The 122,649-nt window shown below is 47.6% G+C and overlaps 3 protein-coding genes across 3 annotated transcripts; 2 read left to right on the forward strand and 1 right to left on the reverse strand.

The window, feature by feature from the left end:
* Window positions 1-9,005: 9,005 nt before the first annotated feature.
* KCNK15 (potassium two pore domain channel subfamily K member 15) lies at window positions 9,006-13,594 on the forward strand (the record flags this gene model as incomplete). Its single annotated transcript, XM_084217702.1, has 2 exons — window positions 9,006-9,297; window positions 12,681-13,594. Exons 1-2 carry the CDS (start codon window positions 9,015-9,017, stop codon window positions 13,592-13,594), a joined length of 1,197 nt encoding a protein of 398 aa, XP_084073828.1. The 5' UTR covers window positions 9,006-9,014.
* Window positions 13,595-24,377: 10,783 nt separating this feature from the next.
* On the reverse strand, window positions 24,378-72,781 carry RIMS4 (regulating synaptic membrane exocytosis 4; the record flags this gene model as incomplete). Its single annotated transcript, XM_084218060.1, has 6 exons — window positions 24,378-24,596; window positions 26,488-26,627; window positions 26,879-26,980; window positions 27,613-27,725; window positions 41,523-41,664; window positions 72,685-72,781. 6 exons carry the CDS (start codon window positions 72,779-72,781, stop codon window positions 24,378-24,380), a joined length of 813 nt encoding a protein of 270 aa, XP_084074186.1.
* A 36,392-nt stretch (window positions 72,782-109,173) lies between these two features.
* Window positions 109,174-121,508, forward strand: YWHAB (tyrosine 3-monooxygenase/tryptophan 5-monooxygenase activation protein beta). The gene is made up of 6 exons (XM_084217692.1): window positions 109,174-109,270; window positions 116,686-116,986; window positions 117,997-118,120; window positions 119,070-119,233; window positions 120,601-120,696; window positions 121,158-121,508. Exons 2-6 carry the CDS (start codon window positions 116,693-116,695, stop codon window positions 121,212-121,214), a joined length of 735 nt encoding a protein of 244 aa, XP_084073818.1. The 5' UTR covers window positions 109,174-109,270; window positions 116,686-116,692; the 3' UTR covers window positions 121,215-121,508.
* Window positions 121,509-122,649: the final 1,141 nt, after the last annotated feature.

Genomic DNA, 122,649 nt, shown 5'->3' on the forward strand with positions numbered 1-122,649 from the left:
GCTGCCACAGGATTTGGCTCCCCATTGCTCCAGGCACTGGTGGAGGCTGCAGTGTGCACACAAAAAGGGATGAGTCACTCAGGTCACTAATGAAAGGTCACAGCATCCTCAGGTTCCGTGAGAGCCATTTATTTCTTCAGCAAAACCATTTCATTGCTAAAGTACCTTTGGCTGCAGTGACAACAGACCTGACAGGTTATCTTATTTACCAAGGGTATCGATCAGACTGGGAAGGAATAGTAGATGCAATTATCCAGGTGAGCTGGGGAAAATGGTAAATATACCTGCCACTGGGGTGCTGTTGGTGAATATTTTAATAAAAGAGAAAAAGCTGAGTCTTTGTCTATACCACACGGAGCGCTTTGGCATACGAGGGACCAACAGCTTGTGCAGAAGAGAGCAAATCACAGAAATACAACAACACTTAGCGTGCCTGTGTGAAGCCATCAGTCCAGTGGCACTCCTGCGGTGCCTGCAGTTATAAATAGGTGATGCCGTGCTGCGCGGACCCGGGCAGCGGGAGGGCGAGGAGCGCACGGCAGCTCCGGCCGCGGCGCCGCTCCCAGCCCCGCACGCATTTGTATGTGCGCTACACAGCGACTGCGGCTGCACCCTGCGGGCACCGATTGTCCTGGAGGACTCGCCCAGCCCGGGTTTAAAAGAGTTGTGGCATTTTTTACGCCGTTCCTTTAAATATCCCCCCCGCAGCAAGAGCTCCTTGCCCCGGATCGCTGCTCGAGGCAGGCGCCAGCACAGGAGCGGGGCAGTGAGAAAGCCCCAGGAGATGCTCGGTGCACCACGACCCGTGCTGCCTCCTCAGCATCCTGGGAGGAAGCTATCATTTGAATTTTGCCCAACACCTCCGTTCTGTCATGAACAGGAGACACTCAGATCCGATCTGGCTCCCTGAAGAGCCCTTCGTGCCAACGCACTGCCCAGCCAGCGTGAAATTCTTCTGCTTGTTTGGGCTTATGGGCAAAAAGTTTACCCTAAGGAGCATCAGAGAGCTCCCAGGCTTTCCAACGGCACCACAGCTCCTCCTTGGAGAGGCTGCTTCCGTGCTGTGTTCAGGACATCCAAGGTCAGGAGACAGATTAACTCTGTCCTGGCTGCCTTTGCTCACATGTGGAGGTGCAGAGGTGCACCTCTGTGCTCAGCAGAGGTGGTAAGGGCCACCCACCACAGCTCCCAGTCTGCTCCTACCAGCACAGCCCACCCTGCAGAACCCCTGTGTGTCCAGTCCAGGCAGTGGGGAGACAGTCCCATGGCAATGGGGAGCTGCTGGCACAGAGGAGAGCTCAGGGGCAGTTCACTGATGGGGGTGCCAAGAGCCAGGAATTCTCACTGAGTGAAGTGTTACTTGGTTTGGAGGCACAAACTCCCCTTTGAAAGCATGTAGTGCTGGTCACACAGGGCCATGCTGAGAGCCCAGAGGAGATGGGGATGCAGTTCCTTTGGGATGCAGCTCATCCATGAGCCTGGGGTTATCCAAGACCCTAGCAGGTCTGCACTACCCATCAGGAGATGCTGCAGCTTCCTCCAGGCTGTTGGTGGAAAGAAACTTGCTGCGTGCAAAGCTGAAACAACAGATGCATTCCTGTAGCCACTATCCCACTGCACTGAGCTGGAATGTGGGAAAAGCCCTGGCAGGGTGCCCCAGGGCAGACACCAGCAGCACAAGGGCCACAGCGAGGCAAAGGGGCTGCACAAGCTGAAACTTTATTTTCCTTTGCAGTGGGGCATGTAGAAGCAGAGGGTGGCTCATGGACACAGCAGCAGACTCGGCTGGGAGTACAGGACACATCCTCCCCAAAGGCTGAGCACAGGGATGAGTGCTGGACTTGCAGCCACTCCTGCCAATGCCAGCCTGGGGGAGGTTCTCGCTGCCTCCAGAAAGGGGGCTGTTCCCACGTGGTTCTCAAGCCAGAAACCCCCAAATGGCCTTGCCCTGAGCCTGTGGGGAGATGTCCCAGGGATACCCAGAGCATCACCTCCTGTCACTGCTCAGCACCTCAGCTCCTGCCTCAAGAGACGCTCACACAAAGGACCTAAAAGTCAGTTAAATGTTTCAGATCACAGAGAAGCTTCTGGTTTATTTCTCCATTTATCTCAGGTGGTTTGCCTGCCTCCAAAAAAAGTCTATTGTTAATTTAATTCCCTCTAACAGATTCATGGCAGATCTGGTGTCTCAGTGCCTGGAACAGCAGTGATTCCTGTGCCACCGTTTGCTGTGTCCCAGGGACAACACACAGCCCCTGAGCATGGCTGGAAAGAAAGGGCCAGGGCTGGAGCAGGGGACAAGCAGCTGGGCCAAGCAAACACAGGGATATTTTTGCATTTGCAATGCAGAGAGGATCTGTCTTATCTCCCCAATTAGTCCTTCCAGAGAAAAGCCTGGAGAGAAACAGCTGGAAACTCTTTGTATATAAACAAGACTTATTAAAATCTGCAGTTTTAAGGTGGAGAAAGAAAACAAGTCCCTAAAACGGTGCTTACACTGCAAGAGAAAACAGATATTTCATTTTGTTCTGCTCATTCCCCACTGGGAACCTGCTGTGCTCTCAGGCATGGGCAGCAGGAACACTTTCACAGGGCATTTACAGCTCCCTTGGCTGGGAAATCGCTTGTGGCCCCAAACCCAGAGCTGTTCTGGCCAGTGGAGTGTGGGACCAGCCATGGAGCATCGCTAGCAGGGAAAGAAAAATGAAGCTGGGAGGAATCAAACCCTGCATTGAAAGAAGCCGGTGCCTGGCTGGAAAGCTCAATCAACCTCTCAGCACCGGTTCTACAGAAAAAAACAAGAAAGGACATCTTGAGTTTTACTAATAAATGCACTTTTCTCCAGTTGAAGTCGTGGGGCAGATTTGTTTTCTAGCAGGTTATTTTTAGCATCGAAAGGAGCCATTTGCTGTAAACTGTCTGCCCGGGAAGCGGAGCTCCGGGGGCCGCAGCCGGGACTGCGGCAGCGCCCCGGCCCCGCACGGCCCCGCACGGCCCGGAGCGGGGCTCAGCTCCCCCGCGGGACCCACCCACCTCCGACCCTGCCTGGGGCACAGCCGGGCAGGCACAGGCGCTGCCTCCTGCCCCGCCAGCCCCGGTGGGGAAGGGCGGTGCCGTAGGGTGGGGAGGACCCGCTGAGCACACCCGGTTTGCGGGCAGACACCCCTGAGCACACCCAGCGTGCGGGCAGACACCCCACAGCATACCGAGCATGTGGGCAGACACCCCTGCACTCACCGCACCCAGCGTGCGGGCAGACACCCCTGAGCTGAGCGCACCCAGCGTGCGGACAGACAGACACCCCTGAGCTGAGCGCACCCAGCGTGCGGACAGACAGACACCCCTGAGCTGAGCGCACCCAGCGTGTGGACAGACAGACACCGCTGAGCTGAGCGCACCCAGCGTGCGGACAGACAGACACCCCTGCACTCACCGCACCCAGCATGCGGGCAGACACCCCTGAGCTGAGCACACCCAGCATGCGGACAGACAGACACCCCTGAGCTGAGCACACCCAGCATGCGGACAGACCCCACTGCACTGAGGGCGCCCAGCGCTCCCCGCATGGCACCCAGCATGGCAGAGCCCATCCCTCTCCCTGGGGCGTCCCACAGGATCCCTGAAGCTGTCCAGGACCTTTCCCATCCCTGCGGAGCCGTGCTGCCGTGCCTCCTAGGACAGGGGCAAAGCTGTCACCGGGAACCCTCCAGAAGAGCCTCACATATTTGTAATTCCTTCCCAGAGCCTTTGTTCCCCAGCCCTGACCCTGCTGGCGGTGCCACGGGCTGTGCTTGCGGGGCAGTCATTTATAGCACCGCGATGCTGCCCCGTGCTGGGAGCAGAGGCACGGCCGGCTCGGCCCTGCTCTCCCCGGGCCGTGCTCCTGTGATGAGGCTGTGCTGGTGGCCACGGCAGCTCAGTTCCCGACTCACCTCGCCCAGGAGCAGGAGCCTTGTCCAGACACACTCCCAAAGCCTCTCTCCTTCATCCCAGGGATCCAGGGTCTCCTGGCAGTGGCTGTTCCACTCTGGCACCGGCGGCAGCACCACAGAGCCTCCCAGCCCCAAACCCCAATCCCAACTGGCAGACAGCTTTGATTTAACAGGCTCTCAGCAAATATTTCTACAGATTTTTAAATGGAGGCATTATGATTTTGTCTTATTATTTTATAATTAAAGCCAAGATCCTCAAACAAAATAAATGAACCGAACTAAAGCATCCAAGATCAAGAACTTGCTAAAGCAGAGCAGCACCTTTCCCATTTGGTTGTGGTCCAGGTGCTTTATGGCAGGTACTTTGTGCCTGGCTGATGTTCAACTGACAGCTTTCCAAGCATATAAAAACCTTATTAGGCTGAAAATAGAGTTTGTGACCATAAACTCTCAAGAATACTGTCAGCATTTCCAGCCCAGGTCTGCTTTGTGTACAACCACTGGCAGATCAGGCTGCTGGGGGGAGCGGGGTGGGAGGATGGGGCTGTGTGTCCCCTCACAGACCCCATTTTGGGTAGGAAAGGTGGTGGTTGGGAAAGGCTTCCCAATGAGTTCTGGGCTATTAGGAGGTGGCATGATGAGCTTTATCATGGCTGGGACTGGGTAAGGCGGAACTGTGTCCAGTGCTCTGGGGCTGGGAACCTGGAAGTCACATCCATGGGAGAGCACATGGAGGCAATCTGGCAATCTGCATTTACAACCAGTTTATATCCAATGCTCCATTAGTTCTCTTGCTGAGCTTCCACATCACAATGCAGAGCAAAGTGCCTGCGGCCATCCAAGCTACAAAGAGCCCAGGAAGGAGGCGGCAGGAATTCTCAGAGCCCAGGGAAAGCTGTGAGGTTCCTGAGCCTGCAGTAACTCTGAGCATGGCCAAAGGACAGCTCTGAGGCAGCCCCAGCACGCAGGAGGATGTTTTACAGGATGATTTGTGGAGTCATGGGACAGAAGCAAACACTACATCCAGCCTGGATCCAGTCAGGGTGCTGTGTCTGCAGAGGAGGGCATTGCCATGGCCCTGCCTGCAGAGAGGAGGGATCTCTCCCTGTGCCCAGCTCATGGGGATGCCTGGCTGGGAGCAGCCCAGCTGAGCCTGGAGTCTGCTGTGGCTTAAGGACATCACCTGGGCAGCTGCAGCTGGTTGTTATTCATACTGTGATACCTAATACTTTCTGGAAATTAACTAATCCATTGCTTTAGAAATCCCCTGTGGCTTTGCCAGGCTATCTATAATCTAAGTATTTATGGCATTAAAGCTAGAATAGCTGGTGCTTGTACTAAAGCAAACAAAAACATCAATTTGGTGTTTAAAAATAACCAAAAGAAGCAGAGTACATCAGGATGCTCCCCAAGCCCTCAGAGAGGTGGAGCACCTTGCAGCTGAGACCAGGGAAGGGGCTGACACCTGGTGGGGTTGGGGATTGACTCAAGCAGACCCACACAACTGGTCCCTGTTTAGTGCTTTTCATCTGAGACTGCTAAGCAGCTTTGCTTATTTCAATCCATTAGAACTAGAAAAGCTTTTTAATAAACTCCCTGCCAGCCTGGAATTAGTAGACGTGGGCCAATTAGACACATTAATTAGGCACTGGTTTAAACACAGATGAGGTTTGACTTTGTTTACCAGCCTCAGAGGAAGCAGCTTCTCAAAGTTCACCTCCAAAGGATTGGGAAAAAGGCACGTTCACTGCCAGTCACAAGCACCTCCCCACACAAACACAGCACTTGGGCTTAGGCTTTATTTTCAGAGCTCCTGCTTTTCCTTTGCCTCCCCATGCAATAAAAATGAGACATTTAATCTCATAATGCAACTTCTCACTGAAAATCAATGATAAAGTACATTATCTTGCCTGCCCTGAACCCACGGCTCCAGCTTGACCTTCCTCAAGCAGAGTGAAGTCCAGGGAAGCACAAAGGTTGAGCTCATGGATTCCCAGCAGGAAAGTGTGAAACTTTCCTGTACCTCAGGAGAACAGGACAGGATGGCCCTCCACAACAGCCATCTGACACAGTTTGGTGTCACACATCCCTGTGATCGCTGCAGGCAGGAAAAAGCAGTTTGTGAGCAGTGAGAGGCAGAGCAGGCTGAATCCAGCCTGAATTTTGAAGCCTCCACTCCCACTCCAAGCACAGTCCTGGCTTGTTACTGGGGGGTTCTCATTAGGAGATGGATCCTGCTGCCCTTTTTCCTGCTGAGCAGCATTTATTCTACTGGGGCCTCTGATGTAAGAGGTCAAAGCAAGCCCCAAAAGGAGAAATCAGTGACGTCCCAATCTCTGTAACTCCCAGGGCAGCAGGGAAAGGCCATCCTGAGGGGACACCCGTGTCCCAAGACACTGCAAGGTAAAGATTTCTTTTGGGGCCAGGAGAGTACCTTGAAGGGCAGCCCACCACGAGCCACAAAGAGGACAGGGCTAGCAGAAGGAAGCACTGAGAGCTGCTCATACTGTGGCAGCAGAGATGCTCCTCCTGTCCCCAGTGTCCCCAGCCCACAGAGGGGGAAATGCCACCCACAGACCCCTCTCTGTGTAGGCAGCACCTTGGGAAAGGCATGCTGTACCACCTCTGCCAGAGCACTGCTGGCTCTCATCACAAACACAGGTCTGGAAACAAACTGTAGGGTTTAGTTAATAATCAGCTGAGATTGATGCTGCTCCCTTGTGCCTATTGTCAGTCACCCAGTGGAGAGCATCTCCCAGGGGTTTCCATGCTGCAGCCTACAATGGCCCAACATCTGCACAGAGCAGCTGCCTTTCAATAACAGGCTACAGCATCAAATACCATCCAGGGACCCCAGAATTGGATCTGCAAGGCACTGGAGGCCCCAGAACCCCTCCTAAAAGATGTGTGACAGGCACCTAGAGGTGCAATCATCATAAGATCTCCTTCCTCTGTAATGGAAGCAATAGAAGCTCAGTTAGCAGCTCTGGCTCCTGCCTCCAAGGTGGGAAGTCATTGCTGACCAGTGGAAAAAATTACCAGCACCAGGTGAAGCGCATCTTCATGAGCAGGAGGCCCCCACACGTGTCTGGGGCTGGAGGTTTGACAGCATCCCAGGCCCTGTTAGCAGGGCTGAGAACACAAAGCAGACACATTCCTCCAGCAGAGGCTCTGCCCCATGATTTAGGAGGCTGCAAGCCCTGAGATGTCAAGCAGCACTCCGACAGCTTTGCTGCTCCTGATGGATGCTGGAGTTTATTTTTTCTCCAATAACAACTTTCACTAATGGTGCTGGCACGGAGGCTCAGCAAGGAGGAGGGAAGTGGCAAGTGGCCAGGGTGAAAAAGAGTTCACAATTACAGTAGGAAAGGCCACTGTGTCCCTTTGCTGGCCATGGGAATGCTGAGGACAGGGATGGAAGGGGCTCTAGGAGAGCACTGAGTCACCCCCTCCTTCAGGAGAGCACCCACTGCACCCAGAGCATTTTCAGCAGACACCCAGACATCTGCTTGTCTTATTTTTAAACTCCTCAAGTGACAGGGTGCCATCATCTCCCCCAGCAGTCTGTTCCAGTGATACACTGTCTTCATGGTTAAAAAGTTTTTCGTATGTCCAGTTCAAACCTTCATTGCTGCAACTAAATCCCAAAGCATCTTCTCCTCTCCAGAGAGAGAAGAAAGATGGATGAAGAGGGATGTAAGCCTTGTCGATTTTTTCACTTGTGTGTTTTATTCCCAGCCAAAAGAAGAAGAGTTTATTTTCCTGAAAGAGATACTATCGCCTGCAACACACAACTCAGAAGTATCTTTCTATTTTTAAAAGTGAAGTATAGGAGTTACATAAAAGCTATGGTAACTAGGAATGAGAAACAGGGTCTTCAATTTGTGGGCTCTGCCTCCTACCACAGCGAATTTCCCTGCTCCTTGGGGCTGACCTGGGCTGTCCACAGCACATCAATGCAGAGAGGCTGAGCTCACTGCCCCCCACAGCAGCACTGGGTGGACAGACCCCACATCCCCTGTGCCTGCAGCCTCCCACCAATGTGCCAAAGAAAGCAGCAGAAACATTGAATCTGGTTTTCTTCCTTTCTGCCCTCTTAAAACAGCACTGGACATAGCAGGCCAGACTCTGCTCTGGTAACCACTTGGGTAAAAGGATGACACAGATAAAGCAGACAGATAACATAGACAAATAACACAGATAACACAAATAGATAACACAGCTAACACAGATGGACAACACAGATAACATAGATAACACAGCACAGATTGATAACACAGATAGATAACACAGATAACACAGCTAACACAGTTAACATAGATAACACAGCACAGATAACACAGATAACACAGATAAGAGAACAGATTGAAAACACAGATAGGTAACACAGATAACATAGATAACAGTTAACACAGATAGATAACACAGATAGATTGCACAGGTAACACAAATGGATTGCACAGGTAACACCTCAGTGTTCCTCCGTGCCATGGGTGTGAAGTGGCACAGAGCTGGGCAGAGCAGCAGGAGCCAGGGCTGCCTGTGCAGGGATGATAGCACAGGGATGACACCACAGGGTGCTTCAGGACAGCCACACAGCCCCAAAGGCGCTTGCTTTTGGGAGGGCAGGCCAAGAGGGCTTAGGCACAAGAAACTCCTCCAGCCTGGGATAATCCAGGGGCAGCTTCGGGGAACGGGGATGTTACTGCTGTCACTGAACCACGGCCTCTCTAGGGCTCACCTGCAGCCGTGCTCTGCCCGGGGCTGCCAGGCTGCGAGGGCTCGGGGCGCACCGGAGCCAGCCTAGGTGTGCGTAGCCCGCCGGAGCCGGTGCCGGGGCAGGCGGAGGCGGTGCCGGGGCAGGCAGGAGGCGCTGCGCGGTGCCCGGGCTCGGTGCGCGGTGCGCGGTGCGGGCTGAGCCGTGCGCGGTGCGGGCTGAGCCGTGCGCGGTGCGCGGTGCGCGGTGCGCGGGCGCTGCGCGGGGGGCGGTGCGCGGTCGCGGGGGTGCGCGGGAGGCGGGCGGGGGGCGGCGGCGGCGGGGCCATGCGGAGCCCGGGCTGAGCACGGCGGCCGCCCCTCGCCATGAAGCGGCAGAACCTGCGCACGGCCGCGCTCATCCTCTGCATCTTCTCCTACCTGCTGGTGGGCGCCGCGGTCTTCGATGCGCTGGAGTCGGAGGCGGAGAGCGGCCGCAAGCGGCTGCTGGAGCAGAAGCGCGGGGAGCTGCGGAGGAAGTACCGCTTCTCCGCCGACGATTACCGGGAGCTGGAGCGGCTGGTGCTGCAGGCCGAGCCGCACCGCGCCGGTCGCCAGTGGAAGTTCGCCGGCTCCTTCTACTTCGCCATCACGGTCATCACCACCATCGGTGAGTGCGGGCAGCCCGGCCGGCGCGCCCGGCATCCCTCCCTCCCTCCCTCCCTCCCTCCCTCCCTCCCTCCCTCCCTCCGTCGCTGAACCTCTGCACTCCGTGTCCCTCCATCCAACCTCCCTGCACCGCGCGTCCCTCCATCGCTGCCTTCCGTGTCCCTCCATCCCCACGCCCCTGCATCCCATGTCCCTCCATGTCCCTGCACCCCGTCCTTCTCCAGCCCCACACCTCCAGCACCCCCGGGAGCTCCAGGGCAGGCTGGGGGTGCCCGCAGGGCAGAGGCAAGTGTCACCCTCGCAAGGCTGGGACATCTCTTCGGGCCATCCCTGAGCTGACCCTGTGGGACCCCAGTGCCCAGTGGTGGGCGAGGTGACCCACGGGCAGGCTGGGGCCGCCCTGTGCTGGGGGTGCTGCTGTGGCTGGGGCCACAAGACACGACATTGTCCCAGGGAGGCAGCGGCTTGGCTTGGGGAGCTCCTGCGGGAACCTTTGGAGCAGGAGCTGCCAAAGTTGGTGTGGGAGGGCAGAGGTAGAGGCCGTGTCTGTCCCCTGTGCTGGCTCTAGCCAGTGAGCTGGGTGAAGAACTGGGCAGGAATTGTTGTCTTCTTTGCTGGCTCAAAATTCTGGATGCTTGGCTGTGTGAGACCTGCTTCACGGAGCCAAGAGCCATGAGCCACTGCCCCCTGCTCTGCCTGCACAGAAACCTGCAGAGACATGGGTGTCAGCTTGGAGGGGAGTGATTGAATCACATTAAACTCCTCTGTAGACCCACTTATCTATACTAGACCCCAGTGCTTTGGTTTGTCCGCTTCAATTTTGTAAGAGAATGAAACTAAATTGAATGAGGGTTGCCTTAATTTAGGTGAGATTAGCCACATGGGAGTTGAGCATTGTTTAATGAATCCACTTTGATTAATTAATGCACCCGGGGGGGGGGTAGACAGGGATCTTGTGCTTGTGCTGGGTTTTCAGCAGATGTGTTTTGGAGGCAGGAATCCTGAGGCCAAATCCAGCCCTGGCACGGCCAGCAGCCACCTCCTGCTCTTCAGGACAGGATTTCAGCCTTCCCAAAGGGCTTGGGATGGTTGAAATACCTCTGGTAGCTGGAAGCATCATCCCTCAGGACAAGGGTTGGTGGGATCAGCTGCACTGTGTTACCAGAGGACAAGAGGTGGAAGAGGGACAGGTTCCTTGCAGGCCTTGCCTGGGGTCTCCCTGTGCTCCCATGGGACGCTGTATGGGGTTTGTGCAGCTGGGAACACACATGGGCAGCAAACCATGGTGGGCTCAGGGCATGGTTCAGGTCAGACCCCAGCAGGAGGGAAAGATGAACAGCTTCAGCAAAATCCCCATCATCACCTGACAGGTTATAGCTTCATTTACATGATTTTCCTGTTGGCTGTTGCAAACAATGGCTGTGCTTATCACACACCCCCTGTGATAAATAATTTCAGCTCAGGTGCCATATTTCTCAAACACTGACATGTTAGATCTCTTTATATTAGGCTGTGCTCCAAATCTCAGTTTTAATGTTGTTGTAGCTGTGTTTACTCTTTCTAATTCCCTTTGTCATTTCAAAACCATCAGTCAAACACTCCTTCAACAGTCTCTCAGGGTATAACAATTGTTTTTCCACTTACTGCTCTTGTGGATCATTATCTTTACATCCCAATTGCTGTCATTGTATTATCTTGTAGCCTGGGACCTGGTGATTGCACTCAGTTATTAAGCTTGGATCTGACTGGGAGGTTTTGCCACTGCAGTCTCCTGTCTGCTCTCTATTTCATGAAATGTGGCATGCAGGCATTAAATTCATCATTTCTTGTTGTGTGAATTTGTGAACAGAGAAGCAATTAAAAGCTGGTCCCTTGCTTCCTGCTGGCAGTTCTGAGCACAGCATGGTGAAGGATAGTGCTGTCCTCAGCCCTGTCCCATGCAGGAGTTTCCTGGAGCAGGAGGTGTGCTCAGGAGCCCAGGATAACATGATTATCCTCCTCTGGTCCTTCCATCAGTGGGTGCAGCACCTTCCCCAAGAATCCTGGAAATCCACAGGCAGCAAGGACTGAGGTGAAGCCAAGCTACCCCTTAAAACAAGAGTGTGGGGTAACAAGAGGGTATTTTCCCCCTTGTTCTCCATGCAAAAGTCATGCAAATTCCTGCAGAAAGTGAAAATACAAACAGCTGTTTGTGGAAGGCCTGGCAGCAGCACAGGAAGGAGCTGGCACTGTTCTGCAGGCACTTTCAGAAGGGAAGTTTCAGGCCCCGGTAGTTTCCTGTAGAAACAACTCAAAAGAAAGGCTCAGATGCCTTTGGATGCCTTTGGATGCCGTTACTCCCCACGCCACGTGACTCCCTTGCACTGATTTTGTTACTCATCCTCTGAGGTCAGGGGCCACCAATTTCTGCTCAGCTGCTGTAATTGAGGTGGGCACGGAATCGCTGGAGCCCGGAAGATTGCAGTGAATACCTCACTGTGCCTCACAGTGTAATTGTGTGTGTCCTTGAGTCACAGCTCTGAAACTTGGGCCAAGGTGGAGAAATTAAATCTCAGAAGGCGTTCAAGGAGAACCTTGTTGTCCTGGAGCTCCTTGTCCCCAGGAAAAGGGCTGACAGGGCTGTGGTGGCATAAATACTCCGTACCCTGCATCTAAACCAGCACAGCCCCTCCTCCCCAACAGGCTGGTGGTGCTTTAGGTCTGAGTCTTGGTGACACTGGAGTAAATCTGGAGTGGGTCTGCAGAAGTCCCTCCAGACTTAGCTGCTCCTGTGGGGACTGTCCCTATAGCACAGGGTTACAGGCTCTGGCTCCTGTCCAACAGGCCACACGGCAAGTGCTCATGGAGATGAGACTGAAATGTGCCTGTGACACTGGACAGCTTGGGAGGAGGAGCAGGTGACAGGGGAGGTGGCAATGCCCCTGCAAGGGCAGTTGTGGATGGTCCTGGCTGGGTGTGCTCCTCCCCACAGGGTGATCTGGTGCTGTTGGTCTCAGCATCTTGTAGAGCCTCTGTTCCCCCTCATGGGGTTCAGGTTACCCTGCACACCTGGCACAGCATTCTGGCCTCTGAATTATTCCTGAGCTGCAGGAGGCTTGCAGAGCCCAGTCCAGCTCTAGGCCTCCTCTTGGCCTCTGTGACACTGGGGGCTATCAGGAGGTCACCTTCTCTCTTTAGAGGTCGAATGAGGTTCTGCCTACAGGAATGTGCCATCATCCCAAAGGATGGGCATCCCACAGCCCCATTAGCATTGCCTACAGATCTGTTATTGAGTTCCATTCTTCCCCCCATTTTTCTACTGCTCCTTTTGGTCACAGGGCAGCCTTGCTGGAAACCGAAGGGAGGGCCTGGTGCCACCTTTCCTCTTCCCTCTGTCCTTCACAGGTTATGGGCACGCTGCTCCTGGCACAGACGCTGGCAAAGTCTTCTGCATGTTCTATGCCATCCTGGGCATCCCCCTGACGCTGGTCATGTTCCAGAGCCTGGGGGAGCGCATGAACACTGTCGTGAGGCTACTGCTCAAGAAGATCAAGAAGTGTTTGGGCATGAGGACAACCCATGTCTCCATGGAGAACATGGTCCTGGTGGGCTTTCTGTCCTGCATGGGCACCCTGTGCATCGGCGCCGCAGCCTTCTCTTATTTCGAGGGCTGGACTTTCTTCCATGCCTACTACTACTGCTTCATAACCTTGACCACTATTGGCTTCGGAGACTTTGTGGCTCTTCAGAAGAACGAGGCTTTGCAGAAGAAGCCCCCGTACGTGGCTTTCAGCTTCATGTACATCCTGGTGGGCCTGACCGTCATCGGCGCCTTCCTCAACCTGGTGGTGCTGCGGTTCCTGACCATGAACTCGGAGGACGAGCGGCGCGACGCCGAAGAGCGAGCCTCGCTGAGGAGAGCCCACAACAACATCCACCTCAAGCCCAAAGAGGACAGCCGCAGCAGCAATGCCATTTTTCTCCCTGCGGAGGACAGGACGAGCCAGATGAACCTGATCCCGCTGGCGCAGGAGGACGCCGAGAGGCAGCGGCGCCAGTCGGCCGTGTCGGCGGCCGAGGTGCCGTCCTTCTGCACGTGCCTGTGCTACAGACCCCAGGTGTGCGGCAGCCCGGCGCCCTCCCACCCCGAGACCCTGAGCTGCCACACCAACCCTGTGTATTACAACTCCATCTCCTACAAAATCGACGAGGTGTCCCTGAGCACGCGGGGTCAGACCGGCTCTTCCCCGGGCAGCACTTTGTCCTCCAGCAGCCCCCGCTGCCGGCAGCACCCCCGGCTGCGGAGGAGATCCATCTAGGGGCGCGCGCCCGGCCGCGCTCGGCGCTCGAGTCTTACTATGGTGATAAATTAAGAACAGAGACGTCAGGTTCTTCTTACTCATTTCTTCTGTTCCTCTCCCTCCCCCCCCCAGCAGGAGCCTCTAAAGCCTGTTGGGAAATAATGATTCCTTTTTTGCAGGCACTGAATGACATTGTTCGTTTTTCTTTGCTTTTTCTTCCCAAGTAGGTTCAAACATTTGGGACTGGCAAGAGCCCCCTGCTCCCACCCCGATGCTGTAAGCTGTAGGTTTGCTCTCCCACCTCCCTGCTCCCCAAAGGCTGCATTGCTGCCCTCCCACCCTGCTGAGCCTCGGCTGTGGCTGCTGCCAGCACATGACTCTTGCTCCATGGGCTGGGTTGCATTTGCTGAGTGAGCAAAAGTGTAGGTGAGCAAGCCTTGCAAGGCTGGGGACTACCAAGTTGTCCCCTGGCACCAGGTGCAGGTAAGTCAGTGCCACACAGTAGGTTTGCAGCTGGTGGGTGGGCAGGGAGAGGTGGGCAGGACAGAATGGGCTGTAATTGTGATGCTCAGCACGTGGGGACAGCTTCATGGAGAAACTTCATCTCCTGTGAGCAGCCCTCTGGGTCTGAGCTCAGGTTTGTGGCTGGCTCAGTGCTTTTGGAAGCTGGAGGCACATGCACTCACCCACTTTCCCACCAGCACACCTTGCCTCTTCTACCTCCCCACCATGGGTAGGTCCCCCTGGCTGAAATGGCTGGAGGGACACTGTGCCCCATTCCTAGGGGAAGCTGAACTCCTCCAGTCCAGTCCAGCCCAGCTCCAGCTCTCCTCTGTGCTGAACCCAGACTGTACTAAGGGCAGCCCCAGGGAGAGCCTCCTGGACTACAGTCACCTGCACTGCAGGCTTGGTCCTAAGCAGATTTTTTTTTTCTTAGCTAAAATCACCCCTTCCTTCCCCACCTTTCCTCCCCTGGCAGCCCAGCAGCTGTGCTGGCTCCTCGCCTCCTCCCAGTCCCTGTGAGCCCAGGGGCTTGTGCTTGTTGCTGCTGGGGTTATCTGATGTGGGGGTGGTCCCATCTCCACGTTCATCCCCCTGTGGGATGTGGTACCTGCACAGCCACACCTGGGCAGCGCTTTCCACCTGGTGACCCCAACGTGGCCTTTGTCCATCCTGTCTCATCTGCATGAAAGCAGGGCTCTGACAGTGGTAGGAGCTCTATTGATTTTCTTTTTTCTCCAATAATGGAAATTTTAACTCTCAGTTCTATTTAAAATGCCCTCTGAGGGGGTTTTTGTGGAGAAATAGCCCCTTTTCCTGGTGGGGACGGCATGCAAAGTTGCCAGCATTGCCAAGGTCTCAGGGCAGGCTTTGCTCTCTCCTCCTTTTGTTCTGGGTGGAAGCTTAATAAAAGGTGAATCCATCGGGTGGTAGTTGATTATTTGTCACAAGGATGAGCAAAGGGATGTGTCCAAGCCCCAGGCTGGCTCCTTGCGGGCACTCAGGCAGAGAAGAGGATGCAGGTGCTGCTGGGCTGCCACCAGGGGCTGGTTTGGGACACCTTCACCGGGTGCTCCCAGGCCCTTTGGGGTGGGTGACATTCCAGGGGCTGTGAGGTCCAGCAGCTGCCTCATTTGCTGCAGTGAGCCCAGACCTGCCCCAGCTGGGTGAGCCTTGGTTTAAAGGGAGAGGGGGAGGGAGGGGGGAACAAAGCAAGCTGTGAGTGTGGAAAACAGGCTTAAAAATGAGGCTTTCATTGGCTTCTCATCTCCTCAGCGTGTCAATTCATGCTGATCCCACCAGCTCAGCCCTTTTGTTGCCATGTCCCATCTCCCCCACCCTCCCCAGGGATTTCAGCCCAAGGTTTGGCTGTTGCTGTGCTGCCCTTTGCCATCAGAGCTGAGCAGATGGAAATCTCTCCCTCTTTCCACGTTGAGCCTTGGACATCCTCCCAGTGGCCAAGATGGAGCTGCACCTCTCACCCTCATCCACCATTGTGGAAAGAAGCAGGTCCTTGATTCCTGCTCAAGTCACCTGCGTGGTATTGCCCAGGTGAGATCCACCGCTGGTGGAGCTGGAAGCAGGAGAAAACCTGAACCCAGAGGCTGAGCCAGCCTTACACTCTCCCTCTGGATTCAGCAGGGCACTGCCCAAGCTCAGTGGCTCCGTGGTTGTGTCACAGAGCCCACGATGCAGCCTTGCAGAGGCACAGCCCAGCACAGGCAGCAGGGCTGGCAGTGTGACTCCACACCCTGGAGGGCAGTGCTGCTGGTGAGGTGACAGTAGCTGCCTGTAGCTGCTGCTTCCATGTGGCCTGAGCTTCCAGGCAGCACTGCTTGGCTGCTCAGTGACAGCCTGAGCCCCATCCTGCTCGGGAAGCTGGTGGTGGTCTGAGGGTGGGAGATGTTGGGCTGCCCCCTGACACCCTAGAGAAACCCTCCTCCTCCTTCTCCCTCTTCCATCGCTGCTCCCCCAGGGGCTGTAGCTGGGGCAGGTGGGAAGCTGCCTCTTGGTCTCACCCTGGTGACCTGCAGAGGGATTTGGAGGCATGACAAACAGCTTCTAAGAAATCCTTAGTGAAACTATGACTTTGAGATCCCTCATTCCCATGGGAAAAGGACTTGCAGCAGCTGCCCAGAGAATGGTGCCTACTCTCAGCACCACCACCTCCTCCCACAGCCCCCTCCAGCAGGATCCCCCAGACATTTCCCACCCAAGGGCTCACAGCTCCAGGTCATCCAGGCAGCAGCTGCACACCCAGTAACATCTGAGGGTCTCCTTCCCTGGGGGTCCCCAGGCTCCCCTGCACCCACACTGGATGTTGCCAACAGCCTGGGCTAGGGGTGTTTTTTTTCTCCCAGTAGAGTCTTCACCTCCAGGGTTTCAAAATCACCCTTGAATGGCCAGGGCTGACCACGAAGGGTCTTGGAAAGAAAACAGCAGGAGCTTTAGACTGGGGTGGTGAGCAGAGCACGTGAGAGCAAGCTTAGCTCTGTGCCTGGAGATGTCCACAGCCAAATTACAACCAGAAGTGGCTCAGGGAAATGCAGGTTTGAAGCTGGGGCTGATTGAGGGAGCTGGAGTGACGGCCCTTCCATGGAGCACTGGGACACACCAGGCTGAACTGCTCATTCCCTACAGGCACAAGGAGAAGGAAGGGTCCAGCTGAAATCCTAGGCTGAAGATAATGGTAGAGACAAGAGAGAGAGCAGACACACCACAAAAAACCTCCAACACACCATAGGAAAAAAAAAGGTTTTATTATCACCATTATCAACGTTTTCATTAGCTTAACACTGAATTGTAAATCACTTATTCATTACATATTGTCTGAATAAAACCTACAGACAGGAAAAAAGTATAGCAGAATCCTCTCCTGACTACAGACGAGTGGCCGTGTCGCAGCGGCGCTGCCGGGACCGTGTCCCACCTTCCACCCAAGGCAGCCCAGGCACCTCCAAGCCACCTGGGCAAGCAGGCTGCCAGCTCCATTGCCTGTGTTCCCTCTGGCTCCACAGAGATCACACCTCACCAAATGGTGTTAAAAACCTCCAGAAAGTTTCGGAGAGGCCAAAAAGAGCAGATCTCAGCTGCCCCCACTCCTAGGGAAAAACAAGAGGAGTGTTGCAGCGCGCCTGCGAAGTTATTGGGTTTTGTGGAGCAATTAATGAAGTAAAAAGGTTTAACCTGTGAAAGCAGATTTCCCTGCAGTGGCCAGGCCCTGGCAGTGGGGAAGGGTGGCAGAATGGAGTGGGGGCAGGGATGGGCTGGGGGATGGCTGGCTCCATCCCCGAGCAGAGGCCAGCTCTGCCGCACCGCCCGGGGCTCCGGCGGGCAGCGGGGGATGGATGCAGCAGGGCAGAGATGTGTGGGCAGCTCAGTCCCCTCGGGCTGGAATAAGGCCTCGTATCCAGAGGGAAGTGGGGACCCACGGAGGGTGCAGAGGGTGCTGGGGAAAGCAAAAGGAAGGGGGAGGAGAGCTCACTGGGAGCTCCCCTTCTTTCAGCCCAGAGGCAGCTCCCTGTGTTCTCCTGGCTGGCAGTGACAGCACATCCCGCCTGCCTGGGCTGCCCAGCCCCTGCAGAGGATCCCTGGCTCCTTCCAAGGATGGGAAAGGAAGCAGTTTGAACACGGAACTGCTACAAAACGTTGGCAGGACACGGGCATCCCTGGTGGGTGGCAGGCCATGGCAGTGCTGCGTGAGGGGGTCTCAGGGGAGGCATTGCATCCCCAGGATGCCCTTTCACCGTGCAGGGAGCAGCTTGCAGGGAGCAGGAGGAAGACGATCCCAGTGTGGTGAGGCATGGGGAGCATACCTTAAGATTCACCCTCCAAACCTCATTTTCCCTGGCTCCAAAGCTAAAACCAGCTCCAGGTCAAGAAGACGGAGTCACCAAAGAAGAGACCAGTGTGCAGCACTGGGTCAGAAGCAACAGCCCCAAAGAAAAAAACTGCTGAAGGATTTGAAGCTCCAGGCTGGCATTTAGTGGGACCTGGAGGACCCATGGGCAGATATCCTAACACTTGATGCCCAAGCAACTACAAAAACCAGCTCCTGCAAAGCTTGTGGGATGGCTTCAGCAAGGTGTGCCTCAATCATTCTCTTGGTTGGTTCTGCTCCCACCATGGCTCAGCGAGTGGAGCTCACAGCTGCCTGGGATCAGTGTGTGCCCACATGGCCTCTCTGCCAGACACAGCCCTTCCCTGCCCCTCCACAGGGGGCTCAGCCCACCTAACATGCCCAGAGTAAATGCCAAGGCTGCCCATGGACCTGGCCAAGCTGGACTGCTTTGGTGCCATTTTAGCCACGGAAAAGTCACAAAGGGAAAGTCCTTGGGTCACCACCTCCGTTTGCTGGTGCTCTGGAAAGGGCTGGTGCAAGGTCCTTCTGTTTCAGCCACTAAAGTGCAAAGAACCAAATGCTACAAAGAAACTCTCCCCGGCTCCTCTCCTCCACCAGGATAAAAGCAGCTACCACGGGGAAGGGAGGGCAGAGGGTGCCTATAGTGTGGGAAGAGCTGGAGGCTCCCCGGGGGTGAGTGTGATGCTGCTGTTGTGGGTGAGCAGCTGGGGATGGATCTGAGGCTGCCTGGTGACTGGGATGTGGCCACTGAGCAGAGGAGTCTGGCAGTGAGAGCTGAACATTCTGAGAACACCTAATCCCTTGCTAACTCCCTGTGGAATCACCATGTACACAGACACACACCTTGGCAGGTGTGCACTGGGGTAAACACAAAAAGCCTCTCACTGATCATTCTCTTTTCATTGATCATCCTCTTTTCACTGATCATCCTCTTTTCTAAACGCTTGGCTCAAATCTGGCAGCTGCAATTTCATTTTAGATGCTCCCTTCAGGTCACAATAAGCCCTGGACTCCTCTACTGATGGCACTTTGCATTCACACATCTCTCTCTCTCTCTTCAAAGCATTTAATAAAAAACAGGAATTCTTCCAGCATTCCTTGGGGATCCCAGCACCACTGGGACCTGCTGCCAGCACAGCCAGCAGCCTGGCAACCTTGAGAACAACATGGACGCTTGTCCTGTGGGAAATGCTGGGAGGAATCCACAGGCAATGGACTGGGATGCTGTTTTGAAGCTCTCTTATTCTATCACTGCATCAATGATGGAGCTGACTTAAAATCCAGTATCCTGATCCTGCCACTTTGGAAAAATCAGAGAGCCCAGCACTAGCAAATTTCTGAAGCAAGGCACAGAACAGCCTGTGCCTGTTTTACACCTTGGTCCCCCGTGATCCCCTGCAAAGGTGCAACCTCTCTGCCTTGGGTGGAATTTTCTAACAAAATGGACAAATACCACCTATGAAATGGACAAAATAACCCACACAGCCTTTAAAGAAGAGCAGCCCAATCTGCTGCTCTGAAAAAAACCCCTCCCTTTAGCCTGCCCCAGGTATCTTGAGGAAAATAGGCAGCTGTCAGGCAGAACTCAAGTGGCCCCAGAGTGCAAAGGCTTTTTTGCTTTATCCGGGCTACAATGGCAGTGGGAACCATTCTCGTCAAGTTACAAATACTAGATAGCCTAAGAAAAACAGGAGATTGAAACAGTCATGAAGTTTATACTGAAACTATTTTTTTACCTCTGTACTATGAAGTCACCTACAGCTGTTTCTTTCTTCACCTAAGAGAGATCTCATGTCGATGGGCACAGACACTCACAGAGAAGTCTATAGAATGAATATATCTCACAAGGCAACAGCCCAGTCTTTGTTTTTTAAAATCAAAGTTAATATGGACCTTTTTCAAAAGTGATGTTGTTCAGATTGAAGACAATTATAAACTGTATCAACAATATGTACTACAGCCTGCAAGTCACAATCTGTGCACACCCAATGGAATATATTATTGCTTGGTAGCCTATTAGACTTTGTTTATAAAAAGATTTTTATACAGAGTACAGGATTATGACAAAACTAGCTAAGTAGTTCTAATCTTGAAAATACAACATCTATTCTTTCAACAAAGTAGCTGAGAGTTAATGAACAATAACAAATATTTACTAATAATTTTATGGCCGCTTTGAACAGAATTTCTTATAGGACTCTTTTCTGGTGTTTATTTACATATGCCTCTTTTCTTTTGGAAAAAAGTTGATAAAATATAACAAGGAACATAGAAATCAAAAGAATGAGTAAACTTCATACCAAGAACATCAAACATTTTTGAAAACACTAAATTATGTTACCTGTTAAAAAACATACATATCATTTTGTCTTTAAAGAAAAATATTTTTCCTGTTTTAAAATATTACCAACAGCATGTAATAAACTAACTTAAAATGAGTTTCATAAAAAAGTTGTCTTGCTGTCTAAACATTACTAAACATGCTTAGGTTGAGATTCTGTTGACTGCCTCAACATCTTAAAAACAGCTCCTTTACAGGAACTTGTGATATTCATACTCCAGAAGACCTGCAAATTTAGAACAGTACAATGATAAAGGATCTGGTAGCTAGGAACAATAAATATATATTTTCACTCAAAGCAAATAATTCTGCAATGTCCTTTGAAACAATCCATGGCCAAGAAACGCTGGCCCTTACCCTGCCCACAGTGCCTGCAGTGCAAAGGGATGCTCCAGCAGCTCCAGCTGCAGGATGAGGACCCATGGATTGAATTGCAGAGTGAGGATCTTGGCCATCCCAGCTGTGTTGGGGCAAAGGGAAAGAAACACCAGGAGACTGGGAAAATACCACTTTTTTTTTTTTCCTGAACAAACCAGGACCATGGTCATGGCTGCTTTTTGCCCAGAGCACAAAGAGGACAAAGCCACATGCAAGGCTGCTCTCCCTGTGTGCAGGAGATTCCCACTGGGGAGAGATCATTCTGCTCTCAGTATCAAGATTTCTTGCTTTCCATAATGCAGGTAACACTTAGGGATTGGCTCTCCATGTGGTTTTTTGGCCAGCAATGCTCCCATTACCTTTACAATGTTGCAGTTCATGCACAAGGAACAGAGAATCACCCCTGAGCTGGGCAGGTATTTATCTCTCCTCAGTCTCATCACTCATGATCATTCACCAACCAAAAATACTGTGACACCTTTTTGTTCTTTCATTTAAGTCTCCTGCTCTTCCTCTCTCCCTCCCTGACTGCAACCAACAGCAAGACTCAGGCACAGGAAAAGACTCAGCCAGGAATTGCAAAGGGGACAAAAGTTCAGTTTTCAGCTGCTCATCACTATGACAAAATGCTGCTTTATACATGACCACAGTGGTAATCCCAACCCTCACATCACATCACCTTAGACAGAAACTGGCCAGCCAAATTTTTTTGGGGAGAAGTGTGTTAGGCTTTATAAAAATAGGCCATTCCAAGGCTGAGACTTGTCTTGGAGGCTACACTGGGAGTCTTAAATTGATGGGCAACTAGCAGAGTTCTTTTCTGACTACAATACCCCATGGCAGTGCAGGAATCATGCCTGTGAGTGAAGCAAGAATTCAAACTGCAGGGTACCATGCAACTCCCCCAGCCTCACTCTGTGTCCCGTGGGCACTTGCAGAAGGGCTCCTGCGAGCCTGCCTTGTGAAGGAAGCACTTGCCAGTCCATGTGACTGTGCTGTGCTTGGCAGCCAGGGATTGCAGGGTTCACTTACTGGGGAGAAACAGGACTTGGAGTGAGCGAAACAAAGGCGAGAAGCACTGGACCACAATCAACCACGTAAAAAATGCAGAAGAAAATCGCACGGAGCAGACTGTGAAACTGCCACCAAATTACAGAATTGGAGATGTTAACAAAAATAACACAACTAGAACCATAACTCCGTTATTTCACCCTGACAGCGACCCTTCAGCATGATTAAAACCAGACGGAAGATAGTCCTCGGTGTTAAGGAGTCCTGTGGTAACTAAATTGATCATCACTGAGCCTGCAGAGCTTTCAGAGGGGCAGGAAACAGAGACAAGTTGCATCTGCCAGGCACACAGGAACTGAGCTTTTCGACAGACAGTCGTTAAACAAAGTTTTCTGGGGAAATATTTTTGGCATATATAGTCTCCTACTCCCCATTAAAAACTGCAAAAATGCTGCATTCCTCTTACTGGGCACAGGAAACTCAGGATTAACTTAGCTCTTACTGGTAGATAATGTCCAAACTAAGTACCAATACAAAGCTTTTGGCATAACTTAAGACAGAAGCCCTGTTGCCAGGTCCGGCGTGTACCTGGAGCTCCCCACAGTCCTTTAAAAGTCATAGTTATTAAAAGATCCAGTGCTACAAACCACTAAATCTACCTAACCTATTCTAGTTCATACACATATTGTACAATATTGCCTAGTACTCACTACATACCAAGAGGAAAAGATGCTGACTTGAATTACAGTAAATGTGCTTCTTTTTTAAAAATAAAAAAAAAAGAGAGAGCGCCACAACATAGTTTGACCAGCATGCAACAAACTTTCTTCAGCTAATATATAGAAATTTTCTAATACATTAGAAAAAATAATTAGTGAGAGGCCAGAGACATATTTGATCAAGGAAATTAAGAGATTTATCTGAAATGCTGAGGCTTTTGCCACTGAAGACTCAAAAAATTAGTCATTCTATGTCCCTTGTCCTCCTTCCCTCTCCTTTATATTATATAATTTTTTACAGATTATTGTAAGGCCTATATAATTTTTGCATCTATCCTGTAATTTATCTCAAAATAACTTAAAATGCCATAGACAAGCTAGGACCAAAAGCAACTGCTTTTACCATCCACTCAACACTCATGCTTTTACTCTAAAAAAGCTGAGGTCCACATGCAGAAATAAATGCTCAGTATTTCTCTATGACAGGCCAAGAATCTGCTCATTCCTACATGGGACATGGGACCTTCACTTTTAAACCACAAAGTAAAACATCTCTAAAAGTTTATTCTGGGACAGCAGTCATCAAATCCTCATTTAGGAACTTAGACAAAACCTTGCCAAAACAGAGCTATCAACAGAAAATCTTTGGAGATTCTCTGTGATTCTGGATAATTTAATTGTCTGAAGGATCCAGAGCACTTCCTCCAGCACATGGCTCTGCTGGCAGCAGCTGCCACAGCTCAGCAAATGTGCTTTACTCATTTAATGAACAGAACACACGTGCTGTGACCGCTGTGCCATCACATTCCTCACTCACCACCTCTCTGTATTTGGGGATCACATCTCCTCTTGCAGGACACTTGACAATGCCTGTGTAGTACCAAGACTGCCTAAAGCTCCCCCCTCTCCACAAGGAAGGTTATGGGCTCTCCAGCACCTTCTTCTCAGATGGCAAACTGAGATTTCTTTCTTCTGCACCCCCAGAACCCCCCATTTCCTCTCCCATGGCAGAATAAAACAATCCTGTTTCAGGTCTGGGAAGGAAGGGCAGCATCTCCAGCAGATATGTACCAGTACCAAGGAGATGAAGGAAAAAAGCAGGAGATAGAAGACTGCATGACTGAAGGACGCACAGCAACTAGTAAGGGAGCCAGCAAACTGCAGAATGTCTTATCTGACAATACAAAACACCTCAAGCTGCAAGTGTGATGTTCAGCTCCCACTTCTAGTGTTTTGGGGTTTTTTTCTGAGCAAAATTGTGGTTAATTAGCCTGCTAAACTCGAACTCTGTTTAAACTGTCTGCTCTAAGTAGGTGCTACTTGTTCTCCCACCAAGTATGCTTCATCAGCAGCGTTAGACACGTAATGCAGTAAAGACACTTGCTGGTAATTTGGCACAGTTTGAAAACACAGCAGCGACAGTGTTACAGCTAACATGACTCAGTGACAGGGAACTGATTCTAAAGAAAGAGTTGCAGGGTTTTTTTCTTCTTCTTCCTCTCAGAAAGAAAGACATTATAAAAAGACCTAACGCTTCCTCTTAAACTTTCCGTTCCTGCTCTTTTTAGGCCAGATGATGACCTCTAAATTGTTCAGGTACTTTCTTGTGAAAGAATTCATATTAGACATTTCTAACACGCACAGCTAAGAGAAATCAATTCCTTACTCCCCCCAAATTCTTTCGAATGCTGCAACTTTCCAGGGTTAATATTGATCTGAAACAAGGGTCCAAGAATGACAGCGAGAGAAGTGAAACAAGAGGTGTATGTCTAATTTGACAACTAGGACTCATGCCCCATGGCACCTCCTCCTCAGATGGAGAGGGCACAGTGCCCTCCCCCTCGTCTTCTGTCTAAGGTCACTGGGTTATCCTCCTCTTCCAGCTCCACAAGAACTGATTGAACATGCATTGCGCTTGAGGTCAGAGTTCCAGCAAACAAAACCTTGACAGCATGTTTAAAAAACAAAAGCAGTTCCCTTCCTTACTCACTAAGACCTGTCACAGCAGGGTCCCACTGTGCTCTCCAGGGAAAGCTGGGAGGACTGGCGCAGGAGCGGGCCTGTGGTGGGATCAACCATCGAGGAAGTTGGGAAGAGCTTGTACCAGCCGATTGCTAAAGTTGACAAATCCAGTTCTTCCAGGAGAACCCTGGCCACTCCCATGAAGTGCTTGCGCTCCATGCGTCCATAGTTTCCCCAGACTATCACCTTAGGGAGAGAAGGGGGAGCACAGTTAATCCTCCAACTTTCACACTTCCTTGGGAAGCACAAGTCTGACCAATCCTTCTACTCAACCAACTTTCTGGAGCTTTGCTACAGCCTGAGAAGATCAGAAATATTTACTCTGCCAACAGGCAATTTGAAGCTCTGCTTGATGATATTACTTTTTTCTTTTAAGCATCTTTACAAATTCTAATGTTATCAGATTTTTTTTCCCCCATGGAACAGAGGTGAATGTGCATGTGGACAAGACACCATTCTGCTGGGCAGGGGCAGCATCTCCACCAAGTATCCTCAGGGCTGCAGTCCAACACCGGCAGGTAAAATCTGGTCCTGGCATATAACAGGCCTTGGACACCAAAAGGTGGCCTGGGGGGGAAGGGCAGGAGCAGCTCCTGATATGGAAAAATAAACCAACAAAAAAAAGTGGGGAACAACTTGGGCCAAAAGCCAAGAGTTTGAGGAGAAGAGCATGTTTTAACTTCTGCACACAGAGCTCATGCCACAGGGCAGATGGAGATGAGGCATGGCCACTCACCTGGAGGAAGGGCAGGAGCCAGGGCCAGGACACGGGGGGCACACGTGAGTGACATGCAGGGCAAGCAGCACAGACGGCCGAGAACGGCTCACAGACACAGAGGAAGGGCAATGGAAGAGCTGGCAGAGGAGCAGGGAAAGCTGAGTCACACTTACAACACGATGGAGACCAGTGGTGGAAGAACAAATGCAGTGAGGGTCATGGGCTTAGGCATGCTGGAGGTCTGCACGTGGCCAGGTGGCCCTGAGTGGCTCAGGACAAAGGTGACGACTGACAGCAGAGTGAGTCCGTGCTCTGAAGAGGAGAGGATGAGTAGGATGGGTTATGATGACCATTAGTGACATCTGGCTAATCCTGACAGCTTCTTTCCCATGGCTCCTAACAGCCACAACACTACAGTTTTCTGTAAAGTGAGGTAGGAGAGACAATGAATGTCAATCAAAAAGCAAAAGTTCCCACTCTAGGCCAGCAGGAGATGGAGCAAGCCACAGTACAAAGTGGGATCGGTGACACATCCATTAGCAAAAAAGCCAAGCTCCTCAATTTATTCTTGGAATAAGTGCCTTTCCTGGCAGCAAGGCAGCAGGTAAGGAAACCCATGCAAGGCAAGAGCAGACCAAGCCAGGTCCCACTCCATTTCAGTCATACATGTGCAGTTTTGTTGCATCAGGGGAAAATGCTTCTAATCAAGGTAAATGAGGTAGAAGTCACTGAAGAAAAGGGTCCTGCAGGTTAACTGGCAATTTAGACACCAGTGGAGGTAAAGAATAGAAACTCATGGATTAATTACATTAATATTACAAATCGATTTTAGCCAGGCTTTATTGGATGGAAATTATTTTTATATGATTTAACAATGCAAATCACTCTTTGCTCTGGAAACATAGGTACAGAGTTGAAAATATGAGTATGGCAGAAAACACATGGCAGCAACAGAAAAGAAGTAGAAAAAGTAGGATATGTAATTGGGTGATGGCAAAGCAGAGTGCCCTGAATGTGTACAAACATGGAAGGCAACCCATGCTGCAAGATCATTTTAGCACCTATAAGTACCACCCATCTCCTAAGTGGGTGGGAAAAAAAGAATTTAAAAAAATTAAAAATCAATCATTTTCTGGTAGGTACTCATGGTACCTGGCAAGGTGTCAAATAACCATCAGCTTGAGTATGAAGAAAGAGGGATTCCTTTCCCTTTGTTAAGTTCATATTGAGCGCACTTGGTTCGATGCAAACATTGGCTTTTCCTCATCTATGTTAATTAATCAGCATGACAGGACTCAGTATCTTCCATGAGAGGTGGAAGAGAGACAGAGGGGCAGACCTGAGCCTTGCTCACCTTACCTGTAATACTTTGCCCTGGGGACTCTCAGCAAACAGCAACACCTGATTGTACAAAGGGTCCAGTGACTTGCGAGCCACTTTTGTCTTCTTTTTCGCAATGCACACGCCATTCTCTAGCAGGTAAGCTTTGATGTAAGCAGCTGGAACAAAGAACATGGTCAAAGATGAAGGAAACCTTCATGCTCACTTTAGAAAAGACGGTGTGCCATGTCTCAGGTGTTCCTAAAGAAGGCAGTTACACAAGGGAAAAGATTTGCCCAAGCAGCCTTGTTTTCAGTACCTCGCACAGGCTGCTTAGTCCTGCCAAGCAAAAGTTCAAATTTTCCCTGTTCACAAGCATTGTGGGAGGCTGGGGCTCAGGGAAGTGCTTTAGGAGATCAAAGCATCCTACCTGGCAGTGTTTTGGAGCCGGGTTTTGGTGTCAGTCCTCGAGCCTGAATGATATCCACTTCAAGCTGCCCATTTCGCTCTTGCAAGCCAATTTCCACGTCCCCTAAACCAAAATGTCAAAATACATAGAAGGCTTTCAAAATAATACATCATTGGGTTACAAAAATCTTTAAAAAACAATCTTCCTGTCCCTCCTGCACAAGCTGTAACAAACCGTATGTGCCTGATTTCCTCCTGTATTACCCTGGAGCAGCTCCACAGTGATTCCAGGCCACATGTTCAAAAGCAAACTTGACTGGGAGCCCTCTAAAATGGCTTTGGTGGCTCAGTCTCCTACTCTTTGTGGCAGCAAGCTTCTCCTATCTCCGAAATGGAAGAACCCAGGAGTGCAGGCTGCTTTGGAAAATGCAATTATGGTGGACGAAATTCTTACAGAGCCTGATGGGTCTTAGAGAAAGAAAAACCCCACAAGATGCATTTTCAAGGTTTTAGCTGCATTTTACTTAGTCTGTGCCTTTCAGAGCTGAGGGAGAAAAGCATAAAGCTGCTGCTCTGCTCCTAATGCCACATTTGCTGCAGTCAGCAAAACCTTTCAGCCAAGCTCACTCGATTTAAGAGAGAAATGGAGCAGGACAGTGTTAGATCAGCAGATGGTGGACACATTATTAGGTGGCTTGTAGGAGCTGTCTGTTCAAGACTCAGTTAAAGCCACCCCAACTCCTTTGTGCTCCTTACCCATCGAGGTGGTGGCCAAGGTCTGACGGCCAACAAACTGTGCAGGGCCCATGCTCCCCAGGAAGTCACTAAACTGCCCAGCAGATGCCAGATGGACTCCACTGAAATTCAAGCTGCAAAAGAAAATTATTTTGGCAAGTGGTTAATCTGCATTTTAAAGCAACTCGGTAACTAAAGAACCAGATTTATCTTCGAAATGAATGACGTCTATGGAGCCTTTTTTTGAGCAAAACTCGATGGTTTCTACATAGTTTAGTTAGATGTAATGCATTTAAAATCTCTTTCCTCATGCAAAAAAACCCAACAATGGCTGCAGTCACCAGCTGGTCAATATTTGTTTAGCTATAACTAATTGTCTCTAAGGAAAATCTCTGCTATCTCAGGCTCATATGTGGCTGTCACCTCCTCAGGTAACAGATTCCTAAAACAGACTAGAGGATGACTCTTGGTAGCCATCCCTTCCCAATCCTCATTTCTGCAGAGGAAATAATCATCTAGAGCAGTAGTTAAAAGTGAGATGAGCAGGGCAAGCATCAATCCCCTTGGGACTCAATTCCCTAGCCATTTATCACACACACAGAGCAATACATCTCGTTTTTGATTAGAAGGTCCACTTTCCTCCTCCTCAACACCAGAAGCATCCACCCTGTCCACACTCCATGGTTTTCACATCTGCTTCCACAACTGTAGCCACAAAGAGGATCTGAATATGGGGGGCAAGCTCATAGGACAACATCCTCAAACACCAGCAGCGTCTCTGCCACAGTCACCACTGCAAAACAAAAGCTGTTGGGAGGACAGAGCCTCCCAATCTCATCACCAGGCACTGAGGCTGGCCCATGGCAAGCTACAGGTGCTGGTCACTGCACTGGGACACGTGTGTAGCAACACAAAAGTCAAACTCTGTGGTGCACTGATACAAATGAAGATTTACCCAGTAGTACCCTGATTTACACAGCTGCTTTGGAGGTTGTAGAAGAACTTGCTGCAAATGGTAAGGAGGAGGCTTGAGGCCAGCACTTGACACCTACATTTGTCCCACAGGCATCTGCCAAGCCATGACACAGCTGCTGACACACGTCAGGAGCTCCGTGCCGGGATACCCACGCTGCCGTGCCGGGCGCCGCTCTCTGCCTGCTGCGTGCCAAAGCCAGGCACAATTACAAACCTCCTCCACCTCTCCACACTTCCTTGAAAGGGGGCAATTACCCAGGGAGCGATGCAGCCCCTGTTCCCCAAGTCCCTTTCTCACAAAGGATGCTGTGAGGAGGATGAACGGTGGGTACCAGTGACGGCAGAGAGGAGCCCTGCCTGCGGGGTGGGCTGGGGACCGCAGGCTCTCACACGGCTGAGTCAGCCACAAAGCCTTGGTGATGCCCCCCTGCCAGCCAGTTACATTTAAAAGACATTAAAAGGAAAAGGAATTCTTTTCCAACCCCATTCAACCAGCAGTGTGTTAATTTCGGGTTGGGATTTCAGCTCTCATTAGCTATTTGCAGACCTGCTCTCAGCCCCAGGGGAATGTTTATTTATTCTGACAGGGAAGGAGGATGCCAGCACACACACCTCAGCAGCTCACCACTCGTGGGGACTGAAGAGGGCATGTCACTAGCATGGGTTCATGGGGTGGCTTAGCTCCCTGTGACAGGGGCACTGCATTAAATGGCCCAACTTTTCCACAGAATACTGCACCTCCCCTCTACACTGACCTGGCTCTTTGAGAAATCTGGTTATTGCTGCTGGGCAGGGAGAGCTGCTGAGCCATCAGCATGGAAAAACCTGCCCTTGAGCTCTTTATGAATGTCACCTTTGTGCAAAGGGATGAGGAAGTCTCAGAGTCTTGGGTGACAGGCTTGGGAGGGGCTCTGCTTGGGTGTATTTTCCTCAGTTCAGTGTTTTTTTCACTCTGCATTCACTGTTTGCACCAACACTCCAGGTGATATTTTGAGATACAACAGAAACGTCATTTATTTGGCATTTGCAGAAAAGACTTAACATGTTTCTCAGTTTCCTGTGCCACCAACTCCTTAGCAGCACAAGGTGCATCCCCAATGTCCAGGGCCACACTCTGCTCCCTTTGGGCACACAATTCCTGCCCCACCACCCACCCTGGCATCTGTCAGCCCCACCGTGGCAGCCATCCCTGGGACCAGGGCAGATTTGTGGCCTGGCTCCCCAGGATAAACTGTGCACACACTGAGAGAGAGAGAGAGAGAGAGAGAGAGAGAGAGAGAGAGAGAGAGAGCCCCAGGGCTGGAAAATCTGCAGGGACATGGGATGGGGGAAGCAGAGGAAGAGAGAGCCCAGAGCCAGACAGGCTTTATCAGGCTCATGATTTGCCCATACAAGGAGGGAAGAAGTGAGTCCTGGTGCACATGAGGACCAGCAAGACTCCGTGACCCTGCTGGCTCAGGCATTTTGGGCTGCACACAGAGAGTCAAAAAAGGATGAAAACTGGTGCCTGGAGAACTCAAAATAGTGCAGGAAAAAGGAGATCTGACAGACAAAGACGTAAGATTCAGCAGGAGATGAATGCACCATCAGCCAGAAGGTAAATGTTTTCTTTATTCTCTTCAACTCCTGGAAGACAAATGGGCCAAACTCGGGTCTCACTCCTGCCCTGGGGAGTGTGTGACCTGAACCAGCATGTAAATAACAATCTGGCAAGGCAATTCATAGCTGTTCAGGGAAATGTTCACTGCTGTGCTCAGAACAGATGCTTAGGCTAATTAGCAAGATGCTGAGGACCAGGACAGAGGAGGGGAAGCCCAGGACTGAGTGAAGCTGAGGGCTATAAGAGTTCACAGCACACCCAGAACCAGGTCTTGGAGCAATGCCTCTCTAGGGGCAAGTCCTGCCATGTTACTGCAGAGGACAAACAAAGGGGGGAGAAGACCAACCACAGAAACCCCAGAGGACAGCAAAGAGAGAAACCCCTCTGGCCCCCGAATACCCAAAACAATTCAATAAACCTCATTTCCTCACCTGCCAGGGAGAGAATCACATCAAAGGCTGATGCCAAGTACTCCTCTGCACTACACCTGTGTGGAGAGAAGGCACCTGTGCTCTCACACCAGCCCACCCCTCCTCTGCTCTAGCAGGAGCTGTCCCTGCCCATGGCAGTGGGGCTGGAACCAGATGATATATTTAAAGTCCCTTCCAAGCTGCTGTGTGATGCTATCTATGATTTCTGCTAGCAAAGGCTCTGCCCAGCAGCTGGGGCAGCTCAGGAGGAAGCAAAGGCACCTGCTAACAGAGCAGCTGATGCTGCAGCCTGCATCGATGATATAGAGGAAAAAAGCAGGAGAGTAGGAAGGACAGTGTTAAAAAGCACAAGAACAAGGACTGCTGGGGTAAAGATGAGCCAAGGGCAACTGGAAGTGCTTACAGCAAAGCAAAGGCTGCTGTTACCCTCCATAAATTCAGAAGTCAGAGAGCTCTGGATGACCTTGAAATGATGAATGCTCTGCAGTGCAAACTACAGTGAGAGGGCAGGACACTGCTGCAGGGACACCCAGGCTGGGCCACCAGCACAGAGCCTTGCAAGGAGGGCAGTGGAGCTGCTGCTTGAATGGAGCTGCTGATCCCAAGGGGAATGGCAAGGCTCACTTAAAAACACAGGCCAAGGTCAAGACTCCATCAGTCTGGATAACAGCCCTAGTTAATGGGTTTACTAGCACTATAAGAAACTCAGGATTAAATTAGACAGTTAATGTTCCCCACTCTTGTTATACTTGACTGGGAAGGGAAGACATAGGAATTACTTCTATAATAGATTATGCCATTAGCTGGTAGAACTGGCTGCTATGTTGCACAGAGGCTGACCTTTTGCAGTCCTGCTTTATTAGACACTAGAAGCAGCAGCTCTAAATCTTGGCTTTGACCAATTCCTGGACATATATTTGGGTATTGCCAATAACCCTGGAATGGAAACAATTTCTGCCTGGAAAAATCATAAGCTATCTCCAAGAAAGCTACTGCTGCTTCTCCCTTGAGGGGAGAGAGAAGGGGAAAATAAAACAGCAGAAATTTAGTATGAATGTGGATTAAAACCAGCAGGAACCATTTAGCAGAATAGACTAAATTTCAGATGCTCAAATTCAGCTTGATGAGCTGTCTGTCAAATGCTCAGAGAGAAGCTGGGATGGGGAGGTGAGGGGGAAATGTAGGGTGAGATTGTTGGGACAGGCTCTCCCCATTCCATCACTTGTTTTTCCTGCAGTTAAAGCAGGGAGGAAAAGAGCTCCAGGGAGCACTGTGACTTCTTTTAACTCTTTAAATGCAGCCCTGATGCTCCCAAGAGCTCTTCCCTGCCACTCTGGAACATGCTGCAGGCTCAGCAGACTTTTCCTGCCTGCCCTTTGCATATACCAAGCTGTTCTGACCCATCCTTGATGCAGCAGCCAGCTCTCCAGCTGAATCACCACACACTGGATGTGCTGGAGACAGGCTCCTGAAGGGATCTGCCGCAGGTGACAGCGGTGTCTCCACCTTGGGTGACAGCCAGCAAATGTTTCACACACACTGAAACAATCCTGGAAAGCCCTTCCCCTCCCATTGCCCAGCACGTCTGTCCCTTAAGGGGAACAATCACTACAACCTGGTTATCACCCATACGTCTTTTTTTTATTGTATCTAAAGAGAAATGCTAAAAATAGCCAGAGGAATAAAGAGGGAGAGCTTTGCAGCTGACTTGCAAATAGCAGCTGCCAGAGGCAGCAGGGCCCTGTGACAGGACCATCTCACGCAGCAAAGAGCTGCACACAGAGAAGATTAACAGGTGACACTTGTCAGCCTTTTGTCTAAAGGGCACAAATCCTCCACTGAGCAAGGGCAGCGCAGCCTTTGAACAGCAAAGCGAAATTAATTATCTCTTCTCTGGCCCTTTGCTTTCACTAATCATGATTTACAGGCTCTGCTTTGCCACAGCCAAATGGGGATGATTTTAACAGAGTTAAAGATTATGGGTTTGCTGTGGAATTGGTCCTAAGTCGAATGCAATGCTGTTGTTGGCCAGAAGGCAGAGGGAGAGCACAGGGAGGTCAGTGATGCCTCCAGTGTGTCAAGGACAAATGAAGGACATTGTGCTGGAGGATGCTCAGAGCACGATCTTTAGCTGTAGGCAAGGAGGCAGAGCTGGGACAGCAGAAAGGTGACACTGGATACCATGGATCCTGGGATCTCCGAGCCCACCAACACAGCAGAAACCGGCACGAAGGTTAACCCTGGCTGCACAGGCACCAGCTCCCAGCAAGGCTCAGCACAGGCTGCAAACACCATTTCAGCATCAAATAACCACTGCTGTGCCCGAACTGTCCCCAGCACACGAGAGAGCAGGCATGGCAGCGGGGACACACCTAGTGACAGCGGGGACACATCCAGGGACACCAGGGAGCCGGGACAGCGGGGACACACCTAGCGACAGCGGGAGCCGGGACAGCGGGGACACACCTAGCGACAGCGGGGACACGCCTAGCGACAGCGGGGACATGCCTAGAGACAGCGGGGACACACCTAGCGACAGCGGGGACACGCCTAGCGACAGCGGGGACACGCCTAGCGACAGCGGGAGCTGGGACAGCGGGGACACACCTAGCGACTGCAGGGACACACCTAGAGACAGCGGGGACACGCCTAGAGACAGCGGGGACACGCCTAGAGACAGTGGGGACACGCCTAGCGACAGCAGGGACACACCTAGAGACAGCGGGGACACACCTAGAGACAGCGGGGACACACCTAGGGACAGCGGGGACACACCTAGCGACAGCGGGGACACACCTAGCGACAGCGGGGACACACCTAGCGACAGCGGGAGCAGGGGACAGCGGGGACACACCCAGGGATACCAGGGAGCCGGGGACAGCGAGGACACACCTAGCGATAGCAGGGAGCCGGGGACAGCGGGGACACACCTAGAGACAGCGGGGACACACCTAGCGATAGCAGGGAGCTGGGGACAGCGGGGACACACCTAGCGACAGCAGGGACACACCTAGCGACAGCGGGAGCCGGGACAGCCGCCAGAGGGAGACACGAGCCCGCGCAGCGCCGCAGCTCCCGCAGTCCCGCGGTGCCCGAGCAGGGCAGGTACCGAGCACCAGCCCGGCTTTATGGCACACATGACCGAGCCCACAAACCCTTTCTTGTCTTTTTGGGACACGTTTGTATGCAGAATAAGACTGGTTGTATATACAGACAGGGGAAAAGAAGCTGGATAGCAGCACTGTGGAAAGGGACCTGGTCCATGGCAAGTTGAATATGATCAGTGGTGCCCTGGCAGCCAGGAGGGCCAACCCTGTCCTGGGCATCAGACACAGCATTGCCAGCAAGGGAGGGGATTGTCCTGCCCTGCTCTGCACTGCTGCAGCCTCACCTCAAGTCCTGGGGGCAGTTTTGGCACAGCAATATAAAAAAGACATTGAACAATTAGAGAACATTCAAAAGATGCCACGAGGATGGTGATGGGACTGGAGGGGAAACCTTATGGGAAACACTGGAGGTAGCATGGTTTGTTCATTCTGGAGGAGACTGAGGGGAGATTTCATTGTGGTCTTCAACATCCTCATGAGAGGAAGCAGAGGGGTAGGTATTGATCTCTTCCCTCTGATGACCAGTGACAGATCCTGAGGAAATGGTACAGAGCTGAGCCAGGGGAGGTTTAGGCTGGATATTAGAAAAAGGTTTTCACCCAGAGGGTGGTCGGGCTCTGGAACAGCTCCCCAGGGCAGTGGTCACAGCTCTGAGTTCTAGAAGCGTTTGGACACCGCTCTCAGGGACAGGGTGGGATTCCTGGGGTCTCCTGTGCAGGAGTTGGACTTGAGGATTCTCACAGGTCCCTTCCAACTCAGCATATTCTACAATCTATGGATTGTAGAATATGCTGTGTGCTCAAACTGGGGCTGAAACTGCCCAGACCTTCTTCTTTTAAACACAGCATTCCTAATCCTGATTATTTACGAAATCTGTGCAGCCTCTGAAGACTGTTCTTGTGCTGCATGCTGTAGGTCAGGGTGTATGAAATCTGTCCTCTGTAGAGTAATTTAAGAGTGGCTTAAAGGCTCCTTGCCAGCTGCTTGCCTCTCTGCTCTTTCAGGGTAGCAGCATTTGCTGACCTACTCCTTGCAAAGACCCGTGTCCTTCCCCTCTGTGGGCAAATCATGCAGTCGCTCCCTTCATGGCACAGCATGCTCCTTATAGATGACTGGATGGAGAACCAGCTTTTCAGTTTGCTTCTACTGATCAGGATTTGAGTGCCTAGATGGACAACGCTGATTTCAATGCAAAATGCTATGAAGAAAACGCAGAGCAGCTGCACTGATCCCTCTCACACAGCGTATGTGGCTCTGCTCAGTCCCTTCCCCACTCCCTCCTGCTGGTGGCTACAGATTAGCATGCAGAGTGTGCAGAGGCAGACACATTTAGGGAAAATGTATCATTAATTTCTCTTCCTGTCCGTGCAGAGTTTGTCCGACCTCTTTCCTAAATCTATTTTTAAATTGCTCCTGGGATTCTGTATGCCAGGTTTCCCATTATGCTGCTGAGAGCGTTTGCAGAATCAGCTTGTCAAAATCTTGCAATACTCACGGGAAATATGGTCAGAATGCATCTCCACAGGTCAGCCAGTCACACCCAGACTAGAGCAGCCTTATTTACACCGTCTAGGACAGCTGCTTTTCTAACTTGTTCTTAAATCCTTCCCAGAGTTTATTCCGGTGCATTAATTTACTTTTTCCTTCCAAATATGCTTCCAGTTTTTCCTGTTTACACATCAGTCCTGAACGTCCTTTGTGAATTATCAGTTTGAAAAACAGACCACATATTCCTTTCTTTTCCTCTTGATATCATACTTTTTTATAAGTCTTACAAGACTTTCAGACTAGTCTTGATTGTACTAACGTTTAATAGCCACACACTTGCTGCTGTGCCTGTGCAGAAGAAATACAGAGTGAGGCATTCATCTCCCTTCACAGGCTGGGTGTAACACCCTTTTGTCCAGGAGCTCTCTCAGGAGAAGAGAATTTTGTGTTGTCCCCCTTGGACCAAATCCCCATTCCTGTCTCTCTGTTTCACAAGTTGCACACCTTGACTCCCATGGGACTCCACGGCTGTGGGCTCAGCAAGGTGGTGAGGCCAGACAGCTTCAACACAGCCACCCCCTGGCACACCCAGACAACAGCTATTTCTAGAAGATAACATTTTGTCTTGTTCTTTTCATGGATTCATTTACACTATCCACACAAACACCTCTTTGCCATCATCTCAAGTCTCCAGAGGTGATACATTCTTAAAGAGCTGCTCCACTGTGTCTGGTATGTGCATGGGATGTGTCTGCGCCCAGGGTTCAGAAATTATTGTTCTGTTCTTGTAAATAAAAAAAGCCTCCTTTTTTTATCCTCTCATTGCACAAACTTGCATTTAATAAGCAAATTGCCTAAACACAGCCATGCATCTCAGTGGTTTGATTTGCACAGCTGAACTAACAGATACACCACACATCTACATCTAACACGGAGCTAAACTCTCCAGCTCTATCTTTAAAAAACAGGGACAGCAACAGATGCCTTCAGCCAGAAGAAATGGGGAGAGGGAAGTCTCCTCTGAGACTGATAACATATTTGACAGTTATTTTATTTGAGCATTAAAAAAAACCCATCAGAACTCCAATTTCAAGGAGCAGTAATGTTCTGTGTAACAATCACACTCATCCATATTGCATGTTAACGTCTTTTAAATCGCATCTCCCAGGCAGGAGCCAAGCAGAATCTATCAGCTAAGGAGGAAGGCAGAACTTGCCAATGTCCATTACTCCATCTTTCAAATATTTATGGTGTGCAGGAGCAATATGTATCCAGCTACACTGTCCAGGGACTGGGCACAGAGCCCCTTCACCTGCCAAAGTCGATGTGAACTCTGCAGGAGTCCTCACTTTGGCTGGGAAGATTTTCCATGAGAATCCATCCCTGCAGGACCCAAACTCACCCTAACCCCACCAACTGCACACCTCTCCTGTGCCAGGCAAGATCTCCAACTCTGCCTCTCAACAAGCTCTGTTTCTCTCTGGGCCACTCCAGTTTCTGTAGCATTTTTAGCACTGTGACGTGCTGTCTTCTGTGCTGTAACACATTGTACTCCGCTCGCGTATCCCGCTCCTTCTGCTCTTGCTGTATGAATTCTGCCACTGAAACAGTGCTATAAAAACTAGGCAGTGAATTCTGTACAAAGACCTCCCCCACTCCCTTCCCCACCTTGCCAGGCTAGCTCCATTTTTAGCAATCACTAGTCATCTCAGATGCACTGAATAAAAGATAGCTACCTGTCTTCAGTGAGCAATTCTGTCTGCTCCCAAGAGGTTGCTGAAGGTGGGATTCACTGTATTTCCTGCTGTAACTACAGCTCTCAAGGTCACATCCTTTCCAAGCTGTGCTGGTCAAGCTTTCCCTGCACAAAAGGATGTGCTGCTGCTGAACGGGCTAAGGGATTTCTTGATATATTACAGAAATAATCTTCATGCCTTTCCTGGTTTCCATCTCAAAAGACACAGATTTCTTACAGCCTGAATTGATATTAACATGTTTCATTACATTTTTTGAAAGGACTCGGATAAAAAGAGACCTGAAGATAATCTGTTATAAAATAGAAGTCTCCTGGCTTTGGAAATCAAACAAGAAACATTCAGGGAATAGCTGCAATGTGAATCTCCTGCATGGGGCATTCAGGAATCAGGTCTTTTGGTCATTCTTGACTGTTGATGGATAATTTCTGGTAAAGGGAAGTGAATTTTCATGTGGTCACAACCCAGGCCAGTGTTTTCTCCTGCTTCCTGTTAATTATTATTCCACAGTGAAGCAGAGAAGGGCAGGCAGCTCCCCCAGCCTAAGCCCCAGTGCTGGCTCACACCCACCCAGGGGGAGAGCTGGTACCAGGGACAGAAGGAAGCCAAGAGGTGTGAGATGCCCGTGCTGGTGGCACTTGTGCCAGGCTGTGTCCTGCTCCTGCCCAGGGCACAACAGGGCAGAGCTCACTGCCCTCACCAAGGAGAAGAGAGGTGAGATGGCAAACAACAAGATGCTTCCTCACTGGACCTGCACACTCATCTCAGACAATAGGAGAACAATCCTCCAAGTCTTTGTTAGTCACCACCTGCTGTGCTTTTCTAAGGTAAAAATCACCTGATCTCTCCAGAACTTAATCATCTCAGCAGTAGCCAGCAAGAACAAAAACCCTATGAGTACCACTCACTAGGCACTATGGCAGCTAGCAGGCTTTTGTTCCAGGTCCATTTTTATCTTTCTGCTCCATTTTCAGGAAGAAAAGTGTTTGGCAGGAGCAAGTTACATGCAAGTCCAGAATCTACTGCTTTTTGAGTGCTGTACATGGTCTCGTGCAGCTGCAGCAAAACCCAGCCAAAACAAGATGTAGATGGTGCAAGAGCCAGGATGGAGCTGAGATTCTGCTGAATCTCACAGGGCTGTTTGTGAGTTATTCCTATATTGGGAATTGTATCCTTGCAGCAATCCTGGTGTCCTGAGACTACCCCACAGGCACTTACTACAGTGGGCAGCTGTTTTCTCAAGCGAATCTTTAAGAATAGACATAGAAGAAAATATTCACTGCTGTAGGATTTGTAACCAGTGCTAAGATTGTTCCGGATGAATTATGAATGGAAACATCTGTGTATGTGAAAGCACAACCAACCTGGCTGCAGCAGATCTGCTCTCCAATGACAGGGGAAGAACAGACAACAAGGTTAGGGAGCACATCATTTCCATAGCCTGTTTGAGGGCAGACTGTGGCCATAAAGATCCCCCCCAAAAAGGGAGCAAAAAGGTGGCAGTGCTGCTTGAGACCTACAGAGATGAAAAAGAGCAAGACCCTGAGGTGAAAGATCACTCCAAAATAGCTAGGTAAGTCCTAGAAAGTGTAAGAAAAACACAGTCTAAGAGCCAGTCTGTTGTGAAGAACAACTCAGCAGACAGAGCGAGGGCTTGACAGATGGTGTCCCATGTCCCCCCTGCAGCACACAACCCAGCCTGGCTCCAGCACCTGGATTCATGAGGCATGGTGCCCACATGGGGTGGTGAGAGCATGAGGGAATGAAACCTGGGCATGGGAATGTCTGAAAACAGCTTTGTTCATGGTAAATATCTACTTCTCCTTCTGCAAAGTCTCACATTGAGTTTTATTTTATTAATTTCCTATACTAGTGCACAACCACTGTGCAATAGAAAATCTGGATAAGAAGGTTGGAGGACTTCTTGTCTGGCAAAAATTTACATGAAGCAGCGTGTTGACAATGTCAGCTACTCCTGGCATGGTGTTTGAGCTTTAATTCCAGGAGATGCACCACTGAGCCTAGGCAGCCTCCAGTGTACTTCATCTTCAGGTAAAGGGAGTATTCAAAAGAAGACCTAGCATACCTCAGAGGTATACCCCAACATATTAAGCCTCTCCATGAAAAAAAATCTGGATTTTATGCACTCTGGTGTTCGCATGAAAGCAGCATTGCTCAAACCCATGCCCTTCAGAACAGTCTTTAGCTGTGATACCTTGCACTAGCACATGGCAGCTGCCACCAGCTCCCTGCAACAAACATGAAAAAGCAGTCAGTGAGCAACACTTCCTAAAAAGCAGTTTGTATGGCTGAGGGCTGGTATTTAGGCCTGCTGCAGCAAAGTTTCACCAAATCTTTGATCACTTCAGCGCTCCACCTTTGGAAGTTGTCCTCTTAAACTGATAAGGATTATAAGAACACATGGAAGTTGAGAGGTTGTGAATCCATCTTTTTCCCGGTGTGGACACACCAAAGGGATGCATGGAAAGAACTAGAACAGCATTGCCTTGCTGAAAACCAGGGGTTTGACAGTCACTGCTGAAAACTCTCTGACCTGGGAGAATCTATCTGCATCAGTCACAAATCCAGCTTTTATTAGAAAGAAAATCAACTTTCCGCAGCTAACAGAGACATAGGAATCTTCATTCTGCCTCCCTGGGAAGACAGCTACAGCAAACGAGAGAGGTCAAGAGAAATCTGATTTAGGAGAACACATTTCTGTTCCTCAAAGCTATTCCCCAAACAATTCCATTCTTTGCTGCAGGAAAAGAAAGCAGAGAAACTCCCCTCCCATCATGTTTCAAGAGAATTGAGCCCTCTTAGCTCTTTGTACTCTCAGCCCTGTTTGCTTATCACTTGTGGCTCAGACAGATAGCTGCAATTCCCACCGGGTTCCCAGAAGAGATTAATTATCCCACCCAGGAACAAAGCATCCAGGAACCACTTAATCACACTTTTCAGAGAAGAGAAGAAACCACCCCATCCCTGGCCGAGGCACTGGCAAGGATGACCTGGCAGCGTTCAAGGCTGGAATACCAACCCCAGGCTTGTTCTAATAAAGACAATTGCATTGCAAGACAGGCTTTTCCTTTTTCTGTCCAGCTGGTAGCTACATGTCACTTGCCTTCAGGGTGAGACAGCACTTGTAGGAGTGCAGTATTTTGTTGGCAGAAATACTCCCCTCTCCACGAAAGCCCAACAAAGCAGCTGATGGAAGCAGTGAGAGGACACAGACCATTCAGGGAACTACACCCCTTCCCAGGAAGATAAGCTATGTAAATATAAAAAAGAAAGAATTTTGCCCTGCATGAAAGCAGATTCTTACTCCTCATTGCCCAGGGAATGAACTTAATCACTAATCCTCTGCATCTAGTAGCGGAGGCAGAGCTCCAAGCCACAGGACTGTGCTGGTGTAGCAGGAAAATTTCCCTGGAGACAGCAGCTCACAGAAGAGATAAGGTACATCACAGCTTTGGAGTGACAAGATTGCTATCGCAGTCTGTGCCTCATTACTATTTTGAACCTTCAGCACAGATCTATGATGCCTTTCCAGGATTAGCCTACTTCTAAAGCTAAAGAAAGTCTCTCTTAATTTACAGCCTGTTACTTATTTAACACCAGAATCACATTAATTGAGAGTGCATTTGGACTATCTCAGCATTTTAGCTGTACAGTGTACTTGGAATACCACACAGAACTCGAGAGAGCATACAGAGTGATGCCAAGTGTAGTCCTTGGCTTGAACAGGACACCTTTTAGGTATAGAAACACTTTGGCCACACACCTAGAAAGCACAAAATCGGATGGTATGTACTGCCTTCTTCTTTAAACACTGTGGGTTTTTTGCTTCCAAAGATTCCCATCAACAGTCATCTTAGTAAAATAATTAAATTTCCATATATGGCTTCAAGTAATGGAAATACAAAAACCAGAATTGGAGACAAGTCACGTCCCAAAGTTCTGGCCTAAATATCCCCTGCTTTGCACTCTGGTATAAAGTCTAAATGCAAGCGTGCTGTAACTTCTCTTGGAGTCAAATATCTTTTCTGAAACACATTTTTTAGGACACTGTAACTCAGATGAAACAAAGTTTTTTACCAAAGTACACACAGGCTCCAAAATATACCTTTTGATACCAGAATTTTGCTATGTTATCATGTATTTTATTACTTTCACCCTTTTCAGCACCTTGAGACTTCCTTCTGCCCAAAACCAAAGGGCTATTTTGAAACAGGGGAAGTGGACAACTATTGTGCAACATTAAAAACTACTGGCTTATAATTTATGAGCAGTAATGAGCCTCTGCTATTGACCCTGAATTACTCATCCAAAGGCAAAGTGGTTAAAAGTAATGGGTATCTGCTTCAGCTCAGAGTAATGAGGACACTAAAAAAAGTATATAAACAGTCAAGTATGTGCCAGCTATGCAGAGCGATCTGCTCTAATTGCATGGGCAGTACACCTGCAGCACAGGCAAGTCAGAAAAACACATCATCCATCATGCTGGAGGAAAATTAATGGGTTCAGGGACAGTGCATCCCACGAGTGATTACCCAGCTCCCTTCTGATGACTTACTTTCCCTCTGATCCGTAGCTGTTCATGCTGTCCTCGATGGACTCGTGGCTGGCTTGGCGGACGGTCCTGCTGGGCATTTCCACAGCCAGCCCCGTCTCTGTGCTCCTCTGGATGGCTCCCTTCAGCCTCCGACCATCACCATCTAGAGCACAAGGGGACAAAAGGCAGTCAGCCTCTATTCCCAGGCCTTCTGCACTGACAGAGCCAACGAGAAGCAGAGGAGGTCTTTTGGAAGACCAGCCTGGCATCTGTCACATAACATTTCCCTTACCCAGCCCTGCTTCATCAGCAGCTCCTGAGTCACCTCTGGAACACACTCACTGCTGCACCATGCCAGGCCCAGCAGATACTCAGAGCATGCACACCCTCCCTACCTGCTCCAACCATTTGTACCAATTAATTATCCACTGAGCAGGCAGCCACACCAGCTGGCTGCACCCAGAGCTACCCAGTCAGGGAACACAGCAGCAGCAACCACGGGCACAGCTGATCCCTCCAAGCCTTTCCCAAACCCCGTGTTGCTGCCTCAGGTGGTGTGGAACAGCACAAAGAGTGGCAGGTCCTGGTGGGCACTGAGTGAGCAGAGGGGAGGAAAAGGCCAGGCAGCAGCAGAGGTGTTGTCAAAGCAGGAGCCCTCCCAGACCTGACACAGGGGAATAGTTGGGAACAGCCAAAATGTTCCCTGGTGGCACCAGAAAGGCACCAGCAGTGGAAAACCCTGGAGAGGACTATTCCCCTTGACAGACGCCCTCAGCCACAGCATAGAGGGAATTAAGTAGGTTCTGGTTCCTCCTGGGTGCAGTCTTCAGAGGCTCAGCCCTCTGAAATTAACAGCTGCTATTTTCATCCTCCATCTCAAGCAGTCTGTTTCTCAGAACAAACCATGTTATGCAATGAATATGTAATGAATACCATTACTATTAATTGCTGTAGCTGGTGTTAGGAAGCTCCAGATTTCATCCCACATAGAGCACTCATCCTGAAACACATCTGCTACAAGTTTTCCGAACAAAGCAAAATTATCTAAATCCTCTAAAGATGCTCAGTCATTACCCTGGATTCAGGCAACAAACCTCTGACCCACAGTGCCCTCAGAAACCTTCCAACTTTTTTGAGTACCACCTCCAGAGGAGAAATGACCCAGCTATTGAGTCTGGAAACCTCAGGATTGCCAAATATTAAAGAAAGCAAATCTTTCAAAGAATCACAGGATGGGTAAGGTTGGAAGGGACCACAGTGGGTCATCTGATGCATCCTCCCTGCTGGAACAGGGTCAGAGCACACTGAGTGACACACAGGAGTGTGTCAAGACAGTTTTTGAACATCTCCAGCAAGGGAGACTCCACAACTTTCTGGGCAACCTGTTCCAGTGCACCCACACAGTGAAGTTCTTCCTCATATTCAGGTGGAACTTCTGGTGAATCACTTTCTGAACTACTTTGGAAATATGAGGGTATCTGTAACAACCTGCCTAAAATACACTGTTATTTGTAGCAGGCTGCTTGACCTAAAATACTTTTCTTTAGATCTTGGTGGGAAGAGGGACTTTGGGAAAAAAAAATCCGTAAGATATCAGAAATGCTTCCTATCTCACTTCTCCAATTATATCTACATGGAAATGCAAAGACAAAAATTCTCCTATCAATACAGCTGTAAAGTACCTTTTCCTCTACTATCATGAGGTTTCCAACTGGGTAAATGTGCTGGCCCCAGGGCTCTGTACCAGCTGCTGTCCCCACATATGGTACAGCCCGTGTACACATGTCCCTGTGAGCTAAGGGGATCGAATTTGCACATTCTGGGTTAACATTAACTACAGTTTGTACTGTTTGTGTGCCTGGAGCAATGCATGAAGCACATTGTATAAATCAGGAAGTCACACAAATGTAAAACATATTTCTCATGTGCTTTCAAAACCCAAACCTTCAGGCAAGAATATCAATATGGGCATCAACAAAAGCGAAGCTTTGTGAAATGGCCATGCTTATTCTCCCAACCAGAGCAGAGCAGCTCCCTGTGATGCACCCTCCTCAGCCTTGTGCAGCTCACTGGAGCCTCTGACTGGGTTTGTAGGTTCCTCTGAGGGCACATCCCACAGCCATGTGGGCAGGCTTGATGGTCCATTTCATCTGTCTCACATCCACCTCCACAAACAATCTCTGAGTCACCCACATGCACCAGTGCCCCTCTGTCCTCCACGTGTGCACTCAGAGCCCTCATCCTCCTGCCCTTTGAGGTTACTCCTCACAAGAGCTCTGCTGGCAGCCAGAGTCAAAGCATCAAATGACATAAATCTAGGAAACAAATTAAAAATGCCCCATTGCCCAGCCATGCAACACCTGCTTAAAAAAAAAAAATCTCTTCTTTCCCCAATCTAATGAGATGTGCCTGGAGACCCTCAAAATTAAAAGACTATTCATCCACAGCTGGAAACAAATGAGAGGCTTGGGACAGAGCAAGGGTTTGGAGCAAAACAAGGTGGTTACTCTATTCCATCAACTATCTCCTGATTGAAAGCCAAGGAAATAAAGCAGAAGGGCCCAAAGGCAAGGAAAGGCAGCACTGTGGGAGCACCAGGGCACTGTACCAGAGATTGAGCTGGCACGGGGCAAGTTCAGCTGTAGAGTACCACATGCACAGCTTTCCACTGCTGGCTGGGTCCTTTTCTAGTAGTCCTGATTGCTTTTGCAGATTAAAAAAAAAAAAAAAAGGAAAAAATTACAAAGGAAAAAAAAGGAAAGGAAAAAAATGGCAAAAGTATAATTGAGAATCTCTGTAAAACAAGACAATGGGAATAAAGGACAAAATCCTTTGTTCCTCCCTCTTCTTCCAGACAGAGATGCACAGCAACTCCTGCATCTTAAAAATGATCTCTCATTATTCTGGAGAAAAGTTGGAGAAACCTTTCTCCCCATACAGTCTCTTTTTGCTGAAATTTTCCTTTGAACAGAAGGGGAATAATTTGTTTTGTCAAAAAGGCAAGATCCCAAACCACAGCAGCCAGAGGCATGACTGAAACAGGGTAAGAGATCACCACATGCACCAGAGATGCCATCAGAAAGGAGGTACAGGTTCCTAAACCATCCATCCCCATCAGCTGGGAGAGGAGGACACATCAGGGATAGCACACCTGGAAAGGAAATAAACATGGATGACACTGCACTTCTCATCTGTGAGCCAAAAATATTTCACGAGCAACAGTCACCTACCATCAACCTCCTCTGGCCAGTGTGGAGCATGGCATAGGGGCTGTGCCTCCCCCCCTTCCTGAAACCTTTGTGCTTTGACACTTTTGCCAATCAGAAGGTAAATGATATGCATCTCTGTGGGTGTTGCCTGGCAAAATCATTTGTCTTCATTTGTCAGTGGTATCTGAAACAAGTAAGAGTTGTATCGACATTTTCTGCAGCGTCACCAGATTTATTCCCTGCACCTCTTCCAATTAAGCAGCAAACAACAGAGGTTAAGCAGTCAGTCAAGCCTGCAGTGCAACACCTCACTAAGAGAGGATTTTAGTTTGGGATGACCTTGAGAAGAAGAAATTTTTTGGTCAAATATCCAGGATGAAGACACACAGCACCTCGCTGACGCCAACAGCCAGAAGGGCCCGGGAGTCACTCTGCCAAGCTCTTGAGTGCTGACAGGTGCTTTGATTTTGCTCTGCTCAGCCAAACAATTTATGTTTGGCTAAAGAATATCTTCTAAAGCACTATCCACTCTGGGTGTGAAGAATATCAAGAGATGAAGAATCTGCCATTTGCCTGCAGTTTATTTTACTACCTGACATTTAGAGATGTGGCCTAAGTTTGCCTGGTTTCAGCTTTCACACATCAGGTTTTTTTAGTGCCCTTCTCCACCCCAAGCGCTGCTTTGTGTTCTCACTATACAGACTTTTCTGCAGTGCAGATGAGTTATCTCTCAATCTTATTTTGACAAGTTAAACAGACTGAGAACTCTATGTCTCTCATGCTCAGGCATTTTTTTTCTCCTGGCCTTGAATCTTTCTAACAACCTCCCCAGATTTTAAACTCCCTTTTGAGAACAGAACTGAAGTTTCCATTTTAATGCAGAAATGCATACAGAGGTAAAAATCAGCTTGTACTCTCATCTTCACTCTTCTGCTGGCATCTCCCAAGACCACAGTAAGCTCCTGGTCACATCACACCTCACCTGGAGGCTGTGCAGTCCCTTGCCTGTCCTGCTGGCACAACCTTGCAGAACATTATAATAAAAAATATGTAACAAAACAAATTTTATTTGAAGAGAAAGCAAGAAAAACTCCAGACAGCTTTATAGAGCTCTCTGACATGCAATACTATTTACTCTCTTTCTAATGTCCACATCGCCTGTGAATTAAGTGAGGTTTAAACTCATGCTTGCTCCAAATCAAATGGAAACACTGAGTATCACCAGGCCTTCAAGAGAGCCCTCCTGCCTTGGAGGCTTTTCCTTGACAACTGCTTTTTTGATATGTGAAGCAAGGTTTTAATCCATTTATCATGATCACATTCTTAGGGCCATGTTGTTCTAGGACAAAACCCTAACATACTTACCACACTTACCCAGTATCTGTGTCTTCTAAAACTTGGTGAAAAAAAAAAAAATTCTCACAAGACCCATTTCCCCTACATTCCTCTTGATTGATATTAATTATATTCCATCATTTCATTCATTATTAATTAGATCAGAGTGAGGTCAGACCAGCCAACCAGAAGCTCCTTCCAGGCAGCCCAGTAACAAATGAAGAGGAGCAAGGTGACCGTGCAGGTGCCCTGTGCAGAGCAGAGCACCTTCTGGAGAGCTCCCTTAACTAAACTTTCAGCTGTCAACTGAGAAGCAGCTCTCCTCAAGGATGGTGCCACTCCTGAGGAAGAGCTGCCATCAAGAACTGGATTTGTCTGAAATTACGGGGTGGAAAAAATAAGAGCGGTGCTGCTCCCTTCTCTCCCGCAAGGAAAGAGTAACCACTCCTCATGTCCTCTTCTACATCACTCCCACACACAACTCTCTGAAACTCTTCCTCTCTGCTGCTGACAGGGCTCTCCATGCCCAGAGGCCAGCAAGTCTTGAAAAATCTACGTGAGTCCTGCAATAACTCATCACAAGGTCGTGATTATATAATTATTACTCCTACACAGAATTACTCTACGATAGATGTTTATTGACGGCACTGAAGTGTCTCTCGCTGTTATCCCTACACGGTCTGATCTCTTGTCACTTCCTTTTTCCTCCACCCAGGTACTTGTTACAATCTTTCTGTTTTCCACTTTGTTTTCAATTTTCTCCTCCATTGCGGCTTGCTACCATCACAAAAAGAACCCAGCATGATGCATGTGCTACAGACCCTCCTGTACTTTAGAATTAATTGGTATTGATTTAGCCCTGAGATTAGGCATTGACTGACTTTCAACTCAATCAGCCTGGCTCCTAAATTACCCAACCACTTCCAAGCACAGAGCACAGTGGCACCCAAAGCACACGGAGACACAGCACCAACACAGGCCACCCAAGACACCAAGAAGCTGTTATCCTTCCCCAAATTTCAGCTTGAGGCGCCAGGGGAAAATCAGGAAGGGAAATCACCTGGATGCTTATTTCATTTGTTCCTATTGCAAAGCTCCGGAAAATATAACATTCTGTATTTTCCAACAAAGTCAGTCCAAGCTTGAATGAAGAGACTGCATCCCCACTGCTTTTCTTACCCAAGTGCAGCAGTATGGAACAATTCCCATCCAAACATGCTGCAGGGCATCAGCCTGGGCAGACTCTGCTCCCTGGATTTACACCTGGGTTCCTCAGCACATGAACCGCCCGCTCTGCTCCAAAATACAAACCTGAGCTTATGAAGCATGAAGAACTGACAGCTCCAGCAAGGGACCACAGAAAAACCCATCTGGCAGAGTCAAGGAAGCCTTCAGAGCGTGCTGTAGATCAGGCAGAAAGCAGAGCCAGGACAGGACCCGGCTGCCTGCAGAGGAGATTTGCCCGGAGCTATCTCCTTTCAGTTCATGCTGAATCTGCCTGCTCTACCCTTGGCTCAAACACAGGCTCACCAGCCCTTTCATTTTATGCAGTCACTAACTTCACTCTTTGGTTTTGACCCCAGGAGTTTTTTCCTAGCTTTCTTCCCCATGAAGACCTGCCCCTGAGAAAAGATGATGCAGTTTGGGGCTGAAAATGAAGGGAAAACATCAAGCACCCATCGGGATAATATCTATCACCTGCTGAGGTGAGGGAGGTCCCCAAGTCCAAGAACTGGTCTTCGGGATGGCTGTGGGCAAAATGCAGCAGTGGGAGTCTCAGCTCAGCTCCCCATCAGACTGCTAAAGCACTGACCATGTCACCTCCTACCTATTTTCAGCTACTCTGAGAAAAGAGTCAGCACATGAACTTCTCCACTTGAAACTTTGTCACCGCACTGTTGCTCCTGAAGGGTTTAAAAAAAAAAAGATTCCTCTGTTTAGTCAGACGCTGACTCCCGGTGACACGTACTAAGACTTGTGTGCCATGAATCAGTTCTGAGATGAATAAAAATTCCATTGTTCAGCTTCAGAGGAGAAGAAGAGAAGCCTTCCCACTGCCTTGCATGAATGCCCAACACCTGTGACAGCCTGGCACACACTGAGCTGCTGGCTGCCAGGGTGGGCAGCACAGGACCCTCCACAGGGCTGCCTCTGCTCAGAGCAAGCCCTGATGCTCTCCTAAGGGGCTGCTTCTGCTGAGGGAAAAAAAAAAATATATAAATACTGGATTGTCACTTCAGAATGCAGTTTAACGAGATGAACTCAATCTCATCATGCCTGGCAAGCCCTGACATCCTGCCAAGCATTCCCTACATCAACATCCTAATGGAGTGTGAATTATGAGCACCTAAAGAGAGGCAGTTTGTACTGTGCTCCAGAACATGCCAGGCTATCATCACAGCCTGAGTAATCCACCAGAATGACAGAAAATGGCTGGGGATAAGCAGGGGCACTAATCAGGCTGTATGCTTCGTTCCCCTTGTCCTAGTTTCAGATACCGACAAAATCACACCCTTTCTTTCCAAATTAAGCACAGAATCTTTATGGGATAGAAAAAAAACCCCAGCATGTTAATTCTAATCTGTGGAGGTTAGGTACATTCACAGGGTTAGGAAAGTCCAATCAACTCTTCTTGTGAGAGCCAGAAAAATAGCAAAATTAGCAACTATTTGCATTGCTGTTACAGCTACTGACTCCAGCTGAATGCAGAGCAGGGCCAGGACACCCTGCCTGCATGGGAAACCTCTGGAGATGCCAGTGAGACACCTCCAAATTCCCAGTGCAGCACAGTTCCAATAGATCCCACTGCTCCTGATCCACAAGGGTATTTCAGCACAGAAAAGCTTTCTCTCATCCCAGAGCTCAGACTGGCCTGTCCTCACCCACACCAACGGGCAGAGCTGCTGCCCCCACCCAGCTGTGGGGGTGTCAAACCAACTCCCCCTGAACTCAGAGGTTTCTGCTCTTCCCCTCACCATTAAAAGATGACCAAAAATCATTCACAAAGGTGTTCCACACAGCACTGGAAGGCTTGCTTTGCTGACACCCAGTGTAAAATATGATCCAAGACCATAATCACCATTAGAAGACAACCGAAAATCATTCACATTTCAAGACCAGCCCCTGAGTCTGCCTTGCCTAGTTCTCCCTCAACCCAGCCCAAACCCCAACTCCTCAGACACTTAAAGCAGCATTTTTTTCCTCCATGCTGGTCTGACCTGCAGTTTAGTTCAAATCCAACTGTGCCTGTAGTTAAGCAAGTCTCCACCCCAGTAGATGTTATCATCTCTTGTAGCTTGTCTGGGGCATGGGTAGAGTATCAATTTTTCCTGCTTTCTTCAAAAGTTCCATTTTCTTATTCTAAACATATTTTTTCTCCTCCTTTTGAGGTTAAAACCGAATAGTTCCCATGATGCTATTTTTAATTGTGACCTTTTTGATAATTCATCTATATAAAAAATTTAACGGCCAAAATTTTCACTTAAAAGTATCTAAAGAAAAAGTTCTGCAACAAACACGAAGCCAGGAAAATCCTTTGGAGATTTTTTCCTTCCCTGTCAAAAGAGAGAAAGCCAACAGCCAAAAAGGTAAACACATATGTTCCACTGTCAATGACTTTCAAATGGAGTCTCTGACTACCATAAAAATTGTTTTGCTTTTCACTACAAAAAAGTTGCAGTACCATACCACTAACAGAAATGTTTGGTTCTTTCAGAGTATTTAATGGGAACCACTTTGCAGCAAGACCCAGCTCTTCAGAATTCTTTCCATGTCTCTATTTTGTTTGCAGCAGCAGGATCCAAATAGCTTTATCTGATGGATGCTTTTGCATTTTTATTTTTGTAAGAAAATGGAACACACTGCCCCCTTCTCTTCCCCCAATCTGCCAGGCTTTGCAGTAGAGTCTGATTAAATGAGACGTCCATAGCCACCCAGAAAATGCACTGCTCCAATATTTCTGCAGCAATGAAACCTGAGCATTGCCCTGTCTGTAGCCCAGGTCTCCAGGGAAAGACAAGCACAGAACTGCTGATGCTGCACCAGTTGTCTGGGACAGACATCCCACAACCCAGGCCCTTCTTCATCTGCTGCTTTTGTGCCTGGGCAAGGGGTGATGGCTTCAAAATGTAATCTTGCTATGATACTCAGAGTCCAATAAATCACAGATACACACACACAACACTCTCTCACTGCATGGCAGTTGGGGGATTCAATCTTTCCACTTCTTTCATTTTGGGTTTTAAGCCTCACCAAGAGTTAAACTCCCCTCTGACATCAGCCCATGTGGCAACCCCAGTGGGTCTGCAGTACCAAGTCAAGGAAAATTCAGCTGATGGGCTCAGAGAACATGTACATTTGGCACAGGCAATTAATTTAAGTGATTTATTTAAACTGCTACACTGTAATATTTACTCCCTAGAAAGCTGAGGGAAGTGTCACACATACAAACATCAACCAGCGGTGCTCTCCATGTTCTCAGTTCCAAACTCTTGGAACTTTGCCAGCTATCAAGATGTGGGTATCAGGAAAACATCAAAGGAGAAAGATGAGTGGCTGGTTAGTGTGCCAGTACCATCCCAGGGCTTTCTTCTTGTTAATTCACAAGGAGAATTAGAGGTTGAGCCAATTTATGTCCCTGTGGCTGGAAGTCCTCCAGCTAAGTTGTGAAGGCCAGGTGAGGTTCTCTACTTAATTACAAGAGAGTTGAACCAGAGCACCCTGATGTCCTAATTCTGCCATCCATCTCAAACTATTAATAACTGAGGATGTTGCTTAAGTCCAGGTACTGAAATATGAATGAGCCTGAACTGCAGAAAACCTCTTGATTTAGAAAAAGATCACAAAAATGAGGTGAATTCACAAAAATAAAGCTACTAGAAAGAGCCATTGTAGAGAAAGATGGCATGAGATGAAAGAGCTGCCCTGCCTACACTTCACTGAGCCAAGAAATTTTGCTTGAGGCTGCTGTGCCCTTCCCAGGACCTGCCTGCTCACCAACTGCCCCTCCTGGCAGAGCCCAGCATCTACCTCTTCACTTTTGGGGAGGAAGTAGGGGCAAAGTAACTTCAGCAGCCTGTTTGCCAGCTGTGCTTTCCTGCTGCAGAAGAGGACTCAGGCCATGAGCCTCCTGAAACCACCAAAACCTCCCAGAGGTGCTGACACACCTTTCTGTCCCACTGGATGCTCAGCTCCAGCAGACTGCTTCCATCCACAAGGTGAATTTTGAGCTGAGATTAGGTACCAGGCCTTTTCTCCCAGGGGCACTAGCTCATGTCTCTCTCTCTCTCTACCCAGAGCCATCTTTACCAGCATTTTTAGAGTCTGCACATCTTGGACATCTCCCCCAAATTTAGCTGAAACTAGAAAGTGTCTGCTACGCAGTAATGATGGGAAGAAAGTCAAGACAGCAGCTTAAGCATTGAAGAAATACTTACCTCCCTCAAAATCACAGCTACTACACAGCAGGTAAAGTTTAGTTTTGACAGACAAAACTCAGAGGAAGCAGTTGACAAGACCATATTTATTAATGAGATTTCTTCCCTTTTCTTCTGTCCTACTGATGCTCTTTCAGGAGCGAGCAGCTTTGTCAAGACCACGTGTGTGTGAGCACAGAGAGCAGCAGTCTTGGCACAATGCATGAGTCATGCAACCTTTTGTTCACTCGTTATAAATACAATTAAAAACACAGCCCCATTTCCTTAACAGGCACAAAGCCACACAGAACCCTGGAGTCATTCATAAACTAGAATCCTCATGCAGAATTGCCTTTAGAACAACATTTGATTTGTGTTTAGCTTGGGTAATAATTACTTCATCATATTTTCCCCTTAAGGAAATGAATGCTCAAATTCACAAGAAGTGAAGCTTTAATTATATACACTGCTTAATAACTTGTGTCCATTTGGAAGCAATTATTTGATCCACTATGGAAGCAGAGAGGGGGGAGCCAATGGTCTGGCTTCCAGAGAAGTTAAACAATTTCAGGCATTGAGTTCCTAACTCAATGTTACAACTACTTGTGTCAGGCTTCACCAAAGGTGTTTTCATGGAATACCTGTAGCAAATGCTAGAGGAGCATGTTCTTCCCCTGTAGTTCTGCATATTGCTTTGACACAGGGACATCCCACGACAGGTCCATGGCTATGGAGTGTCTGTTGTGCCAGGCAAGTACCACAGCCCACCACAGGTGCCCTAAAGGGAACCCTTTTCTTCAACAAATGGTACCAAGAACGGTAAAAAACCCTCTGTTTATAGCACACCTGTGGTGCTGAAGGGAGAGCTCAGAGAGTGACTGCATTTCCCAAAAGCCTGCAAATGGATCCAGTGCACTCACAGTGTTTCTCTCACACAGATCCCTTTCAGGATCAAGGTTCTGGATCCAGGGCAGGGCTCTGCCTGGGTGGAGTGAAAGGAGAGCACCCAGCCCTTCATGATTGCAGTAATTTCACTGCAGATATCTCATGACAACTGGAAGGGAAGGTCAGGCTTCAATGCCCAGAAGCAGGACAGGAGCCATGGTTCCTTACGCTGCTAAGTCATTCACGGTGACTAAGAAATCAAAGTGAGTTTGTATCACTGCAAACAGCCCTGCCAATCATCCATCACAGATATCTTCAACTGGGGACAAGTCAGGCCGCTACACATGGAAAACACCATCCAACACCAAAAACAGAGGCGCTGGAATTTAACTAGCAGACACCTAAGAAAAAACATTCAAGCAAAATTTTCACAGCCCAAACCCTGAAGAGACACATGCAAGCTCTCATCCGAGTGACACACTCTCCCACAGACGAACATGGCAGACACATAGCTGCCTCCTACAGCTACTTGCTGCATGCACAAAAGCAGCACTCAGATAGAAAAACATCCCAGATTATTTGAAGTCCTTTGGGAAATTGAGTTCACTGTTTGTCTATGCAGAGTATTGAGCTTTCAACAGAGGAGAAAAAGCCTTTTGGCCAGAGCTGGAGAAGAAACATGATGTGTTCATCTCTGCTGAAAGATACTGCAGAACGTGGGAAACCAACCAAAATATCATGCCTGGATGTGCACTACTGAGGATGGAAGCAAAAAATCATCAGATTAATACAGATTAACTAATACAGGAGATTAATACACTTTAGGAACAATACCAAAATCTTGTTTTCTCAATTATCAGCAACTAGGTGTAGTAAGAATCAGTCCCTAGTGAAGAAGAGGCACATCAGTGTTCAATACCATATTGAACGGAATTTGCATTAATCACACACAATGAACAACAGCCACACGCCAGCACAGCATCCTGAGAAGCAATGCCTGTTTGCAGCATGCCTACCCCATGACATTTACCTGGCAGAAAGTTCACCACAATCCCTTGATCTGTGCCAAATATTTCTGAACAAATTTTGTAGGAGGAGGAAAAACGAACAAAATGCTTTAGAGCGCCCTGCTAATCTCTGTCTACTACGAGAGCAGAAAAGAGAGCAGATGAAGAAGCAATTGTGATACAGCCAGCATCAGCCTTGCAGGCAACACTGACAGTTCAGCGAGATCAAATACGCATTAAAGGGCAGCGTGCGAGTGGAAAAAATAGTTTTAATGTAACCACAAAAAAAAAAGTTTGGTGGGAATCTCTTTATAAATTGTGCAGGCAAGGACTGCTCAACAGCAATGGAAGAAGGTCAGGAGAGGACACGGAGCTTACGAAGCACCTGCATCACTGTCACTTCCTGCCCTCTGATACCTGCAGGTAACTTTCATGTTTCTGTTCTCAGATTTAACAACTGGGCGGACATAGGGAAGCCTTGGGATTTCTCAAGATGTTGCTGGCAAGGTCAGAGAAGCACAATCCCCTTCCATCACCGCCTGGGCTCCCAGCACTGTTTCACTCCGCTGTACAGCAACTGTGCCAGCGACCTGTGCCAGCCACCCACCGCACCCGGCCCCACCTTCACAGGCAGGGAAACAAACAGAAGGAGGTAGGACACACAATTTTGAAAATGAGCTTGAAGGTGAGACCCTCAGTCCCAACCCATTCACAGCCTCTGATCACAAGTCACAATTACAAATCGAGCTCAGGAGTGAAATAGCATCCTTCCCTCCTCCTCCTGCAGAGACAGGAGTTCAGGGCTCTGTTTCCCTGGCAACAAAAAAGAGCATCATAACAGCCTCCTTGCTAGCAAATGACATATGAAAACGTGTCATTTTTTTTTTTCTCTCCAGTGTCTTTCATCACCAGGGAATAAGCCTGAATTCAGAACTTTCCACTCAGCAAGAATGGAAATAGATATCCATTACTGCTATTTAAAATGCAATATCTTTGGAGCCTTTAAGCTTGTCCAGAGGCAGACAGCAAGTAAGGGATTTTCATTTAATAAGTTAAGCAAAGAAAGAAAGAAAAAAAAACCCTAACCTTGCTGAAGTTCACCTTTTAAGACAAATTATAGAACTTGAAGAGTTTGGGGAAAAAATGCAGCTCATAAATTTATGAGCTGCATTTTAGATTCTGTTAATATTCACTTTTGAAAAGCATTAGAAATGAAGATTACAAATTTAATAATGCAACACATGGGAGGAATTATCCTCCTCCCCATATAAAAAGGCAATTTGCTCTTGCCTATAAATTGACTTTCTATTACTGTCATTAAACCAGCATAATGTGCTATAATTAGGGTCTGCCCTGCCACAGCTCTGTGGCAACCCACAGCCAAGAACTGATCATACCAACTTTAACAGACATCCTCATGAGGCTACAGGGGCAGTGGCACTGCTGGGCATCTCCTCACTGCAGGACTTTGGGGTGCTCATGGACATCTATGAGGGGTCAAAAGGAAATTGGATTAAATCAATGAGGAAAAAATCCAAGAGTAAAAAAATTACTAAGCCATGAATCAGTGGACAGCGGGCCAGCATCCTGAAGGTGCATCCTAAGAAACCTTGCCTGACTTTCTCCAGATAACTTAGACACAAAGATGTCTTACTCCTTCCCTTTTGCCACAACAGAGAAGGGAGATCACAGTCCTCAGGCTGCAGTAGTTCCCCATTCATTTCCAAGGCTGCTCCCAGGTTCTCCTCCTCTGTAGTTTGAGGACCCTGCACGTGCAAGCCCTGTCACATCTCTAGAGTATCTGCCACTCCTCTCCCATGCTCATGTCTAACTCCACCTGTGCCTGGACCATCAGGGATGATTTTGCACTGCCCACATGAGTAGCAAAAGCATTAAAATATATATTCAGTGGTTTCCTCAAACAGGCAACTACATTTAAACAGCTCAACTGAAAGAGCATTAAAATTGTGCTGGCAGGTATTTACTGTCCCATTTCCCATGGCTCTTTCTCCATCTTTCAGTTACTGATAGGTTGTGACATATTGAAAAAACAGAAATCTCAATAACAGAAACCTCTTTGCTACTTCTCAGCCCTAGCACCATTCTTCCCTTTCACCAGCCTCCTACCTAAACAGCTAGATGTTAATTCTGTCATCTGCCTTTTTTTTAACCATTTTCACTCATACTTCATGCAGCAGGCGGCTAGAAGACTTGAAAGACTTGCTCACATCTCAGTTACTTCTGGAACAAATCTGAGCAACTAGCACCAAGGGAGTCAGTTGACAGCATCTGCTGATGGTTCTTGCCCTGCCTTTGCTCATGACTTGTCCTGAGTTTTAAAAGAAAAGCAGCTGGTACCAGTTCAAGATTACCAAAGCATCAGTGGTCAGTGCAGCCCCAGCAGTGCTCTGTGCCTGAGGAAGCAGGCTGGCAGCCCAGGCCAGCACTGGACCTCCAGGCACCACTGGCCAGCTTTGACAAGCCGTGCCCTTTGCTCCATGACAAGTCAGTTCTTAAGATTGCTGGATGACAGTCGGTCCACTTAAAAACTTCCCATTCACCCAAATATTCACTCCAAGAAGCTTGATGGCTCAGAATGAACACAAAGGGGACTTGTGATAATCAAAGTGAACCTATTTGCAAGTCTGACACATGCACAGAAAGCACTTTGCAGTCTCCACCAAAGCCTGGTTTAGTCTCCCTGCTGAAGCAATTTTTAGGTCAGAACACATGCAGATGTTTGGAGGTCTGTGCTTTGTCCTTGGCCTGTTTTGGAGAAGGATGTAACATTTTGCTTCTGCTCCAACTGCATATCTTCATCAGAGAAACCACAAGGCCACACCTGATTTGAAGTCACAACTGAATTCTATTCCTCTGGATCCATGACTGACTAGTGCATCCTTAGTGCAGCATATTCCTGATTGAACTGTCCTCCTGTTGTATCCATCCTCCTTAAAAACTGCCCTTTATGAAGCATGACTTGGCCCTTCTGAACATAACACAATATTTGCCTTTCCCATGTATTTTCTGCCACAGGTACGTGACTTTTCCCTGTATTTTACTGTCATATGGAACAGCTTTCCCTTTCAACAGTCACAGCTGCTTAATGAATTCCAAGTGTGACATTTTCCACGGTGAGAAGTGTAAACCATGGCTGAGAGATGAACTAGAAAACACAGAGGGCACTGAGCCCTTCCCACCAGCCAGACACAGCGCTCTCAACAGCACCCACTGCACCTTGCAAGACTCAGCTTTACTCAATTAATTGACAGACTTCACTACGCGAATCAAAATGTCACTTCAGGAAGTTTATACAAGTTTCTATACACAATAGAGTCTCACAAGCCCCAAAGAGATCCTCTTGTGCTTGGCACTCGATGTGCTATCCCACCTGGACACTTGGAAGCTTTGCTCAAACAACAGTTCCAGGATCCAAGGGGATTCAGAGCCTCGAAAGACTTTCCAGAGCACTGCACAAATTCCTCTGATGCCGCCCACACGGGAGGCTACAAATTGGCACCAGTAGTTGTCAACATTTTGTTTTGATCTTCTGGCAAACAAATCCACCCTCTGAAATGTTTGCAGGATGCCGAGATAAAAAGCAGCAGTGAATAAAACCCAGAGTTTGAAGGGTTTATTTTTACCAAGTAATCAATACCTTCTGGCAGTCTTCCTCCAGCTCTAATAATACCAGTGAGGACAGTGACCCTTGGCAGGTTTTGTACACTGCTCTACAAACATTATCTAATTAACCATCACAATCCACTCCCAGAAAAACACAAAGCATGATCTGAAGTTCTTCTACAACAAGACAGAGAGAGAATGAGGGCTGGGAAGGGCTACTGATAGCAAGGTTATAGTTTGGGAGTTCCAGCTCTTGCACAACCAGTCTAACCGTGCTGCCCCTCAGGGGCCAGCTGAAATGGTGTTTTTTTCACACAATCTGTGCTTAGCACAACCCTTGGCTTCACCCAGCTGTGAGAAAGCACTAGGACAGTGTCCGAGCCAACTCATTAATAAATCAAGTGACAATAAAGCAGTTGGAGGAAGATGAATTATTGAAATCAAAGCAACTTAGTGCTCAGAGACAAAACTAAACTCTGTAAGCTGGGAGCTACTGAACACAGAGTCTGCTTTTCCTCAGAACAGCTTTACTGAAATGCTGCAAACTGCCAGTCCAGTCCACCTGTACCACAGTTCAGAAGGGGATTCAGCCTTTCAGTGGGGTGGTGATATCCTGATCCTGATCATCAACGTTAAAGATGGAAGAGGAATCTCAGGTCCTCAAGTCAACCATGAAAGGCATCCCAGGGAATGCTCACCTAAACCAAGTCTAAGAAACAGGTCTAAATCCAGAGTCAGCATATGTGTCATCATAAATCCAGGTCTGGATTCTTTTGAAGAGTATTTTTCTATTACTTTGGGGCAGCCATTACAGAGTCACAATATTTAGTCAACCTTTTACTTCTACAGTCATTAATCATGCACCATTTAACTACTGGTTTGTCATTAACATTCTTAATCCTTTTCAAATCCTTCTGCTTATTTTCACATCTTTTTTCAATCCCATTCTATGTGTCTTGCTAATTACACTCCTTAACTGTCATAGGCTGTTTCAACAGACATGTTGAGCCAGACGTGGTTTGATCACTTGCTGTTTTATGTGCCCAATGAATCCCTTGCTATTGAGATATTTAAAATATAAACAGTGTTACTGGAAGATGATCAATTGTACTTAATTATCTGGACAGCCACCTGTAACTCTAGGGAGGAAGGGCAAATGACCATTTAACAATGTACTCAAAACCAAGATTTCCAATCTTGTAAAAAAGAACAATGAAAAAGGAAAAAAAGGGCTTAGGGTTTCCATCTTCTCAAAATACAGAGCTTTGCTTCCTTGGCAGACAGTACTGTTTTCAAAGTACTGTTATTTGCAATTTTGCTGCGTCCTGAGCCAACCTTTCCTACCAGTCTCAGAAGACTCCATCTCCAGAAGTCAGCACACGACAGCCTAAGAGTCACAGGCCACCAAAAGTAAGGTCACATCCAAATGAGAGATGCCAAAATATGATTTCAGATTATTGAGACCGAGCAGATATCACCTGAAAACTTAAAGGAAAGGGAATTATCCAAGGCCAAAAGGAAGAGAAGTACTGTGATATATGGGAAAGAAGGAACTAAGGGAAGTAGGTGGCCAATCATGATGGAACAACTCTCAGAAACACCCAGAGCACTGGAAATGTCAGCCCAGCTTTACACGTCCACACATTCACTTCCAGTGACAAGCCTGACTACACAACTTGACACAGAGCAAATGTCACCCTGAACACTTCCTCCCTTGCATCTCAGTCTTAATTTCACTTCTACAACCGTGTCCCGACCTGTCATGCAGGGGCTGCAAAGCTTAAAACCACATGTGTGTCATGAAGGGATGAGTTTATGAAGAGCCTGGAAGAGCAGCCAACTCCTTCAGCCCACAGGAGAGCTAACAGAGGCTGGAGGGCCATTATGTGCCATCACTGTTAGCTACTCATTCAGTATCTTCGAGGATAGGAAGAACTGAACATTTCCTTCTCTTCCACACCCATCTCCTCAGACATGGCTCTCAGCAAGGAAAGCATGCAAGGCTCAGAGGGGAGCAGAGCTCCCTGCACTTGGTACCCCTTGGAGAGTTCAGTCTAGGCATGGCTTGCCACACCCATTGAAGCCAAAGTGTGCAGCTAGAACAGGTGAAGGGACAAACACCTTCCAAGACATCATCAGCAAGATGCAGGAGGGTTGTGCAGCTTCCACGTGCCAAGAAATATGCCATGGACACCATAACCCCCAAATGCACTCACATCATGCAACCCCATTAGATCAGCAGCTCCTAATTAATTTAGAGTGTGGATCAGTCCTCAAACACCTTTTGCTATCACTAAGACCTACCAAAAGTGATGAAGAGGAATCATTATGCATAACACCCTCAAGAACTCGCTGTAAACACATTTGGCAGCACAGGGAGGTTCCTTCATGGCATAATCCATTTTTACATACACCTAATATTTTCAGGTTTTCAACTGATTGTCAAGAGTGTTTGTAGAGGCTGTTAATGAATCTCAGTGCTAAAAGCAGTTACAATTCTGTAGCTATTAATACAACGTGACATCAGTTATATCAGCTTCCGAGTGAATCACAGTTTGCAATCTTGTAGGTGTTCGATAGCTGTTGTCACATCGAAATAGAACATTGTTAAATATACTCCAAGTCTGTCCTAGTTCTGCAGCTCTTTCCCCCCTTTCTGCACTGCAGCCTTAGTGGACCAAGCAGAGGAAATGTCAAGAGGAAAAAGCAGCTTGACTCTTAGACCACTCAGACCAGCAGGTTTTAAAATGTTCACTTTTGACTGCAATTTCCTCTCAAATTTGATGACTATAAGAGGTTAAAGGAACAGGTCACCAAACCTTTTATGATGTCTAAACCCTCCACGATGTACTTGTATCAGGATGTTAAGCTTTTTTTTCCCCCTCTTTGTAAACTGAAATAACAGGCTGATAATCTTTCCTGACATAGTAGTTTAGCATTAAAGCAGGCAAAATCCAATTTTCAAACCATTAACTGAGTATTAGCCGAGTATCAGATGCCAAATGCTGCTTTAATCTGCATAACTGACATTCACAGAACACTGCTGACTTGGTCAGCTTGTATATAAAAGCACATTCTTAACAAAACCGGCACAAGCCTGTGAAGTTTTTCACATTTTGCTCAGTGAAGCATTTTCAGACCATCAGGTTGTCCCTGCTTCACCAACCCTCCCACCAACATTTTCCATGCAGGTAGCACCCTGTATGGGTTATCTATGCAAACCCAGCCTTAGATCCAGAGCAAAGATGTTTTAGAAAATATACAGCTTTCTAGATTTCAGGAAATTAAACAAAATTATGGCCTGAAATAAGATTTCCTGATTTTTACAGTCACTCTGTCCAACAATCTTGCTGCCTTTCTGCAGCAGACAGCTGCAGTGAACAGGCTGTGAAAACAGTCCAATTCACCAAATAAAATGGACTGTGGATAATTTGCCTGGTGTTATTCCTAGATCAACAAGCCAGATTTTGCCTCAACCGACCATGCAATATTTCATAGAGTGTTTTAGTAGGTAAGCCAGGCAGTACTGAGACAGAAATAGAAAAATATTGAAATAGGGCCCACACGATGCCAGGTTTAGAGGCAGTTGGCTTGGATTGGGTCTTGGGAAAAACTGAGTTTAGGACATAGCAGCGTCTCCTGTGCAGGAGCAGTAAAAGTGTTTCTGCAGAGACTGAGCAGCCAGGTCACAGGAACAGACCTACTCCTGTTACTAGGCAGATGCCAGGAATTCAGTGGAAACAGATGAAAAACAAGTTTACAGAATGATTAACTTGGGACTCTGGCACGACTCAAAGCAGAGCACTGGGCAAGATGGGAGAGCTGAGAATTATTGTTGTGCAACAGCTCAGAAATGGGTCTGGACAAACAGAAATTATTGAAAAATCAAGTCCTGCTCCTTCCCCTAACCTCAACAGGTACATTCTCACACCTCACATTTACCCTCTCAGACCCTTTAGACCAGAGGTAAAGATCACAAGCTCTGGCTTCTATCATATAGGATCCCTTTATGCTGTAGCACCACTGCGTGAAGAACAGCTTTGTTGTGTACCCACATTCCTTGAATTGCACATCCACAGCCCGTACACACTGGGCAGGCAAATCCTTAGTTAAATATCTCTTTGTCCTTGCCATTTGCAGAATCTTCACACGCACAATAACGAACCCCAGATCCCTCTCCTGCTCTAATAAAATACCAAGCAGGAGTCAGAAACGTGCACTGGTGGAAGGTCCACAGGCTGCCATACAGGAAACATCTCCACCTTTGTTATTTCTTGCCAAGGCTCTAGCTTATATTGAGAACAGCTTTCCCTATGTCAAGGGAAAAGAGCCAATAAACATGTGTGGAAAAAAACCCATGATGCTAATTTTGGAATACATTACCTGGCAGAAATACAGAAATATAGAAAGACAAGGGGAAAATAAACCTTGGGGAATACTGAAAATCCTGGCGGGACACAGAGGTAGCAGCAAAAACTGATATATTTTTAGGCAAATCCAAAACATTGATCAAGACATGACGAAACCTCCAGGTAGCCATGGAGGAAACTCCACCTAAAGGTGTGAGGCAATGTCCAAAACCAGCCCACAGCCAGCTGATGGCTCCTGCTAAGGAAGGGGAGGAGGGAGCTGCAGGCTGCAGATGGATGGACATCAGCAACAGGCTTTCTCTGGGCTGAAAGGACTGTCCCAAAGCAAGATGAGAGTGTCTGTCCAAACTGAGTGATCTCAGAGCTGCCTGACAGGAGTGTGGGTGCTCTGATGCCAGGTAGGACACAGCTCCTGATGGAGGGAAAGCTGCTTCCTCAGCGCCGCAGAAAGCAAAGCCAGGTGCCCAACCACGATCATGAGAGTGTTGCTATGCTAAAAGACGGAATCATTGCCTTACTTAAGACACCCAGAAGCCCAGTGAGAGCCTCTCTTCCACCCTCAGCCCCACAAATGAAGAAATGCACATGATCCCATACCACAGCACTCCCGAGGCCCCAGATGGAGCAGGAAAGCACATGGACGGCAGCCTGCGCTGACACCGCAGCAGGAGAGCGGGTGTCATGGGATGCTAAGGTTGCCATGGCAATGTCCTCACAGCACGTAACATTTTGACACTGTCTGTTTGGCGAGCAGCAGCAGCGATGTGGCAGCCTGCAAAGGCAGGAGGAAGCGGCTGTTCGAGTTTCGCCACGCTCGTTCCTGCAGCCGGCAGCCAATTCAAACTGTCTGGGCATTGGAGTTTGACCAACCTGGCAGCTCCGCTTCCTAAAGTGCACGAGGAAGCTTTTAACAGCAACTGCTCCATAAATCACCCTGATTTAACAGGCTCTGTCTGCCAGGCTGAGCGCTGGCCTGCACGCCCACTTTCAGCACTGCCTGCCCTGCTTTCCACACCAGTGTTCTCAGTGCTCCCCTACTGCATTTGCAGGGAGGGTCCCAACAAAGGCAGGAAGGAATCATCTATCTGACCCCATGTTCTCAGAAGGCTAATTTATTACTTTATGATACTGTATTATACTAAAGAATACAGAAAGGATACTTACTAAAATGTTAAAAAGATAATAATGAAAACTTGTGACTCTTTCCAGAGTCCCAACACGGCTTGGCCCCAGTTGGCCACAGAGTCAAAGGAACTCACACCAGAATCCAATGAAACAATCACCTGTGGGTAAACAATCTCCAAACACATTCCACAGGTGAGCACAACACAGGAGAAGCAAATGAGATAAGAATTGTTTTCCTTTTCTCTGAGGCTTCTCAGCTTCCCAGGAGAGAAATCCTGGGTGAAGGGATTTTTCCAGAAAAAGGGAATGCTACTCTCCCGTCCAAGTTCAACTTCTTGAACTGCAGGGTCCCAGGGAGGGTCTGCTCCTCTGCTCCAGCTGGCTTTGCACAACCAGGGCAGCAGCCTCAGCCCCACACTTGCAGAGCTGTGGGGTGATCTTCTGAACTGCCAAAAGCAGACACGGCCCCAAATCCCATTCACTTTCAACAAATACCAGAGACCAAAACTCATAGGCATTTTTGAAAAAGCCCAGCTTTGCACATTTAGCATTTAAAACAAGCACTGACTCTTGTAGAAACCATGCTGACAGCAGAATGCTTGGTTTTATCTCAAGGTACATTAGATAATGGGATCTAAGTCTTTCTTCTTTACTTACATTACAACAAAAATCCTGTATCTGGAGGGGATGTACTGCGGACTATGTGATCCACAAAGACAGATGTGTGGGGACCAACCCACACAAAAATGCCTGGGTTTTTGGCAAAGATACCAAATTTACCATTGAAATGCAACAGTGGGTTGTGACAGCAATTCCTGCAAATCCTTCTGCTTTGGAGAGATCTGGGGGAAAGCAGAATACTGACAAGCTTCAGAAGTTAGTCTGGAGCACTGTCTACCCTTATTGTGAATTTAATTCCAACTGCTCTAAAGGTGGAAGGACTCTGCAGAAGTGGGGCAGAGCAGTTGCTCTAATCCCACAGGCTGCTGGAGAGGTCTCAGGGCAGGAGGTAGCAGAGCTTCAGCAGAGGGACAGCAGCACAACCTGAACATAAGGGACAGGGAAAGCTACTGGATCTGAGTAGTCATGATACTTTCAGGCATTAGTGAACTACAGCAGCTGGAAATCCAACAGGCATTAGAAAGGAAAACCTTCTCTTTTCTTCTGACAATCAGATTAAAACACAAATTTGGATATAAAGCAGCCACCTTACAATCTTGAGTGAAGGTTTCCTAGCTTTCCGCTGGAGCTGTGATAACATGCATAAAATAGAAGAAAAGAAAGGTAAATAGTAAAAATAAAAGAAAGAAAGAAAAACCCACCCACACAATCCTCCCAGGATGCTGATAAGTGCTAAACAAGGAGCTGGATTTACAAAAGGAAAAAAAAAAATCTTAATCTTCTTAGACATCTTGGCTGCAACACAATTAACATGTTTTGCATCCACGTGGCAGGATACATTCCCTGCTAACTGTAAATATGCATACTGCTGGTGGGCAGCTGGCACAAGTCCCACACCACTGGGAAACTGTCACCACTGGGAAACTGTCACCACTGGGAAATGTCAGCCTCATCCACATTGCCCAGGGAGCTGAGCGAGGGGCAGCCTGTCCCCACACTCCTGTCCCTTGCTGACACTGCTGCTTCCTTGCTAAGGTGGGTCATTCCGCAAGTCTGAGCCCACCAGCAGCTGAGCTGCTGCTCCTCAGAGGATGGGCAGCTCCAGAGGGACACCACCACGTGTTCCTTGGGCAGAGAGACTGGAACCTCTTAAATCAGATGTCACCAATGTGAAGTACAATAAGAACCACTATTATCCTCATTCCAGCTGCTAACTGGGAATGACAGCCTGGCAGTCCCTTGACCTGAGCATCACAGATTGAAGTGATGAGAAGGTGCCTGACAAAACAGGCCACTCTGAAAGCAAAGGCTTTGAAGGATGCTGCATTTCACCTCAGTTACAGTCTCATCCAGCTCCCAAATTCATCCACAAACATTGCTGCATTTCTGGAGCCCAGGGGATAAAGCATCTTATTACAGACATTTACCCCACTTCCCAATCCCACAAATATCCCATAAGCATGGGTCTCAGTAAACGACAGATATTGAATTCAGACCAATACTCATGGGATAAAGTAGCTCAACCATCCAAATCAACACAAAGAAAATCACTAAAGGCACATGTAAAAACCAGTAATTTCAGAGCACTAAAAAAATTAACATACAAATGCCAGAAAGGGAATGAGTAGCCAACAGCACTCATGCTGGAAATGATCTGGAAAATAGCATGGATCATACCCTGAGTATTAGCCAGGAGCAAGAGTGTGTATTTACAGAAATACTGCATACAAAGTGTGGGAAACAAATACTCCTCACTGCAAGGGGCCAGACAGCAACCAGGGCACTGTCCACACTGCTCCTCCTGCACAATCCCAAATCCAGCAAGAAGGCCAACAGGACATTTGAAAAACTGCTTTATGCAAAAAAAAAAAAAAAACCAATGAGAACAACAAAAAAAAGACCAACAAAAAACAAAACACCTGATGAAAACAAAACCATCCATCAGGTTTCTTTGGTCCAAACAGCAAAAGGAGGGAGAGAGATGCCAGGCAGCACTGGCTGTCATTACAGCCATTTCTTGGCTTGGAATTACTGGCACAAGAAGGAACAGCTTTGTGATTTGAAGAGTTGCTTTGAAGAGCAGTGATCAATTGCTTGCAATGTTGCTGGGAGCAATGCAATAGCAATTCACTATTTCTATTCAGATTTAAGCTAAATTTTAGGGTAAACTATTCTTCTGATTAGGAGTAGATTAGTTACTGAGGGAACGGATATAAGTGACCCCCTCTACCTCTACATTTGCAAGAATAAGGACACAGACAATAGCTGAAGTTCCTCTTAGTCACAAAACAGCTTTGAGAAAAATGTGTCATTTACCTTTGTACACGGTGTACTCTCCAAATTGTTGAGCACTCAGACATTTTAGACCGGTTTCTCCAAGGCTGTATGAGTGCTCTGTGTTTTGGACAAAGCCGATAGAACACCCTGATGGCATGGAGGTGGAACATTATCCATCTCAGGGATTTAACTGTGCCTGGATCTGACTATAAGGTAGGCTACAGAGCTTGCCACACCCTGGTGTGGTGGGGCTGTATCAGGGCTACTCAGCCTTTACAAGTGTGCTGTTTTGCAGAAGCAAAGCCAAAGATAAAACTTAAATGCAGATTTCAAGGCATGGTTTGACAGACAGCAGAGAGTGCCTAATTTGTGTGTCATCAGCAGATGACTTAAGCAATGCCACAACCGATGGATCATTGTGTTGCAGAACCCCGGTCGCGACAGGTGCTGCCATACAGTGTAGCAACCTCCCAGAAAATAAAACCAAACCCCAAGGGAACGTCATCTGGATAGATGGGATATTCAAAATGTGCTGAACACTTCCGCAGAGGAGCAGAAATCCTTATTCAAATATGCTAATGGTGCTTCTCAACAGATGTCTGTGGGAGAGAGGAGGAGACGGCAGGGCTGAGAGCCTTGAGTGAGTCAGGTCTCACTGCCCCACCAAAACCATCAATGACTTACAGACCATTTCCTAAATTAAATTGTTCACATTTCTAATCTAACTGAAGGCATTCAAATATAAGCAAATAGTGCTTCAGAAAACAATTGCACAGATAAATTATTCCTCAAGACAACTACTCCAATCAAACTTAATTCTTCCCTACACAAAGCAGATCCACACATTCTGTCAAACGGGAATGTTGAAGTAGTTACAGCGTTTCACAACTTGTCCTGATGCAAGAATCTGACAGAGCAAAGATTTTTTTTTTTTTTTTTGCCTGGAGAACAGAGTGCTTTTGAATTAATAAATGTTGCATTAGAATTAACTGCACATGAAATAGAAGTAGTAAAAAAACAGTGTCTCCTAGACAGAAAGCTTTCCAGGGACAGATTCTTCTACTTGGAAACCAGCTGACAGCAGAATAAGAGAAAGAGACATCCTTTTCCTGTGGCTGGCAGGGGTCACATATAACCCACCCTCAACAACTCCTGCACACACGGCTGGAACTCGGCATCATCCTCTGAATACCTGGAAGTACGTCAGGCCACCTTCGAGGGAAGGAGACACGATGCTGGGCTCTCCATGACTGCAAGTGCGTGCTGCAAAAGCCCAGGGGACAGCAGAGCCACCATCACGGCCCATGGCCACATCCCTGTCCCCCGTAAACCCACACCCAGATGAGCACCAAGGGAACTTTTACACAGCACTTTGTGGCACAGCGCTGGAGATCCCCACGCTAGCAGCTGCTGCTCTTCCTCCCACCTTACATCAGTGTTTCTAACAACTCCCAGCACGGCACAGGCGGATGCTGCTGGTTGGGGGGTGCTGGAGGGCTCTGCAGGACGCCCCATGGGAGACAGGAGTGGGAAGCAGCTGGTGGCCCAGGAAGGCAGCCTGGCACGCTGAGCCCTGACCGATGCCACGTCACCCTTCCCCGCGCTCGCCCATCTGTCCCACCGTCCCCATCTGCCGGGTTCTGCCACGCACCACGAGCGCCCTGGGACTGACGCTGACATTTTGCTTTGCCTTTCTACAGGCTCAGCATGAACCTGGCCCAGGACCACGGCTCTCACGTGCAGCCACAACACCAAGAGCAACACAAACAAGGACAAGGTTTGGAATCGCTCGCTCCTCCTGCTGACTCATTCTCAGCCTCCCATGGCCACTAAAGACTAAACCTGTTGTCTGTACCTGCGGTCCCCTGATCACACGTGCAGCAGCAGCAGGGCCTGAGAGCAGAAAGCTGCTGCAGTGCACAGGGCAGGTAAGGGACAGCAAGGATTGCTCAGCTCTGCCTGACCAGGTGCAACCACGGTGTAAGGATCAGTCGCTGTATTTAAGATCGGGATTAACTCATAACTGGGTCTGGGATCACCAGCCCCTGCAGGTCTCACCCACAGCCTCTTCTTCCAGGCTGCTGGTCCCTTTCATACACTCTCCTCTGATGGAAGACTGATCTGACAGCAGCTCTTCCAGAACTGTTCTCATTTTTTATTTCAACTTAATCTATTTATGAAACAAACATGTTTACCTAGAGCTAGAATGCGCCCAGCAGGGAGAGAGGCATTTCTTACAATCACTAGGATAACCAACAGCCAAAGATACACTCCTTACTGTGCAAGAAGGGGGAAAAGCCCTGGATTTTACTGCCTCCTGCACCAACCAAGAGAACTGGCACTTCTGGGGTAATGTATGGCCAGGTCAGCTCTAGGGGCTATCTTTGCAGGGATAAACTCTCCATTCATTTATAAAAGATTGGTTAAAAAAATTGCTAACATTCCAGATGGATGAAAAATTTCTCCTGCTCCCTGTATGTCTGCCACATGAGTATGGCTACCTATCTTACAAACTAACAAAACTGCTTAGAGGCTTCCAGAGCTCCAAAAATTAACTTTGGATGAAGGAAAACCAAAGTTAGCCCAAAAAGGACTTAACACACTTGGGCTATATTAAAAAAAAAAAAAAAAAAAGTAAAAATGGACTAGTTAAGTCTTGAATCATAATTTTCTTTTAAACCATATGTACCCCAATACAGTGCTGCAACTGAGATATATCCATGGCAACATGAAAACACACATAGGGGCTCTCTCTATTTAATAGCTTTGTAACGCTTAATGTTTGAAATTATAGAGCAGGTCAATGTTTAAAATTATGAGGAAGTTCAATATATAAAACCCAAACAAAAGAATATCCTAAACTAACCTAAATGTCCACAGCCCCTTCTTACGCCCCAATAGTTCAAATGCCTTTTATCAATCCATTAAATTAGTATTTCACATAGTTTCTCTTCAAAGCAATTGATCGTAACACAGTGCCTCTGCCAGTACTTTATAATGTGTGAAAGCAGCAGCCTGGGCTGAATTTTATCTCTAATTCAACTCTTTTCTGAATGAGCAGCTGACACAAGGAAGGCTTACTGTCAGTATCTAGGAGACATTTTGACTTTGGAAACCATTTTCTCTCTGCTAGACACTTGGCTCCAGCTGGCTGAGACACGATTTGATTCTCCTGTCTTGCAGCAAGGACAGGGTTCTGCCAAGCTGGACAGTCCTGTGCTGAGGTCCTGACCAGGGAGGGGACACTTGCCAGTCCCTCACAGCTGCTCTGTACCTTCCCCTGCTGCCTGACCAGAGCAGCCCTGCCCTTCACACTTGTGCGTGCAAGGAACCCGGTGTAGATGCTCAAGCTGGATCTGGATTCCAGGGTAGCTGCATGTGCAGTGTGACCCATGGCTACAATTCCACATATCCAAATCTGCATCCCTGTCAGGGCATGCTACAGATGCTTTCTTCCAGTGCAAGCAGGTGTCCTTCCCAAGAAAACCAGGCTGTGGGATGAAAGGAGCTGGTGCACTGCAGGGTCTCACCCACTCGGGCCACAGCACAGCTGGAGCACACACCCAGACCCAAGAAGTGCTGCTGAGCCCTGCAGTTTAGGTACAAGAAAGGAAACCCCATCCCTTTCAGTGGTTTTTGGCATTTACCTACCTGTCTTTCCTTAGGTGTAGCTCTTGTCCTCTGTAGTACACAGGGTTCTGGTCTGGAAGCTCTCACCCCTCCAGAGCTGAGCACTGTTTCTGACTTCCCAACTCCCAGAAGGTTCAGCACTGCCACATCAACTGTCCCAGCTACTCAAAACACCTCCTCTCTCCTGCTCAAAGCTTGCTTGTTCTGCATGTGCAGCTCCAAGTCAGTTGTTGGTACTCTCTACAAAATCCTTACTTTCTGTTCTGCTTTAGCCATGTTTACAAACTTCATCCTGAACTGGGGAGGGCTGTGCTAAGGCCACCATCAGTCAGAGAGGGATTTCATACACCCCATTCACCAGCTTTCATTATGAGCTGCACCCAGGGGCACCACAAGCTGCCTACAAGGCACGTGCCCACAGTCATCATGGATCCTGTTATTAACCTACACACTTGGCAGTTCAGTCCTCAGCAGTTTGATTTCTTCTGACACGTTCCCACAGGAATATCAGCATTCCAAACAGCTGATTCCAGCCAAGACCAAACGTATGGCAGATCCTCAGAACAGCTCAGATTTGTGTTCACAAGATCTGTGTCAGAAACAGGCATTCTAGAAATGTGCCCACAAAGAGTGCATGACTGACTTTTACCTCTTCTTACTCTACTGCTCCATAACTGAAATGTAGGATAGACATTTGCATAAGTTAAACCAACAATTATTCTGATAATAACTGCAGTTTAAAAGTCCTTAAACTTCACTGACATTGCTGGGGACCTCAATGGAGCAAAGACAGTGGCACTCAGCCAGCAGGAAGGCCAGCAACATTACCATGCTGAGATCAAAAGAGTTATTAACCCTGAGTCCTTGCTGAGTGCCTTTTGGTTATTTCAAAGCCCCACTGCAACTTCCTGGCAAAAAAAAGCTCCTCATTTTCTCAGAGCATCTTTTGTAGATGCAACTGAGGAATGAAAAGGGTATTGGAACCCTGAAGCCTACATCCGCCTCTTCGGAGAGACACACGGACATGAAATATCTGAAACTCCACCACCCTCATGCTTTGGAAGCACTCAAATATGATCCTGTCTCTTGCTCCAAGCCCTGTTGCTTTCCTGCCTCCACTGGCTGCCGGCTTGTGCACATGAAGAGATCATCTGCACCCAGTTCACTGCCCAGAACCCCATCCAGACACACTGCAGGTCTACCCGGCAAAGGAATTGTGGAAGATGAGGAGAGTCTTCTCACCTTATGTCCACAAGGACAAGCAAAGAAGAACAAAAGAGCCATGGCAGAAAAGGAAATATTGTATAAGTAAAAGTAAATTCCTTATTTGTCAAAACCAGAGTCATTTTTCCAGACTAAAAGGATTCTGGATGCCAGAGGTATTGTTACCACAGCCCAAATGCAGCCACGGCTCTCAGCACATTTGTGAATTTCCTTTTAGGCTCCTTTGATATTACCCACCCATAGCAACTTAAATGAAACACCTCAAGAATTTTTCTTGTTTGTACATTTAAACGATCATTAGGCCGTTTTCCCCTTTCAGAGGAAAACATCACATTTCCCTGAAGCTTGGCCGGTTATCAGCTCTTCTCCTTTTTCTGTAGGACGGCTATTCTCTTAAAGATGTGGTTCTCAGCTTCAGACAAAATGGATGATGTGTCTGTTTGAAATAGGATTGTTTACTTTGTCAATGCCCCTGGGATCAATTTCATTTTTTTTTCTGCCTCCTCCTATAGAGAACATCTTGCCAAGTGCAGTATTCATCTCCCTGAATGAGCTATCGAGATCTATTTTCTTGACAGAAATCATGCTGCAACCCAAACTGATCAGAATCTCTCACTATTTCAGAAGCATGCATGGGTATGAATAATATAGAATCTTATCTGGCACAATTTCAGCATTTCTCTTATAATTTCTCTTTCATGTAATCTACTTGCTTGAGAAAATTATACACTTGTAGTTTTAACACCAAAAATAAAAAGCAGCACACGTTCCTCCTGGCTGGTTGCTCATACATGTCTGAGCACACACTCACAGGCACGAAATAAAGGAGCAACACTGCAACATCCCCATCACACTGAATCCACCCTGAGCAGCTTCACTAACGAGACAACTCACACAGGCAAGATCTGCTCATAAGCTGCTGGAGAATGAGGTTTTAATTGGAGATTTATTTAATTCAGAGACAAGTACTTGTGTTGTATTAAGAGCAGCTTATTAACATTCATGCATGAACATTCACTAAGTGGGAATAAATACAATCCAGTGCAAAAATGTTTTTTGTTTTTAAGCGCTGGAAGAGGAAGCAGTCACCTAAGCTATCACCTTGCTCAGGGCAGAAGGGGTTGGACAGCAGGGAATGAAATGCTGTCCCAGGCATTGTGCTGGGTTCTCATACTTGAGCATGTCTCACTATCAATCATTCCTGAAGCAACAGCGCTGAGACTTCCCAAAGCTCCCGTTATTGTCTTCTACGCTCCTCAGCATTCGAGCCAAATCTGAAGTGCAAATAAATCATCAGCAAAATTTTAAGACAAAAATTTTAAAAACTACATCTGTTGGAGGAGACAATCTTCTGCCTGCCACCCCTGCATGATGCTGATGACAAGTCTAGGTTAATCACACAGATGATGAATTGATTCTTACGTCAACTCCTTTAAAAACAACATCGTTACAGGTGTAGCAGCTGGCGGGCTGATGTATTCCTGCTGGCATCTGCACATCTCGGGATGAGCCACTAGACAAAGGAGCATGCCGGCATTTTGAGGGATGCAACCATGACAGTCGGCGTTAAAATACGCCTTAGTTACCAACTTTTATTATCTGCCACTCACAAGACTCACAGGTTCAGTCTATGGTACAGCGTGCGCTGGGAAAAACACCCCTCAATTAGCAGGAAACCACCGGGAATGGACAGCGGGCTCTCCGACCGCTCTCCATCCACTCCCGCGCCCGCCCTCCCTCTCTCCCTACCCACGCAGCGGCTGTGCTGCCCTCTACTCCCAGCACCTTCCCCAGCACCCACCATCCTTCCTCGCCCCTTCAACCCAATGCCTCTCCTACTTTTCCCTACCAGAGTCCCTCTTTTTTAAGCTTGATCTCATTTTATGACTGCCACCAACTGTCTGAGCGAGGCCAGAAAGGTCTTTCTGATGCCGGCAAAAAAAAAAAAAAAATCACCGCATCCATTCGGAAAGGCTTTTGTTTTGGGATTTACTCTGCCCCCACTTAAAAGAATCCCATTATTCCTCTCTCCAAAAGCAGCATGGTGTGCGGCGCTAACAACCCCTGGGAACAATCAGCCCGAGAGTTGATGGTGTATAAATCAGAGTGGACACACCATCCGGCAGGATGGACGCCTCCTCCCTGAGCTCTGCCCTTCATTCTCACCGAGGAGGATGGAGGGTGAGCCGCTCCATTTGCAGATAACCCGTGTTTCCTATCGATTAGCAGCCGGAGCGTGTTTCACCGCTGGAACACGTTCCCACTTTTAACCTCCACAGGCACACGCATCCAGCGGTCCCCGGCACCCCTCGCACACGCGCGGGGATGAACCCCCGGCCGCAAACCCCCGGCGGGGTCGGGGATGGCGCTGACACGCCGCACACCCACCCTCGCCTGCCCACGGCGGACGGACACACAGCCCCGGGAACCGCCGCCCCCCGGTGCTCCCCGGCCCCCCGTACCCGCGTCCTCCTCGTCGAAGCTGTTCATGCAGGGGAAGTAGATGGCCAGGGCCTCGAAGGAGGCGGAGAGGCTGAGGCGGCTCTGCGACCGCTCCATGAAGAGCCCGGGTCCGGGGGCGCCGCCGGGGGTCTCGCCCGCGGCCGCGGGCGGCTTGGCGAGCTTGGCCGCCCCATTCTTCACTCGGAGCACGGCCCGCGGCGTCTTGGCGGCGGCGGGGCCGCGCTGAGGCGGCGGGGAGAGGAGAGGAGAGGAGAGGCGAGGCGAGGCAGACGGGAGCGCGGAGCGGCGCGGAGCGGAGCGCAGCCACCTGCTGCCGCCCGGCCGGCCCTGCGCGCCGCCCGCCCCCGCCCCGCCGCTGCGCCGCCAATCGCGGCCCGGGGGCGGCACCGGCCCGGGGCGGCCGCGCTCCCCCCGCCCAGCCGGCCCCGGCCCCGGCTCCGCGATCCGAGCGGCTCCGGCTCCGCGATCCCCCCGCCCGCCCGGCCCCGGCCCCGGCTCCGCGGTGCCCCGGTTGTGTTCTCGCCTTCCCCGGGCCGGAAAAGATGCTGCGCATCCCGAGCATTGGGATAACGCAGGTGTAGGTTTGCTTGTGAATTGATGTGAGAAAGTGAAATTGACAGAGGAGGAGATGCAGGAGGAAGAGCGTGGTCCTGGCTTTGATCTGAGTGCGACGGCAGGAAACAACCTTGAAGGTTTCAGGTGTAGAACCTTTAAGGTTTCTTCCGAAGGAGAGGGGATGTAAGTGACCCCGGTGTGAATGGAGGAGCAGCCCGGCTCACAGCCTTCTCCCACATACTTCTCTTTAGACACACACAAAATCCCTTTCCCAAAATATAGAAGCCACTATTTGGTTGTATACAAGCTCCCAGGCAGAAAGCATGCAAACCGAGAGGTTTTCCTTGGTGTGTTACATTAAATGGAAGGCTGGTGCCTGTTGTGGCTCAGCATTAAGCCCATTCTGCAGCACACCGTGGGATAGAAGCTGCTGTGCTCTGTGAAATGAGCAAATTTCAGATCCTGCCCCAAGTCTCATTTTTTTCTAAAAAGCTTTATGGAGAATTAGTGGCTCAAGACTGCCAGCTGTCCACAGGTGCTGCCTATGGCAGAGACATCACAGCATCTCCCAGTCCTGCTTTGGGCAAGAAAACACAGTATAGCCTTATTTATTCAGTGCAACAAAACCCTGGGATGGTATTAGACAGAGTGTTTTCGTGGTCTGCACAAAAAGGTTGCTGTTCCCTCAGGGAACAAAAGAAGATGTTCCTTGTGCTTGATCTGTCCCCCCATCCTGAAAACTAAATGTCATCCCCCTGAAATGACAGGCCTGTTTGTGCTAATCCAAAAATGCATATTAAGAATCCAATATCTCCCTTAGGAAAAGTGTGGCCAAACAGCCTGTATTCTCCATTCTCAAACAGTTAATACATCAATCCATTAAAAGTTTTCTGTCTGCTGAAAGTCCTACCAGAGCTGTATTGTGTTTGAGGCTGCCAGTGCCAAGAAGCAGCAGGAGCAGGGCTGCTCCCAGGGAAGGGATGCCAGGAGCAGCCTCTGCACAGGACAGGGACAAACCTATGGCCAGGCACAGTCCCCTGCCATGGGAGGGGGAGCAGGAGGTGATGCCAGTGGCTCCTATCAACACACCAGCTCCAAAGTCATCCATGGAAAGCCGAACATCAGTTCAGGAACAGGTCTGAGACAGTCTCACCTACAGCCCAGGCAAGAGCTAGAAGCCCCCCAGGCTTGGAGGTTAAAGGGAGCTCCTGACAGAGAGAGAGTAAATGTGAGGCCCAAATGAAGGTTTTTGGGGCACTTATGACCAATTAGTGCACTCAGCCCTGACATCCAGGTTCTTCATTACTGGCGATGCATCCAGAATGGCAGAGATCATATGAATATCAGATGCCAAGATGAGTTTGCAGGACTTCCTAAAAGAAAATATGTTATTTAATTCAAAAACTAATCAAAACTTGCTCTGGAGTTAGTGAGTTATATGAATTACTTCATCAGAGCTAGGCTAGGCAGGCAGTAAAGCAGAAGGAACAGAATGAACTTATTACAGACAATGATATCTCCAGGTCTGAGTTTTGAAAGGCAAAGGAATCAGTGAGGAATGTATTACCATATGTTTAAGAAGAGATTTCAATAGCACCAATCAAGGCATTAAGAGCAGCTACAGGCACAAATTTAGTTGCATTAAAACTGTTAAGACAGCTCCTGTCTACCAGTCCTGCCAGAGGAGCAAGAGGCATCTGTGAATCAAAATCTGCTTCCAGGTTGCCAGGCACAGAAGTTACCTAAAAGTGCTGACAGCTGGTTTGGGTTTTTTTTTTTCATTTAAAGACTGCAATAAAAAATTTAAATGAGGAATAGAAGTTTAATCTCAGCTTTATGCTGTGTCCATCTAAATTGCTCATTTCACTACATCTTGGAAGCACAGTGATGGCAGACACAGGCCTGCAGAGTGAATCTGTCTCCAACACTCTGCTTTCTTCACCAGCATACTAGGACTGAAGACCCTTCTGCTTTTAGCACTTTGAGACCTCCTTTTGAGGTGCTGAGGAGGACCATCATCATCCCCCCCCACCTCTGTGCACCTTTCTCCATGCTCATCCATCTGCCAGCTTCTTCCAGAGACACAGTCTGAGCTCCTTGCACCTGCAGAACTCAGCACCACTGGGTCACACTCTCTAAATGCTCCTTTTGTGCTTTTTTTTCCAGGCTGTCTTGCACCTCCCTCTTTACTATATCTGAGGGACCAGCCATGCTTGAGTCCTTCTCTGCTCCTGTCTGCCACAGATTGGCTTGGCCTGAGGGCTCTGAACATCATTCCTTAGCTTTGGTGTCATCTGCTTCTCATTTGACTGCTACATTTTGCTCCTCAGGGCCAGGGCAAATATGTGTCCTGCAGGGCTTTTTTATTATTGGCTGGGCCAAAACATCCTAAACCAAAACCATCTGCCTTAAAGTGAGCCAAAAGGCACTGACAGCTGGAAATGGGATGGACAGTTAAAGGCACAATGCCCTCCAGATGCCTGGAGGAAACTGTTTGTTTTGGCTGCCTGTCTAAGGGAAACAGGGATTTGCAATGAAGCTGGAAATTGTTAATCTCTAAGAGTTCTTCTTCAGTGATGGACATGGACAGCAAGATCCTTGGGAGGGACTTGCAGAAGTGAGGATAAACAGGGAGGAAGATTCCTGTGATGTTGTAAATAAGCTGAGGGTGCAGGCGAGAACAAATAAACTCCAAGATTTACTGCCTCCAGAGCAGCAGGTCTGTGGCTGCCCCAGTGGAAGTGGTTAATTGATTGTTTCCCCAGTGAAGCAGGCTCTGACCAATTGAACCATGGAAAGCTCTGATAGATTTTTCCTGCTGGCTCTTTCTCTTCCCACTAGTCACGTAGCTTATATTTTTGCCTTTACTCTTAGGTGTCTGGGTCAGCCTAGGAAGTTCATTTTTATACTGGAGCAAGAGCATATGCTGCCCTCTCCCTCTTGTACTCCCTGTGGTTCTGTGTATGCCTGTTTGGAAATAAAACCAAACTCTCTGATTTGTGTATGTTTGCTCTTTCTGCTCTCTCTGCCCACTGCTTGCTCAAAAAATAGTCCACATGCTGGGAGCTCAAATGCAGCACAGAAACAAGCCCTGCTAGTGAAAACACATCTCGTGCATAAATCTGCTCAGAGTAAATACAGCATTCCTATGGGTGAGGAGGGCTGGGCTCCTCCCTGTCTCGTGCTACCCCTTCCCTGCCCTGAGCAAAGCTGATACTGGAGCCAGGCAGCTCATGGTTGGCAGCACACCATGTTCTACAACACCCAAAAACAAACACAGACTTGACCATCCCTGCTCTTCAGGGCTTTAATTGATTCCACTTAGAAGCTCCTCTTGGCCTTTCTGGGCAGGCTGGGGGGCAGGAGGTGAGATGTGCTGAACGTGGATACCCAGAACCAGGGACTAAGCACCAGAGAAGGGCTGTGGTCCCATGGCATGGCATCAGTGCAGGGTGATGCCCAGAGGTGCTGGCTCAGGTGCCCAACACACCAAGTACCACAGCTTCACTGGGCTTGGTTCTTGTACCCTTACATAACAATACATATTTTAACTTATTTATTCTTTCTTGCTATGTGTGTAGAGGGAATACTGCAGGCTGATGGCTTGAAGAACCAGGCACAGTATGAATACAGAGTGAAAGACTTTCTCTTCCCCAAGTGCTCACTGTCCAAGAAGCCAAGACAAAGAACAGAAGGAAACATAATTTTTTTTAATTCAAGTTCAGGGTACAAAGCTTGTGAGTTTTGGTTGGCTTGCCCAACACTGTATAAGGAAAGTCTCTGTTGGAGCTAGGAGCTGACTGTAGATTTCCTGCCATAATCTCAAAACTACCTTCTGCTTTTCACTAATGTTCTAACCTTAGCAAAATTAAATTATAAGCCAGACAGGTTTTTACAACATCCTTTGTTGGCTGGGATCCAGGCAAGCCAGGAGTGCTCTGGTTTGTGCACAGCTGAACCGCACAATGCCCTAAAGAGCAGCCAGGCTGCTACCTGTGTGGAGCCTTTCACAATGCTCTGCACTTACTTCAACCTGACACCACATCTAAAAGCACAGATCCTGTTGTTTTAGTCACATCTCTCTCACGCCCTCTCTAGCTATCAAAAACAAGCCCACAAAGGTGCTAAATGACTGGTGAGACAGAGCCCAGAGGATGAGTAATGAGAGGCTGAGCCGTCAGCCTCGGGACCCTTGCTAGCCCTGCTGCTTCTCACATTTGTCTAGCCAGGGTTTTCCTGAGTCAGGAGAGCTCAAGGCTTCACAGCACGTGCTGTGCTCTGTTCTTACTGATGGTATCTTCTAAAACTGCACGGGTTCAGCCCATTCAGTGACTTCCAAGCCCTGACAGCAGGAGTTTGGATGGGCTGGACACTCCCATGGGGGATAACTCAGCAGACCATCTCCTGCTTCACCGTGTCCTTCTCAATGCTGGGGTCAGGTGTTTTTTGGTTCAGCCAACCAGGATGAGTAAAAGGATGTTAAATCAGGCTGATTCTCTTCTGATGACTAAAATGCAGATCCAGGCTGATGAAGTGCAGGGTAGTGGTGATTTGCAGACACATTGTCTGTTGCAATATTCACTCCCGTGCGAAAGGGAAGAGGAAGCACCTGCATGTAGAAAGCGCTGTTAAGAGCAAGTACTTGCTTACCCACTTCCCTGATTTATAATAAACAAACCATCTCTGCAGGGGCTGTGCTATTCCCCAGCTCTCCAGGCTGGGAAATGGCTAGGCACAGGGAGGAAAACTTGGGATATGGGAAAAAGGGAATGGAAGATCAAAAGCAAGAAGGAGGCCAAAAATGCAGAAGTGTGGGAGGCACAAGAGGAGAAGGAAAGGACTGGGGAGTTTAGCCAGTCCAGAGAAGTTTTGCAGCCAGAGGCAAGTTCAAGAGATCTGAAGAAATGGACTTGGGCACATCCTGTGGCTGGGAGAAAAAGAGACACTACGTAGGAGCTCACGTACAAGAACAGCCCATCAAGCTCCTCCAAAAAGAGAGAAGCCCATGTGGAAACTCCATCAATAGTCAGTGCTTTAGAGCACCTGGCTGACTGACCACACATGAGAGTGCAGTGCAGCTCAGGCAGGTGGGTGCCTGTCCTGTGTGGCTGTGAAAACACAGAGGCTGCTTTGGAAACCTGAGCCACAGGGGTTTCATTCTATGAAGCATCCGACAGAGCAGACATTTTGTGGCAAATTTCCCAAGGGTTTGGGAGAGGAGTTTGGCAGACTGTGGCAGAATGAAAGGATGGAAATCTGCAGACAAACCATTTCCTTCAGTCCTTTCATTCATATCAGCTCGTGGTGTTGGCATTGCCACAACAGAGGCAATGCTGGGAATGACAGGTGGAATTTAGTGCATTTGGATTTTAATCAGCAATTATTGTAAAACACAATGATGCTTCAACTGGTGGGTAATTTAGCTCCAATTCCAAAAATATAGACTCATCCACTCCAAATGTCCAATCTCTTCCCTCCAAGCAAACTAGCACATAGAAATGTATTAATGATAACCAAGCAAAGTAATAATGGCTGGAGAATTAAGGTGGCTCAGAACTACCCAGCCAAATTACATATTAATAGAATGGCAGCCATCCCAGGCCAGGCTTAGAGAGACTCAGGCTTGCTTCTCTCACTGACACTCCAAGGGCTGTGTCTCTCTCTGATTCCCCTGTGCACTCAGACAGGCACGGAGGAAAGGAGAGGAAATATTTAAATACTGTTGTAGCAACAATATTCAGTGCCAAGACTGGGAAGTTCTGCTACCTGTGCAGCATTTCTTGGAAGGAATACAGAAAACAGAATCGTAACATCACAGACATTTCATCTTTCTGGTGTTCTGAGTTTGTGAATTTAGCTTTTTAGCTAAGAGTGCATTCATGAGATACCACCACACCTGGCATTCAGAAGCTCTCAGAGCTGAACACCTTCCAGCCGCTCTGGGAAGCATTCCATAGCAGGGACCTGCCCATGCCCTGGACAGTCCCTCCAGCACTAAACCAGCTCCAACCTCATTGGGACAAACCCAGCAAATGAGGGCACACGAGCTCTGTGCCCAGTGTGCTGCTGGGGCTGGTTTTCTTTGCGTTTTTATGAAATTACAGAATAATTTGGGTTGGGAGGCATCCTGAAGACCACTGAAGTTCCACCCCCCTGCTGTGGGCAGGGACATCTTCCACTTGACCAGGTGCTCAGGGCCCCATCCAACCTGGCCTTGGACATTTCCAGGGGTGGGGCAGCCACAGCTTCTTTGGGGAATCTGTGCCAGGGCCTCACCCCTCTCACAAGTAAGACTTCCTTCCTAATATCTAGTCTAATCCTGCTCTCTGGCTGTTTGAATCCTCTCTCCTTGTCCTGTCAATCCATGCTAATCCTTGTCCAAGGCCCCTGTATCCCCTTTAGGCACTGGAAGGGGTTTAAGAGCTCCCCAGAGCCTTCTCTCCTCCAGGCTGCATGGCCCCAACTCTCCCAGCCTGTCTCCAGAGCAAAGGGGCTCCAGCTCTTGGAGCATCTTTGGGACCTTCTCTAGTGTCCCTCCAGCAGCTCCATGTCCTTGTGTTGTGGTCCCCAGAGCTGGATGCCGTGGCAGCAGCTCTCTGACCACAGAGAGAAACACAACTTTCCCAGGCATTGTGCTGGGGAAGGCTGTGAGAAGATCAGAGAAATGAATGAGAAACAATTCTTGCCTTAACTCACAGCGCCTGTTATTGTGAACTCATGGAATGTGTTACTGAGATTTCTTTACCAAAGGGTGGTTTCTTAGTTAGCCACTGGTGATGGTGTTTGGATTCAAGGACTATTTAGGTCAACCTGTATGGTAACTGTCTATAAAAGAGCCATTGTTTCTTAATAAAGATTATTATTGATCAGTCTTCTGTGAATCACAGAGTCTATGCTAATTATTACCCATTTGTGGATGCTTTGACATGATGAGATGCAGCCCTGCAGATGTGGTCTCACTAGAGCAGAGGGAGAGAACTGCCCCCAACCTGCTGATTTTGCTGCAATCCCTGCTATAAAAATCCCTTAGAGCAGAGACCTCTCAGCAGCCCAATGGATGGTAATTTAATTTAGTTTTAATGTTAGGATTTGGGTCCTTCAGTTGCCAGAACATTTAACCATGTGGACAAAATGTTCCTCAATGCCACCTGCCTCATCTCAGCATTTCTGCTGCCCTGCAGGAGAGGCCCACCAGGGCCATGGATGCTGCTGAAGTCAGTGGCTTTTGGACTACAGCCCCTTTGCACACAGCTCCCAGCCTGGGAGGCAACCAGTTTGTGAAATATCTCTTTTAAACGAGCCTGCTGAGTCTCCAGTAAGAAGAGGACAGAAATAATCCTCTATGAGGCTTCCTACAGATGGGTTTTAGTAGCTGTAAAAGTTGTATCAAATGGATTTGCTCTGGGATTGGATGGACATTGGCAGATTTACGGAATGAGGTGATGCAGGTGCAGCACAACTGGAACTTGTGGGGACAAATCTCTGCAAGCACTTGAGGGTATTTCAGATGTGTTTCCATCTTGTGCCTGCACCTGGGCTGGGGGTGGTCTCAGCCTAAAGGGTTTTTGTGCCCCACAGTGCTGGGCAAGGCACTAGGAGCCAATGGAGAAGGGAGAAAATGTGCTAACAACACACCTCAGGTGCCAACAACAGTTTGGTGAAATGTGTTTCCATGTTTATAGCTCTGCTGCTTTAACCCTTTCTCTTGTTTTGCTTTGCCTTTTCCCTCCTCCTTCCTCCAGGCTGCAATAACTGTGTCCCCAAAGGAAAGGAAGATTCACTTGTCTGCAGTTGGCAGAGGGGCTAAATTTGTTATACATTATGCACATTCTTCACGATGCAGCATTTCTTGCTGAACTTGAGAGGAATAATGTTACATAAGAAGCCCCTAACAGATTGTCTATAGAACACTACACAAGACAAATAGTTCAAAGCTGTGACTCAAACTGTGGAACTACAAACTGAAAGCAAGGCCAGTGCTGATCAACCAAGTGACAACACATGTTTGATCATAATACCCTAAAACATTGCATCTGCTTGAAAATAAACAGAGATCTTAATGACCTGTTGTAGTTATCACCAGCAAGCTCACATTTAGCTTCACAACTCTGTTCTGTCTTCTGACAGTCCCAAAAAAAAAAAAAAGTGAAAAAAGTGCTCTACCTTTCAAAATGCCTTTTCTATATATGCCATCAACAGACTGCTCCTTCAAGTGTTGTAACTCCTCTCTTAAATCTCTAAGTATAGAAAACTATGGAAGGAAATATAGAAGGAAATGTAGGGGATTCTGTACTGGGCAGAATGTGTATCTTCTGAAAGCTTAAAATTAAAGCAGCACACTATGAAATTCACTACAAGCATGTCTTGGAAATATATTTTTACATTGATTGTTTTAGTACTCCCAGAGTTATTATATTTCTTATCATCTGCCTATAAAGATACAGTGGTAGTACCAGTGAAAATCCAGATAATGTTTTCATGTTTTTACAGACACTATATTTCATCCCAAGTACTGGAATACATCACTTCATTTCTTATCTCACCCTTGTTTTTATTCCCCTCTTCACATTTAATTTCAACTCTTTTTTACATTTGCAGTCTCATCAAATCATTCACCCTTTTTTTTCAGTCTGTTTGAGGGCATGGCTGCCAGCATTCCTAATGCAATTCAGGCTGCGTTTCTCACTTTTCACACGGAAAATTTTTCAAGTTCATTCAGATTGCTTCCAATCTTCAAAATATTAGTCCTACTCATTCAAATACTTAGGAAAAGTACTGTAAAACAGTTTACCATATTTTGCTTTTGCTGCCAAAAATACTCCCTCACTTTAGAGTTCAGCTATTGAAGTGTTTATCATCATTGCCTGAAAATCTGCCCTTTTTTTACTTCAATTCTTATCATTAATGGTTTGATGTTCCCCATTTCACAAAGATACTGTGCTGAGTTGCCTTGACTCTAGTAGAAAACATCTTCAGTTTGCCTCTGACAAAATGGAGTTGCAGCAGTGATTCAGGACTGCTGAAAAGCTGCTTCAATAAAACAGGACACTTGTCATATGAAAGCAAATATGGTTTGAATGCATCCTAGAGGTCAATAAATCTGCTGCTGGCTGGCTGTAGACATAACTACCTTGTCTTACAAGGTCTGAGATTGCTTTTAGTTTATATCAGTAAAACTGTGGGGGATGTAGAAATATGGGCAGGGGGGATTCACTGCTTCTAATGCATCAGCACAGATTGTTCCAGCTCCTGGCTGGATCCCTGATGGACTGGGGGGACAGCACAATCCCTTCCCTGGAGGTACAGGTTTAGTTTTGCTTTTTTTTTAGATTTTGTAAACATCTTCTTAGTTTCTTTCTCTCCTGTCTCTCTAAAATTCACATCACCAAAGGAGATGAGGATTTTGTTTATCCAGCAGCACCTGCCCAAGGTCTTAATGGGCTGATGACACACTCCTCAGCATCTGCAGCAGCTCACTGGGGTGTTCAGGGGCTTGAATCCACTTTCGTTTTCCTTGAACAAAGGGCCAAATTCAACCTGCATGTGTCAGTTCTTGCAGAGCTGTCCCTGGGTGTGCAGCCCCAGGAGATGTCCTGTTTCCCAGGGCCATTGGGACTGTGCTCTGCTCCTGTGCAGCCTCCCAGCTCCACTGACTGCTCCACTTTCACCTTGAGCACAGATGTGCTCCTGCTCCAGCAGATGCATTGCTGCCCTGGGCAAATCACTTATTGGAGCAGATGCTGATTTTTGTTTTTCAAGGCAAAATGCACCCAATGTGGAGCCCTGGACAGACAGCAGGAACTGCTCCCCTCAGACACACCTTCCCCATCTCCAGCTGATGGCTCTGCAGGCATCTGCCCAGCTTCCCTGTGCCAGGGGCTCTGCTCCCTGACAAGGCTGCTTTCCATAGTGCCAGTGAGTGTTAGAGGGGCCTACACCCCCAAATATTTGAAGGAAATGTGAAATACTAACATAGGAAGAGATGAGATGTTTGGGTAATTGAAAAGCAGGGTTAAGCCAGAGCCCTGAATTCCGTGCAAACTCTCCCATAATGGATTTTGCAGCCGCAGCCTGTGAGCTGTACCCCAGCTCTGAAGGGTCTGCTCCCATCCCCTGGCTGCTGGGGGGCTGCAGGGGGCTGCAGCACCAGCTCTGCTGTCCCCTCCTTGCTGGCACAGGACTCAGACAGTGTGGGAACACTCCTGTCCCCACCTACATTCTGTGGGTGCTTTGTGCATTGATGCAATGGAAAATCCACTCAGTTCCTCCTCAAGGAGAGGCAGGAGCTGTCTGGACACCTCTAGGACATCTGCTCTTGTCACATCTTCAGTCCTCTTTGTCTCCCATCAGTGCACAACCTTATTCTGGAGGTCTGTCCTTGATGAGAGGAGGAGCAGCTCTTTACCAATAGTATGGTTTCCCTGATTTTGCCTGGTTTTCCCAGGTTTTAGCCCTGGGTCACATCCCTGCTCTTCCCTGTCGCCTCCATGAACACCCAGGAGAGCAGGGCTGTACCAGCACCTGTGGGCTGCCCAAGGGGCACTGCTCCTCTTGGCCTCCAGTTAGCAAAAAAATCTGGAAATTGGATCCATCTCCAAGAGACTTTGATTTTTTAATTTGCTTTCTGCTTGATTTAGCTATTTTCTGAAACAATCTCAGCAGTGAAAAGCCTTTTCAGAATAGAACAGGAAGGTTTTCTTTCTTCTGAAAACACTGAAACAAGATGTTTTGATTCTGCCAGATTTTTTGTTTGTTTGTTTTGTTTCAAAACAAAATTCCAGTGAAAAGCAGTAAATTTTGTGAAGTGCTTTGATTTTGATGGTTCTGTGTATGCTGGCTTCAATATTTTTCTGGCTATCCCCACTTGGGAGAAGCAGGAGGGAAGGCAGAGCAGATGTCACACTGTGCATTGCAGAGCTGGAGATCTGGCACCCATCTGGCAAACAGCCTCAGGAAGAGTGGGAACACGGTGTGGGTGCAGCTGGGCACAGGAAGGGACAGCACAGGAAGAGGGAGAGCCATGGAAACCTGTCAGAAAACAGGGCCAGCAACCACTGATGGCCCAGCTCTGGCAGCAGAGCTGATTCCCAAGTGACCTTGAACAAATATCTATGGCCCTGTGACCTGTGAGGAGGCAAAAACCTCTTGTGCCACTGTGCCTGCTAAAGATGGAGGCTTTTTAGAGCTGTGGCACCTTTTAATTGAATCACAGAATCACTCAGGCAGCAAGAAACCTGTGAAATCACTGAGCCCAGTTTAACCCAGCACTGCCCACACCACCACTAATCCTTGTTCCCAAGACACAGCACACCTATGTGTCTTTCAAATCCCCTCAGAGCTGGTCACTCAACACAGCTTTTGTGTTGTTATTTTGAACACAGCCCTCATCTAGACTGGACTGGCAAAGCAAGAGCAGTAATTGCCTGGACCTGTGAGTTTTTGTTAATACAGGCAGTGTCAGAAGAATTTAAATGCAGATCCCAGCATCCTGCCGACACAAAAAGAAATCCAGGCTTTGCAAAGTCAAAGAGAAGCAGTTTTGTCCTCCTGGGAGCTACAAAATAGGTTGGGATGCCAAAAATAACCTGTTACTAGTTATAGATGCTCCAGCTCTTTTACCAAGACATGAAAACTTGAGCTGGGTTTAATACAAGACACTTGTTTAGTGTCACTGTGACCTTCTGCAGATTTGCCACCCCAGCTTTAACCAAATGAAAGACTAATCCATCCTGTCACTTCATCACTTTATTCTTGCACGAAGCTTCCTCAGTGAGATTCAATCCTTTCTGTAATGGCTCCCTTTCCTCTCTGAATTTATTTGCATGAAAACCTGGCTCCTGAGTAGTTGGTCCAAATTGTCAGGAAATAGAGAGGAATTCAGGCTGCAGTTCTCAGGAGCACACAAATGAAGTGGGAGCTCTTACAGGTGATTTTGGGACTTGGGGTTGCTGCTCCCTTCGGTTTAGGGTCAGAGACCCAGCTGGTTTTGGATGTTTAACAGGGCAGCAAGCCATGCCAGATTCCAGAGAGAAAACATTTGGCCCTTCAGAGAGAGTCATGGCCCAAGGATTTTTCTAAGAGAATTAACCTAAAATGCAAATCAAGCTGGCAAATTCCTGCTCTAGAGACCATTCTGTTGGACACAGGGAAAGCAGGAAATCATCTGAGCTGGGCCACAGAGGTGCCCTTAGTGCTGGCACTTGGGGTGCTGGAGTGACACAGGCAGTGCCCACATAGGATCCTTCTCCTCCCCACCCTTCTCCTCCCAGCTATTCCATATTCCAGGCACTCCTTTCCAGTCTCAGGAGTGCCAGGCTCTGCTGTGTGCTCTGGAGAAACCATGAACTGGACAAGAGGCAGAATTTTGTCTGGAAATGGAGATGGCTTAGAGGAAAGATCAACATCCTGGTACTCAGGGCTGGGAATGATCACATCTCCTGCAACACCCGAGCAGAGGGGAGAGGAGAGGCTGCAAAGAGGGTCACTGGAACAGAGATAAACAAAGGATAATCTTTCAGGCAACAATTCATCATTTAAAGCTAAAGCAGAGAGACAATTTTGCAGCTAGCACAGCATTAAACAGATGGGCTAAACCACTTCAGCAGCAAGCAGGTGTCTCAGGGCTCTGCAAACCCACCCTCCCAAGGCCACAGGGTGATTATCCTGCGTGACCCTGGTGTTCCCAAGACAAGAAGGCCAAATCCCTTCCTGTAGCCACTGCTTTTATTGATTTATTTGCCAGTACAATGCACCAGTGGTGTCTCTGGAGGATGCCTGCAATGGTACAGCCCCTGCCTGAGGAACAGATGCTCCTGGAGAATCATTTCCATTTGCAAGACCTCACATCAAGAGAGCAAACATGAGCCATCCGTGCTGCCTTCGCCCCAGCCTCCCCCTCTGTCCCAGCTCTGCCCTGCTCTTGCCATGGACAGAGCTCCTGTATTTTTTTCAGTGCCAGAGCATGCAGAAACAGGCTTAGTCTCCATCTGGTTTGCCTGGTTTGTTCAGGTAGAGCCCTGGTTTCCTCCAGGTCGTGTGGGAGGTGGCACAGAACCAGGCAAGGAGAGTGGGAAGGCCCAGGGTTAGTGTTACACTCTGGCACTTGGCACATTCAGGAATTTTTGGAAGCCAGAGAAGGGGCTGTGGAGCACTTGGGTGAGGTCTGGAAGAGTGGGAGGGCTGTGGGAAGTGCAAGGCAGACCCTGTTCTGGCACAGTGCTGTGTGAGATCCCTGCTCCCCTTCCCACTCCCTTTCCAGGTGCAGGCTGAGCCCAGCCTGTCCCAGCCCGTGGGGGTCAGGGCTCAGGGAGAGGGAGGTGGCACTGGGCATTGCCCTGCCTGTGCCAGGATGTCATCTTCTCAAACATCCATGGCTCTGCAGCCATGTGGCATCCAGGGAGCCTCTCCCCTTCCCTCCTCCACCTGGGAGCTCCACAGGCAGCAGACACAGCAGTGCTGGGGCAGCCTGCTTGTCTGCTCCAAAATCGAGCCCAGGAGGAGGAGGAGGAGGAGGAGGAGGAGGAGGAGGAGGAGGAGGAGGAGGAGAGCTCAGAGCTACCCAGAGGCAGCTGATGCTGCTGTTGGCAGGTTGTGCCCTCCGATCCCTCGGCACCTCGCTGTGCAGCTCTGACGTCAGGTGCCTCTGACAACTTTGCTGTCAGTCAAGAGCCTTTCCACAAACAGCCTCTGACAGTTTGCAGTGCAACCACCAATCCTGGCTGGCTCCTTTCCTTTCTGCTCTTTTTTAAGCACACAGATTTAAATTTTAAATTGCAGGTCCATTGCTGGCCTCTTGAGCAAATGAACCTTCCCGTGGTCCTTAGAGCTGTGATCTCTCCTCTGCCTGCTCCCCACCCACTGCCTCAGCCCTCGGACCAGCCTGACCCTGGGAGCCTCCCTGCAGCAAGCAAGAGCCTCAAGCCTTGGATTTACCAACACCATGAAGGTCTCAGGGTGATGGTAACTGGGACAAAATCCTGCATCTCCTGGGCTGGTCATGTTTAGCAGGTAGTTGAGACCCTACAAAGGCTCATTTTCCTCCTTCTCCTTCCATTTATCTTCTTTCCTTTTCTCCTTTTCCTCCTTGCAGGAGGAGCCAGGGCTGGCCCTGCTTTGGAGATCCTGGGGCCTCCAGCCTGAGGCTCTGAGAAAAGACAGAGATCACTGGGGTTCAGGTGCTTATGCAGGGAGGCAGCCAGCCAGTACCTCTTCCTCCTTTATCCTGAGCTGTGCTGGATCCCAGGAAGTGTAATATTTGTCAAACATCTCAGTAAATCCCCCCTGTGCTACAGGAGGTCACCTTCCCTAATCTATGATGTCCAATTGCGTAACTGAGGTACTGAACAAATAGCTTAAATTTAATCTGTGTTTGCTTCCACCTCAGGCGTGACAAACCAATTCCTGGGCAAGCACAGTTTCAGCACAGGGCTGGAAACACACACTGGTCATGGAAACCTCGAAAAGAGCAGAAAAAATTAGGGAAATAAACCAAGTGAGGTTGTGCTGCCTGTTGCAGCACCTCTGCCTGTCACACATCACTCCAAGGCTGGTATTGTGATGCAGAGATCAAGACTTGCTGTGCCCAGGGACAAAGGCAGGAGACACTGCTCTGGATCTCAGCAGAAGGGTGCAGTTTTGAGGAGCTTTGTGTCAGTGTTGTGAGGCACCAACTCTCATCTTCCCTGAAACCCTCCCACCCCATCCAGCACCAAGAGGAGGTAGCAGAATAAAGACAGCAGAAAAAATGCAGAGAACAAGGGGCAGCAGGACTGCAGCAGGGCTTGGAAGCTGTTCTGTGAACAACGTGGGTGATGGGAGGCAGAGAGGGATTTGGTTCTCTTGTTTCTCTCCACGCTCATTTTTCTTTGGATCATTAATGACCTTTCATTCAACTGCAGAGATATTAATAGGATCCTTCCATTCCAAATGTCCCCATCTCCCCTCTCTGCTCCCCCTCTCTTCACACTTTCTGGCACTCTAACAGTTTCCTTCTCATTAATTAAAACAAATAACAAGCTTATACATCTCATCAGGCTAATTCAGACACTAAACACATCAGCCATCTATTGCCCCAGGCACTGTGGATGGAGCAAAAACAGCTCTTCCCCTCCCTGCCATGGTTTCTTCTCCTCCCTCTTGGAACAAGGATGTGCTTTAAATGTCCATCCTCAGCCAGACACCACAGTGACCAGGAAATATTGTGCCTCTAAGCACCCACGGGGTCCTGTCTGCTCTGCTGCCCTGCCCTGAGCTGCTCTGGCTGGTGCCAGCCCCATGTCACCAGCTGTCACTCCCTTCTGCGTGGCACAGATGTCCCAGGTGCTCTGAACCCTGATCAGCACTGCCCCACTCCCTGCAGCAGCTCGGGGCTGGGGCTGCCCCAGCTGTGCAGCCACTGACTGCCTTTGGATCCACTTCCCAGGCTGAGGGATGGGTGAAGAGCCCTTGGCATGCTGTGGTTTGGATCTGGCCCTTAAATGAGCCTCCTGCTGAGCCCCTCCATGCAGGGTTACAGCCCAGCCCTTCCCATGGCAAACACAGCACGGGGCTGCTGCTGCTTATTTCAGGCACCAAATTCGTGTTTTCTATTCCCTTAGCTGAAAGTCTTTGAGGGGGATCCCATCAGACAGTGAGAGGGGGCCAACACAGAAACGGCTGGGGGCTCACACCGCTCCTGGGGATGGGAAATGGTTCTGCACATGGATCCCAGGCAGCTGGGGCATGTGTGTGGCAGGAAGATGCCCCCATGGCTCCAAGCCTGGCACTGCCAGGAAACAACAAGCATGGTTTCCAAGGGAAAGACAGCAGAAATGGAGTGAAAAGGAGCACATACTCCATTTTCCAGGGCTGAAAACCAGCACCAAATCTCTGTCCCTGGAGGTAGCCAGGGAGAGGAGACTGCTGCCCACCCCACCGAGCATCTTCTGTACAAGAAAAGCCTTAGCTTCAAATCTCCTAATTTACCCTGAGTTTTTCTCTTTAATAGTATTCATAGTGGGAGCCATCTGGACTTGGTACTTTATTAGCTTAGAATAATTCAGCTGCTTTGTTAATCTCATCCCATTTCATAGGGTTCATTCCAGTTTGCTCGTGGTGCATCCCGGGACAGTGCAGTGCTGCCAGTGTGCATTGGCCACCTCAGTGCAGGTCCTGTCTCTCCAAACACACCCTCACAGGTTTCTTTAACTCCTCTGACTCTCTCAGCAGGCAGTTGGAGGCTTCTAAATCCACTGGGCTTTCCTACTGGTAACTGGGGACTGCAGCGAGTCCCTGCAGCTCCTCACAAAGCTTCCCCAGCCCCTGGCAGGGGCAGAACTTGGCAGTCCCCAAGGGTCCAGACTTCCATTGCCACATCCCACACTGGGGGCCCTCCCCAGCCCCCCAGGAGCCCAGCTAGCCAGGCTGCTCCTCAGCCACAGGAGCCACTTGCTGCCCCAAATGCTGGCCTTGTTACAAAGCCGTAATTGAGCTCCTATCGTGCTAAATGATCAAATTGCTCTCTTTTGAGAGAAACCAATTTGCCAGCAAATTTTCTTCTGCTCTGCCTGTAGCACTGTACCACTAAGTGGTCATCAAACTGGTGCTGGGCTTCCTGAGCATGTACAGAGGGACAACTCCCATGGACAACATGTTCCTCTCCTCTCCTCTCCTCTCCTCTCCTCTCCTCTCCTCTCCTCTCCTCTCCTCTCCTCTCCTCTCCTCTCCTCTCCTCTCCTCTCCTCTCCTCTCCTCTCCTCTCCTCTCCTCTCCTCTCCTCTCCTCTCCTCTCCTCTCCTCTCCTCTCCTCTCCTCTCCTCTCCTCTCCTCTCCTCTCCTCTCCTCTCCTCTCCTCTCCTCTCCTCTCCTCTCCTCTCCTCTCCTCTCCTCTCCTCTCCTCTCCTCTCCTCTCCTCTCCTCTCCTCTCCTCTCCTCTCCTCTCCTCTCCTCTCCTCTCCTCTCCTCTCCTCTCCTCTCCTCTCCTCTCCTCTCCTCTCCTCTCCTCTCCTCTCCCCCTTCTCTCCACTCTGCCAGGGAAATAGCAGGAACCACGTGAATGAGATCATCTGCTCCAAAATTACTCACAGTGAATTAATCACCCAGAACGGCAGCAGCCGCAGTGGGAGTGAGCCAGGGTCACTGGGAAGGAGCTGGTGGCTTGGGGAGGAGGAAGCAGCCCTGCACCAGGGATGGTGCTGCTTGGGCAAAGGTGCTGAAGGAAGGGCCCTTGTCTTCCTTTCCTGCCAGCTGCCTCCACAGAGCCAGTGCTTTGCACCACAAGGGTTAGGGTTGGACTGATAGAAGAGAGCAGCCACCAGAAAACATCAAATCACTTCCCTCTGGCACCATAAATTAGAAGTGCTCATCCTGCTGAGAGAACAGGGCTTCTCCCCAGTATGAAGCAGCCCTGAACCTGATGAATATTTCCCTGCCCTTTGCCTCTCTGCTGCCTGGCAGAAAAGCAGGCATGAGCAGGGAGGATGGTGCTGCCCTGGAAGGATGCTGCAGGCCAGGGATTGCAGCCAGCATTTGCACAGCTGTTGGACAGAAAGGGAGCCTTTGCCTGGATCAGTCTGTGGCAGCAGATGACCACAGCCATGGTGACAAGGACAATTTCATGGCAGTGTGTTACCACACTACTCCTCAAATAACTTTTAATACCCACGTCCATGTGCCTGGGATGCTTTCAGAGGTGCAGCTCCCTGGTACCCACCCCAGGTACCCTGGTGCACAATGCTGCCCCACTTTGCCTCATCCTCTCCAAATGAAAAGTGCAAAGGTGAAAAGGTCCTTCGGATCTGGCACAAGCTGGAATTGCCCAGACTCAGACAATTTAGGACACTGTGAATCCCCACAGGAATAAAGCAGCTGAGCTGGGCTGGAAAAAGCAAAGCAGCAAACAGAGCTGGGAAGAGCAAGCTATTATGGAGCAGTGGGTGAGCCAGCAGCATGGCAGCAGGAGGGGACAGGGAGCAGAGCAGGAGGGGACGGGGAGCAGAGCAGGAGGGGATGGGGAGCAGAGCAGGAGGGGAGAAGGAGCAGAGCAGGAGGGGACAGGGAGCAGAGCAGGAGGGGACAGGGAGCAGAGCAGGAGGGGAGAAGGAGCAGAGCGGGAGGGGACAGGGAGCAGAACGTTCCTCCTCCTGCCGTGTCAGCTGGGACAGCGCCTGGCCCCGCAGGGTCTCACAGCCTGCACAGGAGCTCTGCCTGTGGGGAGGTGGCACAGATCCACTGCAGAGACACGGCAGAGAAGGGTTTCTGTGCCGTGGATCTGACCTGCAAATACCTCAGTGTGTGTTTGGTATTTTGTTCCCTCTCTCAGACTGCTCCTTCCTTCTCCCAGCTCCCAGCCTCCGTGTTCATTTCATGACATGTGATCTGTACCCATGTTCACCTGGCACGGACCTGCATTCCCTGCAGATAAAATGATGTTCACATGCTCAGGTCTGGCAACAGAAGGGAATTATTTCCCACAGAGGGCCTTAAAGCACTTTGCATTTGCCACCCCACTGGCAGAGATGCAGAGACAGGAGTGGGTTTGTTCAGTATCACCTGGCAAGAAGAGCACTTGCTGCTGGGTGATGGCACCAAGGATGAGCTGCAAGGAGCTGCTGCACAGGGACCTCCAGGCCAGCATTGCCTGCATCAAGCCAGAGACACTAGTTTTTTCTTTCCCAAGTATTTTTGCAGGCAGGGATGTTTTGATAGCATGACATTACCCTTCACACAGCTGGAGAGGGATGCCACCCTGCAGCTGAGGACAGCCAGCTCCATTCAGCTCTGAGCTCAGCTCCCAGTCCCAGAGTTGGCTTCCAGTGAATAAAACCACTTTGAATCAGAGACATCAATGGGGAAAAGCATTTGTCCCAGCTCCTGCCCTCTCTGCTACAGCAATGATGCTAGCTCAAAACCAAACATTTGTCTTGCACAGATACATCCACTGCACACCAGGACATGATGCCTGTGTGCTTGGATTAATTTGTCAGGTGGAAGATGGAAATTTGTGGATACAGTCACAGGTGTCAGCCCCTGGCAGCCCCTGAGCCCCCAGCCCCCCACCACCATAAAGCCACATCTCTAACCACAGCTCTCTTCACAGAGAGCAGCAGGCACAACTTTTCCCAAGGATATTTTCTGGGAAAGGCAATGAGAAGCCTCAGAGAAGAGAAAATAATTCTTATCTCTATTCTCTGCTGCTGTTGTTTTTGCATATGTGGAATGTGTTAGGAAGATTGATTACCTGAAGTGATTTGTCAGTTGGATTCTGCTGAGGACTGTTTTGTTTCCTTGGCCAATTGGTCCAAGCTGTGTCCTGACTGTCTGGAGACAGTCACGGGTTTTTCTTTAGTATCTTTTGTATAGTATAGTATCTCTTTAATATAGTATAGTTACAGTATAGTATTAATGTAATACAATATAGCTTTAATAAAGCAACTGTTCAGTATCTGCATCAATGGAGCCAGATGCCAATCATTCCCAGACATTGGGATCACCCTGCACTCGATACACATTTTGTGTCCAGCCAGGGCTGTGGCCATCCAGGCACTGACAGAGCCCTGTCTAGAGCACTGATCCCACCCAGCACCCCCCAGAGCAGCTGGGCTGTGTTGCCCGGAGCTCCAAGATAATATTAACAATAAGGAGTTGCTTCCCCAAGTGAATGTTTCTGTGGTGTGTCAGCTCTGGGATCCATTCAAAACAGGGATGCTCAGACATGCACTTCCCAGCAGGAGCGTGCATGCAGAACAGGAGGGCTCCCAGTGAGGGGTGTGTGTATGTGCTCAGGGCTTCTTTGGGGTTTTAAGGAACACTAGGGAAATTAGATATTTTTTTAGACCTCTTTTTGCTTTCTGGAAAATTGCATGCCTTAATGAATTGCTTGTGTGTGGGCTCTAAGTCGTCAGCAGCCCAGATAAAGTCCAAATCCATTTTGTTCATGTTTTGCCTGTTTCAGAGAATCCAAACCATTTCAGGGGGATTTATGCCTATCATAAAATCAAGCTCCTGTCCCAAAACAGCCATAAGAAGGTACAGCTGAAAATATAAAGGTTTAATAAAAACTTGTGGAGTAATTTGACTCTTAATCCCAAACACAATCTCTCCCCTCAAATAACTGCAGTCCCTGCAAGATTAAATTCTCCCTACGTATTGTTTTTAAGTCTGATACCTTCTATTGAGCTTAGCTGGGTTTTAAGTTCTTAAATCATGGCTCTGTAATTGCACATCTTATTCAGTTTGTCATGCAAAGAGTTCCCAAGGAAGATTTTGTAAAGATTTCTCCATATCTGGCAGTAGGGTGTGACACGTGTCTGTATTTTGAAGCTGCACTGTGCAGGGAATGCAAGAGGTCAGTACTTTTGAAAAGCAAGAGGAGGCTGGGGCTTGTGTTCTCATTTTACCTCTGAGCAGCAGGTCCCAGGAAAATCAGGACAACTGCAAATTCTTGTTGAACTGGGTGCTTCACAAGTGATGGGGAGTGTGTTCCTGAGGCAGAAAGGGTTTGAGGAAAGGCAGGACTAGTCACCCCCTTTGCCCTGAGCCTTCCCTTTCTTCCAGTAATTAGCAAAATCCCAATTCACAATGGATAACTGAATAGAAGTTTTAAGCGTGGGCTACAAGGAGAAACAGGCAGCGATAAAAAGAGGCCTGAAACTCAGGAGACCTGGTGCAGCACCAGACCCTCCCAGATGACCTCCAGCAAGTCCTTTGATCCTTGCATCCCCTAGAAACATTGCTGAGGAGATGTCCCTCTCCCCTGCTCTCATCAGCCTGGACTGCAGCCCCTGGGGGTGATGCATAATGGTCCATGGAGGCAAGGACACAGAGCTTGCAGCATGGGGTGCCCACACCTCCTTTCTTTTTCTGGTTTCCTCAGGCCAGGAATGCACAGTTCTCCCTTCCCAGGGCTTGGAAAATATCCCTCAGCTTTATTGCAGTTTGCCTGGACAAAGACAAGACCCTGCAAAGGACTGGCTGTGTTGGCTCTGTCCATGCAAAAGTCACCAAAATAGCTGCTTCACAAGCTCCCCTGGGGCTCGCTGGAGAAATGCTCTGGAAACGGTGCCACTGCAACAAGCAGGTCCTGTCTGCATCTCACACACTCAGCAAAACGTCACAACCTGGTTATATTTAAGTCCTCAGCTTGAAAATCATTGTTGTAACCTCCCCTGTGATCTGCCTGGGCAGTGTCATAATTAATGGTGCCCTTGCTCAGTGTACAAGTGGAACATGTGATGGCTCAGTGAGCTATAAATCACGACAGAGTTTCCATCTGGTCCAGCATCTATTTATACCTCACCAGCCCCAATTAACTTCGAAACTTGGGGCAAGTGATTAAGGAGAAAAACGGTTCTTGAAAAGTGTGATGGGATATGTGGAGATGTGGATGGGAAGGAAGAAATGGTGGAGGCTGATACTTCTCCACAGAGGGAACTATGGGCTGGTCTCTGCAAGCACCACAGGCCTGTGACAGGGCTTTCCCACCATCAGCTGAAGGCTGTGACTCCCTGCTCTGTCCCAAAGTGTTTTGTGATGCATTGCTCCAACCCATCTGCATCCCCCTCACCAGATTCTGGGACTGCTTGGGCTGAAATGCTAATGTGCCATTCCAGCAGTGTCCAGGTGTGGGTGCACCTTGGGCCTGGCACAAGGCATAACACGCCCAGTGCACAGAGTCCTGTGGAGCTGCTGAAGGCTCTGTGTGAGAGGCTATGGCTGGGACACAGCAGTGAGGGATGGTACAAGGGGTGCCTGGGCCAGAGCATCCCCTGGGCAGATCCCCAGCTCTGCAGGGCAATGGAGTGGCTGGGAAGGGTGCAGCAGGCACACACATCTCTCTCTCCATCCTTGCTGGATCAAAGCCCCAGCAATGGGCACGGTGCAGAGATGCTGCCTTCCTAAAGAGAGTAAAAATCTGTGCCTGGTTCTCTGGTACCCACCTCCCCCATCCATCACTCCCTCACGTGTTTCATCTTTTGCTCTTGCAGCACTATGGCTCCTGGAATCCTGGCCAGCTCCCAGCTCAGGTAATTACACGCTGTCTTCCAGTATTTGAACAGGATATTTGTTCTCCTTGGTTTCCTGTCCTACACGCCTGTGCAGGGCTGCAGGCAGCCTGTCACCCTGAGTGAGCGTATTTCCCTGGCACAGACACTCATCCCAGTGTGTCCAGCTCCAGCACTACGTGGGCATTTTGTAAACATGGGATTATGTAGATGCCCTCCCGAGGGAGTCCAAGCGGGCTCTAGGTCCTCCTGGGCTGGACACAGTGACCTGAACAGGTGTGGAGCTGTGGCACTTTCCATATTTCCACTTCAGTAGGACAACATTCAGCTTGGATCTGAAAACTCCCAGACACCAAGCTCCCTCTTTGGAAGGCTGTTTGTGGCTCACTCCTTGTCACTTCTTGTTTGATATAAACTTTCCTTTCTGTTTACATCAATCCTTTACAGATGCAATCTCCAGCACATACAGCTAATACCTGACAGGATGGTCAGAGAAACTGAGTTCATGTGCATCTGCCCTACTTGAAAATCCCACCAGGTGATCGTGAACAGAGCAGTAGCACAGAGCCCTTTGCCAGCACTCCAGGAGCTCTGCTGAGACAGGGATCCACCACCTGCCTCTGGGCTTGTTCCTACCACACTCCCAGACGCAGGTGGATCACTGTTTGGAGTTTTCTCTGTGGCAATAGGAACAAGCTCTAGGGAAAAAAAAGTCCTACTTTCTAGCAAATCAGATCTATTCCTGTGCTTTATTGGACTCCTTGTAACAGAATCTTGAAGAAAGTTGGCAACAATTTACTTTTTTTTTTTTTTTTCCAGAGTTTCTGGAGCGGGGAAGTCTCGTTAAGTGAAGACTGCAGGGAGAAAAGAAAGTTCTTAGAGGAAAAAGTGGAGCACAGTTCTGTTTCCTGAGGGAGGAGGGAAAATGCCCAGGGTGGTGGAGCTCAACCCTACTCTCAAAGAAACAGCTGACTGTCCACTGCACAGCCTGCTGAACTCACCCTGCCTTGAGGGCAGGAAGGAATTGATTTTCCTGGTCAGGCTGGACTTGACATTCCACCCTTTGGACGAAGAGTCCTGGGGCTCAATCCCTCTGCTCTGTGATGTGCCCATGAAGCAGTGCAGCAGGTTATCATCCCCATCCCTCCAGCTCTGTGGTGTGCCCATGAAGCAGTGCAGCAGGTTATCATCCCCATCCCTCCAGCTCTGTGATGTGCCCATGAAGCAGTGCAGCGGGTTATCAGCCCCATGCAGCTGTACCAGAGCCCCAGCCTGCAGAAGAACAGCCAAGGGGCAATCCTAAGGTGCCAGCTCTTTCTGTCCAGCCTCTGCTAACTGTGTTACAGATCTGGACTTTGCTGAAGTCTTCATGGTGCTGTCAGGCTGCAGCTGATTACTGTAAACCCCTGGCGAACAGGAGCTGCATTGAAAGCCACATTTTTCTTCTTGGGAAGGAACTTACTACTAAGCAGTTCAGAAGATTGGCGTTCTTTTTCTTTGCAAAGTTTCTGGATTTGAGCTGGGTGGCAGACAGGTGCCAAGCAGCCTGGGAACCAAGAAAGATGCCTGGCACAGGTTTTCCATGTGCAGCAGTGATTGCACAGAGCAGCTTCTCTCCACCGCCGGTCTCAGCTTCCCAAGTGAAGGGAGAGCTCCAAGATGATGATTAGGCTGGGCCTGCTATTTTCTCACTCTGTTCCCATGAGGCTTCCTCACTCTGGTGCTCACAAAGTCTACTGGCTCATAGCTTTCCTGTATTCAGGACTACTTGGAGATATTATAATCCCAAGGGCTGAGCCCTGGGGCAGGCAGAGCAGATGGCTGTCTCCAACCTCAAGAAAATTAAGAGAAGAAAGGGAGAAGGTAGAGAACAGTAAAATCTGTGACACCTCAATAACAGTTTCCACTTAAAATGGCAAATTCTTCTATTTCAGGGAGACCTCTACCAGTAATAAAGCAAAGGACCACATGTGGGAGACAGGCCCTATAGAAAGCCAACACAAGCTCCAGCCTACTTTGTGCACCCATGGCAGGGACCGGTGGGCATTCCATGGCCATGCTGTGGATGGAAGGCAGACCCAGCCCTGCAGCATCTCATGGGGAAACCAGGGGTGTCTGAGCTGCAAAAGAGGAATGAGGCTGGCAGAGGGATCAGCAGTTTGATGGACCCTGTGCTGGCTGGGGAGTTGGGCTCCAAATCTACTCAAACAAACCAAGATGCAAGGGGCTGCACATGCACGTGTTCCACCACCCCAACACAGCCCAGAGTCAACCTGTCACTGTGAGCTGTCTCCTCTCTCTCTTTAGGGACGTTTCTTCAGACTTTTGTGAGGAAGTCACTGATGAGGAAGAAATTTTGCCCTGTGGACATGGTGGTTGTGTGAACTGGGCAGATTGAGCAGCCCTTGGCTTCAGCCATGGGAGAAACTGGTGGCCAGGACACCGTGCAGTGCCCCCACCTCACTTCAGAGCCCGCATGGGGTGGCATTTGCTACCAGCCTCCTTCTCCCAGAGCTAATTTGCAGCCTTGCTTTGCAGAGCAGGCACACGTTGAGGCTGTGCTTGGGGACGGCTGGTGGCAGATGGTGTGTGTGTGGTGGCGAGGCAGTGCCACGTCACGAGCTCTCTGAGACATTTGGCCGGGCTTCCTGACAGCCGCGTCCCACCACCCAGGAGTTCAGCTTCCTGGCAAAGCCACTCCTGCACTTCTGAGGAGCGCTCCTGTCCTTGTCACCAGGCTGAGCTGACACCAAATGCTTTCTCTTTGCCTCCTTGCAGGTGAGAGGCTCCCTGGTTGCCTCCTGCCCAGGGCCAGAGAGATTTGCCACGCAGCCAAACAGGGAGCGATGGTCCCTGCCAGCCTGAAACACCCCCACCTGTTGCATCACATCCTAAACTGCACTCTGTGTTCCCTCTGGTGAGGAATATCTTATTCCCATGCTTTTGGATAAAACCCAGCACAAACAAACCATAACTGATGGTAGATATGACAAATAATGATGATCATGGGAATAGTAGCATCACTGCTGCTCCACTGTTTCTTCTGATTTCTTCCTTTATTTAGATAAATGTGAAGAGAAGAGCACAGAGGCTTGGCCATAGAAAGAGAAGTGGGCAGATAAAGAGGCACTGAAGGGATGTGTTATGAAGATCATAACACCAGTCCTCTGACGACTAGAGGAGTGTAACATCCTGGGCAGTCTGAACTCAGCTGCTCAGGAGCCCACTCTGTGCTTTCTCTTGCTGCCTGCTGGTCACAAGCTCTGCGAGCTGCACTGTGGACGTGTCACCACTAAACATTTGGGGTGCAGTTCCCAGGACTTTGTGCTGATCTCTTGCAGTTATTGCCTGGGTTAGTGCCATTAACCACAGGGCCATACATGCCACAGGAGGTCCCTAGGCACTGTGACAGGGTTGTCACATCATGCATAGATCGAGGCTTGTCTGCCATCCTGCCCATCATGGGGCTTCCCCAGGCCCAAAGTGAAAAATGACAGCTTTGTCACATAACTGTGATGTGATAATTCTGCAAGAGGTCTTGATTGTGGCTCCTATGGTCACTGACAGGCCCCAGAAGAGCAAGGCTGCAGCCTCTCCTGCCTTTAGATGGCATTAACCATCAGCTGCCTGGCAGTCCTGCTGACTGACAGCTCTTTCATCAGCACTGCTGCATCCTGGGAAAGGGTTTGGCTGCAGAAATGAACTCTCTGAGCACTCCCATTAGACTGAAGGAGACAATCACCTGAGACCTGGGCTGGGTTGCAGCACAGGATCAGAACAACCAGAGACGTAGATGGCAGGATTTGATTGAGTCCAGGATGTGGTTGCCTGACAGGGGCGTATATTTGCCTCTATTCTTACTCAAAGGTCATTAAATTAAGATTTCATGAGACCCCATACTGCTATAAATGTTGCTGAGCTCATTTCCTTCACTGGGCAGTGATTTATCTCACAGCCTTGATAAAATGACTAAGCTAAAAATGTCACCCAGTGTCACAGAGTTGTAGGTAAGGTAGAAGGAACAGGAGACTGACACGATGGATTTTCCTAGCAAGGGAAGCATTAATAAATGGTTTCTTTCTGATGTTCTCATTAGTTCTCTCTCATTCATCCTCAGGACCTGCCAAGAACAAATGACACCACCATTCTGCACCAGAATGGAGAGCAGATGCCCCCACGCAACCTTTCTGCATCCAATACCCCATTTCTATCTCACCCTGCTTAGTAGTTGATACATCAAGGGGAAGCAAGCAAGACACCACAGTACCTCAAGAACCTTTTACTGTCACATCCAGCCTTGCCTCCTGAAATTCTGGAAGGAGTGGTTTAGAGGAGGCAAGTGGCAGTACCACAGTTCTCTGACACAATCCTTTCTCCTTCCTCATCCAGCAGTGCAGGGGGTCACTTACCAAAAAAAATTATGTCCTGGATTCATTTCCCTTCCTTTCTGCCTGTGAAGAGGTTGCAGACTCCTCTACTTTCTTAGAATCTAATCAAGAATATCTTTTTTTCCTTGACTCTTTACTCCGAGGAATGAATGCCAAAGAATTAGTCCTGTCATGATTAGTCCTGATCATGAATCACATTAATTGCTTCTGTTCCTTTATTGGACATGCTGGCTGGATCCTGGTATGTGTGATTAAATTACTGCTCTGACAGAGAAGAAATAGCAATTGTGTGGCAAGTGAGTGCCATAGGAAAGAGGCAGATTTGGGAGCGTTGCAGGACCACAGTCTCTGTTTTCCCTGATAAACAGGAAAAAATCATGTGTAGGAGATAACTTCAAGCAGGAAGCAGAGCAGAGGGCTTTGAGGATCTTTCCCCAGGCTTTCTGAGCACCCCAAAATCCCAACTATGTGTGAGGGGTGTGTTCAGAGCAGTGCCAGGGTATGCTGTGCATGTCAGGTAAAGCTACTCTGCTTGGGCTGTATCAGATGGATAAAGCACCAGAGCAACACAGAGAAGAGAAACAGGGGAGCCCTAAGACAACACTGCAGTGCTGCACAAGGCTTTATACAAGCAGAGATATGGCTGATCATCATAAAGATTGTTCAGAGAGAAGAATTAGCCAAGAACTGGAGGTGAAGGGAGGTTAAACATAGACTGAAGGAGGCCCTATGGGTATCAGGTGTCAGAAAAATGAATGTTTCTAAACCACTTCTGTGTGGAAGGAGCACAAGCCATGCTTGAGCCATTTTCTGGATTTTTCCTCTGAGTGAGCTGTTCACAACTTTCTCCTGGGTCAAACGCAGAATCACAACACCTCTGAATATTATAGCAAAGCAATTAAATGAAGGGAGAAACAGTGGGCACAGAACAGTGCATTTGTGTATAGAAACTTGCATCATTGCAGCTTGCTGAGCAAAGATGCTAAACCACAAATGAGGAACAGGAAAAGAAAAGCAACTTGACATTGCACCTTCAAGTGCACGTGCAGATCCACAGTTACACCAGCTTGACAAGACCAGAAATATTTGCCTTCTGCTCTTCCATATTGCTGCTCTGAGGAGCTTATTAACACTGAAGTGTCAGCTTTCCCACCCCTCTTTGCTTTCCTGTTGTGGCAGCAGCGTTGCTGTACCCTTGTTTAAGGCAACAATAAATGAAACAAGACCATCTTTGGGATGTGGAAACTCTTCCTCAGATCCATGCATTCAGATTCCTTATTTCTTTGCACCATCAGAGGTACAATACAAGCCCTAAAGAAGGACATATATGTGCTGATTCCAGACAAATCAGTGACTCTGTTAAATTATACCTTGTCTCCTGCACTGCCAAGTTTGCCCTTCCTCTGTCTGCAGCTGATGGGTGCAGTTTGAGTGCAGCTCTGGGACATCTAGTGGCTGGTAGCACTTGTAGTTAAGGGCTTACAGCCGTTTAGTGGTGCTTCCTCCAAGAAATCTGTCAGAAAACCGATTTAACCTAAAAAGACACTCTCTGCCTCTATTTCTGGGGCTACAAAGACTTCATCCCTTGATATATTCATGTTTGCAAAATGTTTAGCTGTGCATTTGTGATGACTCCTTTGCATCTCTGTCTCATCCAGCTTCAGCTATTCTGATTTCATTGTTTCTTTACCACAATTTTTTCTGTATTAACAGCTTTCCATGTTCCAAGCAGCTGGCATTAGCATAGATAATTGGATAATGTTTTGGCAATCCAAGAGTGAACGTGTTAACACATTCCCATGTACTGCCCTGGCCTTTGGCTGATCTGTGAGTATTTGACAACTGAATCAGGCCTGAAATAAAGATGACTTGAAAAAAAGCAGACAGATCTTTAATATTAATAGGGAAGTGTCAATTGGGATTTTCAAGAAAGCCTCAGTCTGCTATAGGCCCCAATCCCTATTCCTTCAGGATTCAACTTAGGCTGGAACCTAAAGGAGTCTAAGAAGCAGCAAGAGCCTAGTGTGTTTTTATGAGCCTGGAGAGTCTCCAAGGAGCTGTAGTATCCTGACCAGAGCTCTAGTCACAGTTGATGGCTTTCTGGGGATTTGAGAAAAAATTCAGCTATGTCTTCTCTTCAGTCTTCAGTGCAGCCTGTACCTTTCCACCCCTGATGATTCCTATTAGCCCTGGACAAAGCAGAGAGTGCATCTCAGCCCAGGGGATTGCCAGGCTACCAGGAAAAAGGATACAGTGCTGAAAAGAGCTTTGTAATGGTGCAATCTTTTCTGATTCATGCTTGTGTCTGCACTGCTCTGAAAAGGTGACTTGAGGCACAGCTGAAGTGCAGCAAATGGCCCAGGGCAGACCCCCTGCTCTTTCCCTTGCCACAGCCTTTATCAGCCATTTGGGAATCTCCGCAGCGAATCCAGGCCTGCAAGATCAAACTAATTTTGTTATAAACTCCTGGGTGTCATGTACTCCAGAGTACACTCTGTCATGGGTTAGACACTGAGTCAGCTGTACAAATGTTAAGAGCAGGATCAATTTTCCATGATTCTTTTCCAGGAATCCTGCTGAGGAAACTCAGGTGGCCCAGTATCAGCCTTCAGACTGTTTTCTTGCTCTGTTCCTGGAAAGCAGGAGAACAATGCTCATGATGTCAAACGGTTCATTAAAGGGTGGATGTCAAAAGTGACTCATTTGGAGAGTTTCTCCAGGAGTCGAGGGACAGTTTAAACATTTTCTTAAAAACACAAATGAATCTGCAAAATGCTGACTTGCTCAGGAACCCAAATTCTGGCCATCTCAACTGCCCCCCACTGCTCACATCGAGGTCAGCATGAAGGAACTTTTTGTTTACACTATTGTTGACTTCTGCCTGTGATAAAAATATGCTCTGTGCTTGGAAAGCACTGTGATTTCCAAAAGCTTGTCACTGTGTAAGTCTCAAAGCTAAAGAAGTGAATCTTGGTTTTGGATTCTCTTTTTTGTTTTGCCAGATCAGACTGTCTTACAGTTCAGTGGGGAAACGACATTTTGTTTTGTAAATACTCACACAGAACTTAAGGTTTCCCTTAAAGGCTTTAAGCTTTGTGGAAAAGTAGATCAAATCTAGTAACATATTGAATCTGGTTAGTGAAATTTCAGGAAGAGCAGTGTGATGAAATGTCCTTACTTCGCCCTTGGGAGAAATGGTACCTTCATTATAACCAAACAGCTTTTTCATATGGAAATAGCAGGTGGCAGGAGTAGAAACAGACTTTCATTTTCAGAGAAACAGACGGAACAATTCCAGTAAAAGTGGAATAGCAGAGCTAGGTTGAAATGGTTGGCAGTTTTATTCTGCAAAAATATTCTACTTTTGCCACGAGAAGACGTGTCACTCCTTCCCCTCTCTGTTTTTCAGCCCCCTCAGTACAGCTCAAATACAAGTGTCTACTGTAAGGACCAGAGTTTAAATATAATTTAGGAAGAAATCTAGTTCAGTTTGTTTGGGAAAACTCTCCAAATCTATCCCAGAGCTGCACACAAACTTCCGGGGAGAAAAAGCAATTAAGAGCACTGAATGCACAAAATAATCCGTGGAGCCAGCGTCAGACAAAACTGAACTCACAGCTCTCAGGGCTATGATTTATTAATCCTTTTATCAGGCCTATGCCATTCTCTGAGTTATTTTCCAGCTCTGACTGCTGGCAAGCATTTCCTTGGAAGCTGTGGACTGTTAAACTATTAACGGTCTAGTGGTAGGCGCTTATTAAGAAAAAGACACCTTGAACCACAAGCCAGAATAAAGAACAGATATCCAGCTGGAGTTGTGCTACTTCAGAACTCTCACCCTGACTCGTCTGAGAAAAAGCAAGTTTTTGAGAGTCAATTGCATGGGGAGGTGGATGAACAGTCATCTCCTCCTCTGCAATTGATTCATTGCACTCTGGAATTTGAGATTTGGGGCAGAAATGGAAAGAAGGAAATTGCTGTCCTATTTAGGAGCAGATAAAACTCCACCCTGTGCTGTAAATTCTTTTTTAAAAGTCAGGGTTTTCACAGGATGAAGGTTAAATATTTAATGCATTTATACTAATTATAAAGAAACACTTTGGAGCTCCAGGCAGCTTGTATAGTTCTTTAAACTTCAGATTTTTAGCCCTTTGGATAGTTCCTGTTTAAAAGGAGAAAAGCAAACAGCAAAAACCCAGGCTGGACTTTGAAGTATGGCCTGAAACAGATACATATTGCTGGGAGAGAAGCTGCCTTTCCCCGGAGACATCCAAAGAAAACGTCATGCCAGGCTCCCCTATGCATTATACCAAAGAAGGAGCTCCACCACTCTGTGTATTAAGGAGATTTTTCTCCCAGTTTTCCATAAGGGGCCTGGACTTGTCCAAGCTGATCTCACCAAATCCCAAAGGGACCCATCCCTCTGCCAAGTGGAGGTTTCTCATCTGGCTGCATGTCCCCATAAAGAATTCCAGCTGACCTGCACATGCTGAGGAGTGAAGCATCAAAACCTTAGCAGACCTACCTGTGATTACCACAGGGAGGGTTATTTCTCCCATAGCTGCTTTTCTAGCAGAAATCCCACTTAAAGGCACCTGGAAGATAGCTGGTTGTGAGGAAGCTGGAGCTCTGTGGGACCCAAGCAGCCAAGTCTTGGAAGAGACACTGGCTTGGAAGTTCTACACACCAGACTGGTATTAAATACCAAGAGAGAAAAGAATGAGAAATCAGGAAATGGAATAATATTGGTATTTCCTAAAGATCAGAGTTTCCTATGAAAATGAACACATGCCATGCAATTTCAAAATATCAAGACGTTTGCCTTTCTTTAGAGCTTGTCAGAAACAGCTAATAAATAAAGTTCAGGGTTTGGGAAGTCACCTCTTCAAACCTCTCTTCACATGCTGCTTTGAAACTGGATTTCCTTAGGGTCACTGAGTTGGCAGCTTTGAAGGGTTTGCTATGTGTTCCTTGGCTTGAATTTTTCTTAGGCATTACCTGGCATCAGAAGTACACGACGACTCTCCAGGTCCCAGCAGCTACAAAATTTACAGCAATATATTCCATTCCATTTCTCCTTGTTTTTTTTACACTGCCACTTTTTATGAGCAGAACATAAATTACCTGAGTTTAATTCATGACCCAGAGTTCAGTGCATTTCCCCAGAAATAGCATTCTCTGTTTGGGGCACTACTGCCAAAATTGCATTCCTGGAGCTGAATTCCTATCCCATCCAAGACATTTGTTCCAACCACATTTCCCATCATACTATTTTATACTATTTAGGTCATTTATATTTTCATGCTCCCACAGTTACTTCTTGTAAGTTGCTTTGCAATTATGCTCTTAACTGAGTTCTCTAAAGTCACCTTCAGACCTTTAAACACCTTCAAATTAAAACTGCCATTTGACTTTTTTTCCAAATCACATTTAATAGAGAAGCTGCACTAAACCCCCTGCATTCCTTGGACAGAGGAAAGGACTGAAAGATGCCCAAACAAAGTATTATTTAGTCTAGCATTTAGTTGGCAGGGACCATGAGGAAAACCTGCTGCTCTTTGCTTTAAATGTTGCTTTAATTAAACTTATTAATAGTTCTATCCTATGTAAGATTTTTATGCCTGAGCCCAGTTTAGTTGCAATTTATGTTCTAACTAATCTAATTCTAGTTTTAACTTCATCACAGTTGTCTATAATGTCACAAGCAGCTTATGCACAGAGAAAATACAAGACTTTTTGCAGAAGTTTTTCCCTTTGAGGTTTTTAAAATTTTCTATTGCAGAAATATTAATTTTTAAAATACTGTTTTGCTCTTTCATATTCCTTGTTGCTTCCTTACAAGTCTCCTTTCTTAGGGCCATCATGTGCAATTCAAAGTACATCACGACCAGCGTTGGCAAATGATGGAATTCTCAATATTCTGATGAGGCTTCTGATGGGCATCCCAGCTGTCAGCTCCAGCAGCCCCAGCAGGTCTGTTGTTCCAGCTGCCATAAACCACTACACCAGTTCCATGTGGGATCCATCACCTAATCCCCTATTTAGTGATCTGGGAGATCCAGCTCAGAACAATTGAAACATCCTGGCTCTACACTCTCAAACACACAGCAGAAGATTGGGAAAATGAGGACCAGAATAGTCAAGAAATAAAATATACTCAATAGGTGGCGATTACATTTTGTGAGTGTCTTTCCTGCAGCATGGAAGTGAAGCACCCTCGTTTTTCACCCAGTCAGGCTGCAGGGAGAGATCAGCTGCAGGGACAGTGATCATGCAGTGCCATCAACTGTTTGCTTCTGGTACCCACAGCAGCTGAGACCTACAACTTTCAGCACAAATGACCAAAACCAATAAAAAAAATCACAAAAATTGAGCGACTGGTCAGCATGGCATTTCTGAACAAAGCTTTATGCACTAATTTTAATACAAATCTCAGGTTCATTTTTCGTGTACCAGCAGCCGCACACCTGAGGCACGGGCTGCCGAGGGCAGAGACTGGAGCAGCTCAAGCTCTTGTGCCATCTGCTGGGAACAGATGTCAGAATGTTCTTCTGACATTGCTGCTCGCACGGGGATGGAGCCAGCCCTCCCTGTTTGGCAACTGACATCTTTGTCAAAGAGCTTTTTCCACTTCTTCTACGTGCTCTTGATATTAAGTACTAACTCAGTGCAAGAGGAGTGGTTTGGAGATGGAAATTCTCTTTCTATAGTGAATCAGCTGCAAAAGATAGGGACAAAGTGTCCCTGCAGCCCTGGCTGCCCGCAGAGCCTCCTTTGAAGGGTGAAGCCTGGGGTGAAGCCAGGGAAGGGCTCGGGTCTCACAGTCCTTGTAAAGAACCACTCCTCCAGAAAAGGGACTCCACCTCGGCCATGAGCTGCCTCCTCTTTCAGAGCAAATCCCGTGATTTCCTCCCTTCTGGTTTACCCTCTCTGAGGCTGTAGCTCAGGGTGAGCACTCTCTCAGGGCAGCTGCTCTGTGCTCCCCACGGCAGCGACAGGGTTAACACCGACCAGCAGCTAAAGCCAAATTCCATTTATACCTCACACTTATCTACCTGCAATGGGGCTCTTTGGAAAAACACACAGCAGGATGTTTTCTGCTGGAGAGCCAGGCAGGCTGGTCTCTCTGCTGTGCTTGGATGGATCCAGCCTGTCCCTGAGGTAAAGGCTGTTCTTGCACAGAGTTTGGTACCTCCTGTCTCAGATCCTTTGAGCTGATGTCCACTTCCTCCTCTGGAAGGTGACACATTGAACCACTTGCTGCCAGTGCAAGCATTCCCAGAGTTAAGGTTTGGTGCTGGTTTCAGCCTTCACCATCCCTGGAGGAACTGCAGGGTGCTGTGGTATTCACGTTTTTTGAACACAATTTTTTTGTCTAGGATTTTTTTTCTGGAAAGCTGAAAAGCAGCGAGAGGTTTTAGAGAAAAGGAAAACAATTTTTATTTCATTTGCTTTTCTTGTGTTGTGTTTATGTAGAATGTGTTTGGAGACTGTTTACTTACAGGTGATTGCTTGACTGGTTTTTGGTGTGAGTTGTTTTAACTCATTAGCTAACTAGGGTTGTGTCGGGACTCTGAAAAGAGTAATGATTTTTCATTATTATTTTTTTAGTATTTTGTAAGTATTTTTTATAGTATTTTTAATATAATATAGTATAATAAAGTAATAAATCAGTTTTTTAAGAACATAGAGTCAGATGGATCATTCTCTTCCCTCATTAGTAGACCTATATTTACAATAGGGTGCCCTGCTTATCTCTTGCACCAGAGCAGGCACAGGACTGGGAAGAGCAGGAAGAGCTCAGGGAGGAATGATCTGTATCATTAACACAATTATGTCTCAGTGGCCTCTGGCCCAGCAGGGACCCAGCTGCAGGAGCTGTGTGAAAGCAGAGGGTGATGCTTCACCTCTGTGACGACACAGCGTGGAACTGTCCTGCTTGGATACCGTGGTGGAGATGGCATGTTCCAGAAGTACCAGTTGAGAAGGACTGCGAGCACCCCAGCGGTGATGACGAGAATTTTGCGTGGACAAATTGGAGGAGCTGTATGAAAGGAGCTCCGCGCATCTCACTGGAAGTAAGAGGCATGAGCTGTGACAATGCAGGCAGGAAGGGGAGAAGGGTGAGGGAGGCACAGTGGGAGTCTAAATGAACAGGTGTCGACAGTACACCTCTGCAAACTGAGTGTGAGGCACAGACATGCAGGCAAGGAGTGCAAGGAGTGTCAAAACCAAGTAATTCTGCCGTGAATCAGCACCCCCAAGGCCTCAGCAAGAGCACTGGGAATGGCCCAAATAGAAACTGGGAAGATAAGGACTATGGTGAAGATCAGGGGAAAAAACAAGTTTTGCCTAGAAAAGAAAAAAGAGAGTGATGACAGCAACTAATGGAGCTGAATCAGTGTTTGCAGCTTAAGATAACTTGTGGGTGCCAAGTAATTTTCCTTCTGACTTTCCAAAGTAATTAACCTTTGGACTGAGACTAAGCAGGAAATTAATGAAGTCCTTCCATCACCAAAAAGGAATCTGACAGTGACTTTGATGGGCCCAGGGCTGTATCTGAAAGTAGAAGAGAAAATTGGACTCTGGGATGCTGTAATTGAACTGAGCCCAAATAATAACACTTTGACGAGTGCTGCTGCCATAAATTTGAGATCTGGGTGCAGTGCAATTGAGTTGTGCGTCCTGTCACTTCTTATCCAAAAGGATTACATGGATTACAAAACTGAACTCTTTTACTTGGATTCCTTTTTGGAGACCAAGCTAGACTTCTCCTCATGCCCCAAAAATGCTCTCTTTTGCCATTTCCCCAGAAAATGTAGTTTATTAGTTGCATAAAACTTATCTAGCCAGTAAGGATCTTGATTTTTCAGTGAAAACATGCAACTGAAGTTGAAGGGAACAGCTGCTACTAAAACAGCATTTAAAGGTGATTTTGTAATGCAAAGCATTTGTGAAATTTTATTTTGAGGGTGCACAGAGTAACTGCACTCCTGTTTTCCGAGGATAGGTCCCTTTTATGTCCCTGTGGAATGGTGTGCCCGGGGAGGTGGCAGGGTCACTGGTGGTGTTTCAGACCGGTTCAGCGCTCCGTGCCATGCTCTAACTCGCATGGAGGTGTTCAGACATAGGTCGCACCCGATGGTTTTAGAGGTCGTTTCCAACCTAACCAATTCTGTGACTACCGTGAGGTCCAGCCAAAGAACAGCAGTGCGAAACGGCAAGAAAACCAGAGACTGTTTCTTTTGTTGCCGGAGAAACTGCTGCACTTGCAGGCCGCAGCACCCCCTCCCCAAACTCCCACCACCCCAGTGCTTCCTGCGGCACCGGGGAGCTCCGCGGAGACAAAGAGCGGCGGGTGCCGAGGTGTGAGCGCACCGCGGGCCGTGTCTCGGGGGTTCTCCCCGCTCGGGGTGCGCTCACACGGCCGGCGGGCCCTGCTGAGCCCCGGGCCGGGCCGGGCCGGGCCGGGCGGGATGAGCCCCGTCGCCATGGCGACCGTCCCGCTGGGGCGGCGCGCGGGGCGGTGGCGCCCCCTGGCGCCGGAAGGGGCGTGTCGCGCGGCGGAAGCGGGGCCGAGCGCCGCAGGGTGTGTGCGCGTGTCCGTGCGAGCGGCCGCCGCTGCCGTCGCCTCCGCCCGTGGGATCCGCGCGCGCCGCCAGGTGAGGGCCCGCGGCCGCCATCGCGGTGGGCATCGGCATCGCGGGGCATAGGCATCGCGACCCGCGGGGCGGCCCGCCCCGGCCTGCCCCCGCCCGCCCGGCCCGCTCCGCTCCGCTCCACCCCGCGCGGGCAGCCGCAGGCCGCGGCGGGCGCGCCGTGCGGGGGTCCCCGCGGGAGGGTCCCCGGTTCTGCCTCCCCGCTGCTGCGTCCCCCGGCCCGGGTAACGGTGTGACCCTCGCCCGGCGGGCCCGGGCGGGCGGCGCCGCCCCTCGCCGAGCGACCGGCGCTGCCCCGCCCCGGTGAGTCACTCGGTGCCCGGGGCGCGGCCGCGCTCACCTGGGCCCGCCCGGCTGCAAGGGCTGCGCGCCCGGGGCCCGGAGCGGCGCTGCCCGGAGCTCGCCCACACCGCGGCACGATTGGGCCGGCCTCGGGCTGCCCGGAGCCGCGAGCTCCGTGCCCAGCCCGGGAGAGCGCAGCTGCCGTGCCCGTGAGCCGGCCCACGTAGGTGGTCATGGCCGTGTATGAGCGCTTTAGAAGGGAACAAAATGCGTTTATTATTTTCCGATTTTGATCATTTGTGTCCATTTGGGAATAGAGATGCGTTTAGGGAGGACTCCTCAAGGAAAGAAGGTTGGTTGAAGCCAGTCCCAGCCTACAAAAAGGCTGGGCAGTAGCCCAGATCTAATGGCTATGGGTTTTGTTTGAGGTATGTATAACCAGGTATTAATTGGGATGTTGAAATAACAGTGGCACACAATCACTGTATTGGCATAAATGCATCTCACGCAAAGATCACAATATCAATTGGTTGCTTTCAGATAAATTTCTTATTAATAGTTAAAATACATTTTCCAGTGATACTAAAATAAAAAACACATCATGCGGCACCATAAAAACTAAATTCCCATGGAAAAATATCAGAAACTTTGGCAATGTTTGTAATGTTTTGTACCTTCAGTGGCTGTAGGAATATCTGTGTTTTCACATGTCCACTAGTGCAGGACACCTTAGAAATTGTAATACTTTTATATGAAAAAATATGAGCTTACTTTTATTTAAAAGCAATAACGAGGTATAATCTAGAAAACAAAACAAGAACACAAGTGCCTTTTTCTCCCTTCATATTAAAGGACTGCAAAAATATTCCCTGTATCATATTTTGTTTATTAAATCGGTACCAATAAAGTGATAGACTCGTTGCACAGATGGGCCTGGTGCAGTTTTCTCAACCTCATTATGTCAGTACCGCATGTTCTGATCTCTGCTATTTTGATGTTGAGTCGTTTTATTTTTTCCTGAGCAGGCCTGTGCCAGTATGCAGCTTTTTGTGATGCATGTGAATAAACTCGGATGAGGAGGAGCTCAGTAAATAATTATTTGGTTAATGAGGTAAAAGCTCCTGCTCTGATCCGTGTGGTATCCTAATACCAGGCATTACAGTAGTGTGTCTGTTACATGGCCACATTTCTTGCCCCACCCTGTAATATAAATACTGTCAGTTTATTATTAACAAAAATGATTTACCTGTGATATGAATACATTAGTTTGGCATGAACTTTATGCCTGGGGAAAGATTTTTTGGGTTTACTCACGATTTCCACCTGGATTCTAGCCAAAACCAATTCTTCTGGTTGGAACAAAAAGGTGTTGCCATGTGGGGATGTTGTGCTGTAGAAGTGCCAGCATGTCTCTGCCTGCAGCTGTCCTGAGCAAAGGGCCATAGGCAGGAGCAGAGCTCTGCTTTTCAGCCTGGAATTAGGAAGAACAAGGCTGCTGTCACTAAATTTGAGGTGTCTATACAATATCAGTGTCCCCACATGCTGTTGGTAGTGGTCATAGGCATTTTGTAATTCTCTATGGAGACTGAAAACCATTGAGTGTCATTTTATTCAATTTTACGAAGCAACAAGTAATGACGGCAGCAGATGGCCAGAGCAGGGTGAGGCATGGCTTTATAGAATGTTAATTTTATCTCAACATTTGCATAGAGATTTGAGCCGAAGGCCAGGGTAGATGCAGAGGAGGTTGAAGTTATGTGCTGCACAAGGTCAGCAAGAATATCACAGCTGTGAAGTCATGTTCCTTTTCCCTTCATTATGTTTGCAGGATATTTTATTGAACTTGTTATACCCAGGCTTCTGACAGGAAGATTTTGCTGTTCAGATCTTACCAGAGCCATTCATTTTCTAATCAGTCATTTACCAACCCATGGTAGCCTTTGAGGGAACCATCTAGAGAAACACAACTAATAAAATCAATTGCCTAATACTGCAGGAAAGCAAGGAAGGTTCCTTGCGCTCAACTGAAAGAGTTGCACTCCATTTCCTGTAAAACATAAACCTTGGAAGCACTGTCCAGTTGACAGGGAATGCCATCTCCATCATGCAGGTACTTGTGTCAGCATGTGTGTACCTCAATGGTGGAGAATGATTTTCTGTTATTTTAGAAATAATGTCCCCAGAGCTCTTACTCTCTGTAGGTATAGAACTGTAATTTGAGATACCACTCACCTCATGCAAATGTTTCTTTTCAGAATGAATTGCCTGTCCAGAACTCTAATAAGGTGTGTTCACATATTGTTGGAATATTGAACTCCAAATTCTGTACCAGTCTGCTGCTTTTTCTGTTAGAATTTGAGTGGACTTACAGAGCTTGTGACTGGGAAGTATGATTGCCTCCCATTTCACCAGACCTCGTTTAGTATTCCTTTCTCACAGTGAAATTTGCAGGTCTGTTAACCTGCAGCTCTGCTCAACTTGTTAGGGACCAGTATGTCAAACCAATAACTACACTGGTTTCTCACCAGTTCTTTTCTGCAAAGTGAAAGTGTTGGTCTGATAGATTCTCATGCTTGCTGTAGAGAGAAAAACAGAAAAATCGATGACTTAATTAGCATCAGAAGAACAGGTCATCAAGAGCAGCAGACTTCTGACCAACGTAAGCTTATTAGTATTGTCCTGTCAGTTCGATATGTTATATAAGCCAGATTATTTTCAGTGTCAGTTTTCATTTGATTTTTACAGACTTTAAGCACAGTTCTGATTTGTTTTGGCTTTGTCCTAAAGAGCCCATAGGATTGGGAACCAATAAAGGCTATAAAGCAGATGGAATAAGTGCTAAGGAGTAAGCTGTAGTTCTCAAAATCCTGCAATCTTCTGAAGAACAGTAGCTGCATGTTTTACCCCTCAGCTGTTAATGGGAGGTAAACCTTCAGTTCTATGTGTCCATCCACTCTTGAAAGATCCACGGGTGTACTGACTCCAGGTGTTGTTCCCAGGCTGGCCACACCATCTCCTTCTCACTGCATCTTCCACTCACTGAAAGATGCAGGCAGCTACAAACTAATGAGTTTTGCAGGTCCTTTCCCTTTGATGCTTTGTGATGTGTTTCAGTCTTGTCCACTCATGTGTAAAGCTTTTCTGGAGTGTGAGTAAGCACTGTTAACTTACAGTGCCTGCATACATGCTCTTCTGCATTTTTAAGAGAGATTGAAAGAGCTCTAGGCTCTATGGGAGATAGATGTAAAAAACAGTAATAAAATTACATTTTGAGTGTGGGACTTCAGGTGATTGAAATTTCTGGCAGTTGGTGCTATTGGCTGTGACTGCTGGGCAGTGGTTGGCATTCCTTATTGTGAACAATGTCCAGCCGCTTCTTTTTCGAGGACTGCTAAGTTGTGTTGGGCAGATTCTTAAGAAGACAGTGTCTTAAGAATTGGAACTGTGTTAATGCATCTAATATCAGAATCTTCTGCTTAGAACAGGCAACTTTCAGGACTCCTCCATGGCTGTGATCTGCACGTCTCTGCTCCTTTTTCCATCTTCCCTCTTCTCCCTTTGCCACCATGGCATGGCTTTATCAGTGCTAGAATAGACCATTCCTGTCAGCCTCCTGTTCATCACCTCTGTGTGTTTTGCTCCTAGCTGCAGGTAACCTTTGGTAGATGCCTTCTGTGTGTGGCCTAGGTGTATTTTTAGCTCTAGGCTTTGCTTGTTTCAGACCATGGCACACTGGTCCATTGTTAGAGTGTGGCTTTCATCTCCTCTCTGGGAGGGACCAGTTATAACTGATAGTTGCTTCTTTGCCTTTTCAAACATCACTCCTTTCCTTGTATCTTTTTTCCTTCTGGCAAACACTTCCCTCTTTTGGAGCTCAAGCCAGCATAGCTCTGCAAAGCTCTCTCCAAGCTTCTAACAAGGTAAGCAATGGAGAATCAAATGAGGATTTTAAGTGTTCCTTTATGCAGCATCCTGGGAAGGAAATAATGGTAGGCTTACTGTCATTGGCAGATATTTTGGTGTGGGCAATGATTTTCTTCCTGCATTTGAATTCTTTTAAATCCATGTTACTGAATAATACTTGTGTTTCATAGCAAGCCTGCTAACAGTACAGATATTAACACCAATTAACTAAAATCATGCCTCTGTACACTGAATTCTTGTGTCAAAACTAAGCCAGTGAAATACTCAGGAGCTCCATCTTTAGTGACGAGTTTGAGTTTCATATATGCATAAATGACTTTCATGTGCATAAATTAGTTACTTTGCTGAGGAAAGTTGCTTGATGAGAAGCAACATTCTAATCTTTGTGCTGGTATTTTACTTGTATAATTGATATGTTAAACTGGTTTCTGGATCTCTTTTATCCATTAGGTCTTTGTGCCCCTGTGTTTTCCTTCATGTGCAGTTCCCTTTGTGATTTCTGTCATGTGTCCTTACATGAACCAATTGACTCCTGTGAACTGTCTTGCATCTAAATATAAATATGTCAGTGAGCTTGATAAAACAAACTCTGCACCCTTTCAAAACTAAACTATATTGTTTGTAAACAGCATTCTGCACAGATAACTTGTCTACAGATTAGACCACTCTTGGCAAAGTGCAGATTAAAGATAAAACTGACTTTTCAATGGCAAAATATAAAGTTGCAGCTACTTGTCTCTGCATTTCAACAAGCAGTCTACTTCCACATAACAATCACATTCCAAGAGAAGAAGAGGAAAATATAAGATGTTTGCAGTAGAAATACTTCTAGAAGCTGTGCAGACAATGAAGGAACTAAAAGTGCTCTGAAACGGTTTAATTTCAATCTCCTGTTTAAAGTTGGCTCTTGTAAGGTAAAAAGCATTCTTCAGGTGTACTTTGCTCATGTTCAGATTTTAGTGAGTGACTAGAGAAATACCACTCACAAATTACTTCCTGCCTTGAGCACATAGTCTGCAAATAGTGCTGAGTTAAGGGAATGGTTTCCAAGGTTTGAAAGACTCAACAGGGAAAAGCGGAATGGGTTGTCTCACGGGGAAATGGTCTGATGATTTCCTTGGGCTTGTTCTGCATTGGTGCTGTGATAGCCTTTAAAGTAGGAAGAAACAAAGCACATCACAAATCCCACTTAACCTTTTCCATCATCAGGAGCTAGCTGTTTGATAAGCCTGTGGAAACCAATGGTAATATCCCCAGGGTAAAAGCTTACTGGGGAAGAGAGAACAAAATGAATCATGCCTTGCCACAAGTTGTCACACTGCTGCCCACAGTCACCCTGTCATGAAAACAAATTTGAGGGCTTTGATCTAAAGTGTGTGGCACCTTTCAATAGGTCCCAGAATCCACTGGTTTAAACACAGCACTTGAAATGGAGCTGAACCAGAGCCCAACTTTATTTACCAGTTAAAGATCCCTTTCCAGGAGGCTGGTTGTAGTGTTCCATGTCCTTACTTTGAGTGCCTTATGAAGATGGATGTATTAGAATCTACAAAGGATCAAACACAAGCAGGAGTGAATGTGACTTGCAGATACATTTGGTTGCTGGGTTTACTTCAGGAACTTTTATGTGAAATAACAATGTTTGACTTGATATCCTGGGTGATTTTTTTTTTTTTTTTTTTTTTTTTTTTTGCTGAAGTGGAATATCTTCAGCTGGAGGTACAGAACGTGCTCCTCTCAAAATAATTTTGTAGTTAGGACTCATCCTCAGCAGTGTGAGCAGTGTGTGAATTTGGGAATGTATCACTATTGGAATTTGGGTCTGTGTCTCATTGTCCTGTTTGAGGATTTGGTACAGGGGACTGGTTTTCCTCTATAATAGTGTGGTAGGTGATCCTTGGAGTAAAATACAAGCTGAGTAGTGTGTGCAAGATGTTCTCCATCAGAAGCCTGTCAGACTGGAATCTTCAAAGATGAGAGCCACGAAAAAGACTGCAGCAATCTCTTTCAGCATGTTGGTTCTTTCTAATAGGACTGTAGGTGCTTCTGTAATGAACAGAAGTCTGTGAAATACAAATGTAAACTTACTGTTCTTGTTTGGTTTTTATTCTTGTTTTAGAAGTGGTTTTTAGGCTGTAAGTCTCAGCCTGACAACTTACCGAGACAGTGAGAGCCCTGATTAGGATTTAGGAGTGGGAAAGGGTAATTATGCTCAGTACTGATGAGAATAACAGTTCTGGATGTGTCCAAAAGTGAACCTGCTCACCTGGAGAAATTTTACGAATTAATTTGGGCTGTCTGTAAGTTTGTGAAATATTGAGGTCCATTTTGATAAAGGCAAAGAAGCTTCTTTACTTTGTCCTGTGAGCCTGGTCCTGAGTGGTTTATTCATTCTCCCTGGCATAAGCTCTTCAGTGACCCTGTGGCCATGTGAAGTGCTTTCACAGCTTTGGTTGCTGAACTGCATTATCAGAAATGATAAACAAGCTGATTCCATATAAGCAATTTGTTTTGTAGCAATGACCATTGTGTGGGCCATGTTCCATTCAGATTTTATGAATGTCAATGTTATTTAAAAGGTCTTGAAAACCTGAGACTGCAGCCACTCTAGCTGTGTAGAGTTGTCCATTGTGTGTATGGTGATGCATATGTAAAATAACCCACGTTATTTTCTGACAGAACATTATAAATGTACTTTCCATAGTTGCCAACACTACAGCTTTCCTGGGTATGGTTTATGTAAACCCACAGAAACATCTCCTCTAACTTGCCAAAAATCTTCAGTGTCAGAAGGAGCTGTCCAGTGCTTCAATGCTCCTAACTAGTTGCTCTTGTACTGCAGTGGAGGGAAACAACAACAGCAACAACAAACAAACCTGAAAAAGCCCCAGCAACCTGGTGGTTTCTTGGTTACTATCTTCCCCAGCTGAGTGAGCTGTGGTAGGGCTGTGCTTAATGGCAAAATGACTTTTGCTGCATTTTGAAGAATGATGCTTTCATATCTTCAGGATTGTCATTAGTCATTTACACATGGAAATGATACACATTTGGCAAAAGGTCAAATACATTTTTTAAAAGAAACCTTTTGTATTACTTAATACAGTTGATAGATTTCCCTTTTATTACTGACTGTAAGATCTGCTTCAGCATGAACTTTCCCAGAGCAGACCATCGAGACGTTTTTCTCTCTTTTTATTCCTCGCTCATTGCAGGACAGCCATGGATAAAAGTGAGTTGGTACAGAAAGCCAAGCTGGCTGAGCAGGCCGAGCGTTACGATGACATGGCTGCTGCTATGAAGGCTGTCACTGAGCAGGGACATGAGCTGTCCAATGAAGAAAGGAATCTCCTCTCCGTGGCCTACAAGAACGTGGTCGGTGCCCGTCGCTCGTCCTGGCGTGTGATTTCCAGCATCGAACAGAAAACAGAGAGAAACGAGAAGAAACAGCAGATGGGAAAAGAATATCGTGAGAAAATTGAGGCTGAATTGCAGGATATCTGCAATGATGTTCTGGTAATAATCCAACAGCAAAAATAACAGTAGTTAGTACTGCAGCATTCTTCAGAGAGGCTTAAGGAATTTTAGTAGTGCTGTAGACACTGCAGCACCTTAGCAGGGGAATAATTTTACATAGCTACGTACTTGGGTCCAATTCTAGCTCCTAGAATGGAGCTAAGTCATTTAGCTTGCTTAGGGAATTTGTTAAAAAAGAGTATCTTTTTTTTAGCAGCAAAAAGCAAACAAGGCCATGTTGAAGACCCCTGGCTGGTGGCTGGAAGGGTTTCACCATGAAAACAAATTTAGATCTGAGGTGCTGACATGAGCCCTGCTAAAAGGCCTGCCGTTTAAATTCCTTAATTAATGAATGCTGATGTCCTGAGTCTTGTTTAGTACCTTTTTTTTTAATGGAGAAGGTGTGTAGTTCTTCTTCCAGTCTGATTTTGCTCTTTCTTTCATTCAGACAAGAGGGATTCCTTTTATTGTTGTTCGATTCGCTTAAAATCAGTCAGGAACAGATGCTGTCAGTGCAGTCAATCTTTGCATCTCTTTCTGAGTGCACATGTGCTGCCTGTGCCACTGTCAAACTTTTCAGCTGAAGTAGGAGACAGAATCACTTTATTGTGGATTTCACAGCTCTGCATAGAATTCAAATTTGTGGCAGCAAAAGTGACCAGATGTGCTAATTTCCAGCTGCTGCTGTTCATTAGTTTGGTCATGGATGTGGGTTTGCATCAGCAGGCTTAAGCCCTGATAGCCTTCAGATCCTGCAGGAGGGAATCATGGGTAGGATCAACTTAGCACATTTTCAGCTCTCCATAGATTAGGCTACAAGTAGTTTATCTTTTTTTTGCCAGACTTTAGACAGCAGTAGGCAAAGAGATTAACACGGCAGTCTGCGTAAGTCATGACAGAAGTCATTGTTACTGTTCGAACAGTTCATGCTCACCATTGTAACAAAGGCTCTGTTTCAGACATTATTTTTATGACTCAGGAAACATTACTTTTTTTTTAACGTTTCTCAGGAACTCCTGGATAAATACCTTATTGTCAATGCCACACAGCCTGAAAGCAAGGTCTTCTATTTGAAAATGAAAGGTGACTACTACAGATACCTCTCAGAGGTGGCATCTGGGGACAATAAGCAAAGTAAGTAGAAATGAAATCTCTCTCTGTGGACCAAGCAGAATCAAGTATAAAACCCACTTGTATTCTTTTCCCCAACATCATGTATTTATTTCTTTTCACTGCTGCTCTGTAGTTATGAAGATAGGTGCAGTGCAAGTCACTTTAGGATAAAGACTTCACTGAAATTATTAAAACAGATGTTCATCAATGCAGTCAAACCCTGCTTGCAGCTCCTGACCGCAGTAGCTAGTTTTCAAGCATATGTGCAGTGTAAAATCATTTTCCTGGAGAATGTAGGTTTCTTTCTCATAAAAAATGCTTAGTTTGTTTGATCTCATGTGTTAACTATGAATTCAGCACAAGTCTTCACTGTTTGCAAACTTTCTCCATACAAATATGGGATATTGGGTTCCTGGATTCTAAAATCATAAATTCTGAAATGGGAAAGCAGTGCTGAACTGTCTGAATTCCCATGAGTATCTGATGTGGTCCATGTCTTGCAAACTTAGCTTGATGGAGCTTATTGTTACTCATTAGCCAGGAAGGGACTGTTGGCTTTGCCCTGAAACCCCAACCTGAAATACAAAGTTCATGACCTAACTGCAGCAGTTTTGTTACCTCTTCTTCCCCTTATGGTTTTGTCTGGATTTATTATTGATAACTGTGACTTCTTCAGCTGGGCTGGAAATGTTTGAAACCAGAACACTTTAATAGAGTTTGTGTCCATTCAGATTGGTTGGAATTTGTTAAATAAATTTTATTTTAAGTTTCTATTAAAAAGTCTATTTCAGCATTAATTGTTCAGCAAGTGGAAGGATTTTGCATGTAAAAACATTGAAAAAAGTGTCTGTGCATAGGTAATTGTATGAATTTCTGGTGGCATGGTAGTCTAGGCTGAGAATCTAATTGCTTCCCCCATGAAGTAGAGAGATGTACTGTGTATTTATGTGGTTGTCATTGCTTCTTGCAGCAACGGTAGCAAACTCCCAGCAAGCTTATCAGGAGGCATTTGAAATTAGCAAGAAAGAGATGCAGCCAACACACCCCATTCGACTTGGTTTGGCTCTAAATTTCTCTGTCTTCTACTATGAGATCCTAAATTCTCCTGAAAAAGCCTGTAATCTGGCAAAGACGGTAAGCAGACTCTTCATATCACCAATTTTTGTGGAGGCTGAGGAGGTAATTACAGGTTACAGTAGCACTTTGTAGATGATTATGCTTTCTCATATCAAATTCCTTAAAAATGCTGTCATAAAATGGTTGTCATTGTAGTATATTTTCAGGTAAGTTGGTTTGCTGGACTAGCTTAGCTTTGGGTAAGGCTAATTTGCTACTGCAGCTGTTCCAGTGACAGGGAAGACAAATTGCCTCTGTTTAATGTCCACCTAATTCTCTTAAAATGTGTTTGTGTCAAAATGGAAAACACTTGAATTAATTTAGCAATTCTAAAGTGAAATATTTATTTAAATTGAAGCACTTAGCCAGTACATGAAGTGTTGTCTGTGTGCCAGTCTTTGTAGCCCTAAATGTCCTTGTTATCCATATGCATGTGTGCCTCTCTCTCCAGAGACCAAAAAGAGCTTTTGTGATGGGTTGTGGCAAACAAATAGCCAGTCATTTTTTCCTTAGCCTTCTTCCTAAAATAGGATTAGTATTCTAAATGGAGCTTTTTGTGTCTGTGAAAATTGTCTGGTAGTAACTTGAATAACACGGCATTAGGTGAATCTGTGTGTTCTTAATATGCACTTCAATAAGACTTTGTAGCAAGAAGTGATGCTGTGCTGTAAAATGCTGCTGCTGTTCTTGCTTTTTTTAGTTCAAATGCTTTCATCTGTTTGAAACCTGAATGAAGAAGTAGCAGTTACGGCTCTCAGACTCACAGTATTGATTTTCATGTGTAACAGATGGATGGGAAGAATGGCTTTGTTAATCTGTAGTGGAACATACCTGATTTCCTCTGCTGTTTGGAAAAGAAATTGGAAACCTTCCTCCCCGCTGTCGAAAAATCTTGTGTTCCATTTTCTTGTCTACTGACTCATGTACAATATGTATCAATATATACTCATTCAAGTAATGGTACCTTTGTCTTTCACTGCCTATTTAGACCAGGCTGACCTTCCTTTTTAATGAAAGTCTCTGTTTTTTAAGTGTTGTCTTAAACCTGAATTCAAGCTATACGAACCATTTTTCAGCATGACACATAGAGTGCTCTTGCTTCTTCAGTATTTGGTATTGGCATTTAGTAACGTTTTTCTGGGCTTTTATCTGGACACCCCTGAAGACTTCTGTTTTCCCCTGTCTGTCTAGGATCTGGTGTTCACTTTTTTTTTACACATCTTCTTGTGGTGGAAAAGAAAAATACTGGAAGCTTTTTTATAGCTTCCAGTATTTCCAGTTTTTATAGAACGGGGACAGTAATGCGGCATATTTTGAGCTCTATAAGTATAAGCAGAAGTGACTTCAGAAAGCTGAGTGTGAAAGGGCTGTGTTTATGTTTTTAGGCATTTGATGAAGCGATAGCAGAGCTGGACACGCTGAATGAAGAGTCCTACAAAGACAGCACCCTGATCATGCAGCTGCTTAGGGACAACCTCACTGTGAGTACCATGGGGCAAACCACTGCACTCTAGGCTGCTGCACTCTGAAGTGGGACTCAGCATCTGAAAGCTGATGCGGTTCTGTGCCGTTAAAAGCTTTTTCTGAGGCGTTAACTGCATGTGTTAACTGCGATGCTTTTTGTAACCAGACCAGTTAGACTTGCTTGTTCAAACTACGAATCACTTGTTAACTGCTGTAACAAACTCAGATTCCTTTTGTAACACAGAGTGGAGTTTGTTCTCAACAGTTTTATGTGGAACTTCTGGCTTGTGCTAGCTTTTTGCTTATCTTTTATTCATGTTCTAGTTTATTATTCTTCAGCTTTACTATTAAGTTCAGTTCTGCATTGCTCTTAGCTGAGAAAATTGCGCAGCTACTACTAATTACGCTGTCTTCCCTTTCCTGACAATTGTAATTAACCGTGCTTCCAGCATAAACACGTGTTTGTATTTCCTTACAGCTATGGACGTCGGAAAACCAGGGAGATGAAGGGGATGCTGGGGAGGGAGAGAACTAATGGCTGTCACGCTTCACTATATGTTCAATGTCACCCTGTATCCTACACATAATCCCTTTGTGCGACAAGCAAAAAGAATAGTACATTGACTTTCACAACCTCAACGTAGCAAAAACTGTCTGTGGGGTAAAACCGGTTGGTTGGTGTTTTGTGTACCTAGAGCGGAGGTCGGTTATTCCAATGGCATTCCGAACTTTCCTATTCTGAACATTTACAGCTCCGATTACCGTGTTTATATTTTTAACTGAACACTGTGATGATAATAATAATAAAGGGTTTTGTGATTGCAATTGACTTTACAAAACTCTTATTGGTAGAAAAAGTAGACATCAATTATGTAACTCTGGCGAGCTTAATTTGGCACCAAAATAGTTGAAGTACAATTCTGTTGTAAAGTTGTACAGAAAGTTATAGAGATTCTATTGTGACACTGGGGCATGGAAGGAAAACAATCCAATGTATGGCATTCCAGTTAGGGACACTGCTATGAGGTAGTTGAACAGGCACACTCTGTAGACATTTGTAACCAAGTCTGAGGCACCACTTTCAGTCAAAAGCTCACTTTGTCAATCCTGTCTTTCTGGGGATGGGGTTTGTTTTGGGGAGGAGGGAAACAGGGGAGTTAGCAGCTTGATTTCCAAATTCTTTACACTGGCAGATAACTGGGGGTTGACTTCTCAAAGTGCTTTCATGCTCATACCACATGCATGACTAAGCCCCTTCCCACAGCAATAACTTTTACCTAGTTACAACTTAGATATTCTTCAGTAGTAAAAACTCTTGGTTCGCTGCCATGGACTTGCAATAGGAGAAGATTCAATTTTTTGAATGGCCTTATTAGTTTGAATGATACCATGAAGTGATCTGCCACTTTTGCATTACTTTACTCTTAGGTAAATCAAAATCTCCATGGTATTCCCATTCTCAATTTAGCCTGAAAACTTTTAAAGTAATCCACTGAGCCATCTTTTAGTTCACTTTATTCTCCCACTGGACTCTGTTCATCCTTGACCCTTTCACCTGTTTAAACTCCATTAAAGCAGTTTTGGACTCCCATATGCATCATCCTTTCTTTGGTTCCTGGTGATGTCAGGATGGTGGATGAGGCCTGCACCTCACCAAGGACAGGTTTCTTCTTCCTTGGGTGTTTAAGAGCTGCCAGTGCTGTATTCTTCAGCTCTTGTCTGCCATTCTTTGGTAGTACCAGGAAACTGGCTCAAGTACTGGCTCAAATATTCAGGATTTCCCATCTTGTACTGGAATGCAGACCTACACATCTGTAATGCTTGTAATATTTGAGCTCCAAACGTCCTCACCTTGTCATGTTTCAAACATGTCCCATTAAACAAAACCTAGTAAGAGTTGCGTGAATAATGCAGTGGAAAAGATTAGGAATAGTCACCTATCAGTCCCGTGGTATCATCCCCTGCCTTCA

Source organism: Fringilla coelebs (assembly GCF_963513975.1).
Source record: "Fringilla coelebs genome assembly, chromosome: 18".
Classification (NCBI taxonomy): domain Eukaryota; kingdom Metazoa; phylum Chordata; class Aves; order Passeriformes; family Fringillidae; genus Fringilla; species Fringilla coelebs.

What these genes read in the sequence shown, in the direction of transcription:
- YWHAB (XM_084217692.1), top strand. Translation starts at nt 116,693, where the DNA reads ATGGATAAAAGTGAGTTGGTACAGAAAGCCAAGCTGGCTGAGCAGGCC. An exon ending in ATATCTGCAATGATGTTCTG is followed by an intron (nt 116,987 to 117,996) that starts GTAATAATCCAA and finishes AACGTTTCTCAG; the next exon opens with GAACTCCTGGATAAATACCT. An exon ending in ATCTGGGGACAATAAGCAAA is followed by an intron (nt 118,121 to 119,069) that starts GTAAGTAGAAAT and finishes TGCTTCTTGCAG; the next exon opens with CAACGGTAGCAAACTCCCAG.